Genomic DNA, 143,097 nt, shown 5'->3' on the forward strand with positions numbered 1-143,097 from the left:
TTCTGTTTTTTTTTTTTTTTTTTTTTTCTGTTTCTTCGCTTTTCTTTTTTTTTTTGTCTTCAACGTATACACCACAAGTTATAATAGGTTTATAAAAACAAAAAAAATACTCTAGGTGGTTGAAAGCCGCTCGCTGGTCTACGATATTTGTGATATATCTCTAATAAAGTGAAGAATTTTAGAAAATATCCCCAATAAAGTGAAGAAATATTTGTAAAAAATAATTTTACACTTTATCTGTAAATAAATATCTGTATATCCTCAATAAAGTGAAGAAATATCTATGTAAAATCATTTTTGGTCTACGATATTTGTGATATATCTCCAATAAATTGAAGAATTTTATGATATATCCCCAATAAGGTGAAGAAATATCTGTAAAAAATGATTTTACACTTTATCTGTAAATATCTATATATCCCTAATAAAGTGAAAAAATATTTTTGTAAAATCATTTTTTACCGATATTTATTTACAGATAAAGTGTAAAATTATTTTTTTACAGATATTTCTTCACTTTATTGGGGATATATCCTAAATTCTTCACTTTATCGGAGATATGTCACAAATATCGTAGACCAGCGAGCGGCTTTCAACTACCTAGAGTATTTTTTTATTTTTATAAATCTATTATAACGTGTGGTGTATAGGTTGAAGACAAAATAATATAAAAAAAAATAAAAAATAAATAAATAAACGAAGAAACAGAAAAAAAAAAATATAAAAAAATAAAAAAAAAAACAGAATTTTTTTTATTTTTATTTATTTATTTATTTTAAAAAAAATTTTATGTTGAAATTACCATTTTAGCCCTCAAAAGTCAAACTTAACTTCCAATTTGGACGGAATAGTAGAAATTGGACGCGGCTGATTGAAATTGGAAAGTTTAGGAGGTAAAAATTCAAAATTGAAAGTACATGGGATGAAATGATGACACCCCTAAACCTCAGGGGGGTAAACTGAAATTAATTCTTTTTTTTTTGTTAATGCATGTCCCGTACTTTACTAACTATGCTGGGACCAAAAGATAAAGTTTTTTAGGTCATATTAGGAAGATAAATGAACTTGAGATCTAGTCTAACATCATGGGAAAAAAATACCACTCCCAGGAGCTAATCTATCTCTATTTTTTTTAATCCTTAACCCACCAATTCTTTACGTTAGTAAGATTTAAACGCATGACCTCCACAATGTTAGTTTGGCTAATAACTAATTAATTCGACTCTTAGCTAAATATTATTTCATTTTTACGCGTGTTATAATAAAAGTAAATGAAATGTGTATATTCTGTGACATGTAGCACCACTGTCGTGTGCTTATCATGATCTAGAGGAAGTGGGGGTGATTTGATATATTTTTGATTTTGGATTGATATAATAGTTGGGTTTGGTGGCGACTTCTTTTGAAGTCAATTATTTGAAGATCTGGTGTCGTTATATGACGTTAGTGTTGGAGTTTGGTGGTGGTCGAGATGGATTTCAAGTGGGTCTGACCATCAAAGACAGTTTTATGTTAAATGAATAATTGATGACGCTTGAAATTTGTCACGCTAGTATTCTTTGTTAAACTCCTAGCACTTATTGAGATTCGCTCTAAACTTGGATTCGTTGGGCCTTGTATGTAGAATGTCGTTATTCAAACTAAATTCATGAGGTGTCTCGTCTAAGTTATTAATTACGTAACTTTTAAATCATTTGATCATGACGTATCATGAAGATCTATTTACTCAGTTATTGAAGAGAAAAAAAAAAACCAACCTTAGATCGAATTCTACAAATTCAAAACTAGACCACTGGCCCAGCGCTGCGTCCAAGAGGCACAAAGAAAAATGGTCCACGCTCCAGAAGTTGCTGATAATTTCTCCAAACAGAAAGTCAGGCACAAAAATGGAAAACGCAAAGTCAATAAAGAGAAAACACATGGGCAGTTTCGTCACTTGAGCAATCCAATCCAACCGAGACTCCTCCAATCCTCTCATCTCCACCGTCCGCACCCCCACCAATCAACGGCTCTGGCTTTCGATCCGCGCACTCAAACCTATTGGCTCACAGTAAACCTCAACCCATATAAATATCCAGAAACCGTCCCAGTCTTTCCCCTATAGCACCGAGCCAAACCCATTGCTTCTCTCGATTTGCTTCTCCTTCCTTCTCTCTCTCTCTAATCTCTCTGTGGCGGTCCATTAATGGCGGGTCGAGGCAAAGCTTTGGGATCTGGGGCGGCCAAGAAGGCCACGTCGCGGTCCAGCAAGGCCGGTCTTCAATTTCCCGTGGGGCGTATTGCTCGGTTCTTGAAGGCAGGAAAGTACGCCGAGCGAGTCGGTGCCGGAGCTCCGGTCTACCTCGCCGCCGTGCTTGAATACCTAGCCGCTGAGGTATATACCGCTCTCTTGCTCTTTATCTGTTTGTCCATTTATGTTGACGTGTTTTATGTGAATCTGTGTCTTTTGTAAATCTAGGGTTAGGGTTTCGAATTGGGGATAAATTCTGTTGCGTGAGTCTGGGTTATATGTGCTGGGAAATTGATAATTGAGTGTTGTCAAAATTGTGGAGAGGTGGTGAATTGTTGTCTTTACAGGTTGTGGCGATGAAATCTGGTTAAGATTTGGATCCTGGATCTAGCTTTTGTTTTTATATCATTATTTTTCTAAATAATTATTTCAAGGAAGAAATTTTTTATTTTTTAAATTATTCTATCGTAAATTATTTGAGATCTTATTGCATTTCTATTTGTGCTCATTTTCGAGATATTGTTCTGCATCAAAAAAATTTGAATAATTTGGGAATTTTTTTTTCTTAGGTAACATTTGTCAGAATGTATGAACTTTTCTATCTGTATGAATTATAATGAGGGCTATTGTTTACACTTTCAGCATCAATGCTAATGCAATCTTGACTTGTGTGTTTCCAATTTGGGATCTTTAGTTTGCTCTTTTTGGTTGAGCTTTGTGTGGTTTGTATTTTTATTTGATTCTATTGGTGAAATAAGGAAATGATATTAATGTGGTTTGTTTTGGTTTTACAGGTTCTGGAATTGGCTGGTAATGCGGCAAGAGACAACAAGAAGACTAGAATTGTGCCACGCCACATTCAACTGGCTGTGCGAAATGATGAGGAGCTCAGCAAGCTTCTTGGAGATGTCACAATTGCAAATGGTGGTGTCATGCCCAACATCCACAACCTTCTGCTCCCAAAGAAGGCCGGTGGTTCCTCCAAGGCCGCAGCTGGTGATGATGACTGATTCTTCAATTTGAAGATAAAAATGCCCATCTTAAGGATGTCAAACGTGTTTTGTTTCAGATTTAGTTTTCTACTCTAGGTCCAAGTAGAATATTGAGTCTCTGGTTCTTTGAGTTGTAGCTTGGGGGTAGAGTTAGGGTTGTAGGTAGTGTTCTGTGAATATAATCATCTTCTACTAGTTTCTTAATAGAAGGGATTGTGGGAACTTCTTTACATTTTGCTTATTTGTCTGTATGTGTTCCGTAATAGTCAATGACATTGCTACAAATGCTTCATCATCTGGTTTACTCATTTTGATCTTTCACTCTTCCGTTGGAAGCCTATAAAGGAGTTCATAATTTTCAAGCTACATTTTTTGGTTATGATATCAGCTCTGCTTCAATAACGAACTTAATAGCAATGGAATGGTTGAGCATGTTGTGCATTTTACTTGACAGTTATGCTTACCTACTTGTGTAGGTAACCGTCTATTTTAGTAATAAGAAAAATGGAAAGAATTTGTGGATGAAACTTTACAATCTTAAATACACTTTTCCCGCCCGCAACAGAATGGTGGTTGCATATAACTAGAAGCCATAAACTGAGAGCGAAATATAGCTGCTAGTTTTTACTTTTTAGTTGGCCTCTGTTCAATAATATGCATAAAAATCAAAGCACTTCACCAAACTCGGCTATGATCAAAAGCCAATGTTCCGCCAAAAAAGAAAAAAAATGATCTAACACCAGTGAGTCCGTTAACAAGGATCAGATCAACACAGATTTATATTAAAACATAATTCTATGGCTTAAAATATCAGCCAACAAAAGTTTAAAATAACATCTGAAAATGCCCCATGGAAAGTACTTGATATAAACCCCATGTCGGGACTAGCCGAGTAAAAATATTGGAATTATTTCTAATATTCCTTGCTGTAATACTTTAGTATCTCTACATGTAGCTCTTACAACTTGGACAGTTACATTTCATCAGCTCCATACTTTTTTCTGAGGGCCACAAATCAGTTCCTGCAAATTACAGACATGATGTTTAACTGAGATGGATGCCAAAATATCAAGACACATACAAAGCTAAAATAGTCGATTAGCACACCTTTTCAACGCTTTCGCTCTGCCCGCCACTTGAATACAGGTTTGGATGTTGGATTTACCATCTCATCTTCACGGAGTTTGCGTTTTTTCCCCTTTTTCTGTTAATTTTAAATGATTTTTTTTTAACACACTCAATGCACAATAAAAGACACAAGCCAAGGGGTTATATGTCTTACCTGTAATTCCTTCTGCATTGCCATATCCATATATATTTTCTCCAGATCTTGGACTCTCGTTCTCCTTGCTTCAAGCTCCCTATATGAAGCCGCTGTTTTCCTACTCATTGAACACAAAAAATATGAGACTCTGAAAGGAATTAGTGATGATGTATCACTGGGCTAACAGGAACCCAGGACATATATATACTGGATGGAAGAAGTAAGCATCATTTCACCAGTTGAAAGTAGTATGGAAGAAGAATAATAAGAATACTACAAATTTCTCAACTTAGAAAATCCAGTCAGAACATGAGATACAATGATAATCAATGTAATGAAGCTTAAACAGAGAGCGCCACACATGGCCAATTTTCTCAACTAGAATGTCAACTAACACCTGATAGTAGGCTTCGGATCAAGTTCTAGTTTATTTATTGGACTTCAGATTGAGTCAATTCAAAATTCGATGATCCAAAATCCAGTCTATTCCAAGCAGTGCAGTCCCACAAAATACTGGGATTTGGTGCCCATAACAGAAAAATGTTGTGTCCCATTGATGATTTGGTTCACAAAACAGAACTACAGTGCGTCCTATCAACAAACAATACGCTAAAAGTGTCCAACTAATGAAATAAACTTGCAATAAGAGTTCATTACCCCTCTTAGGCAGTTGACGTACTTAAAAATCACAATGATATATCATTACAAAAGCCATATTCCAACCCCTAAACTGAAAATTAAAAGACTAGTCTTCCTTTCATCCTTCCGTCTGTTATAAAACATTTTACATCTCACACATCAATCCCTGATGGGTTTGTCTGGCCAAGTATTCTTATGCTTTCAAGTGCAAACCACACAGTTGATGCAGGACCCATCAACAGTGCATAGTTATCCCTAGATAGAGAAAGTTACAAAATTCTACCATAATAGTTTGCAATTGTTTCCAAAATACTGTAGTGTATAAAATCCATAAGATATATCCTTCATTACATTGAAAAAAATCCAAAAGCCAACTTTGATAAGAAACAGAACTCATCAATCTATGTCCATTAAAAAGGTACAAAAGTTTTGTTTATACCTTTTAATACGATCTGGAATATTCTCAGAACCGAGCAATATTTCCCCTCTTGAACTACGTGACCGAAGCTCTTTAGCCTCTTCCCTACAAGAAACAAATAAAAGAAAAAAGTAAGAGACATAACCAATATTTTGAAGAAAAAAAAGTAATAAGTTACATTTCTGTCCAAGTTCACCAGAGAGAATAAATCAAATGGAAAGAACACAAGCAGGGAACAGAAATTATGAGAAACAAGGAAAGCCTCTCACATGGAGTGAGTCTCACTTGTATCCCACAATAATATGGATCTTACACTACAAGAAAGAGTAAGAAAAAGAGTTCTGGAGAATAGCATTTCCCAATAAGCAATTACCAATGTAAAATTTAGCCTAGTCAATTGCCACAAGGATCCTCTAGTACAATCCTGTTGTTAACTTAGAATCTACTTGTAACTAATATGACAACTTCTACAATTATATGGGCTAGAAAGAGCAGTAGGCAGCTTTGTAAGATGAAACTTATATTCTTATTATTTTATACTGTTACCCTTTTTCAGGCTAAGAAAAAATTCTTAAAACAGTCATTAAGTTGTCCATAGTTTACACGACTCCATGTAGGGTACTCGTATCTATCAACTTACTATTGTTGTCCTTGCTGTGTTTGTCGATGAGTTTTCGGGTTAATGATATTAAAGATATATACTTATTTATATGTTTGTGTGTGGTTGCATGTTTTCTTTGAAAACAAAGTTAAACAAATCAAGCTAGAATAACTCAGAAATAGTTATAATTCTCTCAGAAAAAAGCTGAGCAGAAAGCTCAAACCTGTCTTCAGCAAAGTATACGTGTCTGCTTGAAGGCCGATTATCAAGTGAATGCAGAGTTGCAGTCATCTTTTCAATTTTCTGCAATGAAACATGAGAATTATTACCAACTGGTTCAACTCATAAAACAACTTGATGAATAGCTTCTTGATAAAAGTATTGACAACCTTTTTCTCACTCTGTACTTTCTGCAGTACATATCCAATATCCTGGGTCTTCATAAGCAAGAGCTCTTCTGGAGTGTACTTGTTAGCCTGACCCCTGTAGCAACAAGCTTATGTCTTTTGAATAGCAGTTGAGAAAACAAAAGATGATAAAGACATCTTATATGAGAATGGTATATTACTCTATTTTATGGACTCCATCAACAGTTCGGGTGTTAATCATCTTGAAGTAAAACTCATCTGGGTTTCGAAATCTTGCTTTTTGCTTCAGTATCTGTTTCATGAAAATACAGATGAAACAGTGAGGAACGCCATACACAGAATGTGGAAGTTAAGTCACCTGATTACAAATTAGAAATTCAAAACACAAGCAGCACATTCATCATAAGTTTACCTGTAAAGTCTCCTCCTTTTTGTGGTACACCTTAGCACGCTGAACATAGTCCTTGTGCTTTTCAAGAAACCCAAATTTTTTCCTCGATTCCCTGACAAAAGTTTAAACCAAACAAACCATAACCCCATCATCTCATGCAGAACAACATTATCTCAAAGTTATTAACAGCAAAAGAAATGCGGTCACTCACGGTTGAGATCGCTCCTTGTGAGCACGTCTGCTAACAGCATTCCTTAGAGACGACATGTTTGACAATATGAAAAACGATCACCACAACTTTTAACTGCCAAAATGTAGCAAAAGAGGTTCCAAATTAGTGCGCAAGCTTGCAAATTTTCACAACTTGTTAAGTCGTAAAATTACAGAGACAGCAAATATGCAGTCATCTTCACAATAATTCGATACATTTACTAGTTTCCCACATGTAGAGAATCTACCATACCCCATCCAACTTCAAAAACCCATTCCATTTCATTCAATTTCATACTCACCACCCCTGTCTATCACTCAAAATTTGCAAAAAAAAAACTCAGCTGAGCCTCATTATTGAGCCACATAATTGATGCAAGTGATATCCTATGTGATAATATAAATTCTTTGGCAAGTTCAAAGCATCAATGTTTATAATCAACAACGATGAAATTGAACAAAAACCCTAACTTGGGAACAGTTAAAGTCGAAAATTTTCGATAATCAGCAATCCGAAATTGAAAGTGAGGCAGAAATTCAACAATACCCAGGTCTCCTTCCTTAGCAGGCCAATGGAATTGGATGGTGAATTTAGAGCGCGAGGAAAACCCAAGACGGAATGGCGCGGAAGAAGAAGAAGAAGAAGAAGAAAGTGAGGAGAGTAAAACCCTGTAGAATATTAAACAGGTTTTGGAATTTGATACCCTTAAACCCTAATCCCACTAACACCAGAGAGGAAAGCGTAGAAGGCTTCGACGGTACGCAGGTTGTCTAAAGACCTACTACTTATATAAAATTACAGAAATACGCTTTGAGGTGAAATATTTGGTGATTTCTGGAATGCGCCCTACGTAGGGTGCGCCCCAAACGGAAGGTAACGGAGGGGCAAAATGGCCACTAAAGATTTCACAAACGACAAGGTAGTTAGAGTGAGTAAAAAATTCTTTACTGCGGCGCCATCCCTCTCATCGGAGGGGTGAAATGGTCATTTAAAGACAATTACGCAGAAACTATGTGGAAAAACGGTCTGATTCTTTGCCTCAATCACCTCCCCCTCTTCCAAGGTCTCATGACTCATCTAATTCCTCCAAACCTTTGTAATTGGCTTCGTGGGTCTTCTCCCTTTGCTCTCCTTTTCCAAACATAACGAATTCTTTGTTTATGAATTCAACCAAATATCAATACGCAACTCACAGCACAAATCATCAACTCAGCTCAGCCAACGATCTGGGTTCGACCTATCATTCCTTCCAAGTTCAGGGACCAGGATACCTACCGGAGAGGAGTCAGGAGTCCGGAATTTCTGCCGGGAACCGAAATCACAGTAAAAATCCGAAGCACCCAAAATACAATTTCTCCAAAATTTAATCGAATCGAAGAACTACTTACATAAACGTGTAGAGGACAAGGAGTAGACCAACTTTCTTATAACATGCAAGCTGAACCGCTGCCAGAGTCGCCGGAAATTGCTAGAAAATAGCCGGAGTTGCAGCGGCTTCTCGACGTCGTACCATCGCCTATTGGATGATCTGAGGTCATGGCTAGCACCACACCGCCGAGAGGGTTCAGTCGCCACTGGTCCATCGACCTGAGGTGGTCGGAATCGAGAGATGAGGTCGGGTCAAGTTTCAGCGTCGCCAGGTCGTGAGATCAAGTCGAACTTGTCGAAGGTTCTTGGTTGTACTGGGTCGTACGATCCCATCTAGTCTTTAATACCCCCTTCCTAAAATGAATTTCAACGGTTAAGATCAAGGGATGAGTAATTTTATGGCTCAGATTGCACCACAATATTTTCTAGTTTTCTGAAATGATTTTTCACTTCAAAAAATCACTATAAATAGCTTGGGTATCCGAAAAATTTCTCAAAAATTTTCACGAACTCATCGTGTCGTGTATTTTATTATCAAACTTTTAAATCGAGGATTTCATCTTGTCAAAATTTATGAAAATATTCTTGAGTACCTTTTATAATTACTGTGATTGTAAACTCAATCTAGAGTAATTGCATTACCACTTCTTAAATATTTTTCGGGGCTCACAGTATACTATCTGATAAAACTAATAAATAAGTTATACTACATAAGCAGACATATAAGGATTTTGTGAGATCCATTAATCAATTTTTTGTAGAGTGCCTATTAACGGATACTCTCCAAAAAATTTCTAACGTATAACGTATAACCAAATAATCAAAATTGAAAATTAATAAATTTGACATTAATGTATAACCTATTCATAAGGATTTTATCGTAACATTACCGTATAACGTATTAATAGGTATCCTATAAAAAATTAACTCATTCCGTCATCATTCAACATCGAATAAAACGGTCAACCTTTTATACACTTATACTTATCTAAGAGGAGCGAAACCACGAGAAGATAAAATTTTCAAATTTTTTACATTGGTTGATATAGCTTAGATCCACAAGAGTGTGAGATCTGACAGCTCGAAAAGAAGAAGAAAAAGTGCATAAGTAGTTACGAGCATTTTAGTTTTAGGTGTATTTAAGGTTTGTGGTTGACCACGTAAATCAGGATCCAAACTACGACGAAAAAAATTGAAATTTTGATCATAACCATTTCATTTTGTCATGATAATATCTAACGGTCGAATTTTATAAATTCTATTTCGTCCACCATATTTGTCATGGAAAGTATACTTCTACATATAACTAATAAGTTAAAACTACATTAGTAGGCATGTAAGCATTTTGTGCGATCTAAATAATCAAAATTGAAAATCGATCAGTTTGACATTATCCATCTATTTATAGTGTATTATTAGGTACTGTGTAGAAAAACTAACTCGATCTCTCGTCATTTTGACATGAAATAAAGCGGTCAACCCTTTATATGCTTCTACTTCCCTAAGAGGAGCTTAATCACGAAGAGATAAATTTTTCAAAATTTTAACATTAGGTTATATAGCTCATACCCACGAGAGTGTAAGAGTTGACAGATCGAAAAAATAAGTTGCGAGTGAGCATTTTAGTTTTATGTGTATTTAGGGTTTAAGGTTGACCACGTAGATTGAGACCCAAATTACAACGAAAAAAATTGAAATTTTGACCGTAACCATTTCTTCATGTCTTGATCATATCTAACGGTCGAATTTGCTAAATTATGTTTCATCCACCTTGTTTGTCATGGAAGGTATACTTCTACATGTAAGTAATAGTTGACTACATTAGTGGGCATGTAAGCATTTTGTGCGATATAAATAATCGAAATTGAAAATCGATCAGTTTGCCATTATCCATCTATTTATAATATTTTATTAGGTACTGTATAAAAAAATTAACCCGATCCGTCGTCATTTCGACATTAAATAAAACGGTGAACCCCTTATATGCTTCTACTTCCCTAAGGGGAGCTTAATCATGAAGAAATAAATTTTCTAAAATTTTAACATTAGGTTATATAGCTCATACCCACGAGAGTGTGAGAGCTGACAGATCGAAAAAATAAGTTGCGAGTGAGCGGTAATGAGCATTTTAGTTTTTTGTGTATTTAAGCTTTAAGGTTGACCACGTAGATCGAGACCCAAAGTACGACGAAAAAAATTAAAATTTTGACCATAACCATTTCTTTATACCATGATCATATCTAACGGTCGAATTTGATAAATTATATTTCATCCACCTTGTTTGTCATGGAAAGTATACTTCTACATAAGTAACTACATTAGTTTAGTGGGCAAGTAAGCATTTTGTGTTATATAAATAATCAAAATTGGAAATCGATCAGTTTGACCTTATCCATCTATTTATAATATATTATTAGGTACTGTGTAAAAAATTTAACCCGATATGTCGTCATTTTGACATTAAATAAAGCGGTCAACCCTTTATATACTTCTACTTCCCTAAGGGGAGCTTAATCATGAAGAGATAAATTTTCTAAAGTTTTTACATTAGGTTATATAGCTCATACCCACGAGAGTGTAAGAGCTGATAGATCGAAAAAATAAGTTGCGAGTGAGCGGTAATGAGCATTTTATTTTTTTTGTGTATTTAGGGTTTAAGGTTGACCACGTAGATCGAGACCCAAACTACAACGAAAAAAATTGAAATTTTGACCAAAACTATTTCTTTATGCCATGATCATATCTAACGGTCGAAATTATATTTCATCCACCTTGTTGTCATGGAAGGTATACTTCTAACTAATAAATAAATCTACGTTAGTGGGCATGTAACCATTTTGTGCGATCTAAATAATTGAAATTGAAAATCGATCAATTTGACATTACTCATCTATGTATCGTGTATTATTATGTACTGTGTAAAAAAATTAACCCGATCTGTGGTCATTTTGACATTAAATAAAGCGGTCAACTGTTTATATGCTTCTACTTCCCCAAGGGGAGCTTAATCACGAAGAGATAAATTTTCTAAAATGCTTACATTAGGTTATATAGCTCATAGTCCCTCATACCCACGAGAGTGTAAGAGCTGACAGATCGAAAAAATAAGTTGCGAGTGAGAGGTAATGAGCATTTTAGTTTTTTGTGTATTTAGGGTTTAAGGTTGACCACGTAGATCGAGACCCAAACTACGACGAAAAAAATTGAAATTTTGACCACAACTATTTCTTTGTGCTGTGATCATATCTAACGGTCGAATTTGATAAATTATATTTCATCCATTTTGTTTGTCATGGAAGGTATACTTTACACGTAACTAATAAATAAATTTACATTAGTGGGTATGTAAGCATTTTGTGCGATCTAAATAATTGAAAATGAAAATCGATCAGTTTGACATTATTCATCTATTTATAGTGTATTATTAGGTACTGTGTAAAAAAATTAACCCGATCTGTAGTTATTTAGACATTAAATAAAGCGGTCAACCCTTTATATGCTTCTACTTTCCTAAGGGGAGCTTAATCACGAAGAGATAAATTTTCTAAAATTTTTACATTAAGTTATATAGCTCATGCCCACGAGAGTGTAAGAGCTGACAGATCGAAAAAATAAGTTGCGAGTGAGCGGTAATGAGCATTTTAGTTTTTTGTGTATTTAGGCTTTAAGGTTGACCACGTAGATCGAGACCCAAAGTACGACGAAAAAAATTAAAATTTTGACCATAACCATTTCTTTATACCATGATCATATCTAACGGTCGAATTTGATAAATTATATTTCATCCACCTTGTTTGTCATGGAAAGTATACTTCTACATAAGTCAACTACATTAGTTTAGTGGGCAAGTAAGCATTTTGTGCGATATAAATAATCAAAATTGGAAATCGATCAGTTTGACCTTATCCATCAATTTATAATATATTATTAGGTACTGTGTAAAAAATTTAACCCGATATGTCGTCATTTTGACATTAAATAAAGCGGTCAACCCTTTATATACTTCTACTTCCCTAAGGGGAGCTTAATCACGAAGAGATAAATTTTCTAAAGTTTTTACATTAGGTTATATAGCTCATACCCACGAGAGTGTAAGAGCTGACAGATCGAAAAAATAAGTTGCGAGTGAGCGGTAATAAGCATTTTAGTTTTTTGTGTATTTAGGGTTTAAGGTGGTCACGTAGATCGAGACCTAAACTACGACGAAAAAAATTGAAATTTTGACCAAAACTATTTCTTTATGCCATGATCATATCTAATGGTCGAATTTGATAAATTATATTTCATCCACTTTGTTGTCATGGAAGGTATACTTCTAACTAATAAATAAATCTACGTTAGTGGGCATGTAAGCATTTTGTGCGATCTAAATAATTGAAATTGAAAATCGATCAATTTGACATTACTCATCTATGTATCGTGTATTATTAGGTACTGTGTAAAAAAATTAACCCGATCTGTTGTCATTTTGACATTAAATAAAGCGGTCAACCCTTTATATGCTTCTACTTCTCCAAGGGGAGCTTAATCACGGAGAGATAAATTTTCTAAAATTTTTACATTAGGTTATATAGCTCATACCCACGAGAGTGTAAGAGCTGACAGATCGAAAAAATAAGTTGCGAGTGAGCGGTAATGAGCATTTTAGTTTTTTTGTGTATTTAGGGTTTAAGGTTGACCACGTAGATCGAGACCCAAACTACGACGAAAAAAATTGAAATTTTGACGACAACTATTTCTTTATGCTGTGATCATATCTAACGGTCGAATTTGATAAATTATATTTCATGCACCTTGTTTGTCATGGAAGGTATACTTCACATGTAACTAATGAATAAATTTACATTAGTGGGCATGTAAGCATTTTGTGCGATCTAAATAATTGAAATTGAAAATCGATCAGTTTGACATCATTCATCTATTTATAGTGTATTATTAGATACTGTGTAAAAAAAATAACCCGATCTGTCGTCATTTTGACATTAAATAAAGCGGTCAACCCTTTATATGCTTCTACTTCCCTAAGGGGAGCTTAATCCCGAAGAGATAAATTTTCTAAAATTTTTACTTTAGGTTATATAGCTCATACCCATGAGAGTGTAAGAGCTGACAGATCGAAAAAATAAGTTGCGAGTGAGCGGTAATGAGCATTTTAGTTTTTTGTGTATTTAGGGTTTAAGGTTGACCACGTAGATCGAGACCCAAATTACGACGAAAAAAATTGAAATTTTGACCACAACTATTTCTTTATGCTATGATCATATCTAACGGTCGAATTTGATAATTTATATTTCATCCACCTTGTTTGTCATGGAAGGTATACTTCTACATGTAACTAATAAATAAATCTACATTAGTGGGCATGTAAGCATTTTGTGCGATCTAAATAATTGAAATTGAAAATCGATCAATTTGACATTATTCATCTATTTATAGTGTATTATTAGGTACTGTGTAAAAAAATTAACCCGATCTGTCGTCATTTTGACATTAAATAAAGCAGTCAACCCTTTATATGCTTCTACTTCCCTAAGAGGAGCTTAATCATGAAGAGATAAATTTTCTAAAATTTTTACATTAGGTTATATAGCTCATACCCACGAGAGTGTAAGAGCTGACAGATCGAAAAAATAAGTTGCGAGTGAGCAGTAATGAGCATTTTAGTTTTTTTGTGTATTTAAGGTTTAAGGTTGACCACGTATATCGAGATCCAAACTACGACGAAAAAAATTGAAATTCTGACCATAACCATATCTTTATGTCATGATCATATCTAACGGACGAATTTGATAAATTATATTTGATCTACCTTGTTTGTCATGGAAGGTATACTTCTACATGTAACTAATAAATAAGTTAAACTACATTAGTAGGCATGTAAGCATTCTGTGTGATCTAAATAATTGAAATTTGAAATTGATCAGTTTGACATTATTCATCTATTTATAGTGTATTATTTGGTACTGTGTAAAAAAATTAACCCGACTGTCGTCATTTTGACATTAAATAAAGTGGTTTCTACTTCTTTAAGGGGAGTTGAATCACGAATAGATAAATTTCCCAAAACTTCTACATTTGGATATATTGCTCATACCCACGAAAGAATAAGAGCTGACTGATCGAAAAGATAAGTTTTTTTTATATTATTTTTTATTTTATTTCTACTTTGAAAAAAAGAGGATCAAAGGACTTCACTCATACCCCCATGGTGACTCGAACCCATGACTTCGTACATAGATAGTGGGTGCTCTAATCACTGAGTTAACACCACTTCTTAATTAAGTTGCGAGTGAGAGGTTACGAACATTTCAGTTTTATGTGTAATTAGAGTTTATGGTCGTCCGCTATTGAAATTAAATATATTTTTTATGGTTATAATTTTTTTTACACATTTTAATTTTTTTTATTGAATTAGAAGTTTTAATGCTTATTATAAAAGAAATTTTAAACACAAACCTCTAGCATTTGTTTTTTCTGGAAGTCCAACAACTAAAAAGATGAAACAGTTTTCTGCAACAAAAAATAAAAAAAAAATTGTTTTCGGCTCGAACCTGCTGACCACCGTCTACAATAACTATTAGTAGTTATTTACTTATCTATACTATTATTAAGAGAAGAGGCTTTGTTAGCCAAAACTGAAAATTTTGACAGATTTAACCCTAAAAGATTAAAAAACTTTGACAACAAATTAAATCACAAGAGTAAATAGGACAATTATAAAATAGATTTTATTAAGAAAATTGAAAAGAAATTATCCCACAATCTCCCATTTTCTCACCCACTATTTTCTCTATGCAATAACTACCCACTAAATCTATTTTCTTTTGCAGATAACTTTTTTTTTTTTACAATTAAAATTTTTCTTCCCATTTTCTCTCCCACTATTTTCTCTCTGCAATAACTACCCACTAAATCTATTTTCTTTTACAGATAACTTTTTTTTTTTTTTACAATTAAAATTTTTCTTACACATGCAGACTAGTTTGTATAATTGTATGTGACTGTGGCTTCACCACCATGTGTTTTTTTTTTTTTTGGTCAGAAGAATAGAAGCCCAAAAGGGCAAAGGAGGGGCAACAAAGGACAGCCCAACCCACAAATAGAAAAGAAAGCCGGAGATTTCACTCTGATGACATCAACGAGAAGCCACAGAACAAGAACCCCAGCAAAGATCAAAAGCTAGCTTGATGATGGTGGACAAGGGAGACCATCAGAATTAAGAACATGCAAGATAGAAGGTGGTGGCCTGTTAGCCCATCTTTGAAGACCCACCCTCAGATTGGCAAGGGAAGCCACCCCATGAGCGCAATTCCCTCAACGGGAGATCCAACTCCAACGAACACCGGCGAAACTGTTGCTCCGGCGACGAATAACATCAATTAATGGGTAAATTGACCAATTTCTACTTTTGGAGTTTTGTATTTCATTCAACAGAACTTGAGAATCACTTTCAACACAAATGAAGGGCTGTGTCAACCTACATAGGCTGTTACTATTTCTCTTCTTAGTCTATTTCACTCTTTCAAGAACCGAAAGTTCTTCGTCCTCTGCAAGTGGCTCTTCTTGCTGCAAAGTACAAAAAAGCCTAATGTTTTCTCCGTCCTGAATATGGAAAAGAACAGAACTACTCTCTACTCCAATTTTTCCTTCAATTTTGGGTGGAAGGTAAATATGAATTTGGGTGTTGCAGAATTTGAATAGGATTCATGTGCCTCAGCCCATTCTCATCAGCCTCAAAAGAATATTTATTAGCAAACAATTGAACTCCGACGCCATGAGACCTGGGCTCTCCCTTGGCGTCTACTCCGGTCGATTCCACACCCATGGAAAACTTCTTCTTCGTAACTCCATATCATCTTCTTCTAACATAACCAATCTCATCCGACTGAAAACCTCAAAGAGATCCGAAACAATTGAGGCGAGGGAGCTCGATTAGGAGCAATCGGACCTGGAATCGTGGCTTTTTCCGTCATCATCAACAATCATGGAGGCTTGGTACTTGCTAATTTGTTCGATCTATGCCATCTAGAATATACGAGAATCGAATTGATCGATTTGAATTTGAAACTGACGAGAATCGAGTTTTCGAGAAGGTGTGAAGATCCGGGATTATGGTCTATAAAGGATACTCTGTGGAGCTTCTCTTTCACCAGAACTTTAACCAGCTTGTTACCTCTTGCGCATATTACGTTTCTACCCTCTGGTTGTCACAGTAACGGCAGTCTTTTTACTGATAACGTTGGTTATCTCCACAATTACATTATTGACCTTACAGTTCAAAACCTGTGGACAAGAATCAGCCACACACACCTGGCCCACAGGGTCGCACCCTACGTAGGGCGCATTCCAGCCGCTCCCGAAATATTTGCCCACTGTCTATAATTTTCCCGTTATATATACTTCACCACTGATTTAGAGTACAAAGCATATATGCAGATTATTTGTAAGTACCGTATCTGGCTCTAGGATTAAATGAAAGGGATTTTGTCCATTTACCTCATTTCTAGGGATTTTTTTTCCCATTTACCCTATTAAATTTTTTTTTTCTCCTTATCCAAAACACTCTAAGAAAGTCTTCCATAATACCTCATTAAGTGTTTTTTTTGTTTTTTTTGAGACTATGTTACCCTCACCCCTTTGTTACTTAGAGAGAGAGAGAGAGAGAGAGAGAGAGAGAGAGATTGAAAGTAGGGATGGGCTTGCAAAACCGAAAACAGAAAAAAACCACACCGATAACTGAACCAAAGCCGGAAAAAACCGCACCGCATCACACCGAATCTGGTCGATTCGGTTTTCGGTTTCCGCCTAGCCAAAACCGAACCGAACCAAAAAACCAAACCTCCCTAGAAACGACGTCGTTTTGTATATGTGGAATCGGAAATCCTAAAAAGTAAAAAGCTCATTCCGCCTCTCTCTCTCTCTCTCTCTCTCTCTCTCTCTCTCTCTCTCTCTCTCTCTCTCTCTCTCTCTCTCTCTCTCAGATCTGTCCCGATCGAGATTCGACCTCAGGGTCGGCTCTCTCTCAGATCTGTCCCGATCGAGATTCGACCTCAGCCCCGACCCTGAGTCTCAACCTCTCCCTCTCTCTGACCTCTGTCACAATTGCATAACGTCAGTGGTCGTCGTCTCCCTCGCTACTTCGCCAGAAGTCGAAGCTCTCTCCAGTAAGCATATTGCTAATTCCCTTCTTTGTTGTGCGTTAATTTCAGTTCAGTCTCTGATTGCTTTTCATCTTTAGCAAAACCCCATCGATCTGGGCTTTTTGACGTCTCTGTGGATAGGAGCCCAGTGATAACCTCATCACGTTTTGCTGGTCGTCATCTCCCTCGCACCTTGGTCGAAACCGAAGCTTGGAATTGAGTATTTTAGTTTCAAGTACACCTCTTTGATAACCGAAGCTTGCTCTCTGTCTCTTATGGATTCTTGTTTCTTGATTCTTTTTTGTTGAAGTTTTTTCTTGAAGTTGTGGTGGTTTGTTTCCACATGTAAGTCATTATGCTTATACCTTTGACAAATTTGGGATATGGGTTTCAGGTACTCTGCATTTGTTTTGGCCGAGTAGTTCTAGACTTGAGATTGCTGAAAATGAAGAGGCAAATGGAGAAATCTAAGTCATGTGGTTCAAGTTCTGCCTCAGCCCTGAAGAATAAATCATCTTCATCATCTCAGGTAGCATTTTTTTGTTTAAAATCTGGAATCTGTTTGTTGATGTGGTGTGCTTTGAAGTTGTACCTTAAATTATTTGAGATATAGAATATCATGATTTCGTCCTTGCTTACATGTCCAACTTGGAACTAATTGTATTATTCTGTATGCTTCGGTTGTATGACTAATTCAACTTTCTTCCAAGTTTTTTTTCTGTTACTTTAAATCGAAATGCTCTTGGATCTTCTACTTTTACTTTTCAATAATTAGTGTACTATTGATTAATTGTACCCTAGTTATGGATAAAGCTAGAACTAGCTGGGGTCTTGATTTGAATAATCAGCTGTACTATAGAATTCACTTGTTTTTTGTGTAGGTAAAAAGCCTATCTTTTAAATTACGCTAGCACAAGAGACTAATTGGACCACTGTTACCGACAAGAATAGTTCTTGATTTGTTTCTATATTTGTACATTAATTTCCAAATTCTGTGGGTGGCATGTTCCAAATATCTCTAGTACTTAATTGATCCTGTGGAAAATAGGAGCTGGGGTACAATTAATCAATTGTTTCTGTTTTGCACTTAAAAACTGCAGTGGGGAGTAGTCGGAGAGGAATATTACCTCCAAAGTTGAAGCCTTCATCTTTCCGAACTTGAGATCATGCCATTGCTCTCCTTCATATGTAGATGTTGGTTCATTCTTTTTGTGATGTTTAATCTTTTAGTGAACTTACACATTTTTAATTTGTGAGGTTAGTGACTTAGTGTTGATGCAATGGTGGACTATTATAAACTTTGGACTCTATATTTTTTGACAATTTCATATGTTGATGACTTGATGCTAGAACTTGATGGACTATTAGATTATATGAATTGAATTATATGGACTATAGAGTATGGAATTATAGATTATTGTCTATTGAAGTACAAAGCATGCATTAGTAAACTTATAAACACATTGTGATAAATTATTATTACAGGTTTGAAGAAACAAAAACTTGTCGAGTTACAATACCAAAGAAGTATGAAGTATATTTGGTAAAAATCTATTTACCAAAAAAAAAAAATTAAAAAAACTGAACTGGGCCGAACAGTCCCGAACCTTTCGGTTTGGTTCGGTTTTCGGTGTCAACTTCTAAAAATACAAAAACCGCACTGAACTGCACCGATTCTAATTTTGGTTCGGTTTTCGGTTTAGGCTGAGAACCGAACCCACCCCTAAATGGAAGAGAGAGAAATTACATCGCTGGAGCCCCGTTACAGGCCGCCGGATTCTGATCACTGACCGCAGCCCACCAGACTTCTCTGAAAATCTCTTCGGAGGTCCCCAAAGAGGTCGTCGGAGATCTCATAGGTCGCCGAAAAGGTTTATTGCCCTCAAATAGATGTCTATTGCCCCCAATAGAGGGGTAATAAACCTCTATTGCCCCCCAATAGACGTCTATTGGGGGGCAATAGAGGTTTATGAAACCTCGTCGAAAGTCTCCAAAGAGGTTATTGACTTGTTGTAGATCTCATATGGAGCCGGAGAGATTTATTGCCCCTGAATAAACCTATATTGCCCCCCAATAGAAGTTTATTAGCTCCCAATAGAACTTTAGGTAGCCGGAATGGGAACTAATCTCTGTAAAATTAGACAAATAAAACTTTGATTAAGGAAAAAAACGAGGATATACATCAATTCAAAACATCTATTGCCCCCCAATAGAATCTTTTTTTCTTTCTTTCTTTCTGGGCCTTTTTGCCCCCATTTTCTTTGTCTCTCTGTGTAGTCCAAAATGTCCAAAACAATATTCGACCAAAAGCTAAGCCTACTAAGGTTTGTCATAAAAAAAAAAAATTTTAAAAAAAAAACAAAAGCTGAGGTTTGCTTTTTATCTTTGTTTGTATGTAAGACTAATAATAATCAAATCAAAATTGCAGGTTTGATTATTTTAGTTTTGATACCCATATAATCCCATCCCTAAACACTTTGAATTTTGAACCTGGAATCGAAACTATGCCAAACCCTGCCACCCTGCCAAATTGGACTCAAATATAGGAACCAACCATGGAGATCCGAATTCCAACAAGGGGAAGCCTTGACCGGGTCTAGTCGGCACAGTCATCTCCAGCATAAGAGTCGCTGGTGATGATTTTGAGGTGGTGGTCCTTCTTGCGGTCATCGGCTATGTGGCTGGCATCGGGATTGTCAGAGCGGGAGTCGGTGCAGTTGATGGTGTCGCAGGAGGTGAAGCAATGGTGGAGGCGCTCGGAGACGATGTCCAAAACCAGCTTTGATGAAATCTCCTAGCCTCCACTGATTCTATGTCTTCTGCATGACAACCCAAACCATTTCGGCGACGTGGCAAACTTGGTGAGACTAGCGGCAAAATCTGAATCTGACGGCGGCGATGAGAGAGAGAGAGAGAGAGAGTGCAGATCCGCCAAATCGGAGAGGGAGGAGAGAGAAATTGATGGCATGGATGTAATTCATTAATTAGATGGAGGGTAAAGTTGTCATTTTACTTTGAATGTGGTAAGAGGGAATAAAAATCTCTTGCTGGGGTGAGTAGGATAATTTTGTAGGAGGCAAGGTTTGAACCCCGGTTTAAACCTCAGACCTTATACACAGAGGCTTTGCTCCCAACCATCGGAGCAAGAGCTGCTCTCATTATAATATGTACAAACGTTATATTTATTATGTCATACGCGATAGAATTAAAATAAAAGAGAGGCAAGGTTCAAACCTCAAACCTCATGTACAAGAGCTTCGCTCTCAACCACTAGGGCCCAAGCTGCTCTCGTTGTTATTGATACAATTTTTATATTTATTCTGTCTTACGGGATGGAATTAAAACAAAACCAAAATTTTATCCCTTTCATCGTGTTGTATATCACCCATTGCATCATCTTCCACCTCCTTCCAACAAACCCAGATGCATCATCTTCCACCTTCCAATAAACCCCCATTCTTCCACCTCCTTCCTACAAACCCAGACCCATATGGCCATGTTCACAATCTCACACTTTCACAAATCCATATCACCAATTGCATCATCTTCCACCTCCTTCCAATAAACCCCCATTCTTCCACCTCCTTCCTACAAACCCAGACCCATATGGCCATGTTCACAATCTCACACTTTCACAAATCCACGAATATAGGCAAAGCATTCCCAGCCACAAACCTATCAGATTTTCTTCTAGGAATGAACAATCTCAGTACCTAATTCCATGATTTCCACTGCGTTTTTTAGGTTGCAGATCTCTGATTTCTTCTCTTTCTTTGTTGTATCATCTTCTTTCTTCTCCTCCAGATTTAACTTAGAACTATCGGCTAAAAACTCAAAACCGATCAATGCCGACCGAGATCTCAGTTACCGATAGCCAGTATACTGATCATGTCGGATCGGTATCGGTTTGAGAATTGGATTACCGACACAGTCGATTCGGCTGACGATTGAGGAAAAAAGGCCTCGGTTTTGTACTGAATCCAGCCCTACTTCATTGGATATCCGCCCCTAATGGGGGGAGGATTTGGGGACAAATGGGGAATGGGGATGGGGATCCCCAATCCCTGCTATCTAAGATTGGGGATGGAGCGAGGATGGTATTGTGATCCCCATCCCCAATCCCGCCTCAATAATATATAATTTTTTTTTTCTTCTTTTTAAAAAGAGGATCAAAGGATTTCACTCCTACCCCCATGGTGACTCGAACCTATGACTTCGTCATTAGGTAGTGGGTGCTCTAACCACTGAGCTAACACCACTTTGTCCACCTCAATAATATATAATTATATATATATGTATATATATATATATATTAATCTATATTAGTTTATTTTTTATAATATAAATCACAAAGATATACATTTACTATTTTACTTTAATGGTTACACTTTTACAATATAAAAGGCACCATTCCTATCGTTCTCATTGACCCTAACTGAATTATGATTTATGAATTTAATCATGTTTTAATTTTATTTGTTGTAGATTTTGATTTTAAAAAAGGCAATATGAGAAAAAAATTATTATATTTATTAAATTCTTATTAGAGATTTGGAGCGGGTTTAGAGGCCTAGTCCCCAGTCGGGATGGGGACGGGAATCCCCAATATATTTTTATTGGAGATTGGGGCGGGGATAGGGGTGGAGAATGACCTCGGGGAATATGTGATCCTCATCCCCAACCCGCCTCATTACCATCCCTATTTAGAACTTTAAATCAAGAGGGCAGTACTCGAACAAGGAATAAGTACGCCATCTTGATTTAAACAATTGAGTAATAAGAGTACTAGAGTGCTCGCCAATTTGTATTTAGTCATTGGCGAACAAAGCTAGAAAAAGCTAACGAGTTATACTTTTAAGTTCATGGAAAAACCACTAGCAAGGGAAAGGTTGCATTCAAGAGTAGTTGCAGTCTCTCCCCTCTGAACATTTACGAAAAACTCATAGGGCCAGTGAAAATTAATCAACAGATCAAAAAATTTCATTCCTGATAGTAAGATGAACAATTCTACTTATCAATAACAACTACCTTGCTACACCTTTTTACTCCAAAACGATCAAACCTATGAACAAAGAATTAAGTAAAAAAAAAAGGTCCGCTAACTAAATAACTGATGTGAGCATTCCCAAGGCAACCATCAAACTGTTTTGTTGCAATTCCATTATCAACAGGACACCAAATAACAATGAAGGTCAATGTAGTGATGTCGGGTCCAACTTGGTTGTATATGGCCAAACACCATCTTAAAGAGAGAGGATTATGCCACCGGCTAAGCTCCAGCTTCTGGAACCGAATCCAGATTTACATCTCAAAAAGAACCGAGCAGGCATTTTGTCATTGTGATTCTACCACCTGAGTAAATACAAAGTTAAAATTTATTATTTGATACAAATTTAAAAGATCCTCACACACCCACAGGGATTGAACCTCTAAGAATTTGTATGGATATAAATTTATTCACGAGTGACAGATAGTCAACATTATTTACTTGGCTGTCAAAAATATTTCAGATTGATTTCCGAAGCATATTATATACAATTTATGAAAAGTATTTTTTTTTTCTTTTCTTTTAACTAGGTTTAGAAGATTCAATACCTTCTCGAGATGGAAATCTATGGACCTTCATCATCTGAGCTAGAATTGTCCATGCGCCGATCCTTGATTGCCGGGAAAAGCCGCTGATGGAGATCTGGAAAAGGAGGCTGGCGTAGACCAGGAGAAGGAGGCTGGTGGGGATCAGAGGCAGATGGCGTTGTAGGAGGCTGGTGGGGATCAGAGGAAGGTGCCTCCTTTTTCTGAACCTTTGTGAACTTTTTTGGATTCAATCTCACTTCTTTGCATACCTTATCTAAAATTATTAAAAAATCCCGCACAACAACAAACAAATGTAAACCCTCATCCTTCCCTGCATTCCCATGGAAATAGTCTCCAGTGCTCTTTACCAGAGCCATGATTCTCTTTTCTTCCTCATGGAGACCCCTGATATCAACATCAGCATTCTGCACAAAACTCTTCAGTGTTTCATGAAAACCACTTTCTTCCCCTGACTTCTTCATGTCTGAGTTCAGAAAATCTCGGGCTTTTACCAGAGCACTTCCAAGTTTGGCAACAGTTCCTGTTAAGCTATCAGCATCCAAAATTGACGCTTTTTTTACATTCTCGAGTTCATTGCTTAAACCTGATACTTTCTCCAGACCAAGATTACAATAGTGCTCTTCTGTGTCATGGGAAGTTTCCTCAAGGAGATCATCTGTTTTGACGCTAGAGAAACTCCGGTTCTCTTTTGCTGCACGAGCAGCTCTCACACCCTCAGAGCGGATTATTTCCTGAACAACAAAGTGCAAAAGAGTTGTCTTGCCATCTGTTCCCTTTACATCTGACAATTTCAAGAGTGTGTCCAGCTTAAATGCCTGTGCACCACCACGAAATGTTCCATCATTCATGCGATTGCCAGTTTTAAGAACAGCTTCTAAAAGCTTGAGGAAAAGCCGGCTGTTTCTGAGTTCCTTGCAAGCAACCTGCAATAGAAATAGAGGCTGTGGTTTAGATAGTATTCAGTAAAACTTCAAAGGACTGGAAATTACTGACAGACAAGGTCATGCACAGAAACAAACAACTCATTAGAACAACAAGAATGTGCAGATTTGAATGGCCACTGAGAGATTGTTTAAATACCACGTCCCTGCACTCATATAGTTTAACTGCTGTTACATGTCAGTCAATTTGAAAGATGACTGAATAACAGATAGGTTTCTGTTGAAAAGCTCCTCACCAACAGAATATGCAGATTGATGCCAAATTTGATGCCTCATGCATGACAGCAGGACTTAGGTCATTTAAGCCTTCATCTTTCAGATATGACTAACCTAGAGAATCTAGCAACTAGGTATTGCAAAATTGATGTAAACTTTGAAAATAGGAAGCAAATTTACAATAGTTTGCTATTTCGGGTATTCCAGCTAGAAGTAGAGTAGTAATCATGGGATTGTTGTCATTAATGGTTGTAGATGGATGGAAATCCAAGGCTTGGATACAAAGGCCATTGCTAATAAAAGAAACGACATGGTCAGCCATTTTGGGAAGTTCTTCAATCCCAAGTTTGTACTTTGCTATGATAGCAATCATTTTTCTCCTTGTTCCATCAAACTTCTTATTCATGTTATTAAATTGCACATTTTTAATTTGTGCATTAGCTTTTTATCTGTTCACATTTGCAAAAATCAGTAATGTGTTTTTCACCATGAAATAAAGATTCCCACAGCTCTAGAGCACTATGTCTTTATGCAGGATATCAACATTGTAGTAGAATTCGCTGCACTTTGTTCTATGATTATTATGGTTGTATATCAGGTGTATTGGTTATATTTTAGACTGCCTGAACTAACACAGTTAATGTGAAAAACCCAAAACCAAGCAGAAAAGCTATGAGATTTAAAGTCATATAAGTAGTGCATTTTAAAAACTCAGTCCCCTACCTCTAAGGTTGCGAAGGATTCTTTAAGGTTGGTGACCTCCTCCTGAAGAGTGCACATAAAAAGTAAGGCTTCCAACCGTTTAAAGGCAAAAGGGATGTCGATTAAGCCTTTTAAGAACCGTTCAGCAGGCCCAAGTTGAGAAAGTGCACCATCGAACACCCTGAGCTTTAGTTCTTCTTCTTGTGTTGGTGCCATCTTCAACAAAGTTTGAACGAATTCAATGGGAAGCTCATTTCCTGATTCAATTAAAATATGTTACAATATGCTTCTCATGAACGAGCAAATTCAAACACAAATGTACTCAACCATCTTATTATATTACCTATCTTTATATGTTCTTCTACTACTAAGAGGAGATGTTATGTCAATAAATAATCGCAAAATGTTTTAAAGTAACCTTTCATGAAAATGCCGAAGCTTTTATAAGAAAAATGATGAAAATAAAAGCTATTCACATAGGAAAAACATGCAGAACATCAGGCCTCCAGCAGCCAAAAAACAACATAGATACTGTTGTATTCCAATATGCATAAATAAGGAAGAAAGGTATATCCCCAAAACAATTTCCACAATCATCTCTCTCATCAAATGCCATTCCAAAACACTGCAGCTCCAGAAGCACTGGGGTCATAACCATCTTTCATTTTGAGTTTTCTGTATAAGTTATTCTATTCTCAAACAAAAAAGAAGATGTTCCCTTGAGAACTTTGCCAAAAAAAAAAAAAAGCTTTAGAAGTAAGCAATGGGTTCTAAACAATTGCATTAAATCCTCGTACTTCAGAGATTAATTGCAAGCTCCTTCAAGAAAAATGAACCAAAAAGTAGAACGTGTATCCCTTGCAATTCCTCTGTAACACACTCAAAAGGAAGAAATTAAAATAAATGCATCTTATTTCATGTCACTAAAAGAAGGGAGTTACCTTCACAAATTGCATCGCAGACTTCTTCTATTGTCACATTCAAAGCTCGGAGAAGAATTGATAGATTCTGTGCCTTTTTGGGATTAATAAGTTGAATGAACTGGGGTGTAGGATCTTGGGATGAAGACTCCTTCTTACGATCGTTTTTGTTTTTATCACCAGCATTATACCCAAACAGAGATTCAATCATGTTCTCATCAAACCTGTATGATAATCACATATTGTCTTCACAAGCTTATAATATTAAATAATTTATAGGTTACAAATAAGAAAAGGAAGAGAAGTGGTACTAACTGGAAAGATCCTGATTTAATCTGATGCCACACCATTGAATGATCAGGGTTTGCTAGAACCTTATCCCAAAAAAAGGGCTTCAGCTTGGTTTTAGGAGCATCACCATCAGCCTCTGAGCCATCACTCGAAGCAGCATTTGATGGACGCTTTGGTGCAAATGGTGGAGGTCGAGCTAGCTTAGAACCTATAGGCATTGATGGAGGTGGCCTAGGAGGAGGTACACCAATCTTTGGAAGTGGTGGGGGAGGAGGACCAGGAGCTGAAGGTGGTGGGGGGCGAGGACCAGGAGCTGGAGATGGTGGGGGCCGAGGACCAGGAGCTGGAGGTGGTGGGGGAGGGGCTGCACCACCAGATGGTTTCAAAGTGGGAGGTGGTACAGGAGGCGGAGGGGTTGGAGGAGGACCCGCCCTGCCAGGAGGAGGCTTAAAAGAAGAAGGTGGCTCAGGAGGGAGAGGATTTGCCCTGCCAGGAGGGGGCTTCAGAGGAGGCGGTCCATTAGGAGGCCTTCCAGGAGGAGGTGGTATCCATCCGTTCCCATTGCTGGATGCCTCAAACACTTCATACCGGGATTTGGATGCACGTCCAATGGATCCTAATTCTGCAGTGAAGTATAGAGAACATCAGACTCAATGAGAAAATTACTATTCAAAGATTAATCCTTTAAGGCCTGAGTTATTACCCAATGATTGATGCTCAATCTTCTCTCCTTTTATTGAATTTTCCAAAGGATAAGACTTGTAAGAAGAACCTGAAAACATCAAAATGTCAAAGAAATGTAGAACTGAAATAGTTTAAGATAACAGTACGAAATATTAGAGAACTGTACCTCCAGAGTCGGATTTACTCAGGCAAAGAAGGGGGCTCTCATCATTTTTTCTATCTTTACGCCGTGTCCTACAGATTTTAGTACAGCATAAAAAGAAGACTGCTGCAACAACAAATGTCACTGTTGCAGTTACAACAACTGCAATGATAATTGGTTTATGGTCAGTCTTTTTCTTAGTTATCTGTATAATGGTGCTGGGAGCTGGTTCACTAACTGAAGGTTGTGAACTCGAATTTCGGGGCATGGAAGGAAAAAATGATCCTTGTGCAGGACCAGGGGATGATGCTGGACTGAATTTAGAAGATCCTGGTGCAGGGGCAGGAGAAGGTACCTCAGCAGAGGTCTGGAGCAATTCACTGCCCATATTCCTTCTTGGAACAGGTCTGGGAAATAGGGACTCAATATACTTGGCATACCAAATCTTGGAGGCATTCTCTTTTCCAGAGACACGGAAAAAGAGATTATTCTTTCTGAAACAATCTGAAAGAGTTTGTTTCACCTGAGGATGCAGGACACTAATAAGTTTCTGCACATTTACTTCTTCCAGTGACTGTCTTTTTGAACTAATTTCATCTGCACTAATATATGTTTCCTCTGGTAACCATAAGTGAAGATCTTGAATAGTTTCCACCAAATGGGTCAAATCTACCTTGCAACGTACCCATAACAGCTGTGCCTGCAGCCGATAGAATTTAACAAATTTTAATTTCTATTACTACTTTGCAGAAATCTGTACACTTATTGAAGAAGACCAAACTTCATTTGTGAAGACTGCTGAAAGTGGAAGCTGAATACATTTTGTTTTCTCTTGTAACTTGTTTCCTGTTTTTACCATTCCATTTTCATCAGGTCTAAAATTAATCAAAACTACCCAGATATTGCTGATCTCAATTACTAGTTCTAGCTTCAAAATAATTACCCCTAAACATCTAACATCAAGTTGACCAAAATCACAAATCTATTCCAGTAAAGTATTTATGTATCTTAACTACTTCTTAACCCCAAATCTACTTCTACAAGCTAGAACAACAACCCATCATGAAAATATGCACTAAATGTATGCAAATTCAGACAAATTCAAATAAAAGTTTACACAGTGTCTTACCATATCTCCATCAATCTTTCCAGTTGCTGGATCAACTAGTCTACTGAGAAACACTTCTTCTGTGATCACTCTCTCCTCTGAGCTGATCAAAGCTGAAACACAAAGCAGAGTAACCAAAACTACGAAACGACTTGTCCTCATAAGACCCATTTGTTGTAGTATTATGATTCCGAACGTTCAATATCCTTCTCATTTCATCAATCCCTAAACCTCTCATAACCAAAACCCTAGAACACCTTCATCACCCAAAACTTCACCAAAAGCTTGAAACTTTCACAATTTGCCACCAACCCAATATTCAAACTTTCCTCCACAGAACACCTCCAATCCCAATTTTCCTTGCACAAGAAAATCCTCACAGACCCACCAAGGATTTTCCCATCAAGATTTGAACTTTAAACACAATAGGAGATAATCAATCACACCCAGAATTGTTCTCCCCCAAAGCAGCCAAAATATTGAATCAAATCCTATTCCAACACAAAACCCACAAAGAAACCAGGCACAGAAAGCTGAATAGGGAGCTCAAAACAGAAGCATCCAAACAAGTTTCAATGAAAGCAGGCCCTGAATCCAAAATTGAACGGGTCTCCGTGTGAACCTTTTAAAAGGGTGTTGGATTCTGACCAGATCCACCACACGGAGCTTACACAATGTCAGCTGTAATATGTTTATACAAAGCAATGGCGGTATTGACCAGGACCTGCAGGGAAAGATCAAATTTTTTCCCTTCAGAACGTTAATACGTTTCGTCTCAAAAGCTGTCAAACGAATGACTCTGTTTCCTGTCTCTTTCTTTCTCTTTGTTTTTTTTTTTTTTTTGTGGGGGTATATCATACTACTTTTCTATTTTATTTTTTATTTGGTCTTATTTGTTATTTTCTGTTTGAAAGAAACCTTGAAAGAAAAAAACAAAACTATTCAATACAATTGTGCAATGTGATGTGCCTGCCTGAATCATTGTGTTATGACTTTTATCAACCAATTAGGTAATTACACTACATTAACATCTTTCCTTTTCTTCCCTTTCACCAATTAATCAAGTGTGACATCACTTCAATATGTCCCTTCAGACTTTCAGAGACATCCGAATAAAATTGGAACTATAACTTTTAATATTATTTGTGTGTTGACGTCGGTGCGTCTCAAGATTGCTGCATACCTTCTCGTGATGAAGAAAAATGCACTAATACAAGTTTTCAAACATTTAAAAAAAAAATTGAAGTAATCTTTTAAATGATTTTGTACATTTTTATGCAAGGTTTGGTGTTTACCATTTCTAGTGGGAGTAATTTAGTCATAATCATGTAAAGCTATTGAACGTCTGTAATATATGGTACAAAATGATAGGAAGACCTCATTCTTTTTATAAGTTGGAGATTATGAATTCGACAAATAAGTAATCATTGTATATTCTCAACAATTAAAAAAGGAAAAAGAAAGTAATAATTCTTCTAGAGAAACCCTACTTCCCCTTGAGGATGCGTCTTTTGCCCTATCTTTGCAATTGAACATAGGGCAAATTACATATAAGGTCATTTTTTAATGTTTTTTTAGCTTTAGGGTCATCAATTATTTTTTTCTCTCATAAGGCCACTTGAATAAAAATTATATTAAATTTTGGATATAAAAACTAAAATATTTACCTGAATGCCACATTGTCACTAGAGTAAAAAGTCAACAATCATTCTCTCTCTCCTTTTCGGTGAGGTCTCCAGCAAACTCCGGCGATCACAAAAGCTACTGTCACCAGCAACAAAAACTACTCTGATGAGATTTTCGGCGACAAAAACTACAGTCACCAGCAACAAAAGTTACTCTAATAAGATTTTTGGCTGTGAGATCACAAAAGCTACTGTGACAAGCAACAAAAACTACTGTCACAGCACTAAAAGCTACTCCCACAAACAACAAAAATTATTGTCACGAGCAACAAAAACTACTTTGATAAGATTTTTAGCGAGGTCACAAAAACTACTGTCACGAGCAACAAAAATTACTCTCATCAACACTAAAAGCTACTCTCATCAACAACGAAAACTACTGTCACCAACATCAGAAAGCTACTGTCACCAGAAACAAAAGTACTGTCACTAGCAACAAAAACTACTGTCACCAGAAACAAAAGCTATTACCACCAGCAACAAAAACTATTCTCACCAACATAAAAAAAAGTTACTCTCACCAACATCAAAAACTACTTTAACCATCACAAAAAGCTACTCTCACTAACACCAAAATCTACTACCATGCAAAACAAAATCTATTCGTAGAGATTGAAAAAAACTATTACCATAGACTAACAAAGCTACTATCACCAACTGAGAAAGCTATTACCAACCAACACAAAAACCACTATAAAACATTAAAACAACTATAAATTACAATGTCGAAGGCTTGCAATGCTCAAACTTGAATGTATTGCACATATCATAATCCATCAACATAACTTGTATCCATGAGCATCATTCACTAGAGTAACCATATAATCCATAGGAATTACCAAAAACAAACCGAAGCTATCAAATTGAATGACAAATATCAACAAATGAGTTTATACCTGATCCAAAAACTGTAATAGTACATAATTCCGGGTTTTGAACGAGTGTAAAATTTCCAAATCCAAGCAATTGGAAGTTGTGATTGCATTGAGGACTCGGATTTCACCAATCTCATCACCGGAAAAAAGCCGAATGAAATCGTGCTTTTGCTCAACCCGAACTAGACCATTGAAGACAACTTTCTAGGGGCTAAGGTCGGTGGCAAAGCCAAGCTAGTAAAAGTAGCGGTAATTGCAGGAATTTGGCGTTGAAGGTTCAGAAAACCGAAAAGCGGCGTGATTCTACCGCCGTATTTGCAACACATCCACGTTGTCGCCGACGAGCTGGAGCAACGGAAGAGAGATTTGAGGTTGTACATGAACGTGGACGATTCTGCAGCCACCAATGACAACTTTTGCAACGCGCTGTGGAGGCATGTGTTATCTTAACCACCAGATCAAGGTTTTCATCTTGTGACGAAGCCGAGTGGCTTTGAAAGCACCAAATGCAATTTGAGCTCCTGGCTGCCTGGCTCTATTGTCAAAAGCTCAAGGCTCTTCATCTTCTTGTGCTGTCGCCATTCGATCGGAGCGATGATTAGAGCTTTGAGGTTGTTTTAGCTGTGGTTAGCGTCGTCGAAGGTTTTCGGACCAGAACAACGGCATCGAACTGAGGAGGTCGATTCCATGTCTTGATTTTGGAATTGAACTGAGAGAGAGAGAGAGAGAGAGAGAGAGAGAGAGAGAGAGAGAGAGAGAGAGAGAGAGAGAGAGAGAGAGTGTGTGTGTGTGTGTGTGTGTGTGATTGATTCTTAGGTAGAAGGGTAAAATCGTCAAGGAGGGAAAAATTTGAGGATGCAATGGCCTTATGTGTATAAGAAAAACTAGATGGCCTTGTGGCTAATTAAAATTTTAAAATGACACTTATATGCATGTAATTTTCTATTGAATATAGGAATATAGCACTTTTCCATTCTCAAACCTCAATTATGTAAAACAAATGATGCATAAGTAGCCAGCTTCAAAGTAATAATAAGTCACTAGAATGTGGTTAAAAAAAACTAATTAATCAATTCAGTGGATTGGATTGGATTCCTGAATTTAAAGCCATTATGGTCAAAATGATTGACAGATTTTCTTCCCATTAAAATAATTTTTATAGTTCATTAGCTATCTTACAAGTTTAAATGATTATATTGAATATTTTACCTTCTAGAAATCTGCATTACATTAACTATATAGTAATATTTAAAATTATCCAATATTAATCATATGATCAGCATGATTTATAAACACTGATAGTTTTTTAATCAAGATAACAAATTCTCATTCAACTCAAATCAGAGCGGCACAATACATACCTTCTATTGCCATAAATACAGACAAGTAAGAAAAGTGGCATGCAAGATAACACCACTCATTAAAACATTCAATTCTCACTTATTAAAAGCGAGCTTATGAACTATGAAAACAAATAACAAACCAGCAAAGTTTAAAAAGGAAAATAACTTAAATTTTCTTCTTGCCCTTCAAGATAAGGGCTAGGAGGCTTCACCGACCTTTTTTGAGTTTAGAGGGTTTTTGTTCTTGGAACTAAGTGGTCTTCCCCTTTTCTTCTTTAGTTCATCTTTATCTGCATGTACAACTTCTTTAGGCACAAAAATGATTCCCGGAGCCTCAACCATTCCAAGAGACTTGGCGAAGAACTTGGTTGGAAATTTCGACATCTTCAACTTCTTTATGGGTGCATCTGTGCTCACCGATTTGCTAAACAAGTCTGGCAACAATATTTTCAGCTTCTTTGGAGAGGAGAATGGTTTCGTTGGTCTGCCTCTTTTAGTTAGCACAGATTCCTCAACAGGCAAAGCTCCTCAACAGGGACTAGAGCAAGCGTTCATTTGCACTGACATTAGAGCGTGTATCTTGCTCACACAACATAATAGGCTTGCGTCCACCAGCATGTTCTTTTAAACCAAATGATGTCTTTCTTGCAGAAGGCAAGATTGAGGTCTGTATACCCCGAAATTAGAAGGCACGATTCACAAATTTGTTTGTGGTAAACCCTAAAGAAGGGCTGGTGATGTCCAGCCTCTTTTTCACAGTGCTATCCGCAAAACTTGGCACAACTCTACCATTGGCCATAGGACAATGATCCCCTTCATGAAAAATTAAGTGACAGAGATTGCACTTTCCTACAAGATCCTCAAAGAAAAATGAAACATTTGCTTCTACATTAGGAGCGAGCTTTAGGGCTTTCTTGAGAAACAAGAGCTTAGAGATTTCATGTGAAACCCTAACCCTAACTCATATTTTTAAAGATTTTCTCATTCAATTCAATATATTCCCAGCAACAATAAACAATATCTGCAATTTTGTTGTGTACCTTGAATAACGGTAGGATGTTGGTGATACGAACCCAGAAGAAAAGTGAATTCAATTCAATTGTATGCAGCTGTTAAATACTATCATACTTCTGCAGCACCAATGAAGCCTAATTGAATCGCCATGGCCCACCCCGTACAACTTTGTTTTGATCCCTAAGCAGATCGAAAGCAAGCACTAAACGATTCTGTGCTCTTTCTTGGATCTTGAAGACTCTGTTCAGCACTCAAACCCACTTGAAAAGGTGCTATAGATCATTTAGAGCAGTAGGTTGTAGTGCCAAAGGTCGAGCAAGCAAATAGGACTATGATGCTCAACGCTGAGATCCGCCAATTCTTCTTGAGATATCAATGACTTTCATTCTCTGCCAGAGCCAGGGAAACAACAAATGATGCAGTTACATCATCGATGGATGACATCCTGTGGAGCTTTGCAGTGAAAGGGACAAAAGATCGTCTTAAGGTTTGGTGCGGGCTAGCAGAGCGGCGCACTTACGGTTTTAATTATCACGATTGTTTGACGTCCCTTTAAAAGTTGATAGCTAAGAATAGCTAATATATATGAACATAATGAAGATTAAACTAACTATAAAAAAATAATTAAACTACATTATATTACCAAACAATTAAGGCAATAAATTCTTTCATGTCTAAATTGGTCATTCTACAAATTCACAACACTTTTAGTTTTAAGTTTACCAAACACTTTGCAACTGTTTTCAGCACTCACAACACTTATAAAAATTTATCAAACACTCAACTGCTTTACTTTTCAGCCACTTATATATACTTAAAAATAAGCAAAACCCAGTTTTTTTTTAAAAGCATAGCATACCAAATTGGCCCAATAACAACTTGCTTTTATGGGTTGACGATTGTCATAGGAATGTACTATATTAACATGTGGGGAGAACAACATGCTCTATTCTAACCGTAGTCATCTACATCGGGTGAGGATATTTCATCAATGGCGAGTGTTGTCTTGTCGCCGACTCCATCATTGAGTTTGTTCTTGCCCATAGAGTAAATGTATAGACTTAGGCCACTAGTTTTAAAAGTCTTTCTAAAGCAAGTATACTCGTTGGGTCTTTAAGACAAAACACTATTAACTGCTTTTTTTTGTTTGTTTCCATCTGTTGTGTCAGGTCTCTGAAGCAGGACACATGTCACATAATTTTTCTATTCATTATTTATTATAATTGTGGAAGATATAATTACTATGATAAAGATTTTGAGAAAACCTACCAAGTGATATTAATTTATTAAAATATTTTGGTAGGAAATAATTATTTTAAAATAATTATTTTGACTCATAAAATCAAACTATAGATTGCACACAAAAAATTTTCGTCAGTCTTTTTGCTCCACAAAATTCGGAGTGAAAAGTAGGTTTTTTTTAGTTGGTTTCCCCTCGTCCAGCGGCGCTACAACGCTGACAAAGGCTCTTTGCCTTGTTGGAGTATAGCAATTGCAGCTGGACGGGATCTTGGAGGATTCTGGTGGTGTAGTATGGTCGCATGCAGGACTTTTGCTTTCTCTGTTTCTGCTGCTGGGATAGCAACGGTGGTGGATCTATCTTGGTCGTGGTTGCGGGCTCATGCTTGATTGGGTCTTCCTAGCCCAAATTCTTTGGGTTTTGACCCGGGTTGGAGAGCTTTTCGAAGGTGGGGTGGCTGGCAGCATCAATCTCTTGCGCCTTAGCAGGTTAGCCTTGGTGGTTTAGATTTGAACTGTGGACCTAGAATGTTGTACGCAGTGGTCTCCATGGGAGTGTGGTGGTGGAAAACTGGTGCTGTTAGTAGTGGAGGGATGGTATAACGTTGTGTTGGTGGCGGTCTTTAGGCTGGCAGTGGTGGAGGTTTTGTGGAAGGCTGGGAGGGGGGAGACTGATCCTGAACAGTTGGTACGAGGAGGTCTTTTGCTGTTCATATCTGACGTGCGAGAGGTTGTTGACGTTCACACTACTCCGATGATGAAATCCAATGGTAGGTCAGTGTTGGTTTCTTGGCAAAAGGATATGGGTTGTGATTGTCTTATTTTATTTGTTATTAGGTTTTGGGTTTTAGGTAGTTTGGTGTCAATAAGTCCCTACTCTGAGTTAGGGTTGTTCCCTTATTCTCTTGAGCTAGGGTTGGGTCTAGTTGTTATGCCATGTAAATGCTATCATTCCTGGGGACAATTTGTTTTAAGCTTGGTTTATTTTGGTTGTCAATTTGCTGATGAGTGATCCTTGCACGTGGTCTGGTACTTTTTGGACACGGTGTGGAAGAAGGCGCAGTCTTCTGTGCCGTTAACTACAAGGTATTACCAAGAATCTTGGGATTACGTGAAATTTATAGCCTGGGAAAGGGGCGTCATGTGGTTAGAGTTTGAGCCATTTGGCTTGATGGTACCTGTAACCGCGGTTGTACTTGGGGTTTTGGTCTATGTTCCCCCCCCCCCCCCCCCCCCCCCCCCCCAATTTATGTTTTCCGATTAATTAATTGAAGGTTCTTTCTTTTTCTCAAAAAAAAAAAATGTAGATTGCACACCATGATGTGGGTATTCTCCTCATACTCACAAGTGTTGAGATGTTACATTTTTTTCCTTCACAAAATGGTGGGACCCTATTATTATTATTATTATTATTATTTCTAGGGCCAAACCCAAGTGGCATAATGTGCCCTAAAAGAAACCGTAGCCTTGTGGACTTGCTCTTAGCTCAAGTCATTTGTTAGGTCGGGTCTGAATGATCATATAGGCTTGGGTAATTTTTTTTTTTTTTAGAGTTAGAAACTTTTATTAAAATTAAACCAAATTGCATAGTACGGGAATGACCGGTGGTGGACAAACTCCCCACTCTCCTCCCAAAATCTAACCAAGTTACAAGTCCGTCATAAATGACCTCCATGAGTTGAAATGGCCCAACCCCTAACCACTTATGCCACCCAACCTGGGCTACCAAGACTCCAGAGAAATTCGATATCACCTTATAGACAACCTCAAGAAAGACCAACGCCCTCTTCCACACGGTGTCCCAAAGATGCCAGACCACATGTAAGGATCGCTCGTTAGCACATTGATCATAAGATAAAACTGAAAACAAACCAATTCGTCCCCAGGAAAGACACCATATCCATGGCACCTCAATTTGACCCAACCCTAGCACAACAGAGTAGGGACATGCTAATGACCAGAAATACCTAACCAAAATCCTAACAAAAAACCTAACCAAAAAAATTACTCTAAATAAAAACATGAAACAGCCCCACCAACCGTCTTCCTTCTCCTCAGGTTGCCCGCCGACAATCCACCACCATAACACTGCCCCGTCGAACTCGCAACCATGGAAAGACGCAGTCCACACAGCAAGCCACGCCGACCTTAACTGTTGTCGGCCGAAACCAGAATTAAACCCAGATCCCGACGAATCCACACTGAGATCCAGTACGAAACTCGCCTTGCCTTGCCACCTGGCCTTGTCCGTCAACTTGATCCGCCTATCGACCCATCTCATAGAGATAGCCAGCGTCATACAATCCATGGCATATCGTCGCCATGATCTAGCCTCAGGCCACCCGCTCCAATCCTACGTCGAATACCAGTCAGCCATCCTGCACGCCTGCACTGCCTCCCGAGAAGAAAGAAATGTCGTACACGACCTGGAAGGACGAAGCAGAATCCAGATACGGAGCCCCAAGCCCCGAGCCCCCACGATCCCTTCCGGCAACACCCGCCACTCGTCGATGAGGCCGGAACCCACAGTCGACGCGGGGGCGCAGCCGGACAGGCAGCAAGCTTTTCTTTTCAATTTCCAAACCCTAAAGGTCTTCCCTGTAATCTCGGATCTACTCTCAATTTCAGCCAATTCCCAGTTATTTAATACTAGGCTTGGGTAATTACAGTTTTGTCAAGAACGAAGAGTTTGTTATTTGTTATCATCCTTGTGCGTTATTTAATTTTTTGTTTGTAGGCTCTATCTTTTCTTTTTCTGCATTAATGAATTATGTTTACCTTTCTGTAATTTTGAAATAAAGTTCTTCGTTAAAATGTTGATGGACGTACAAGGGAGTCTAAGTCATGTAATCAGCACTTATTATGAATGAAAATATTATCATTTCTTACAACAAAAATAAGTAAATAAACAAAGGCAAAATTTCAACGAAAAAGAAGTAAATGAATATTTTGATTTTTAGTTTATAACCATGAAAAAGGTACATGCAGGGAGGTAATTGACACATTCTCACCAGCTGTTCTCATCTATTTCCTCTACTGTGTCTCTGCTACTGAAATTACCATTCTAGAAATAAATTACTCTCTAAGTGAGTTAAGAATAATAGCCTTCTCTTCTCCTAGCCGCTCTTATCTATTTCCTCTATGGTGCTAATCAAATTACCAAATCTAGCTAGAAATAATTACTTTGTCAAGTTGAGAATAATTGCCTTATCCTAGCTGCCCTATCTGTATCAAGATAACTGCATCTGTTTTCAATGGGAAAAGGAAAAGGAAACCCTTTCTGGCTGCGACCCACTATCCAAAGTCACTCCACAAATTCCATGGTTGGAAATTCAGCGAATCATGCAGATACTAATCCTGCTTTAGGAAAAGGTTAGCTCTGCAGATGCTAATACTCCATCTAGCCTGCACAAGAAGCATAAAAAATTGCACACAAAGTGAGGGGGAGGTGCAGTGCATGACAAGAGATATTCACATTATGGACATTTATTTTATTCTAGTCTGCAACACCCACACATGTAAGTATGTGACAAATATTCCTTTCCCACAGCCTTTTATAATTATCATATTGGTTAAGATATTGTCTCTGTGAGGTAAAAGACTCATTTACTGAAACTGTAATAAACCTAACAGCTGAGAAAGAGGTAATTTGCATTGCATATGAATATGGTGTTACAGAATCATTCACACTCCGTTAGTCCATTCCGTCACTCACTCGAGGGTCTAGAATCCCCAAGTTTTTCATATGGTACATAAAATTGCCAATCATAGATATAATGCATAGAAGCTGGAATCTATATAGGAAACCAATAATCAGAGTTTCCAAATCTGTTAGAAGATTCTACATGTAACCAATAAAACAGTCTCTTTAGCCATTACTGATAGTTACAAAAGCGATTAGATATATTAAAAGAATGTTTGTAGTCCCATAACCATTGCTACTTGAGAGATGAACTCACACATCCTAATGCCGAGATTTTTTTATAAATCTTTCAATCGCGGATCAGGTAACACCCAAGATACGTAATGCCAAGAAATCTAAAGCGGAATAACAATAAATTAGAGTTAATCAAAACACCAAACTTTTATGTTGTTAGGGCAAGTGAAAAAAAGAGGAAGATCTACCGTGGAAATGCATCTGCCTTGTAAGAAAAATAGTCTCTTGCTTCAAAATTCAAATGGACTGAAATGAAATACGATTGACTGGCTAGTTCTAAAGATTCTTGTATTGATGGTTCAGATTCATTGATTTTTTTTTTTTTTCCAAACATGTATTGTGTTGACCAATTTTCTTTTGTGAACAGTAAGCGTGGTGATGTGTTTTCAATAGGTTCTGCACAAGCAACAGTTATCAATTAATCAATCTCAAAGTTTGAATGAGGATCTTGTAATTCAAAAAATTTTCTATGCAATCGCAGTGCAAGTGACACAATACTTATTAGGTGATCTCAGCCTTAATATTTATAGTCAGCTTTTTTTTAATGATTAAAAAATTAATTTTTGTTGGTACGTACAAGTGCACGTCCGTACTCTGAATCCATATAATTACCTCTTCCATTTTGCCACATTTTCCGTAATACAAAATCAGCCTTTGGTTGCCTGCCACGTGTAATTTCTTCTTACCTATAAGCAAGATGTATCTAGAAAAGAAAATATTCCTATCCTAATAGACTTTACAGCCCTCCAGATATGTCCATGGAATTTGTCCTCTACTTTTTTAAAAGGTCTTCTCTTCTCTTCCACTATAAGGAGCCACAACCTCTCAAAACCCTCTCCACCATAGACTCAGAATTTCAGCTTCTTCTCCAAATCTTTCATGACTACCACTACTCACAAACAGCTTGAAGTTCTTACAGATGATCAAACACCACAGAAATGGTGTGTTCTATTGAGAGAAGAAGTGTTCAAAAAGTTCATGTCTCAAGGTAGTCCAATAGTGCACAAGGTGTTTGGTGTTGGATCATTTTTCAGTCCTCTTTTGTTTGGGAAATTCTTTGATCCATCTGATGCTTTTCCACTGTGGGACTTTGAGTCAGATATCTTATTGTCTAGTCTAAGAAGCTCTGGCCAAAGCACTATTGATTGGTTTCAGACAGAGCAATATTATGTGCTCAAAGCAGAACTACCTGGTAAGATTAATTTCCAAGCTAGTAGTACTTTATTCTCTAATATATATTTTATTTGTTCAAGAATCATGATTTCTATTTTTAATGTCCATATCAACCGAGGAGACTGCATACAGTTTATTGTTATGTATCATGTAATATGGTGGCAGGCTGCAGGTTACAAACCTAAGGAGTATAAGCATAATTCCTTAATTCACAAGTAAGATCGACAAGGGGAGGGGTTTTTTTATTTATTTATTTAATTTTCAAGCTTTTATATTGAGTAAAGTGTTTGGCCAAGATAATCAAGTCTTATGCATTGTTAATCAAAAGTATCATTTTATATATATAAAAAAAAAATTTATAAGAAGTTCAACCAAAGTTTGATGCTCATGGATAGAAACACCTGTTACTCAAAACCCCTTGGAGAACATACTTGATTACTCATTTCATTGTACTCGAAGGGTTGAAGTTAAGGGTGTTGCTGTTTGTTTACATCAAATCTTGGCAAACCTTATTAACTTTTACTAAGGTGGTTGATTTTGGCTATATGGTCAGAGGCCTAGGGTTCAAACTGATTAAACATGTACCAATGAACTGTTACATGGGTTAAACACTAATTGCAGATTTGGAGGGTAAGGCCAGTTAAGATTCCAAAATGGTTCAAACTAGAGAAAATGTTCATGACATTACCCGAGAGAGAGAGAGAGAGAGAGAATGTTCATGAAGCTAGTTGATTGATTATTTGATTAACACCACTGTTGGTTTTGGTGAAACAGGAGAAGGGAAAAACAGTGTTCAAGTGTATGCTGAAAATGCGAAGGTTTTGGAGATTAGTGGGCAGTGGAAGCAGCAGCAACAACAAAAAGATCAGTCCAAGACAAACAGTACAAGAGATTGGAGAAGTGGGAATTGGTGGGAATCTGGGTATGTTAGGAGGCTTGAGCTCCCACAAGATGCAGATTGGAGAAAGATAGAGGCATATGTGACCAATGACCTGATTCTGGAAATCAAAATTCACAAGATCAACAACTCCTTGGATGCTGATAATAATCAGAACACTACTGCATAATATATGTGATGAAGGAATGAATCAGTGTAAGTAGGCCTAAAACAAATTACTGGGGGGACTTGTAATTACTGTGTAGATTCTGTGATGATCTACTACTTTAATCTATTAGGAGCAGAATCATATAGTTAAGTAAAAATATTTCATTGGGGCAAATGAACCAACAATGGGGATGTAGCTCAGATGGTAGAGCGCTCGCTTAGCATGCGAGAGGTACGGGGATCGATACCCCGCATCTCCAATCTGCTGGTTTACGTTTTCTTTTTTCTTCTTTGTCGTTTAGCTTACACGGCCTGTCGTTCGATCAACATCATCATATTCAATATCTGTGCTCAAACCAAAAAGAAGGAAATATCCATCGAACTAATTTTTTTTTTTTGGGTAGATTTTTGGTTTGAAAATATCAATTTGCACTCTGTTCATCAGTTGCTCTTGAACACGATGACCTGGATATGCAACCCGCCCCTAGTATTTGGGTAGATCATGGTGAGCCAAATTTTTCTAAATGAATTTTTAGCATTCTCCTTGGTTACTTTTCGCATCTCAATCTTCAACATACGCCCACATTTTCTTCCAATGACAATGTTCTAGTTCATTGGGTAACTGATCATGAGTTGAGAATGTAAATCTTATATTGGAACATTGTAAATGTATTTATAAGAATTTAGGTCTCTTCAACCATTATATTTTATCTCGGTTGTGAAGCTCACGTTAGTTTATTAAGTGGACCATATATTGAAGTGATCATCTAGGTTAATGAGTTAAAATACCATTAAGTTTTTAGTTATTTATTTATTTATTTTTATATTCAGGACAACAATGTAACTCCCCGCCCCACTCCTGATGTCAGTGAGATTTGAACTTATGACCTCCACTGACAAATGACGGCTCACCAACCATTAAACTAATTAGGTCTTCGTTTGAAGGTTTATTTTATTTTATTTTTTATTGAAAAATAATGATTCATTCATAATCAAATACTACATCAATAAGTATATAGTGGCCTCATAAACCTCCACAAGTCGGTTGTGAAAAATACCACACTTCATTCAAAATACTTAATTACATGACTCATTAACTAGTATTGGAACAAGCCAATCCAGCGCCATCCTCCATCAATAAATAGGAAAATATAGAGAAAGCGTGACTCTTGTCACGCAATGGGCAACGGCCTTTAGGTGGCCATTGGCGACGAGTCGTCTGGTCTTCGTTGTCAAGGCAATGGTGATTGGGCTGACGGGACCGAACTTGTACAAGCTGCAACAAAATCTGGGCAAGAACTCGACGCCGCGCCGGAGGTGGAGATCGGGGAGTGGATCGACGCCGGCCAGAGAGAGAGAGAGATGACATATGGGGTAGTTTATTAATTTGGCTAAGGGTAAAATTGTCTTTTTACTTTAAATTGGGTAGTTTAGAATAAAAAAAACTGTTGCTGGAGTAAGTGAGATAATTTTGACTCATTTTGGTGCTTTGGGTCAAGGACCCTCAATTCTTTGAAGATTAAGCCTTGTAGGGACTGTAAAACAAACACGGCTTAGGTTAATTATACTTCAATCGCTTTATTTGCCTAAGCTTAGTTGAGTAAATATCTAATTTGACTGTGAAAAGATAAAAATAATACCAGCTCCCAACCAAGGCCGTCCCAATATAAAATGAGGCCTAAGGCGAAATTTAAATAATCCCTCCTATTTTTAAATGGAAGTCTCAATTTTAATTTTTACTCATTTTGTCACCCCCTTTAGCGAAAATGCCCAACCAATAAAGAGAAGAAAAAAAAAACTTTGTAACTCAAGTCTAAATTACTTTAGCTGGTGCAAAATGCTATAGAGTAAAGATGCCCAATCAAAAAGTTAAAAATTTAGGCCTCTGTTTATTTTCTTTGTGATATACGAACAACCTATTAAATAAAAAATTTGTAGCTAGGATCACTAGTATGTAAGGATAAAGCTAAAGACCTATATGTGGTTAAAGTTTCTATTAATAAGCTTGTTGACTGATTTGGGTCTAATACATTTTCCTCATGTTATTTTACTTTTCATATTTGAATTAATGGACTTTTAAAAAAACTGAGGCCTAGTCCAGGTGAGGCCCAAGACAATTGCCTTGGTTGCCTTACCCACGGGCCGACCCTGCTCCCAACGGGTTAGTTTGCAAGTTATTTTACCTAGCGGGATTACAAGAACAACAGCGAAGCGGGTCAAAAATAGAGATTTCAATACCATCACTATCCCTAAATTCATTGCCCACCCATCCTGCCTACGGTCATCATGGGTCGGACTAGGGCCGACCCTACCCTAAATTTTAGGGCTTAGGGTCGGGTTGGGCCAGGGCTTAAATATGCTAACCCTTACCCGCCCAAAAAGCCCGATCCGCTAGGGCCGACCTTCCGAATATGGCCAAATAGGGCCGAAATGGGCCAAAAAGGGCCTTATTTTGTTTAACAAGAAAAAAAAAATTTCCTCAAAATGTGGCTCAATGATTATATAGGTAATACAAGACTTATTGTTTTTTGTTGATCATATTTAATACAAGACACACACACACACACACATATATATAGAAATTAACTTATAACATTTATTACTTTAGTTAAGGTAATTATATTCAATTAACTATTTCTGTAAATCTCCCAATATTAATTGGGGTGGTTCTAGTTAAACCTCCAAATTTGCTATTTGGACCTCTCATACTTAGTACACCTCTAATTTACTTTTTAGAATACTTGAAAAGCTAAGTAGACCTCCTTATTTTTACCAAAACACCATTGAATATGAGACACAACAATTTATTACTCTACTTTTTATCTCTATCTTCAACCATGAGAAAAAAAAAATCAAAATCACATGATATTGCTCTCTTATGAATAGGTCGCTCATCCACCAAAATTAATCAAAGGTTCTGGATCTTGACATATTGCTGAAATCCTTTTGAATTTGCTAAAAGAAGGATTTTAAGGGTTTTGGGTTGGAAGAGCGAGTAATAACTATATCATAATATTCAATTAATTTAGGGTGATGCTATTCACACACCATTTTTATCTATTCACACACCCTCTCTATTTTTCTATTATTTTAATTTAATTTTCTTTTAAAAATTACCCTAATTACCCTTCCTTATAATTATGTTTCTTTTTCTTTTTCCTATTTGACAAGTCAATCATTCTCAAATCCTTAACCCTTATTTTCCCGCTATGTTTACGATGTATTCAATGTCAAATGAGTGACCTAGTTCTATGTACCACTGTGGGTACTAACATATCTTCTTGTCTGTTTAGATGGCAGCGGAATGATATATAAGGACCATTCTGGCTTTTGATCATCAATATATTGGTTACTGCCTTCTTCTTTCACAAAAAAAAAAAAAAAGAAAGAAAGTAAAATATCAGAAAATAAATAAAATAATATGAGAACCCCCTCGGCACCAACTTGTCTATTTATTTTTATTTCTTCAATAAACAATAACGGTTCTCATAAGTGCGAGTGCTATTTTCCACAAACGTAATATGCAAGGTGTATGCAAAAAAAAAGGTGTATGCAAAAAAGCTAGTATGTATAGAGCGGTAATTGTTGACTGGAAAATTAAACCACACATAGTTCAGATCATTAAAATTCTCTTTGGACGGTGATTGAACTTTAATTTACATGTTGCAATCTTTGTAAGTTGCTTCCATTAAGGGCCTAAGGGCTACCTCGTTTTAGGGGACCTCACCATTATATCAATAATGAGGGGATGTTTTGCCTTCGTTTGGGTTCAATGTTAATATATATACCATCAGAATCTGAAAAGTTCATAATATATATTAAAACTGGTTTGGTGTGCACTTACATCTCATCTGATGATGGAGCCTCACCTCACTAGCTAGATATTTACAGAACTGCCTCACCTCACTAGCTAGATATTTACAGAACTATATATATATATACACACACACACACACACACTATACAAGAAAAGGGAGCTGTATGTTGGGTGCGTGTACATATATTGATGTTCCTATATAGACAGGAAGAATTGAAGTCTTTATTCCCATTTGGTAAAGAAAGGTCCTGATCAATTTATTTATCAGAAGGAGCACATGAGTAGAAAAAGTGATGATAGCGCGTATATCACCTAATTCTTTTCATGGAGAAAATATTAGCAAATCACGTTCAGCATATTTCTTTTTACAAACAGAGGGAATAATCGAGGGAGGGAGAGAGGTCTAGTTCATTAATAATTAGCAATGGCTGTAGATGAAGCTTCTTAAAAGGTCTGGAAGACTAATTAGATAGACCAGAAAGTGACAACCCAGAATGCAGCTGAGCACCAAGAGATGAAAAGAAACGCCACCAACTAGCTTGAATAATTAAGATAGGAACTTGCATCCTTTTTAATTGTTTGTTAACTTTACCAAAGAAATGGACAGAATAAAGTTTGAGGGGAAATGAAAGTTAAAAATGCTTGGCCTCCATTTGACGCAAGTGAAAATGGTTATATATATATATATATATATATATATATATCTGATGGATGATCGATCTGGTGGATAAAGTTTGGGGACTTGGAGCTGGCCGTTGGTTGCTTCAGCTAGGGTTAACAGGAATAGTAATTAGTTTATATAGATTTTTATATAGATTAATGTTATTAGTTTAGAATGTATTAAGTTTTTAATTCGTGCGTGTGCATTAATAAGTTGCACGGTTGCACCAAAGGTTTCTAATTGTAGAATGCGATCCAACAACATCATTTATCCTTTAATTCCAATTTTCAAAAGAAAAATTTGTGTTGGAACAGATTATGTTGGGAATTGGAATTAAGGGAATGTTGGCAATGAGAGTGTAAAAATCAGTCATCATCGAATTATTATACACTCGGGGCAAAGGGCATTGCGCTTATAATTTCATTTGATATTGAATAATCACAAATAAATGATAGGTTTGGTGAAGAAATGACAAAATATCACGAAAAACAATAATTTTGGAAAAAGTAGAAGAATGAGTGCGTGCCGAACACCAAGTGGCAAAGAACTAGGGGACAAGATAATTTTTCTTAGTTTCACGAGCCTCTCCATCTATGACTAGTAGATTTAGGCAGATACTCAAAGTTGTTACAAGGTATTAAGAGATTCTCAGTTTAACGCTTCTTTTTCATTAATAAGAGGGGACTCAAAACCCTTGACTTACCATAGACGTCACAACCAAATTTCCAAGCCCTCCTCAACATCTACATGTAATTGTAAGCAATATACTTCACATCGAGTGTACACCAAAGTTTTTTGATGAGTGATTTTTGCACTCCCAAGTTTTTATTTATTTATTTCTAACCTAAAACCATTGAAGCGCATGTTCTTGATGTAAGCCGATGGACTATGGAGAATGTTTTTCCCAAATATTTTTTTTAGGGTTGAGGACCTTTATATGTTCCTAAATGTTTAAGTGATTAGTTTTAGTTTTAGTTTTTTTGAACGTAAGAGGTGTTAGTCCATTAATAGTAAAGTAGGAAACATTACAGATAAGACTCACCCGGACTCCGGATAACGACAGAAGAGAGCCATGAATGAGTAAAGTAACCTAGACTACACAAACATAATGTAACCATGAGATGAAACTCAAATGTTGTAGAACAAAATCCGACATTACTAGGATGACCCCCGACGACAACCAAGAGGCCATCCCAATTTATTCAAGTTCTCAAACAACACCCTACTCTAGGGCACTCTTGAGAGTGCTTTCCTCCAACTTAGGAGCTTTGTTGGAGGACGAGTTCTCCACCACAACTAAAGTTGGTGCTGCTACTTCGGGAACCTCTTCCTTGCGACCTTCCCCAAAGGAAGGAGAAATTAAGTTCCACTACCTTAAAATTCCTCTTTCGGCGAGGTTTGAATTCCTCAGTTTTCAGCTTCCTGGGCTTCAAACTAGTTGGTCTGGGGTTGTTCTTACAATCCGGAGGCGGCCAACCTTCACCTTCTTGGCAGGAGGGGATACCAGAATAATCCCATTGTTATTCTTCAGGGCTAGTTCCAGATCGAAGTCCAAAACAACTGAATCAGTGGGAGGGAGCACAACATCTGCTCTCTTACGCTTTGAGTATTATGCCAAAGCCACCTCAACAGATCTATTCTTCCCAATAATGGGAATATCAACATTTCCATCAACTTGCATTGGCTTCATAATAGGTACAGTTGCCAGAATTGGAATCTTGGCCAAATGTGCAGCTAAGGCCGGCCTAGAAATGCCAGGAAAGTTGAGGGATCTGGGGGTAGCAGAAAAAATATTCGATGCTAGAGACTGAGCCAACACCTTCGCTAGACTCAAAGCTGGATGACTCGCTGATGATGAAACCCTAGCCGAGTTAGGGTTAGGGTTATGGCCGATAGAGACCACCACCGCCTCTGGGGCGCCAGTACACCCCGATCGTTGGTGTGCTATCATCCCACAAACATGAAAAAAACCAACGAGGCTTTCGTACCTGAATCTCACAGTAGCAGATGCTCTAGAAGTAAAATCAAAGGTGGAAGGAGGGAATACTTGTCTCACAGGCGTGGACATGACATGTCTGATCCAAACCTGCGCCTCCCCCCTTTCAAATTTCGGGTCTATCAAGGTGCACAATGTCCCCCAGCGTGGCTCCAATGAGCGCCACCGCTTCCTCAGTGACAAGAGATGGAGGTAGTCCCATGATCTCGACCCAAACCTGCACTGAGGGAAGCGGGACAACAGTAACATCCTGCAGACCATCGAATTCCACCATAGCAAGTGCCCACTTGCCAAAGAACCACAGACCACCGTCAACGATCCTTAACCATTCCTTCATTTAGGAGAATTGAAAAACAAAACGATCCTGGTGTGCCCGGACAGACAAACAATTACCAAGCCCCTAAAGAGAGGTCATGGTGCCCATGAATGCCTTGGGATCGGCGCTGCATTTAGCTGTAACAGAAAGCAATTTGCCCACCTCAAAGTGATGGGAGGACACAGCAGCAGAGCCAGCCAAGACAAATGATGTCCGACCATCCTCCGAGATAGCCAAGGCTGCAGCAAGACGAGCAGTGACGTGATCAACCATGGTGTAGAGGTAGAGAGAGTGTTGAGAGGAAGAAAATTTGAGAAAACCCTAGCCGGAAACCCTAGCAGAGAACCCAAACCCGAAAACCTCTGCTATGTGAACGCATGATCATGATTTAAGAGATTAGTTTTGAAAAGAGAACAAAAAGAAACTTAAAAATACTACGAAAAATTGAAAGTGTATGAAAATTATTTTTCATGAGTAAGGCATGCACTGTCTTCAATTGGACTCGTGAGTACATGATGTTTAAAACCAATAAATTAGCTCAATCTCTTAAAAACACATCACTAAGATACCTCCATCCATATTTCATTAACTCTATGTTAATTATAAGTTGAGAAATTTTGAAGAATGTCCCATTTAAGTATTCTAAGATGGTTTTTAACCTTGTTTTCTAAAACAATTGAAAAGTAACCAAACGATATGTTGAAAAGTGATATGTGCCCCTAATAAGTTTTTTATTTGTCTTAAATTTTTCCATTCATTCATTCGGCGGGTAATTTTTTTGTTTTTGTTTTCATTCATTCAATTACAAATTTTTGTTCGTTTGTTCGTTCAAATAAATAAGAATTCATTCACTGGTAATTTTCTTTTTTCCTTCATTCATTCACTCGAAAAGTTCACTCGCTTGGATGATGAGGGAGGGGAAGATGAGGAGGAGGGATTTACCCATATAGAATAGGGAGTAAATGAGAATGAAAAATAACAATAGAAGTAGAAAAATAAGAGAAAAGAAAAAAAAGATGAAATGCTGAAGATAAAGTGAGTATGAATTCATTAAAGATAGTGCTAAATACTGTTTAGTACCCTGTGGTATGGGTCCAACATCAATTCAGTCCCTCAACTTTCAATTTCATCAAAAACACCCTTACACTAGTATTTCTTGTCCAATAGATCCCTCCGTCAGGATTCCGTCAATTTCCGACGTTAAGCATTCCATTCCAACTCATCAAGGTGGGGCCCACATGGAAGCCAATTTCCCAAACTGACCCTGGCTTCCAACACCTTTCCTCCCCCTCCTAAGACCTTCTCGACCCAAACCTACACTCTCTCTCTCCCACCACCACCACTCTCTCTCTCTCTCTCTCTCTCTAACTCCAACCCTCTTCCACTCCTTCTTTCGCTCTCTACCTATTTGCCTCTAACTAATCCAAATTCCTTCTTATTTCACACAAACTCAATTCACCTCCCTCAAAACATGATTTCATAGTAAGCATACAAACATGACAACCAATTTCCAGACATTGACTACACAATCTGATTCTCAAAGTTTTCACAGAGAACCCAACTCACCTTGTGATCAAGTTATATCAAAACAGAGCCCCAAATTGCAGGTCTGCGCCTCCAATGAAGAACACAGCAAGCAATACCAGCCTAACCAATTTCTCAATTCTGAGCTCTTCAACTCAGCCTAATCGATGATCGAAGCTTGACCCATCCACAGTTCATTATCTATGATGGAAACACCATCGAGAATGGACCCAGAAACATCAACATCGACGCCGTGAACCCGATGATACACCCAAAACATCAAGCCGTTCAAATCTTGATCAAAATCAGAAACTAGATATACAAAGACGTAGAACTCAACGAGATGATCATGTTTTGTACTTCATGCACCTCAAACGATGGCCCGGAAAAAGCTGGAGAACCTCCAAAAGTCCAAGTGAACATATATGGCGCCTCTCCTCGCTTCTCTTCTGGCTACTCAAGAATCTAAAGGGTTGGGCTTTTTTAAACCTTCTTGGTTTCTTTCCCTTCAATTTCATTTGGGCTCACCTCAAATCTGGATTATACCTTTTTTTTTTTTTTTTTTTTTGAAAAATGATCGCTTGGTTTTGGTTCTTGATCTCGTCTTCTTAATTGCCTCTGTAAAAATTGATTGCCCAGAAAGCCCTCAAATTGAGGGCATTTTCGTTATCTGTAATTGAGATTTGAGACTATTTCTTGTAAAGTAATGGATATGAAAATAAAGTATTATATGGAAAGTTGGAAAGGGGCGTATAGAGATTGAAGTGTTTTTAAGCTAGATTGAACTAACTGTTTGTTTCTTGTGTGTTTGATTTGACTAGCTTTGGTTGATAAATTTCGGCAAGAAGCTCCCTTCAGTGTCGTATCATAATAGTCTTTCTTACCATAGTTCTGCTATGAATAGGTAGAGAGAGAGAGAGAGAAGGTGGGTTTGGGGTTTGGGTCGAGGAGTCTTAGGAGGGGGAGGAGAGGTGTTGGAAGCCAGGGTCAGTTTGGGAAATTGGCTTCTATGGGGGCCCGACTTTGCTGAGTTGGAAATGCCATGTTAGCAGCTTAACGTCTGAAATTGACGGAATCCCGACAGAGCGACCTATTGGACTAGAAATATTAGTGTGTGGGGGTATTTTTGATGAAGTTGAAAGTCGAGAGACTGAATTGATATTGGACTCATACCACAGGGTATTAAACAGTATTTAGCCCTTAAAGATAATTAAGACATTTTCATTTACAATATGGTTATTTGTTAATTATTTAGAAAATAATAATAAAACTAACTTAAAGATCTGAACTGGGATCGTTTTTTTTTTTTTTTTTTAAAATTCTCTCATTAATATGCAACAATGAAAAACTGAGGAAAATGAAACGAAATTTAGGTCATGGGAATTTATGCTATGATAGTATTTCTCATCAAGCACATATTACTCTTTTTTGCCTTCTTCCTCGTAAATATATGGACCCCTCACCTCAACTCTGATTTGACCCCAAGGAATATTTGTTATCGAAAGCTCAATGATCGCTTCAGATGTCCAGATAGAATAGTATACCTCAGTGTTGTCCAAAGGATATTGATGCAGCAGTAGGACTTGCCTTACAGCCTCCTCAAGCTGCTTCCTGTTGGCCATGGTGTCCACCCCCTCTATCCTTGCAAGAAAATGAGCGATCTCAATATTATCCACCCAGTACACATCCATCCTCTTCCATCATGTAATATCCCATGTATCTTTTCCACCGCTTGTTCTATCTTCTGCAATGCTGGACTAGTTGCATGCAAGGTATCAATATTAACCAGAAATTTTGAAAAATGACCCAATTTGGGTCTTTAAGTTGGTTTTTAACTTTATTTTTTAAATAATTAAAAATTAACCATACGGTGGCTGAAAATGTTTTAATTATCCTTTCATGAATTCATAATCACTCTATCTTCAACATCTCAATTTTTTTTTTCATTCCTCTCATCTTTCTACTTCTTATTGTTATTTTTCATTTTCATTTACTCCCTATACAATATAGATAAAATCATCCTCCTTAGCTTCTCCACCCTCATCATCAAAGCGAATGAACTTTCGAGCAAACGAATGAAGGGAAAAAAAAACTACAAGTCAATGAATTTTTTATTTATTTGAACAAGCGAACGGAAGAACGAAGAAAAATTTGCAATTAAATGAATGAAAAAAAATTACCCACAGAATGAATGAAAAAACTCGGGACATATTGAAAATTTATGGCTTTTCAAAATATCATTTGGTTACTTTTCAATTGTTTTAGAAACCATCTTAGAACTAGAATGGGTTATTGTTCAAAGTTTCTCTTATAAGCACATGCCATATATTTGAGCTGAGTTTTTGATCTAACATACATTGTCTTTTCACATGCTCGAAACAAAAATAATTACTTCTTTATTAAGTCATATTTTAAATCTCAATAATGTGAGAAGAGTCGAATTCATGATTTCAATGACAGATTTGTATGATTAGACTCAATTTTAGGCTTATCCGCAACAAACTAAACATAGTCAGCATTTCCTAAATTTTGTTCTCTTTTCAAGCCTATTTACATGGTTGTATTTTTACTCGGCAATTCTTTTCACAGTCCATTATACATAGAAGTTTCTCTCCGTTTAGTAACACTTTCCTACGTCGCATCATCAATACTATTTACGTTATTATTCCCAAGAACTAAAATTCGATCTGAAAAGTAAAAACAAACTACAAGGCTAGTTTAGACATTAGCAGGTGAATGCTTTGGCCATACCTGTTCAAACCCGCTTGATCCCCATTTCAAAATTATTCAAATCCCTAACGGCAGTGAAAAAAAAAATACCAAATCTAATCTATCCAACCACCACCACCTCTGAGCTAAGTAAATCTTGAATTTAAATTTTTTACTCTCCAAGAAAAATAAGAAACAAAGCTTTTCTCTCTTTTCTAAAATTTCTGGGTTCCTTGTTTGGGGATCCTCCTCTTCCTGCTTGTTGAAGCAACGGCTGGGATTACCCTGCTCGCTTTGAATACAATTCATGGCCCCACACCACACTTTCTGAAGAAAACCCTTTTCCTTCTTCAAATGTTTTTCCCACAACTCAAAAACTTGGTCTTTTATTTCTCTTTATAGCCATTCCCAGCTTCCAGTTTTGGGTTGATTTTGTTTTCACATTTGGGTTCATAGAGTTTGGTTTCTTGGTGAAACCCTTTTATGGGTTTCGGAGAAACAGAGCTGGTAGACAAGTTTTTCACGTGGGTTTTGTCAGTGTTGGATTGGGTTTCTTGAAAAAAGTTGATATTTTTTTTTGACAAATCTAGTGTTGTTGATGAAGTGGGTGTGAGAAAGTTTCAATCTTTGGGTGTGGGGAAACAATGGTGAGCACGGCGAACAATTGGAGGTTCCGGCCAGCCTATGCTATGGTGAATGGGGGACCCGACTTGGCTCCGAATAGCGCTCCGGCGAGCAATGCCGGGTCGGAGTGCGGCGACGTTGAGTTTACCAGAGAATATGTTGAAGCATTGTTGAATGAAAGACCCAAAAGGAAGGACAGGTTCAGTCTCAAGGTCAGTGCTTTTTTATTTTTTCTATTTTTATTTTTTATTTTTTTTGGTTTAGTTGGATTGGCATTTGGGTGTTTATTGTTCTGTTTTATGAAATTTGGTTGATTTTTCCAGGAAAAATGTGACTCTTTGACTGAATATATTAGAAGGCTGAAACCTGTTATAAGATGGTTTCAAGAGCTGGAGGGAAACTATTTATTGGAGCATGAGAAGTTACAGAACAGTTTGGAAGTGTCTGAGCTAAAACGCTCTGAAATGGGTATGAGTCATATCTTTGTGTTTGTGATATGAAATTTTCGAAATGAAGTTGTTTTGTTAAGTGATTGTACTTGTTTGATTATAGATCTCTTACTGAAAAACAAGGAAGAGGAATTGAATTCGATTATTGCCGAGCTGAGGAAAAACTATGCTTCTTTACAAGAGAAATTTACTAAAGAAGAATTGGATAAGATGGTAAGTAGGGTGGGTTGGATATCCAATGTGGCTGGTTGAGTTTTGTTGATTGATAAGTTTATTTAAATTTTTCGATATATCAATTAGGCTGCAATGGATTCTCTCACCCGAGAAAGAGATGCTAGACTCGAAATTGAGCGATCCAAATATTCCCTCTCTGATGAGCTTGAAAGAGTTCAAAGAGACCTCACAAGTGCTAAGCAGCAGGTAAAATAGAATTTGCATTCCTTTCTCACTCTTTCCTTATATTATGTGTAATTCTAGAATTTCCTCTTTAGTGCTTAATCTGATTCTTGGGGCAATTCTGCAGAATGCTTCACTCAGTGACATGTACAAACGACAGCAAGAATACATTGCAAATTTGCAACACTACAATAGTAAACTACAGACCGACCTCTCTGCAGTGGAGGAGGACCGTAAGCGTGTGGAGACTGAAAAGGCTAGTATGGTGGAGAATCTAGGCATGTATAGGGGTCAGCTTCAAGTGTCCAGAGTGAGTTTCTTTTTATAGACTGTTTCAGTAAGAAAATGTACGATTAATTATTCTAGGAAAGATATTGGCTGATCTATAAAATATCATTGAGTGACGTTTTTAGTCACTGCTGGAAGCTTGAAAACTAATCATAGACTTGTAGATTATGATGGAAGTAAAATCAACCATTCTGATGGCTGAGAGAACTTCTAATGATTACAATGTTGGCAAAGGTGCCAGTCAGTTGTTAAACTCAATAGTAAGGACCTGATTTTAAGTTCCCATTGGATTACCCATCACTCATTTGGAGGAGATGGCCATCGTCCTTTATGTAGCACATATGCTCTAATTGGAATTTTCCCTGATAGGAAAGGAAGTAAGTTTGTGGTAATTAAGATCTTAATGTGTTATGACTGGCAATATTCTCCAGAAATTTTTTCATTTAAACTTTTAGTTGTTTTTTTTTTTTTTTCTCCTTCCTTCGGTGGGAATTAACATATAGGAATTATCTTCCATATGCTTTGTTGTTGGAATATTAGGCCCAGTTCTCAGTGTCTGTGGTCATGAGTTTAGGTATTTCATTGGAGTTTCTAGATGTGTATGAAGGATAGGACAATAAGATGATATACAAGTGGTTTTGCTTCCTGTGTTTTCTTCTTTTAGTAACTATTCGGGAAAAGGAACCATTTGAAACTAATACCTGATTAATCACATACAGCAATGTCAAGATGATGCAGTAAAGCAGAGGGATGCTTTGGCCAATGAAGTTGCTAGCCTTAAACTGGAGCTGCAACAAGCAAGAGATGATTGTGATCAACATCAATTGCAAGTACAGAGTTTAAGTGCTGAATTTACAGAGTATAAAGAGTCTACTGAAAAATCTTGTTATGAGTGGGGTAACCTCACTTCAAAAAATGCTGAACTGGAGGTTGTTTTATAATACTTATCTTTTTCTTATTTCGTTTTGTATCTAACAAAATTTGTTAACATAATACAATGTTGGGTTTTTTTCAGGCCAGATGTCTGTTACAAAGTGACCAGATAAAGGAATTGCAGGACCAACTACTGACTGCAGAGAAGAAATTACAGGTTGATAAGATCATTTTTCTTCTTCTTGGGTGTGTGTGGAATGCAATGTTTGAACCACTTGCCCATTATGTAGGTTAAATGTGTTAAGTATTGTTGTTTTCTCTTTCTAGTTGTCCGATTTATCTACGATGGAAAGAAGAGCAGAATATGAAGGGCAAAAGAATGTTATAAGTGAGTTAAGAACTCGCCTGGCAGATGCAGAATTTAAACTTATTGAAGGAGAGATGCTGCGTAAAAAGTTGCACAATGAAAACTTGGTAATTCATCTGCCATAGCTTTTATCAGCTAGAGTTTGTTTACACCTTACTAAATGTTCTCATGCTATAGGAACTAAAAGGGAACATCCGCGTATTCTGTAGAGTCCGACCTTTTTTGGCTGAAGATGATTCTAATACAGAAGGAAAGGTTATTTCTTATCCAACATCAATGGATGCTCTTGGACGGGGGATTGAACTAGCGCAAAATGGTACATTACTTGGAAAACAATGGTAGACTACAGTTTTTCTCTCGCATGCTGTACTCATGTGGTTCTTGTATATGTTGTCAGGGCAAAAGCATTCTTTTAAATTTGACAGAGTTTTTATTCCTGATGTATCACAAGAAGATGTGTTCGAAGACATTTCACAACTCGTACAAAGTGCTCTTGATGGTTATAAGGTGATTAAAAACTGTTGGGACTCCGTCTTTCAAGTTTCAATGACATTTCATGCCACCCAGGGCCTAAAATGCTTTTTTAAATTACTTGTGGTTTCAAAGTTCTCTTATTAGTTTTGGTGGAAAGCTTGTTATAGTATTCTCTAACTTATATTTGTAAATGGTCGTATGTGTTTTGTATTTCATTATAGATATATTTGAGGATGCTCACAACACCCACATTTCTTCTACTCTGTTATACTGATTTTCATTTTTGTTTGTTAAATGAGTATCAAACGTGTAATGTTCAATGTCTTAATTGCAACATATGTATGCAACTATGCATGTCTGTATCCACATATGTCTGTATGCATGTGTGTACAGTATTTTGTTCTATTTGGTAACATATTTTGTAGCGTGGATGTTCTTTTGTAAGTGTTTTACCTTGCTAGTTATGTATACATGGATAAGCCATGATGGTGGCTTCTTGTTTCAGGTTTGCATCTTTGCTTATGGTCAAACAGGATCAGGCAAAACCTATACGATGATGGGTAAACCGGGGGATCCAGAGCAAAAAGGGTTGATCCCTCGTACGTTGGAACAAATTTTTAAAACCAGACAATTTGCCGAACCACAAGGGTGGAAATATGAAATGCAGGTGAGTGGAATCTCTCTCTCTCTCTCACACACCCGCGCACACACACACACACACACCACACACACACTATTAATCTAGTTGCGTGAAAATCACTTTTAAATCTCATTTTCTTTTTCCCTTGATGTATATATATAGGTGTCAATGTTGGAAATCTACAATGAAACAATTCGTGATCTGTTAGCAACAAATAGATCATCTTTGGAAAGAACAGAAAATGGTACTGCTGGAAAGCAATATACAATCAAACATGATGCAAATGGAAACACCCATGTCTCTGATCTTACTGTTGTGGATGTGCGTAGTGCTAAAGAGGTTTCATATCTCTTAGAACGGGCTGCTCATAGCAGGTTGCTAATTCTAAATGCTGATTTTTGATTTCTCCCCTATTCCTCCTCCGGTTGATATTTTATTTCTTGGTTTTTACAGTGAAATTGTATATAAGACTATCACAAATAACTATTCTTCCCATGCTTGTTATGTTTTACATTTTCTACTCCTTTTGGGATGTTGGAATCTTTCTTTTAACTTTAACACAGTGAAAATTGAAAATGCTAGTTGTTTTTAAATGAACAATTAGTAGCAAAAATAAGTGTTCAATTGATCTATATAGATGTGATGTTTTTATCTTAGTGTTGAGGTTTATTTTTGATTCATTTCCCTCATTGTCTATTTAATCTGGTACCCAATCTTCAAGAAAGCTAAAAAGATTTACTTATTTCTACTTGATTCCTTTCAGGTCTGTAGGCAAGACTCAAATGAATGAGCAATCATCAAGAAGCCATTTTGTTTTCACGCTACGCATATATGGTGTTAATGAGGTATAGACATTTCTTTTCTCTATAAAGACTGCTACTGTGATATTGATCTTTTGAGCTACTCTCATATTTTGCTAATCTATCTTAATGACTTAATCTCATCTTAGAGTACTGAACAACAAGTACAAGGCATCCTGAATCTTATTGATCTTGCGGGGAGTGAACGCCTTTCTAAGAGTGGATCAACTGGGGATCGATTGAAAGAAACTCAAGTATTTTATTCATCTCCTATATTGCTTATATGTTAGTATGTTACTCGTTTCTCAACTTTACTAATCTTATGTTTTGCTTTTGAATTTTATTAGGCCATCAACAAGAGTCTGTCATCTTTGAGTGACGTTATATTTGCCTTGGCAAAGAAGGAGGATCACGTTCCATTTAGGAACTCAAAGCTTACATATCTTCTTCAGGTTAGTGTTTACTTGTTTAAGGGATATATGGAAATGATTATTAGGTTATTGTTTATCATTGTATTCCATCCATCCCATATTTCCTTCTTGAAAGGTCTGGAATGTCCCTACAAGAAGTTCTGATAGTTAATTGCACTTGAATGGTGAAAAAGCTTTGAAGCTTTTTGCTTATTGTGGTTTCGTGTTACCATCTTCTGTGCTTGCTGGGATTATTTAAGAGATTCTAATTTTTGAAATCAAATTTTGACCAGCCATGTCTAGGAGGGGATTCGAAGACATTGATGTTTGTAAACATTGCTCCTGATCTCTCCTCAGCGGGTGAATCACTCTGTTCACTTCGTTTTGCTGCACGTGTAAATGCTTGTGAAATTGGGGTTCCACGACGTCAGACGTACACAAGAACTTCAGATTCACGTTTGAGCTATGGTTGATCATTTTTGTTCATTTTAATGATCAATCATTTGTAATGTAGGAAGCGTCATAACGTGAAATTTGAGAATGGTTCTAGCATAGGCTTATTTGTATAGTAACAAGATGTGTATTTCTTATCAGCTAAACATGGGAGAATTCTTTATTCTTCGCATTTCTCTGAGCTTGACTGCATTCTCCTCAAGTACCAATTTTTATTGCTTACTCTGTTACGATGTTTAAGTAAATGCAACTAGAAGTACAAAATAGAGTGAGTCATTGTTGTAACCAGAGTGTGAACTTAGAAATTGATGGAAATAAATGTGCATTAGTGACTAAATTTGCTTTTATCAACTGAACAGATTGAGTGATTCATGCCATTCGATCCATGACCTCTTGGAGAATAACTGTTGTGTCTTGATAATATGTTTCAGTCTCGGACAGGTTCCTTTGCTTCACAGCACCATCAAGCTGTTGACACAGAAAAAGAGAATGTTGTCATTACTTAAATTGCTGCACAAACCTAAGACAAAAAATTATGTGTTCATTTATTTTGGTACCTTTTCGACGGTGTTGAACAATCTGTTAGCGAGGTCAGTGAGAGGTTGCTTCTCAGTGACTGGAGCTGCAGTGATAACTTTATCAAAATCAAAGTACATGAATGTGGATTTAAGTCGCAGATACTTTTGGACATAGTTGAGTGTATCTTGTGCAATCAAATCTGCCATAGCCAGGAGATCAAAAGCATACTTCTTAAGCCTATACTTTCTCCCTTTGGTTCCAATGTCTGCCATATAGAGATGATTCTTTAGAAATGACCGCGTCCCCGTCTTCTCATTTGCAATTTCTGCAACAAAATCATGCTCAGTAAACTGTCATGAACTCAGAACCTATGACAACTGAAGCTTTCATACCATGTTAAGTAACGTTCAGACCCCAAAAGCCCAAACTGTTAGACAACATGCATGTTCAAGCTACAAGTAGCACATTGCTAAAACTGTTGGGCAACATGCATGTTCAAGCTACTAGCAGCACATTGCTAGAAAACTTACTATTATCAGCAGAAGGAACTGGCAGAGGGCCATCTAACCAGAACCCGTTGTTGCCTTCGGCAAGAGCGGCTCCACTTGAGGAGTCCCCAACAAGTGCAATAGAGGCAAGGCCTAATGCCAGCCTTCTTGTAGTTTGTAGTGGCTGTTCCAGAAGATCATGATCTTTTTTCTTGCCTAGACATCCAATAATGCCAACACGCTTTTGGGTTTTTTGAATGCTTGGAAGCCTTGGTAGAACTGGCAGTGTTTCAGAGACTCCATTTAAGTTTGCTAACTGAGCCATGGAGAATGGAAATGGCAGGTGTTTGAGGAAAAGAGAAAGAGTGGGTGGCAAGAATTTCAGTTATATCCGTTTGGAAGTTGCAGGCTACTACTGACCACCAGTAGGATATCCTCACTGGGGATTATTTGGTAATTGTGTGAACTCGCTAACAATGTATGAAAGCCCAAGTGACTGCAAGAAGGTCCACTGGCCCAAATGGCCAATATGATTTTATAAGAAAAAGAAATCCCTCCAGAGTCGAGACCAACAAAAATAAGATAAAAATTCTGAATTGGCATATGAAACTTTAGGGTTCGGATCTCTTGCAAGTTGCAAGGAATGTTAATGGACTAGAATGGAGATGACATCCTCGTGCTGAAGAAGTTCGAGCCTATGAGGATATTATAATTTTGGTCTTATTTACGATCATAACAATAGACAAAAAAAAAAAAAAAAAAAAATTATGATCATAGAACAAGGCGAGCACGCCCTAGCAACTGTAAGCAGAACTAGTAGACTCTTGTACAATTGATAGGACGGGTCGGCCATACCATGAAGATGGAAAGAAAAGTCATATCATTTTTTTGTTAGGAGAACTTGCGATATGGGATGAACCGAAAGTCGGGTTAAGTTTCCAACTATATGTGCTAACATTGAACCACAAAGAGTATTGGTTACATCAGCAGGATGGTGGTCATGAAAGTCGCTCCAGAAAAAATAAGGGGAACATTGTCCTTGCTCAAAATTTCTACAAGGATCGAAATCCTAAAGAGTGACTAAACCTGAATACAAGTTAAAAGTCCCAAAAGCAAGGCTTCTATGTTCTCTTTTATGAGAGCATTTCGTTTTTTGTTAGAGTTATGAAATTTAAATCTCATTTGGATGAGGAACTTGAACTCAATTTTATGTTGAATTTGAGATTTGAAAATGGACAATTCCAATTAGTTTGGCATTCGATCTCCTTGCTGAAGTTTTTGCAGTAGTAAAATACATGTTATTATTTGGAGGTCCTAAGTGCACCTAAAAATATCAAAGATGAATGTAATGTCAATACCAAACAAAAACCAATATATTAGAAGATAGGTTAACAACTATACAATCAAAAAAGCAGAAGAAAAAAATATTAAGAAAAGCCATGCCAACTTTCCTGAGGACGAAGGAAGCTCTTAAGCAATGTTGTATTTCTCCAATGTCGGGATGCACTCCACATCCTCAGCATATATCATGTTTGCAAATTTACTTGTAACCCCCACTGCTGGAGTCGAAATCGACCATGAGGGACTCAAAATCAGAACTCGGCCTCCTAAATTATTAACTCTTGTCCAATTCTTTTGTGACAAATAATCAAACCGGTAAACCTCAGGGCACAAAAGTTCACCACTACCTTGCTGTTGATGATAGACGGCCAATAAGAGCTCCCCATCTGATTTAACCAGGTAAAGATGTACCGGACGATATGGTAGTTTCAGTGTGGAGCTGGGATTGTCCATTAGATCCCACTTTTGAAGTGCGGCATCGAAGGTGCCCAACATAATTTCCGACGAGTTGATAACAACAAGAAAATAGAAAATTCCATCCGCACAAGCCACGTCCCTGATTGCACTACCTATGTAGAACCCCATTCTTATTTCGCCTCGGTAAGGTGGAATGTTATAGATACTCCATGTTCTATCTCGTTGGTTATATGTTGTAATAGTGTAACTATTAATCACAGTGTCCTTATTAAAAACAAAATTGGTTTTCCATAGGATAAAAATAATACAATCGGGAGAAGTTGGAGTGGTCGTCAAGGTTGCTACCTGAACCTTTGAGCAACTAAATGTAGGCAGTTCCAATTCCATAGTCACTTTGCGAAGAGGATTATGGACAAAGAACTTCTTATCTTTACTCCTTGTATAGGCTGGTGACTCTGATCTAAACAAAAGCAACCAACCGGAATTCGGACAGCAATAAACTGTATTCAGAATCGAAGAACATCCTCTTCGTTGTTTTTGTACCACGACCACGTTTGTGATGCAGAAACTCGAAATCTCTTGCGACATCAAATCAACGTACCTGGCTTCACAGTAGGTTTCAATGGCACCTCGGAGGCGCTTACGCCTGTAACAGCGGCCCTGCAACAGTATTACACGTCGGTCGTCGGGAATAGCTAGCTGCCATTTTTTGCATACGACGCTAAAGCGAAGAACATCACGGTATGATAGACGTTCAGTCATTTCTGTTAACAGATCGACCGGAAGATCAGACCAACAGTGTTGGTGTGATTGTGTCATGGTAGGGATTGGCGGCTAGCGCGCTAGGGTGAAATCGAATTTGTGTGGAAGACAGATTTTATTATACAATACTATAGCTCCTAACCCTAAACCTAGATTGCATTGCTAATTTGCTACTCGATCTCTCTGTATCGATACTATTTATATTTAAGAGAAGGAGAAATTTTGTGGGATAGAGAGAGGCAACGAGGGTAGTTTGGATATTTTTGTATTGAGAGCGCACACATGTTGATTTCTTATTCATCTGTCAAGCCATGCCAGCTCGGAAGTACAGAAAATTTATTTCTATTTTCTTGATACACATCTTTTTTTTTTTTTTTGGTAAATCTTAGAGCAACTTGTTATCTTGATTTTTCTCCATTTTAGAGAAAAATTTGGCTGTTTTGCTCTAACAAGTTCCCTATCAAAACAGGGAACGATGTAGGGCCTCATTAATCTTTCAAAACGGGGAACTCTAAAGATACTCCATCTTTTATCTTGTTGGTTATATGTTGTTATAGTGAAATATCTCTGCTCCTCATTGTAAGCGGTGAACCATACGATAAAAATAACACAATCGGGAGAAGTTGGAGTGGTCGTCATGGTGGCTAATTCAACCTTTGTTAAGTCCATCTTTAATAATTGGGCAGACAATGCGAATTCTATAGTCTCTTTTTGAAGAGGATTACGAACAAAGAATGTCGTATCTTCTCTCCTTGTAAGGTCTTTGTCAAAAACATTAGAGACAAAAAATCTCGTATTTATGCTCCTTGTATGGCTTGATCTAAATAAAAGCAACCAATCGGAATTCGGACAGCAATAAACTGTATTCAGAATCGAAGAACATCCTTTTCGTTGTTTTTGTACCATGACCACGTTTGTGATGCAAAAACTCGAAATCTCTTGCGACGTCAAATCAACGTACCTGGCTTCACAGTAGGTTTCAATAGCACCTCGGTGGAGCTTACGCATGTAACAGCGGCCCTGCAACAGTATTACACGTCGGTCGTCGGAAATAGCTAGCTGCCATTTTTTGCATACGACGCCAAAGCGAAGAACATCGCCGTATGAGAGATGTTCAGTCACTTCTCTTAACAGATCAACCGGAAGATCAGACCAACAATGGTGGTGTGATTCTATCATGGTAGGGATTGGTAGCTAGCTAGGGTGAAATCGAATTTGCGTGTAGGACTTTCTATTTTATTTATAAAATCCTAACCCTAAACCCTCCATTGCTTCTTTGTATCTTGGGCCTCAGATGCCTCAGATTTTTTAGGCTATTCGGCTCGTTTGCTTTAAGCCTTTAAGGACAAGTTTCACTATTCTTTAAAAAAAAAAAAAAAAAACAAATTAACAAGCAAGTTTGGCCTCAACAGTCATATTTTTGATTCAATATCCAAAGTATGTCCATGTGAGTTAGTTCAGTGACAAATGACAACCATATTATATTCTCCATAAATATTGATAATCTAACAATTCCAACTTCCCAACATTGGAACTTTGTAATATTATTATAACAAAAAAAAACAGTGAAAGAGGATGACTATAATCACACTACCCTCTAATCAAGTTCACCGCAAGTGAAGAATCATATTTAACAATGTCAATACTTTATTCTTTTGACACAATCCTCACTTTGCCTTCCCATTAGTTTGTTACACATTTACATTTTCACTTCAGCCGATTTACCGCCCCTCCTGTACTCTAAAACACAAATCAACAACACAATTTTCATTCACACGTGTTGCGCAAGCGTACGTTAATGTTTCGACAGAGTAAAATCATTTTCTACCAGAAGCCCAGGCCCAAGTTCCTTCAAAACTGTTAGCGTGAAGAAAGACAGAAACGCAATCCAATCCAAATCCCACATCATCATCATCATCAAATCAGGTCTCTCGCAGATTCTTCCCCCCTTTCCCCTTGGCACACAATATTACCAACCCACTCAACTCCATATTTACCACCCTGTCTGCTTTCCCTAAACTCCTAATCCACCCCCACCCCACCCTCGCCGGAAAACCCCTCCGGCGCCATGGTCTCCCCGGAAAACACCAACTGGCTCTACGATTACGGTCTCATGGACGACGCCAACTTCCCCGTCTCCTCCTCCGCCTTCAACTGGCCCGTTCAGCCCAACATCCCCGGCTCCTCTAGCGTCAGGTACTTCGTTATTTTCGTTCTTTGACTAGTTGCATGCGCTCTGTGTTTGTAATCGGAACCGAATTAGGGTTTTTTTTTTTTTTTTTTTGTTGGGTATTGGAAGAATTGGGTGCTTTGTGGTTTTCGTGGTTCGTGTGTTCAAATTGAGGTTGATTCGTGCCTTTTTATATTGATCGAGGATTTGGGAGTTTAGGGTGATTGGGTGTGTTTAGTTAGGCCTTGGAAATGTGTGCTAGGGGACTTGAGTTCTAGATGGTAATTGATCAAATATGTTTGTCTGTTTTTGTTGGTAGCTAGGTTGAAATTTTGTATCTCAAGTACTCAAAATTATGTTGGACATTTTTCTTGGTAGGGCATTGTAGGACCTTTTCACTGTAGCTATGTTTCTGATAGTGGAAACAATCCTGTGTGGGAAATAATCCGCAGTCTATTGTTTAGCTGAGTAATTTAATTGGTTTTGCTCTGTGTGTATAATTGGGACTGAATTAGGGTTTTCTGCCTTTTTCAGTTTGGCTTTTGTTTTTGGGTATTAGAAGAATCGGGTGCTTTGTAATTTTTGTGGTTCATGTGGTGGAATTGAGTGGTTGAATTTGAGCCTTTTTTTGGGTCTTATTTCCTGTTGATTGGGGCTTTGAGGGTGGTTATGAGGATTTAGTTAATTGGGTCTGTTTAGGGGTTGGAAATGTGTGCTAATGCACTTTAGTTGTAGCTGGTTATTGATCAATGGCTTAAGTTTGGCTGGCTTTGTTGGTGGGTTGAAATGCTTTATCTGAAGTACTTAATTTTGTTGGACATTTTCTTGGTAGATCACTGTAGCACCTTTTTACTGTAGTGTTTTTTCTGATAGTGGAAATAATCCAATTTGGAAAAATTGCCCCTTCTAGTTATATCTATCACTTTGTCTGCTCCGGGGTTCAGATTGAGATTTGAGACTTTGTTTTGTCTGTTACACTGGGTGGTGCACATCTGTTAGTTGTAGTGCTGCACATCATAGAAGATATTAGGAAGAGTTTTCTTTGAGACCAAGAAATCCCCCAATCCCACTTCAACTGTAGCAATAAGCCTGGTAGGTATCATGAGTGGGTTAGAATCGCAGAGTCACATAGGCCTATTGAAAGAAGAAAGTGATTTGATGGTGGGGATTGTTAGTTTGAAGGGGTGGAAAAACAGTCGGTTCTTATAGCTATGATACACATACGCATATATTCATATATGCATTCTAACATATGTCCATCCATCCTTTTATCTTGCACTTGCTTAAGAAGGTAAATGGTATAGTTTCATTTTATTAATAACTTTCCTTGTTATTAGAGTTGAAATAGATTTGGAAGTGTTTTAACATGGAATTCAGGACCAATTTTGAGTGACTGTGTTCGAAACATTTAGTGTTGATGGGCTATGTTTTGGATTCAAGGTAAGCATCTATTAGAGTAAAGAGAAAAGTTGTGGTTTAATTTATGTTGGAGAAGAGATATATTAGAGCAAGATTTTGGGTGTTCGTATTACCATTTTTTGCTGTGCATCAAGTTTACTTTGTCAAACTTGTCACAAGTGTTTGTACACTTGATTCATTCGTAAAAAAAAAAAAAAAAAAAAAAAAAAAGTTGGGTCATGTTGTGGCTGCTACTCATTTTATCATTTTGTGGTGTGATGGTCTTGTTTCATAGTGCTGAGCTTGATGGCTCATTGGGGGATGTAGAGGGACTCAAGGAATCTGGCTCCAAAAAGAGGTATGTACTTATTTGGCTATGTTCTGAATGCCTATGCTGCTTATAAACTAGGTGATTAGTTTGTTTCACACCAACCATAGGTTTCTAAATTTTATCATGAGATCTTTAATTACTAACAAGCATGCTTATTTGCCATCACCATCTATCATTATTGAACTCCCAAAGCAATATCAAATGTTTGCTTATCAAGTCCCATGTGGATTATTGAAATTGGCAATATTTGTTTTCGAGGACATGACACAAATGCAACAAGAAGCAAAAGACATGCATGTAACATCAGATCATGTTAGTATGGTTGGTACAAAGTGACAAAACCAACCCAATAACACAAAACAAGTGATACATGTGCTTTAGTTTGAGAGGGTTACGTTTTAATTATTCAGATATTTTGTGTCAATTTTCATATCAATTTTGGGCCAGTTTTCATGTCAATTCTATGTTGGTTAAATTGTTTCATTTGACGTTAAAGAAATCCCGACATACAATATTTCGTGTTGTTTCATGTTGTTTTGAAATTATTTCCATGGTAGTGTCACAAAAGTGAGCTGATTAGAACTAGTAAGTTTTTTCTAATCAATCTTAATGTAGCTGTCTTCCTCTATCTGTTGCATTTGTTCTCTTGCAGGGTTAGATCTGAATCATCCAGTGCATCTAGCTCCAAGGCATGTAGGGAGAAGTTGCGGAGGGATAGGCTGAACGACAAGTACTTTTTTTTGTTTTCTCCCTCTTTCTGTATCTCTCTTTGCCTGTTCCTCTCCCTCTTCCATACTCTCTATAAAGCATTCTTGTTTTATGCTTGATATGAATTGATTATAGGTTTGTGGAATTGGGCTCTATATTGGAGCCTGGAAGGCCACCCAAGACGGACAAGGCTGCTATTTTGATTGATGCTGTCCGAATGGTGAATCAGTTACGTGGTGAAGCCCAGAAGTTGAAGGACTCAAATTCAAGCCTCCAGGAGAAGATCAAGGAATTGAAGGTAAACCTTTGTTTATTTTGATTGCACGTTTTAGGACAGTTGCTTGTCAGAAGTTGCACTCTAAATTTTGCAAAACTATTTGTCCACATGTGTAGACAGAGAAGACTGAACTTCGTGATGAGAAGCAGAGGCTGAAATCAGAGAAAGAGAAGTTGGAGCAGCAACTGAAGGCAATGACTGCACAGCCGAGCTTCATGCCAGCCCCTCCTGCAATTCCTGCTGCATTTGCTGCTCAAGGCCAAGCCCATGGCAACAAGATGGTGCCTTTCATTGGTTACCCTGGGGTTGCCATGTGGCAGTTCATGCCACCTGCTGCAGTGGATACATCCCAGGATCATGTACTCCGCCCACCAGTTGCTTAAGTTGCCGACTGGTTATTGATACAGGCAATTTGGGATATCATTTTATCCCGAACAAGTGTATTGTCTTGTCATTGTCCTTGTGTCGTGTCTTGTTTTTAAGTTTTTACTGTCTAACTGAATTTGGTGGGTGACTTGACTGTGTATCTCCAACTTGGGAACTTCTATGAATTAATGCTGGTATTCACTTGTAAATGGTAATAAGTTAATCTGGCAACTTGTTACTACCATTTTCTTTTTGGATGGACGGAGATGGGTTGCGCCGTCACCGTCCCAACCTAGTCATAGCTATGTGGACTTGGGTATGGTTCTAGACAAAGGAATTGAGCACTTCGAATGTGTTTTGTAAAAATAGGTGGGCTGCCTTTGTCAGCTGTGTGCTGTGCTTTGCGGATTTGTAAAGATAGGTTCACTTGGAACTTTCCAACACCAACAGCAGTATAATACTTTTGGATTTATGCTGTTGTGCAAGCCTCAAATCCTAAATTAAATTACAATGCGTGCCTAATGTGATTCACGACGGACCAATGCCCAACTCTACTTTTTTTTAAAATTTTTAATCTACTCTAGAATTCTACGTGGTAAACCTCACTCATCATACATAAGCAAGATTCGGATGGGGACTTTCACAGTTTTGGTTTTACAAATTGTAAAATTTGGGCTGGTAATTTCATGGTGTTGGTTTTACAAATAACCGAGGCTTTTTAGAGCTCATCCGTCGTATGCCCGAACTCGTACCGGTGTAACACGAAACTTACTACGACTAGAACAGTTAAAACAAGTGAAGTGGTGTTTTTGAGGCTTACAACCTGCCAAGAAACCTTATCTTTTAGTGTATCTGCCAATTACTTGGTTCTCTTTCAACTCCTTTCTACTCTGTTGAATCTCTCAAATGGCTTCCAATCTTCTCAGAATTCATACAAAAACCATCAGAACACCAAACCCAGCAACCCCATTTTCACTCACCAAAACCCTCTCCTCCCCCTCTCTTCAATTTCCCACACACCACCACTCCCAACTCTCATTCCCTTCAACTCTCCTCAACAAATCCAAAACTCCCTCTCTATCCCCACTACTCTGCTCCCTCTCCTCCCCCACCCCACCAAACTCAAAAGAAGCAGCCATCCAACAAGCCAAAACATGTCTCTCAACCACCTTAGAGAAGCCCCTCAACAACCTCAGACTCACCAGCAAGCTCAAGAAGCTCAAACAGCCCCGATTCCGTATCGAAATCCCGGTCGCCGACGACTCCCCCGAGTCCCTATCCCAACTCGCCCTCCAATTCTTCCGAGACCTCCCCATCAAAAGAAAAGGCTCCCCAGTCAACACCGTAATCCTATGGCCCGATATCACCTCCACAGAGTCGGCACTTAAGGCCTTCAACTCCTCCCCCTCAAGCACAGTTGAGCATTTAGACATGCCCTCAGTCGCCAACGGTAATACCAGAATTTCAAACAACGCTGACGTGGCGGTGTTTTTGGCGCCAGAACCATCCCAAGTGGCGGTTATGAAAACCGTTGTGGATTTGTTGTACCCGAGGCCGGTGGTTATTTTCAACCCCAAGTGGGGGTTTGAGGAAGAGGCCGAGTTTGGTGAGCTGAGTGGATTTGTGGGTTCGTTTGAGGTCATTTTTTCGTTTATGGGTTTGGAAGTGAAAGGGCTTTTGAGTAAAAGAAATGGGGTGGTTTTCAAGTGTGTGAGAAATGGGGTTGTGAGCGGTGAGAAGTGGGCGGTTCTTGTTGAAGAAGAACAAGGGGAATTGAAGGTGGTTTCGACGTTTAAGTCGAGGCCTTCGATTGCTGAAGTTGAGTATGTGTTGTATAATTTGATGGCCATGAATTCGCCTGTAACGAAATCCGTGAAGTTCTTTAAGGATTTGGTGTCAAATGTAACCGGAAAGAAGTAAGTGTGAGTTTAATGGCAGTCTTTTTCTTTGAATGCACACCAAGTTTATCATGAAATGTGAGAATGAATGCAGTTGCACTCTTTACTGACTTGTTTACTTACTGTCAAATTTGGTATCTTATCTGTCCTGTAGTTTGAGTTTTGGTTGTTTGGAAACCTAATGAGCTTGCAATTCTAAGTGACTCGGTGAATCTTGAACTCTAGCTTCGTGTTACGTCTTGGATTTGAATGCATGTAATAGGTACATAATTACATCTTGTTATTTAACAAAATTTATGGTTGAAATTTCTAACCAGTGTAAAGGAAAAAAAAGGATAAAGAATACAGAAGGATATATTAAGGAATGAAGCTGGTGCTGAATCCTCCTGCATTGTAAACGCTGAAAGCCTTGAATTTGGGAAGAACTCTATCATTTTCCTTTTCCTCGTATACACACTCTTTATGATCAATGTCACCCTCGAAATCCAATCTAAGATGCCCTAATATGACAGCCCTTGATGAATTTATCGGAGAAGTCTATGTACTTTGCCCAAAGTGGCCGGAGATTGGGAAATGCAATCTCTAACCACGGCTTTGCCCTCCCATTAAAATGGATGACACCTGCACTCTTGGCATCGGCAGAACTTATGTTTTCCTGATATCCAAATCCCAACATGTGCCAAAAAGGATCAATAACATGGACATGGCCATGGAATGCTATTAGGCCAGGGGGTAATGTTCCTAGCTGCCACAAACTCAGGTCTGATTTCAAGTTCTGCATAAAGACACTTCTTAGTATAATTTAGAATGTAAAAGTATGAGTATTTTGCTTCAAGTCAATGATATAAGTATGATATGTAGCAGAGCTCACCTGTTCAATCCAATAGTGATATGTACGGCTTATGTTAGTTTTCCTCCAAGCCTCTAGATCGAATATGTTCATGCCATAAGCCCATGCACATGTATTGGGGTCGAAGTTGTTCGATACCAAAGGATGGGAGAAGTTGAGGTAGCTCTTAAACTTCTTCGACATAACAAATTTATCTTTTCCCCTGCATGTTTCAACCGCTCCGTTGACCTTTCCATTCATATCAATATCCCACAGTGGGGAAAGATCAGTCTGAACTACTACGTCATCATCCAGGAACACAACCTTGTTGAGACTAGGAAACATCTGCATAGAACACACAAATAAGAAAAATGGAGGGTAAGAAAGTACTTTTTGTACTTTATTTGAGCAATAGTCTAGGTGAAATAGGATTATGGAAGCATTTGGAGTACTCAAATGTTTATTAATCATGGTTTAGAATTATACCTCTGGTAGATGTATTCTGATATGATTCATGATTGAATTATACTTGGGACTAAGTGCCTGCAACTTTGCTGCAATGACATTAGGCTTATCAGTATTGTTTGCCACAATGGCTGATGACCCTCCTCTGAACTGTGATCTCACTTTCTGGTCTTTCTCCATTGCTTCCAACACTGGCACCTTTCCCTTTGAAAACCAATCAAAATGGTGTAATGCCTTGACCTCAATAATCGCAGGGGATAAGGGATGCAATGAAAACCATGCTTGCATTGGACAGTATGTCTTCCTGTCTGTGATTATGTGGAGGACAACTTTGTGAGGGCGCAATGAGTTTTGGACCAGGGAAGTGGCAACAACAGAAGCGGCAAGGACATTGTCTGAGGCGAGGACAAAGTGGAAGAAGGAGTTATCGACAAGAGCAGGGACAAATTCAGCAGACGGGAGCTGGAGACGAGCGGCTGCATTGGTTGAGTGTTCGTTGGCCAACCTCAAGGCTAGGCAGTGAAGCTGTTTAGGTATGCTGCTTGATGCTACATGCCTGTACAAGTACTCTTGGATTTTCGCATTTCTGGTTCTTTCCTCAAGTAGTGTGACCTGAAATAATACTCTCACTTTTACCAGACATATAAATACTCTTTAGCCAGATCATAGTTTTCTTCTATGGATCTTTAACTGATGTTATGGTTATTCATTGGTTCATGTGCCATGCATCATATTTAATTCCAGCAATTACAAGACAGTGGCATCATTTGGTGACTGAAATTTAAGACAGTTTTTTGTGATGGCTAGTATTATTATTTTTGTTTTTCTGATTTGAGAAATGTCTTTGTTTCAATAAACATGAATTATACATCTGAAATTTCTTAAAGGTGGCAATGTCAGTAACATGTAATTAGATTTCAATGAAAACATATTGAAAAGCAATACCATCTCTCTGAGCTTGACAGCAAAAGTCCTTGCGTCTATGTTGCTGTCCTTTATCTCAGTCATAAACTCATCTAGGGACTGGGGAATATCAGATCTTCCTTGTAATTCATCTTTGCCAATGGGTTCTTCTAATACTTGGTAAACAACTTCTGGGACCTTTCAGAATTTAAAAACAAATTTCAATTAGGGAACAAACTGGCATTGGTTTAGTACAACAACAATATAAACAAAATCAAGTGATAAAATAGCATCTTTAAGCAGAGGTAAGGATGAGGAGATTACACTTGATTCAAGCCTTCTTCCCAAAATCCTTGGTCCTAGTTTTTTCCCCAAGCAACCTACCATTTTAATAGTAGAACTATGTCAATAACTATATATAGTGATAAAAGTACATGACACATAAAATAGCATGAAGACACTTCAGAGTAAATGCTTTATTATTTTCATTAAAACCACATAATCTTTTTTTATTATAAAGGAGGTCGAGAGGTGGATCCAAATTTTAACTTTGAGTGTGACCGTAATACTTGCTACAAGTTAACAACTCTTAACACTACTTACTTGACCGCCAAGATCCACATTCAAATGTATTTCAATTGGTCAGAAATGTTGCTAATCAACAATTTGACCGCACGATGTCATCAAAAACAAACAATTTGACAACACAATACTCAACCAGAGAATAGTATACAGTTGTTTTTTTGTAAAAAGGGATTAGAATAAGTACCAAACTTAGCCATATAATAAAAAAAAACAGGGCAGGTTGTTGTCCTATGGTATCCACATGGTTCACATTTTATGGCTTACAAATCAAATTTCCCTGTGGGATACTTTCTGATGTTGCAATCAAGTACATGTATCATATTCTCAAAGGAGCTATGAGCTCCAACCCACAAAACAAAAAAAAAAACAAAAAAAAAGAGCTTTATCAATCCCATTAAATAATTAGGGGTGAATTAACCTAACATCTATTTTACATATATCACAAATTTTAGTTAATTAGCAACACCCAGTAGATTGGATAGCACATGAGTTGGATTCCATATATAAGAAAACAAGGTGATTAGTTCCTCTACTAGTTGTGAGAACCTTTGTTTTTCATAATAGTTAATTTACCTAGTACATGACAATTTTTGCTGCCAAAATGATCCGGCCAATGGGGTTTAATCGTCAAGTTTTATTATACAAGTCTTTGCCTGCAATTGATATCTTCAAGATAGAAGAGACAATGCTTTTTATATAAATCCTAGATACTAACCAAGTGCTTTGAACAATGTTTCAAACTTTATTGTTGAACAATATAGATAAGTTCCAAATATCTTAATACCTACAATTCTTGCTCCTTGCAACTTTCTTATATACAAGACTAACTAATTTGTTTTACCACACAAAGCTAAAAATTAATTACATTAAAACCTTCTCAAATACTTCGAGCTATGTTATGTATGTTGCTAGATCTTCAATCAATACGAACCATATAGCATTTTAAAAAAGAATTCACCCACTGATAATCTATACCCCCTTTTTTCGTATATGGAACTCAACAAGTTTATTGGAGTTCGAAGTTTATTTGACTTGCTATCACAATTCCTGCAGAAACACATGCATTATTCTTCAAGCCCTGAAACCAATGCTATCTAGTTCTTGGATTTCCAACTAATTTAGTTGTGTGGGTGTTTGCGTGTGGCGAATGAAACTAATAGCTAGCACTAATGGGCTTAACTAGATAAATGTATATGCACATACCTATTGTAGAGCACCTGGTTTCTCCATCAATGGTGTCCACTGCTGTCATGACAAACACAAACCTGAGAATGAATGTGAAGAAGAGAATGGAATAGAAGAGCATCCGATAAGAAAGCCGTCTCGACCCGACTTTCACCTTGATGAATTCTCTAACTTCCTTCCCTGGGAAAACTGTCACATGCCTCAGGCTGGGTGATATATGAAGCTGCATTTTGTACCAATCAAATCGAAACCCAGCCAGCACAGCCAGAGCTTTCCTTGCTCTTTTTCTGTGTGGTGTGGTAATTTCAATCACCCAAAGAAGAAGAAAGTGGAAGTGCAAGAATCCATGGAAGGGGGTTTGCTGTAAAAGGAATGGTTTTGAATGGTGCTTATTAAGGTAGCTGTCTGTTACCTAACCTTGCTTAGTTTTTGGGCTATAGAGATTGCAAGGGTTTTATGGGATTATATTATATGTAATTCTTAGAGAAATTTGAAGAGGATGGGGGGTTGTTAAGAAGAAAGAGACATGAGACTGATGTTTGCTTTTCTGGCCTGGGGGTTTGGCTTGGTTTTGAAGAAGGGAAGTTGAGGGAGCTAGAGGAGAAGAAAATTAATAAAACTACATAAAATAAAAAATATAGTATGATATCAAATGTGAAGGGGATGTTTTGTGTTTGGTGTTTGCTTGGCTTTGCCTCCACATGAGGTTGTTCTTAGTAGAACAAGAACTAACAAATGAGACTTTGGAGTTTGAAGTATGAGTCTTTGACAGAACGGGGCTTCTAAATGGAAAATGACCGTCAACCTTGGGCTTTGGTTGTTGGAGTGAAATTGCAGGAACCTTATGATTCTATTTTAATTAATGGCAGATTAATGAGAGGGGGGAGACTTTTAAGTAGAGGCCTAATTTTGCCTTGTAAAATTGCAAATTGGTTTGTAGGGGTTTGAATAGGGTAATGGTAACGTTAAAGGGAAAGAACAAGCATGTTCTACATGGCAGTAATTATTTTCTTGCACAAACACAATTTTGAATTGGCTTTGAACTGTAATTCTTTTTCAATAATTGACCTGAATTTCATTAAAACTATGGAAGGAGTTACAACGAGGTCATATTGGAATTGAGGGTCAAAACCAAGATAGCCTCATTTTCCCAAAAGATAATTGGGAATGTGAATTGCTCTAATAATCTTTTGACCTTTTCAATATTAGGTTGAAATTTATCATTGTTTTTCTTTTCTAATTAGGTTGAAATTTTCAATATTAGGCTCATAATATATTAATAATAGAATCGTAGTTACACATAATCACTCACCTAAGACTGCATAAATAACAAATAAGAACATCTTTAGCAGACTCTATTTTGGCTTCTTAGCTATTTTGGAGAGCATGTTTAGCTTTTTAGATATTTTAGAGCATCTTTACAAATGCTAGCCATTTTTGAGTCATTTTAGCGAAAGTAGTTAAAAAGTCATTTTGGCTAGCCACTTTAGAAATACGTCTACATCAGTAGTCTCTAATTTAGCTAGTTTTGAATTTATATTATTATTTGAATGAAGACTAAATAGTTTAAATGTATTTATAAATTACATAAAATAACTAAAAAAGAATATTTTAAGGCCCCATTTGCTTGCCGGAAAGGAAATTGGTTCCTTTGTATTTCCCACTAATTTTCCTACCACTGTTTGGCAACACTGGGAAAGTAATCGGAAAATGTATTTTACTTTCCTTTCCAATTTTTGGTTTATGCATGAGTAAGAAAGTAGGTAACATCAATTTTCCAATAATATCCTTATTATCAAAACATAAACAATTCAAGATTTAAAAAGTTTCTTGGATAATTTGGTAATAATAACCATTAAATTAATTTTTAGAGTAAGCAATTAATGTGCAATTAATGCAGGGAAAGAATAGGGAAAATGAATCCATAGGGTGTGGGAGGATTCATTTTGCTCCCTATTTTTCCTTCATGTAGGAAAATTGTTTCTTTCCTTGGGTTTGCCAAACACTGGAAAGGAAAAAGTTTCCCTTCCCAACCTTTCCATTCCATGAACTAAACAAGGCCTAAATTATAGAGACCCTCATCTTGCTCTCTATATTTAAGGACGAGATAACTAAAAGTTATAATGGAAAGCCACTCAAGAGTCTAGTGCAACTGGTAAAATAGATAAAAAGATAAACATGCTCTGTAAAATAACTAAGAAGTCAAAATAGAGAGTCTGCTAATTAAAGATACTCTTAGCAGCTACACCAGACGAGAGTGAGATGAGACTCTCTATAATTTAAAACATTCATTTTGAGTTACTTAATGTAATTTATAAATACATTTAAATTATGGGTGAGGCTATTGCCACCCTATAATTTTCTTTGTTCACCCTACTTGCTCAGTACACCCTACATTTTAATTTCAATTATTATATTTACTTATCAAACCCATTTCTCTTTTCAGGAATATCCTCCATCATATGACATATCAAATTTAAAAAAAAAATTGTTTAACGAAAATTTCTCATTTAATTTATATCAATTAAAAAGATGTCCTAAATTATATTAAAGTTTCCTAATAAAATCATAATTTGATTTACTTCCATTTTTTTTTCCCATTCAGTTTCAATGTTCGTTTATTTCAATCCATATTTAAAAAAAAAAGTAAGTGCTACTATGAGCAATGAAAAAAAGATTGATTTTTTTTTTTTGTGTTTTAAATTTTTTACTTTCGGTGTTTATAAAGGTATTATAAAGATTTTGATGAAGTTAACACTAATGGTTTTGTGAATTGAATAATGAATTAATGATGGGGACGCAACAAAAAGATAAAAAAGAAAATTGTAATAAATTGAAATTTGGATGGAGAAGATAAAAATTAATGTTATCAGAAGAGAAATTAAGTAGTTTTGTATTTAATTAGTTATGCATTTAGTTTTTCTTAAAGATTTAAATTTTAGAAAATTAGTATACTTATTAGTCATTTTGCATTTGGGTAATATAATATTTCAATAATTCAAATATTTGTAGGGTGAACAAAGAAAATAGTAGGGTGGCAATAGCCGCACCCTTAAATTATTTAATCTTCATTTAAAAATAATATAAATTCAAAACTAATTAAAATAAAGAGAACTGATGTAGATGTATTTCAAAAGTGACTAGCCAAAATGACTTTTTAGCTATTTTAGCTTTTAGTTAAAATTTAACTAAAAAATAACTAATATTACTAAAAATGCTAACGGTACCTAATTAAGGATAGGCTGTGAGGGTAGGATCTGCCCCGTTCATTATGTGAGTGTGGGGGATTTTCAAAGTCATTACCCAATATCTTCATGGATATCAGTTTGCTCATCTATGCAGGGGTAGTGTTGGTTGGTGGTATTTGTCATGTCTATCTTGGTGGTGGTGCTTCCAAGATGGTGACAAATAAATTCAAAGCACTCTAGATCTTTTACTACATTCAACTATTGTTTTTAACTAAAAGAAAAAATTTGAGTAGGAACAACAACTTTTTACTCGCCCACTCGCCCACCCACAATACACGTGAGATTGTAAATAAATCTAAAATGGAGAATATATAACATAGCTGATTTAATGAATGTTCCAATTAATAGTTTTTTAATGTAATCGAGAGCCAATATCAAATTATAGAAAAACTCAATAATAAATCAAATTCATAAAATACATATAACAATAGAAAACCTACGTTCAATACTCATTTGATCTAATGACATAAGTTTCCCCCTTTATAAATGAGAGGTTGTGAGTTCATATCACAATAAACTACTTATTATATATGAGTTATTGATGTGATAAACAATAGAAAACCTACGAAGAACTTCAAGCTTCAATATTAACTAATAAAGAAGAGAAGAGAATTGAAGAAGCTGGACTTGAAACTAGGGCCCCTAATCATTCTTTCCTGCTTAGGAATCTCTGCTTTTTAGAGATGAGTGAAATGGGAGAAATCTAAATCGTGAAAACGGGGTGTGGGAGACAAGAGTCATGTAGTCATGTTGCTAAGTGAAGCAGAGGAGTGCTATATCCTAGACGGGGAGATTCTGTTTTTTTTTTCCCTGCTATTAACAATGAATTATTTCTCGACAAGGTGCATCCTTTTTTTTTCTTCCTTTTTATGAGAGAATTTTATTGACGAATACTACCTGGCGAAAATCTGTCCATTTTTTTTTAATTTTTTTATGAGTACGTGCAACAACGATAAAGATATGTCAGTTCATGTATATCTACATATATTTGCTATAGTTTGGTCCTTATAGTCTAGTGTTAGGATTGCGATTGACTATCTCATATCCTTCTTATGGTCCTAGTTTTCGGACACTTGGGACCTATTCTTTTCTTATGGATTGAGTTGTTTGTAATTTTGAACCAGAATTAGGCAGTACAAATGTACAAATGTTACCAGAATTAGGCAGTTCTTTTCTTGGGCAGTACAAATGTACAAGTAATAGAATTTGGATTTTTGGACCATGGTCCGAGAAAGATGGCTATTCTAACTCATCTTCTGTGGACTTAAGCAACGGTCTCGGAGTTTACTTATAAAATTAACGCTTTCACTTAAAAAAAAAAATAGTAATACATGTTAACAAGATCCCCAGATTTACGACAAGTATAGGGATTTAAACCAGTTGCCAGTCGGAGAATCAGAATGATAAAGGTAGATGTTTTCTTGTGAAATAGATTAGGTATAGATTAGGTTTTTACGAACATCTTAAGATTGACAAATGAAACACTAATTACACAAGTATCTTACAATTGACAAACTCAACGTCAGCAACATAAATCTCTCTCTCTCTCTCTCTCTCTCTCATATGAAACATTTATGTTGCTGGCATTGAGTTTGTCAATTTTAAGATACTTGTTTAATTAGTGTTTCATTTGTCAATCTTAAGATGTTCGTAAAAACCTAATCTATTTCATGAGAAAACATCTACCTTTATCATTCTGACTCTCCGACTGGTTTAAATCCCTATACTTGTCGTAAATCTGGGAATCTTGTTAACATTGTAGAAGTAAAATGGGGAAATTCGTTTACTTATTTCATTAGATAGTCCCTTTATATAGGGTGAGGATTACAATGGTAATAGCAATTACAATAATGACAATAATAGATGATTGAGCTGTAACCGCTAATTCCCTCTTCGTCAGTTACTTTGAACTGACGAAGGCACATAATGTGTTTTTCCTTTAAAACTCTCCCCCTTGTGTCAAGTCAAAGACGAAATGGTGCATGAATTGTTGCCTCACTAAAAAAACCATGCCAAGTAACAATAAAAACCCTGTGGGAAGAGTACACCTTGGTCGAAGGAAAAGAGCACAACGCACCTATTACATTTGATGATGACGTGTGTGTTAGACCCCCCTTGAAGTCTACACCTCCCCTTGATCCTTAGATCAGTCAAGGGAGCTTGGAAAGTCTTCGCATTCCTATGTTTTTCACATGTTTCTCAAATATGGCCTTAGGCAATGATTTGGTAAACAAATCTGCCACATTCTTCTCAGACCTTACTTGATTCACTTGAATCTTGAGGAAGCCTGTTGTTGTTGATTGTAGAAAAACTTTGGCAATATCTATTTTTTATTATCACCCTTGATATAACCTAGCTTCATTTGTTCGATGTAAGCTCTATTACCTTCATAAGTGCAAGTAGGCTCTTCAATGGTAGAGCTCAAACCACTAGTCCCTCGAATATGTGTAATGATAGCTCTTAACCATATACATTCACGAACTGCCTCATGTAGAACAATGATCTCATAGTGGTTCAAGAAGGTAGCCACAAGGGTTTGCTTGGTTGATCTCCAAGATATTGTCATGTTGCCAATGGTAAATACATAACTAGTTTGGGAACGACCTTTATATGGGTTAGAGAGGTACCCAACATCTGCAAAACCAACAAAAACATTATTTGGGGTTTCAGTGTAGTGGGTGGCACTTTCGCTATCAACATGTCCTTTAGGAATTACAGTTCCATCTGCGGTCCCTCTTGTCTTTTTGTAGGGAAAGAATAGTCCCAAGTCAATGGTTTCTTTTAGGTATCGGAAAATGTTTTTGATACCATTCCAGTGACACTGCGTTGGCGCTGAGCTAAATCTAGCTAACAAGTTCACTGAGAATGCAATGTCTCGTCGAGTGCACTGAGCTAAGTACAATAATGCGCCTATTGCACTTAGATAGGGAATTTCAGCTCCCAACACCTCTTCGTCATCTTCCTTTGGACGAAATGGGTCTTTCCTTGCATCCAAACTTTGACTGATCATGGAAGTGCTAACAGGATGCGCTTTGTCCATGTTAAATCACCTGAGCAACTTTTGGATATACACAGATTGGTGGATTAGTATTCCACAAACTCAGTGTTCTAGTTCAAGGCCTAGACAGAATCAAGTTTTCCTAAGATCCTTCATCTCATATTTGGATTTCAAATAGCTCATGGTTTCTCTTTTTTCATCAAGAGTACCTATTATTTTCATATCATCGACATATATAGCTACAATTGCAAATCCGGAACTTGTTTTCTTTATGAATACGCAGGGGCATAATTCAATGTTCTTATATCTCTTCCCAATCAAGTAGTCACTTAGACGGGTATACCCCATCCGTCCAGATTGTTTCAATCCGTAAAGTGAGCGTTTCAACCAAATTGCAAAAACACTCCGTGGTTTAGAGTCACTTGACTTGGGTAATGTAAGGCCGTCAAACAGTTTCATATATACCTCTGAATCAAGATCCCCATAGAGATATGTAGTAACCACAATCATGAGTTGCATTTTCAGTACTTCAGAAACTACCAAGCTAACTAAGTAGTGGAATGTTATAACGTCCATCACGGGAGAGTATGTCTCATTGTAGTCAATTCCAGGGCATTGTGAGAAACCTTGCACCACAAGGCGAGCCTTGTATCTCAGGACTTCATTCTTCTCATTATGCTTTCTGACAAGGACCCATTTATGTCCTACAAGCTTTACACTTGGTGGGATTAGCACTACCGGACCAAATACATGTCTCTTTGCCAGAGAATCTAGTTCTACCTGAATTTCTTCTTTTCATTTAGGCCAATCTTCTCTTTGTTGACATTCTGCAACAAAGCGTGGTTTGATATCATCATGCTCTATGATTTCTTGAGCAACAGTGTATGCAAATACATCATCAATGTGTATGGAAGATCTTTCCATCAACTCATACACACTCTCATAATCCATTGAGATTTCTTTGTTCTCTAGAATCATTTCACACATCGGAGTGTCCTCCAATATTGATTCATAGACCATAACTATAATCAGAGACAATCTCATAAGAGGGATTCTCTACATTGATGATTAATGGCTCGGTTTGTGCCTTACTTGCCCTTTTCTTTTTTGGATGAGTGTCAGTTGAACCAAGTGGCCTCCCCCTCTTCCTTTGGGGAGCCATGGCCTCAACCACACCTCCACTAAGTGTGGTTGCAGCTCCTCTATCTGCTGTGCCGTGCCCCTTATTGGGGACCTCTAACCTTGTAGGCACATTTGCAAATGGTATATGTGATCTCGTCACTTTTGCGATATCAGTAAACACATCAGGTATCGAATCTGCTACATTCTGAAGATCAATTATTCTTTTCACTTTACTTTCACATTGTGAAGTGCGGGGATCAAAATGAGACAGAGTGGGGACAAACCACGACAATTCCTGTCGTTCCCTTGGAAAATCATTTTTCCTATCTCCCCTTAACAACGGGAAGACTGTCTCATTAAAGTGATAATCTGTAAATCTAGCGGTAAAGAGATTGCCTGTCAAGGGTTCCAAATAGCGGATAATGATCGGAGATTCATATCCAACATAAATACCTAAACGTCTTTGAGAACCCATTTTGGTGCGCTGTGGGGGCGCAATAGACACATATATTACGCAACCAAATATGCGTAAGTCTGAAATGTCAGGCTCATATCCAGTTACCAATTGGTAGGTAGAAAATGGTTGGCTAGCAGTGAGTCTGAAACGAATAAGTAAAACTGCGTGCAATATTGCATAACTCCATATAGGTATAGGCAGGTTGGTGCGCATAACCAAGTGCCCTAGCCACTATCTGTAGCCTTTTGAAGGTGGCTTCTGTGAGACCATTTTGTGTAAGTACATGGGGTACAAGATGCTCTACATCGATCCCAATAGACATGTAATAACCATCAAATATTTTTGATGCAAACTCTCCAGCGTTATCAAGCCTTATAGACTTGATAGAGTGATCAGGGTGGTGAGCCCTTAAATCTATAATATGTCTACGAGTTTTGCAAATGCAGCATTTCTTGTGGAGAATAATGCGACATGTGACCAGCGTGTCAAAGCATCCACCAGAACCATAAAGTACTTGAATGGTCCGCATTCTGGATGGATAGGTCCACAGATATCTCATTGTATCCTTTGTAAGAATGGAATGTTTTGTTTTGTATCTTTAGCATAGGAAGGTCTCGATCCTGTTTTTGCTAAAGAGTAGGCTTTGCAAAATGAGTGATGTGCCTTTAAAATAGTCAATGAAGCATAATGGGAGGGAGGTAGTGCTTCTGGTACTGCAGAAGGCAATGGCTGCATTTGAGCAGTACTAGGACCGACATCTTGCAATGTAGCGAATTTTTGTCCCATTTTATTTTTCACTCGAAAGTAGGGATGTCCATGTGAGTTCTTTAAAATACAGATCATCATGTCACGACCAGGGTGCCCTAGGCGGTCATGTCAAAGCTTGTATGAGTCAGTGTCCCACATTTCATTGTTGGTGACAACATAGGATTCAATTATCCGAACAGTAGTGAGGTACAATCCACTAGATTGACTCATTAATTTCTCTAAAATGTGTTTACTTCCACATTTATTAGAGGTAATATAAAAGTATTCGGTTCCATTCTCACAGTGAGTTTCTATATGATAACTGTTGGCACGAATATCTTTAAAACTTAACAAGGTTCGATTAGCTTTTGGTGTATACAGAGCGTCTGTGACTTTAAACATTGTACCGTTAGGCAACAAAAATTTGGCAGTTCCTTGCCCTTTTATTATTTGTGATGATCCAATCATCATTTTATTACTTGTGATGATCCAATCATCATAGTCACAGAGGAATTATAGGCTGTTAATTCAATGAATAATTGTCTATTTCTTAATATGGTGTTGGTAGTCCCACTATCAACTAAGCACTCAAGTTCTCCTCGGTTCATTCCTACAAGTAAATGGGAGGTATTATTAAATAATTTGAAAAAATATATCTCATATTATTTAGAGTACGGTATTTTGATTTAGGTAGAATGATAATCTTTTCATTCTAATAATTTTTCTAGATGTATTGCTTTACATCTTTATAGTGCTACTTCGAACCATGTATATATGTGTAGTAAATAAAATCAAATAAATTCAATGCTTCAGAAAATCCGATATTTATTAATAAGCCAACGATAATCAAATCAAGGTTTTGTTCAGAAATCTAATTCATCAAACCATTATTTAAATAAACTTTAAGACCAAGCAATAGACTAATTTAAAAAAAAAAAAGAGGCATTATGCCTTCACAACTTTCTTTGAAAAATAAAATAAATAAATAAATAAATAAAATAAGCAGATCAGTCATAATCTGGAGCATCCATTGACTGAGCAAGTTCCTTGTTGCCAATAATGTCTGTAATTGTGAGGTTGACGTCTGGGTCATGGCCTCCTCCTTCCATATAGTGAGCCTTGTTCTTTAGACTTCCTATACCTCTTGTAAGTGGCTACTACTCTATTGCTTGCTTGGCAGTTCTTGTACCAATGCCCAATAATTCCACACCTATAGCATAGTTCATTGCCAACTCTTTCCTTTTTGACTGAAGGGTTCTTAAGTGCCTTTTGCACCTTGTTTCCATGACCACTAGGGCTAACACCACCATCTCTGCGCCATACATTGGGAGGGCCTCTACGGCTCATGCCACGACCCCCATGTCCCTTTCCACGTGCGTAGGGATCAGCACGTTCAACTCCCTTTGCATTGGGGTTCTTTTCACATTTCACCTTGCCATAATTAGCCTCGAAAATTTTCTTTGTCCCAATGGCCCGGACATTGTTGTTCAAAAGAACCTCATTATACCTCACAGCCACTTGCAGTAAGTTGATCAGCTTATTGAAGGTTGTGATTCTTTTGTTGTCATACTCTAACCTAAACTGGTTCGCTAGTATAAGTGCTGAAGTAGGAAAAGTGGAAAGAGTCTTCTGGATCATATCATCTTCTGTGAGTTCCTTTCCACATAAATTGAGACGTGTCTTTAGGCGCAACATGTCCTTGTTGAAGTCATTAACCCTTTTATAGTCAAGCAAGCGGATTTCATTCCACTGAACGGTCAGTTCTAGGAGCAAAGTGTCATGAATGTTTCCAAAACGTCCCTTAAGGGCATCCCATAGTTCTTTGATTGGGTGTCTTCAAATGAAGGTACTCCCAGCGTAGGCTAGGATCAATATGTCGCCTTAGAAACATTAAGGCACTTACTTTCACCTTGTTAGACGGTCCATCGTCTTTGTGGGAGTTTCGATGGTGGATGTGTAGTCTTTTCCCACAAAGGCGGCTTCCACATCGGAAACCCAACGATGGTACTCAAGTCCTTTTGAGTCCAAAATGTCAAATTCAGCTCGAGTTGGATCAGCCATCTACATAAACAAGAGAGAAGATATATAAATTACGCAGTCATAAAGACATCTAAGTGAATTATTTTCCAAGGATATGAATTAGATTTCAAGACCAAGATTCGTAATGGTCACATTTTTTCGATGCTATGTGAAAATACTTTATCACGGTAATTATGTATTTATAATGCTCATGAATTTTCATTATCAGGGCAAAACTCAATTTATATATAACATGCTAAATAAAACAATTATAGAAGGTAGTAACATAAAATACAGGACATGCTCAAATTTCACAAAAAATATAAAAAAAAATATATGCTACACATAATAACAGCAACAATATAGAATGCTCAAATTTCTACGAATAATAAATAACAAGGCATGCTAAAAGGATCAATATTATCTAACCATACAGGCTCAAAAGTTCTAATTGTAAATAATTAAATTTACCAGAGTATGAAATTAAATAAATAAAAGAGAACATACTTGGTTTCGAGAAAACAAAACGATTCTAGTGCACCCACGTGTTGATGCAGGCGTGCGTAGCGATGTTTTTGGGCTTCTGCTGGGCTTGCTGATTTGGTGGGCTGAGAAAGCTGCGCACGTGGACCTGCGTGACAAAGGTGGGCAGGAGGACGAACGTGGGCCAAGGCTGTCGTTGGCTGGCTGACTGATGCGCGAGTTGCTTGGTGCGTGCAGGACAAACGCACAAGGTGATGTGCGGGGGATGCAGGGAGAGTGTCGGACGCGCGCTGGGGCTAAGAAGCTGTGTCGCTAGGATGCTGGTGTGGCTCGCAAGGAACTGCGGCTCGGCTTATGCTAATGAGCTGCGAAGCCGATGCAAATCTGGTGGGTTCTGTGCTCTAAGCTAGACCGTGCGGCTTGGCTAGACAGATCTGAGTTTTTTTTTTTTTTTTTTTTTTGCTATTGGCTCTGAGCGTGCTGATAACGTGTAAAAGTAAAATGGGGAAATTCGTCTACTCATTTCATTAGATAATCCCTTTATATAGGGTGAGGATTACAATGGTAATAGCAATTACAATAATGACAATAATGGATGATTGAGTTGTAATCACTAATTCCCTAATTTCCTCTTCATCAGTTACTTTGACGAAAACACATAGGTGGTGTTTGTTACATGGGATTGGACATGCTTATTAGCTTGGGTTACACTAATCCTATGTTTGGCACAAACCAGGACTGTTTTAAATGAGACTCTAGAGTCCCAAATTCTCTCACACCTTCTACCATAGAGACCCCAAAAACCATAGGACTATGGAAGCTCTCATGCTCACCTTCTACTGAAAATTCTCGTTCTGCTCTCCTTCTCAACAACTTTCACCAATTCTGAGATTAAACACAAGCACACCTCATTTTCTAGCCCCAATTGAACCCAGAACGTCCGCCACAGAAGGTTGTAGCCATGGTGGCTGAATACCCAGAAATCAAATCTTCCAAAATGTTATCGAATTCAAAAACCATGTAAACTAGCATGTTGAACACAAAGAACAGATCAACTTTCATACCTCTTGTACCTCAAAACATGCCAGAGCCGCCAGAATTTGTACAGAGTCAGAAACTACAGAAGAACCCAAGATTTTCGAGGCCCGATTCTCTCTCCACACCCAGCAACCAGACCAGTCCAGGCTAGAGGAACGTCGGCGACAACGAGATGGATCAAACCCAATCGGTGCTCCTGCCGGAGGTGGCTTGATGGCAGAGTTCTGATCGGCGGCCGTTTGGTGCTTCCCTGGTCTTCAGGTCGATGGTGTTGGCTTTAGTTTTAATCCTGACTGACCAAACATGGGTTAGAGAATATAGCATAATCCAAGCTTGAGGAATCCAAGACTCTCATAGAAATTAAGGTGAGGTATGACAGTCTGGTGAAACAAACACCCCCATAACGTGTTTTTCCTTTAACAAACATGTATTACTATTTTTTTTTTTAAATGAAAGCGTTTATTTTATAAGTAAACTCCGAGACCGTTGCTTCTTATACGCTTCAGTCTTCCACAGAAGATGAGGTAGAATAGCCATCTTTCTCGGACCATCGTCCAAATTCTATAGCTTGTACATTTGTACTGCCCAAGAAGACCATGCTGCTTCAAAATTACAAACAACTCAATCCATAAGAAAAGAATAGGTCCCAAGTTTCCAACAACTTGGACCAATTAGCTATAAGTCTATAACCAACTTCTCTAGTTGCAGTCTCAATACTGACACTCAAAAGACCTTTACTACATTTAATTAAAATTTGCCTGGAGATGAAGTAAATAAACAAAATTGAATGACCAAAATTAACATCACAGGCACAAGGAGATTAAAGCTATGAAGTAAATAACTTCAAAAATAAGAAGCTTCTATTCAAACCTCAAAATTATAAAATGTCACTAGTACACAAGAAGATTAAAGCTATGAGGTAATGGAATGCGTTACAAATAACAACAAAAGAATAAGACAGCAATATTGCTACAAATAGGAGATTAAACCCATGTACTGTATCTGGAACTTGCACTCAGACATCCTCACCACTTTGTACGTATCTTCACATCTTCAAGCCTACAAGACAGTCATATATAGAGAAAATCAGACAGAAAACATATCTTTTCCACAGCAACCTCTGCAAATTTTTATTGGATTGAAGGGTTGGATTCATTGTTCGCAGAAGAAAAATTGAAATCTTTCATGTACTCAAAAAAATGAAGAGCACAAAAAGATAGTATGAATTTATGAATACATTTTTCTTACCTCTGTATCCTCTTTTAACAGCAGTGTGGAGTCTGCACACGCTTGGAATCGTTGCTCAAGACTGATCTTATCTCCATCATTTTCCCATCTAAGACCATTCCACCAACTCAAGTCCCCTCTAATTTCTTTAAGATTTGCTGCATTCTGAGCTCTGAGTGGAAGCTTCTCTAGCTTGGGGCAATCGCTCACTTCAATCCTTTCCAGAGCAGACCACTTTGCGGCCTTTGAACAAATAGCTGTTAAGCTGTCCATATTCCTTAGTTCTATGTATTTCAGCTTTGGAAGAGTTTCGCACAAATTGATGTTTACAATAATTTTCTTCATCCTTCTGCAATCACTCACCTTGATTTCTTCAACATTTTGAACCCGTCGAAGTAAAGTGAAGGATATGAGAGTCTTTAGTCTTCGGCATCCCATCACTTCAATCATCTTTAATTTGCCAAGGCATCCTCTAGGGACTATCCTGTCCGCCATAGTTTCCAAGTTGTTTAGGCAATTGAGGGTCAAATGCTCCAGATTTGACAATGTGCTCCCAAGAGTTTCTTCGCCAATTAACAAACTAGTAATGCAGTCACAATTTGAGATGGTGAGAAACTTCAAGTTTGGCAGGCCACCCAGTTTCCTGCTGGAAATTAGATCAGATAAACTACTTATACCTCCACATGTGACCAGATCCAGGGAACTTGCACTGTACAATAACCCCTCAAGGCCACTTTGCAAGAGGTCAACCCCTCTAAGTATGACCCTTTTCTCATCATGCTGAGTTGGTAAATAGCTTGAATCGCAGCTCCTTGGACCAATCCAAATAGAAAACTCTTTCAATCTTCCAAACCAAGAGCCATCCGAGTCTAAAGCAACACAATTAACTGTGTCTAGCCTTATGTGAAGAACTGAAAGTCCCTGTAAGGATAGAATTTCATCAAATGGTGCTCCTTCTACGTTACGTTCCAAATCCCACTTATAAGCACTGGAAGACATGTCCAAGGCCTCAAGACTGTATAATCCTGAGATGCTTCCAGCTATGATACTTTCTAAGTGGTTTGTGCGCGACAAGTTTAGATCTCTCAAATGAGTTAATGTTCCCATGTCTTTTGGAAGTTCTCTTATGTGTGTGCCAGAGAGATCAAGCACCTGGAGTTTATAAAGGGCTCCAATTTGAGGCAGATTTTCTAGGGAAGAACAGTCTCTTAAGAGAAGAGTGTGTAGCTCTGCTAGTTGAAGAAGAGAAGAAGGCAAGGAGGATATTTGAGTGCTGCTTAGATTCAAGAATCTTAGGGCTCCAAGTTCTCGAAAGAAACCATCAGGAATTTTATACAGAGGATTACATTGGAGGAACAATACAGTAAGGTTGGAGCACCCTGAGAACCGACTTGGCAAACTGGTTATAGAGTTCTTCATAAATGAAACTCCTCTGATAGAACTCTCCAACTTTTCTTGCATTCCCAGCAATGAACTGCTGAAAAAACCGGTTTCTTTTCTATTTGAGGATATCCACAAGGCTACTTCCCTCAATACACTGTGCATCTTTACTGTTCCAATGCATTCACCCTGTTCTAGCATGCAAGAGTCTTTCAAATATTCAATTTTTGCAATCCCATCATTGAATGACTCCTCTAACGTTGGATGCTCAATAATTAATCCATCCGCTATCCAGCCACATATTAGTTCTCTTGCAGTAATTAAGAAATTTTCTGGGTACAATGAACAAAACAAGAAACACCTCTTAAGAATCTTACTTGGTAAAGAGTTATAACTCAATTCCAGTCGCAGATGCACCTTGTCAAAGCTCCCATAATGTGATGCTGAATGCTTCAACTGGCATAGTGCATTCTTCCATAGCTGTATCATTGTTTTGTCCCTCATTGACTTCCCCATAGTCTCAATTGCCAGTGGTAAACCACCGCATTCGCTAGCAATTGCTCTTGCTAGAGGATTTATGTGTTCTGACTCCACTACAATTCCTGCATTCCGTGCAAATAAATTCCAAGCCTCTTCCTCATTCAGAAGTTCCATCTTTAGTTCCTTATCAGTCATCATTTCCCTACACACGGCAAGAGATCGAGTTGTCATTATGATCTTGCAGTTTGCTTGGTCATCACCTTGTGGTATCCCCACAGTGTCCAAGTCAATTTTCTCCCAAACATCATCAAGAATAAGGAGGAACCTGTTGCACATAAGGAGCTTCCACAAATTAGGAAACCATATGTTGTAACTAGTTTTAACAGTGAAATAACATTTAAATAAACAATAAAAAGAAAGACTACACATGAAATTATTAACATATACCTTTTTCCTGACTTTAATGCTTGATGTAATCTACAAGCCCTACACTCTATGCTCTGTTCTGCATTCATTGCTAAGTTCAATCTCTCAGCAACTCGAGATTGAACCTTACTCACATCCAAGTCATTTGAGACTGGGATCCAGATGACCATATCACATAACTTTGAAGCAGAAGACTGGAGCTGATTGTTCAAGGTTTTTACAAGCGTAGTCTTCCCAGAACCTCCCATTCCATAGACAGCAATCCTTCTGATCTTATTATCAGCCAGAAATTCCATCAGCTGCTTTAGCTTCTCTTGTGCTTTCTGACCAACAAGAGATGGTGCCGGAATATGCTGAATGGGTGTATCACGAAGCCTCAAAGCATCCCACATGGTAGGAAAATTGTATGATTCAGTAATTAATTGTTTTACCTCATCACACTTCTTTGCTGCAGTTTTGCTAAGATGGTACCTCTGGTGCATGTTAGAGTCAAAAAGACATCCCTGGCCATTAACAGAAGCATTAATATGAACTTCTTGCAAAACTGGCTGCACTTTACGGTCAATCTCCTCCTCAACAGCACATTCGATGGCTTCAACCTTCTTAAGCCAGTCCACAACTTGCCTTGCTGGGAACTTCCCTTCTAGTTTTGCTATATCAATATCATCTGTTATTTCATCCCTTCGGCAATTGAGGCTTTGCAACTCCTTCTTCAAAGTTTGGATGTTTTTTGGGAATTTTTTCAGGGTGGCAAACTTCGACCACATGAATTTGGTTACAGACTTGCAAACTTCAACAAAGAAAGCACCCAAAGTTTCCATGGTACAAAACAGTCAGCAGAAGTAGTTGGTTTTTTAGTTTTGGCTTCAAAGCGAACTAAGGCCAATGGGACGAGTGGGAGTAACTAGTGGGTACTCTACAATTGGAACTCTGAGCCCTATAGTTGTTTTGGGATTAGACACTAATAGTTATGCATTGTCAGATTTTATAGACTTCAATGTTTGTCCAGAAGGTTTGTCTTAAAATCCTAGAATAAGCAAGGCAAAGCAAATGAAATTCATCGAAGAGCCAAGAAAAGAGATGGAACAAGAACAAGAACAGAAAAATAATAATTTATCACCGACTCACATCTGACATAAAGTTCCAAATACAGGGAAATTGTCATTAACTTTCCTACTCAATGACAATTCCTAGTCCACTTCATTAACCCTCAGTTCCACACTCCAAATTTTACAAGCATGCCTTTGATATACTCGGCTCTCCTGGCATCTGGGAATAATACCAAATCCTAGGAATTTTGCCAAATACAAAGTGACAAAATCCACATGTAATCGACTCCTTCTGAATTGCAGTCTTATGAAATCCATGAAAACAATCCTAATTCAAGACCAAACTAAAAGCAGTGTGATATGTGACCGGACTTTGCGATGCTAACAGAATCATCTACTGAAGTGTTTATAAAATGAAAGCCGGGCATATGCATCACACGAAATCTCCAAGGTTTCTGGGATGTTACAGAACAACATATATCTGGTTTTTAGAAACTGCAGCTAAGTGACACTAGTCTAAGAGCATACCTCCATTTTCTTGGATATGTGTCATACAAAATAGCAGAAACTAAGGGAGGGAACACCATAAGAAAACAAGGATTAGATATCATTTACAGAGTCAATTATAGAGCATTAATATACACCTCCAAAGTCCAAACCAAAATGTGAATTTTTCCCAAACAACATTAATATACTCTTATTGCTAATGTGACAAAATAAAGACCATGATCTTTCTGCAACCTTTTTATGAACCACATAGAAATCTAGAACTACTGCACAAAGCAAAAGAAGATACCATCTGGGTATACTGACAAACAGAAACAAGAAACCATACCTTTGGTGGGTTTTTGTTTTAGGATTCAGCTTTACCTTTGCAATTCAACAAAAATGGGGTTTGTGGTCTGTACGTACCCAGAAACTGCATTCTGCCATTTTCGATTTCGCCGGCTTCCTCGTAATGCACGTTTGTCAAGGAATCCACTAGTCCCCCCTCAAAAGAGTGAAAAAAGCCCAATTGGGCCCACTACAGTAATTTGTTCTCAATGGAGTGGTTAATAGAAAAAGTGACGTTTCCTGGTGATTTTGATTTTAGCTAGAGCTGTCACTCGGTCGGTTTGAATCGGTTATAGATATTACTAACTTTAAAGTCAAAGTTTTCAGTTTCAAAATTGAGCTACCAATACCAACCAAATTTTTTTATTTTTAATCATATCTATCAAATTCGGTATTTTAGTTTTCGGTATTACCAACTTCAAAGCCAAAGTTTTCAGTTTCAAAATTGAGCTACTAATTACCAACCAAAATTTTCAGTTTTTAATCATATCTACCAAATTCGGTATTTTAGTTTTTAGTATTACCAATTTTTTTTTTTATTTAAAAAAAAAACCCTTAGCCCACCTCATCCTTACATATGTCAATGAAAATCGAACCCATGACCTTTACAATGTTTGAATTATAATTTACCAACAGGTCACAGCTCACCGACAGTATTACCAACTTTAGAACAACTAATTCTTTATAATATAAATTAGAATGAACAAAACTAGGTTTTTCAATTTTATAGTCGTAAACTTTGTATTCATCTATTAATTATGGCTTTCTTTTGTATACTTATTTTAGCAATTTTCAATAAAACTAGGTTATTTAACCATCTTTGACTAGGTTACTTAAACTATATGTACTATTAATGTAGTATATGTAATAATGTTCATACTATTATGAAATTTTTTATGTTTATTTCTTAATATACATGTATGTGTATTGAAAACCATAGTATATAAAACTAATATTTAGATAATCGATAGATTCGGTATTTACCAAAACTAAACAAACTTTTTCAGTAATTTTCGATTTCTGTTTTATCGGTATCAGTTACCAAAAAGTCAGTTTACAAAACACAAAACATCGGTTGGTATTCGGTCAGTTTGGTAATTACCAAACCAAGTGACAACCCTAATTTTGGCCATACTTAAATGAGTATTTTGTACCCTACTATGCGCAGTTGGATTGCAAGTGACCAACTCTTGTCACACCTTGTCCCTATAGTAATGAGGGTAGAATACCGTTATCACCATCTTGTTCATTTGCTAGTATATCCTCATTCACTCCGATGCCTGAATTATAATAGGTTTAGTTGTTGGTGTGTTTGTGAGGATTTAGCTTCTCTCTTTTTAGGGTCATGTTTTTCTAGTCATGGGGAGCTAAGTGACTTTGGTATTGTGTATTGTGGACACATATGTTGTACCCTAAAAAGGCTAATTCATCTGAACCGGTTCATTTTCAGATTTTGAATATTAAAACAACAATCCAACCAAATTACATCGCTTCAATTTCTTTTTCTTTGTCTTTTTCTTTTTCATAGAACACAAAAACTCGAGGAACAAAATCCGAACCAATTAATTAGTCAATAATGCCACTGCCAGCCCCTACATTATCCTCCTGCCCCAAGAACCCCCAGCCATGACTTGGCCATCGGGGCCACGGAATTGAAGACAACATGGGTGACGGAATTTCAATTCGAGGATGTACCTGACCTAGTAGTCAAGTAACCAAGTAAGAACTTGAAATGCATGATATCCTTGACCATTTGGAACAAGAAGAATTAAGGGTCATGTTGAACTTGAACAGAACATCCCAGAGAAATATATATATATATATATATATATATATATCTCTTGGTTTATCTGACATGTGGCATACGTACTTACGTAGCCTGTGTTTCATGGACCCAGAAAGAAAAAACTCCCAGAAAAATGACAAAACGATTGCATGGATTACTACAGGATTAGTCAACTTAGTCTGGAGATATATATTCATCATTCTAATTATGATCTTCATAAGTTTGGTGACATAGTTTTCTCTGAGATTTTGTGAGTCCTTCGTTCAATTTCTCTGTCATGGAAGTTGTGATCTCAATTTGTGCTGCTGTAGTGGGAGAAACTATCCCATATTGTTGCTGTTGCATTTTTTCAGGTACCAAGAACACTGTCAAGTTCCAGAAGAATCTCGATGAATTAGAGAAGGAGATGAAGACTCTTGTGGATCTAAGGAATGATTTGCAGCGACGCTCGACGGTGTCATCAGCCGAGGAAGATAGAAAAGCACCTACCGTAGAAGAATGGCTTAGAGAAGCTCAAGAGCTCGAGAGGAGGCAAGAAGGTATTGCTGACAAGAAGAAGCAGCAGCAGCTTTGCACAAAGCGGTGGAGAGATTCCAGAAAAGTGTCAATATTGCTCAGGGAGGTACAAACTCTACTTATAAAAGGTCGCAGTTTACCAGAAGCTCAAGCTATCAAACACAAAGGCTGATCAAGACTTTGATTGTTATCGATTATAGAGCAAAACCAAAATAAACTGTCATTGAGATTTTCTTGTTTCTTCAAATTTTTGCCTGATGTAATAGAAATAAGACTGCAGAAAATTTCGTCCTAGTCTTAGTACACACTACCAGTTTTCTATTCTTCATGAGCTGCATGCATCTGATCACTTGAACAATCACAATCAAAGATGTTTTCTCTCCTAAGGTCACTAGGAAGGAACTCTTCCCCTGCGGCACGCGGAAGAAGTTCCTCAACAGTACAATAACTTTCTGCATTGCAGTAACTGCAAATATAATAGCTTTTGAAGTATTGGTTTTTGAAAGCATATGAGATTACTCCCACTCAAGATGTGCAACAGATGTATCTGAGAACGGTAGCGAGGTAACTTGGTGAAAGAGGGATTGAAAGAGGCATAAAAACGTAAATTCTATTGTTATGTACACATATTACAACTGATTAGGAAACGTTAAATGGCCAATTTATTTACAGAGTCAACAGAAGATGAAACCCAACCACATAGTATCCACAATTTCCGCATCAGTAAAGCCAGCCACCCCTATAATGCTCATGCTTCTCTCAAAACCACCCATTGTATTAACACTGTCACCCTCCCAGGAGAACCAAAGAATATCTGCACACCTGAGACAATAATACAAACAGATAGTGACATCAAAATCATACCGATGGAAAACTATGGTCCAAATTTTGACAACATAGAAGAAAGTAATGCCATAAATGAAAATCATTATTTCTGCAGATGAATAACTAATCTATAAACATTAGAAATCTAGTTGCAACATCTTACAACCCCAATGAAAATCCCCCTACTATTCTACATTAGTAAGATAACATACCTCTAATCACACTCATCACCTCCCTGTTCAAAAAGATTCCCCATTCCCATGTCTTCTTCTATGTCATTATTTACAAACTTGAGTTGAGCCTCCATTTTAAAGCCGTGCTCTCTACTATTTACAGTCTCAAGTCGAGTCTTTGTCTCTGGGCTGTCATTTTTATTTACAGAGCCCGTGCTTCCTATTGTTATCTGAGGAACACCCCACCCAGTTTCTTCACTACCACTGCGATGTTCTGCGAGTCCAGCACCGCTGTCAGTCATGGTATCAAGAGAGTTTGAACTGCTTCTGCATGAAAGCCTGCCCTTTTCAGATATCCCAGACCTCTGTTGAAGAAGTTGCCCACTGATATTGCTATTCACAGCAGCAACCCTGGGTAAGAGAAGATACTAATTCATGTACAGCAGCATTTTCTTTCCCTTTGTGCATGGCAGAGGCAACAAACAAGACAAAGAAAACAGAGATATGCCATGCAAGTAAATAAATGAATGCATAGAAAGTCAGGTCACCTTGTTTGTTGGAACACTGGAGTCTGAAGATAGTCAAAAACTGGGACTAAATCCTTTGACCTTGCTTCAATCATGCGAGTCGGAATCCTTTCAATCTCAATTTCTCCTCCTGTAGCAGTTTCACCATCCATCTTCACACCTTCCACAATCATTGACTGAAAGTATAGCTGGCAAACAATAACCAAAAGCATCATAAACATCGTATCAAGGAATTCATATGAATATCATGCATAATGACAATTAAGAAATCAACCTATAAAATAGATACCTCAGGTCTTGCCCATAGTGGACTTCGAGTTCCATGCATCTGCAGTTCGGCTTCTGAAATATACAAATGATGTTTTTCCTCAGGGGTGATCTTTTCTTTTGTGACAGAACTCCAAGCTTCAGGATATACTGTGTTTCCCTTCTTCATCCCTTCAGGATATATCTTATTGTTGTCTAAATTTCCATTCTCACCATATATGTCAGTATTATCCTCCCGTTCTCTTCGGTTCTGCTTCTGACATACGTTCCACTTCTGGATAGCTTCAACTACTAATCTTGCATCACACTCGTGATCTGACTCATAAGCAGTGTTTAATCCAGTCACAGTTGTTAAATCTAGACCATTTGGTATTCGCAATGCATATTGTATCATGCAACCAGATGGAGAAAATACCAAAAGGTGGTACTTAGCCTTCAAAGAGCTGGAATCCACATGGTAATCATTGCCTTTGCAATTATGGAAAGAGGAAGCAATTGCCCCAGAGAGGGAATTCATCTTGCCAGTGGCGGCGGCCGCAGCACCAGTTACAGTGCCTCTCCAGCTATTGTTTCCATTTCTTATTCTACTAACAACAGAAAGTGTAACTGGGGGACCAGATGAACAGAGGCTCTGCTGATTAGGCATTTGCGAACCTGAATTAGGTGGCCAACGAACTGCTGACCTAGTTGTGACACCTGATACAGTATTTTTTGGATTAAAGCTAGCATCAGAATTTGGAATATCAACAGTTCCTCCCCAAGGATTTATAGCAAACAGATGGCTGGTCCCCCTAGAGGAACTAACCATAATCCAGTTGCTGTCGTCACTGAAACTAATGTCCTGAATAATCTGCAAAGGTACAGACAAATAGAGAATAAGATTAATGTCAAACAAGTGACTGTTGTTACACGCAACACCTGACCAAAAAAGAACACGATTCTTACTGCATGCGTCATTCCGCGCTGTAGCCTGTAAAGATGTACATGAGATGCATCAGCATCAGTTGAAGAGGAGACTCCAGGAGGTCCAGGCATTATCTTAAAAACATTGATGTTATGCCCCTGAACCGAAGCAGACACTAAAAGCGTGCCACTAGGATCAAAGCATAATGCAGAAATAGGACTCTGGTGAGCCCTGAACTGTGCAATAACAGCTTTACTGACAATGTCTCTGACAATGACCTGACAAACCAAAGGAAATAATAAACACAAGGAACCCAAATTGAATATGAAAGGACCAGCAAAGGTGTCAGTTACCCCTATAACTTTATTTAGTCAAAATCACAACGATTAAATCATGAAAATGATGAGTAAATACCATGCCTAATAGCACGAATATCCTTCCATCATATACATAGTAAATTGATGAAATTCGTGGAGTATAAGAACATTTTCAAAATCAGGTTGCACAACACAAGTGAAAGCTTGTACTCATGATGTATAAAAAGGGTTTTTCTGAAGATACACTAAAATTCTATCAAATTCTAAAATACAAGCTACATTAGCATGAAAACAGAATTTTGAGGACATATACCATTCCAACACTATCTGTGTCTGTTGACAGGCCATTGACAGTTCCATTGGCTTTCCGGCCAGGATTCCCTGCTTGAGGATAAGTAATACCATCAGGTACAAGCTCCGAGTAGTACTGGGACAGCTTCTTATACCCCATGTCTCCCAAGGTCGCAATCCCAGCAGCTAGTTGCTTGCTTGACTCTTTTGCATAGTGAACAACCAGGCTCCCATTTGAAGGAAAACTAGCGGAAGGTGCCAGATGTTGTGGATTAACGCGCCCAGAATTGGTTACTGCAACAGGACTTCCACTATAAGCTAGCCATCTCTTGCCTACTGCAACAGGTCCACAGCTTATACCTCCAGAACCAGGGAATCCCGTAACTATAGGATTGGTGAGAATAGTATATTCCCGCTCCAACGTTGTTGCATCAAAACAGTGTATCTGCAATACACAAAATTAGATACTCATGCATTGGAGAAAGAGAAGTAATTGTGGCAAAAACTTTGCATATACAGGTGTACCTGAGTTGCTTGAGAAATAGCAACAACTCGAGAACTGCACTTTACAGAATAAATAGCTGATCTGAACTTCAGCACATGAACATAGGATTGGGATCTCAAGGAATAGAACCGAACAGCAGTAGGCACAAAACTACCGTTCACTTTGTCATGGCTGTTTGTAGTAACACCATTGCGAGGGGCAGTGCCATCCTCTATGTTATTATCAACAGAAATTGACCCATCAGCACAAACTACCAGCAATGGACGGCTTTCAGCAAACTTGTCATCCGATCTCTTTGATGCTATTGGTTTAGGTAGCATTTGCATAAATGAAATAGGACCATCATGTGTGAAAACCAGGTCACGGACATTATCTGCTTCTTCAACATCCCAAACCTGGAAACCAGAGCGGTAACCCAGCAGAAGAACTTTCCGGTAGACATTTCCCTCCCCCTCTAACTTGTCAAATCCAGCCCAGTTTACCTGTATTTTCCAAAGAGATTAAGACAAAAGTTAAATTTCACCAAAAACAAAAGTAACAACAATAACAATATAAAGAGCAGACTAATCACAAAACAATTGTTTGGCAGTATATAAAGAGAAGGACAAATCTTGCAGAGAAACGTGAAAGCAATAAAGGAAGATATGTATTTTGTATACCCATGCTGAAAGATAAACAATCTCAAACATATATCAATCTACTATCTTAGCAAAATCCAAAGAACATACCCAGATAAGTCCTCCCATCACTTAACAAGTTAACAGAATTACATTCATATGGTCCTAAACTGATTAGTAGATACAAATAAAGCTCCACTCTCAAAACTGATAGATGACTTCTCAACAGTTGAACACCCTTTCAGTTTCTCACTTACTTTTTGCCAGAGGCTGCGCACAAGAATGTATATCCCAGATATGCAACAATGACCTATTTGGATTACCAAAAATACAATAAGGCACAGAAATCTGCACAAGCTTTTGCTGTGAATTGAACTCATGTTTTCAAAATTCAAAGTAATAATACACAACAATAACAAGTTAAAATATTATTACTTTCTGGACGCAATACAAGATGATGTAAGTCTACAGTTCAGAATCTCATTCACAGGGGCAACATAATCAAACCAAGCAAGAATTACATAAATCATCTCATATCTTTCCAAGCACTCCAAAAACAATTTTCCTTTTGAGGCATCTAACTTCTAGTCAACCAGCAATTCACAATGTGCCTCCAAAACTGTCAGTTTTTTAAAGATAAATTTTTCTTTTTGGTTTTGTGTGACAAAGTTAGATAAAGACGCTGTTTAGCTGTAAAAGTGGTCCCCAGGTAACTCTATCAGTAGATAAAGGAATGATCAGTTCAGTTACTTTCTAGTTTCTACCAAAATTAATTTGCACATGAAGCAGTAAATACATCATTAAATTGTGACTAATCGAGTCCATAGACTCTAAATTCTATAATAAAACATTATCCACTACAAGTCTACAGCAACTCATATTATGGAAAACTAGTGCATGCTGAAATCAACTTTAGCTATAAACTTATCCAAAGTTCCACCCCACAATTAATAAAACCAAAAGCCAGGGATCTCTAAATCTACATGACAACCAATAATGTCGCACAAGCCATGATCTCATTAGAGATTCATTTTGTAAAAAAAAACCTCTTACAAAGTCGAAACAAAATTCTCGCGCAGGCACATGATACATGTGTAGTGTCAAGTCAAAGTAGAATATTGCAAGGTATTTCGGTTACTCAAATTCAATCCGATCCCTCTTATTTCCAACCATGCCTTCGGTAACTTCTAGTTAAAAGGACAAAGGAGCAACTCTTTCATTAGAGATTCGCTTTGTAAACAAAAACCTCTTACAAAGTCAAAACAAAATTCTCGCGCAGGCACATGATACATGTGCAGTGTCAAGTAAATGTAGAATATTGGACGGTATTTCGGTTACTCAAACAGACCAACATTCAATCCAATCCCTCTTGTTTCCACCCATGCCTTCAGTAACTTCTAATTATAAGGACAAAGGAGCAACTCTTTCATACTATAAATTAAGGTCAAACTCAACTTGTTGACCAGCATGAGTAATCCACTATATCATCTAAATCATACTTGAGAAGAAAATGTCCTTATCCTTCAACATATGCCTTACTATCATATTTGAAAATCAGGATGCACATTTAAATAGACTGAGATTAGTATGCCTTTACTCTAAAACAGTGTTTAATATTATTTCATATGATAATACAGCATCTCGAATAGACTGGCCGGCAAAACTTATTTAGACCATCTGGAACCCATCTGAATCATTTCTATGGTCACCTGAGGCAGGTGCGGCAGAATGTGGAAAGTAAAACATTTCTAGTGAATTAAGAGAAAATGTCTGGTTTTTGAAGGGTGGATGGATCAAAATCAGAACTTTTCAGACCACGAAACATAAAAATATTTTGCCAAATCTTTCCAAATTAGTGTACTTAATCGCAATAGAAATAGCTTAAAATGCAATATTAATGTTATTTGGATCAAAACACGTGGAATATGTATCATGCAGCCGACAAAATACTAAGCAAAACTCACTCAATAATGCTTACATATCCAAATATTGATTCAAATAACACGTGTAGGCTCGTGATTACTAAACTAAACAATCTTGAAAACTTCTGCGCTATCCGACATTATAGACAAGCGACAAGTCACAATAGGTTGTTGCGGATTACGAATCAGAACCTACGATTCCAAACTGCCACTTTCTCTACATACACGTGGATATTTTTCTTACGACAAATCTACCAGATTATCCACTATTCCCAGCACGAAAACGCCAACATTCGTTAATAGATAGTAGGTCAACAAGGAATCAAATCTTGTGAACCATGCATGCATAAAACCCTAAATTCTGTGAAGCACACACGCGATGACAACGATCACAGTTCCGAGCAACTGATGTTTTTCACAACTAGCACAGACACTCGCAATAATAGACAATCAAACTTACTCGAAACATATTTCAGTAACCATGTGGTGCACTTGTGTTCTCTTTTCATGTTGAAAGATTCACATACAATAAATCTGAGTAACATCCAAACCACAAATCTTACAACTGACATTCTTTACACACATATCAGTAACCACACAGTGCATTTGTGCTCTCTTTCCATGATTAAAGATTAACATGCAAGAAAGCTAACTAATATCTAAACCACAAATCTCAGAACTGAAACGCTTTACCTATAATCCTACATTCAATCAGCATTTACAGTTTTTCCTTTCCAGCCTTTTTTTCCTATCTTTCCCAACCACAAAGTCTAGTCTTTTCCAGCCACAAAGATTAAACTACAATGTATATCAACACAATAAATGAACTGAACTATACATTAAACACAAACTCATACAGGTTTGCTCAACAAATCAATTTTCTCCAAAACTTACAAGAAACAATAAAAACTCCCTACTAAAACAAAAACCAAACAACTTGTCTTACCTGATCATGGTTGGCATCATTATCCCTCTCCGCAATAGAAGAGGCCGCCGACACCGCCGACCTGGCAACAGTTGAAGCCCCAGAAGAAACAATTCTCAGATAACTCGAAAGGGCCCGAAACGAGCTTGGAATGAAGCCGTTGGTCTTGGCATGGCGGGAAACACCACCACCTTTGCGGCCAGCATCATTCATCATCCCAAGAACCACCAAAACCAGCAATACCCAGATCAAGAAAACACCTCCTGATGATTTTAACTTCTTCTTCTTCAAGAGGAACTGTCTTAATCATAACCCTTCAGAGCTGTTTCTCCTTTGAACTTAAAAAAAAGGCCAACCCAAATAAGAAACAGCTCCAAATTCACAAGCTTTAGGTACCAAGTGTCTCCATCTCCTGGTTCCACAACCTAAAGCATCCAAAATTTCCCGCAAGCACCCAAAACGCAAAACCAAAAACCCAAATCGTCACAACCAAAAAGAAAAAAGAAACAAAAAAAATTAAAAACCCAACAAAGGCCTTCGCCTCTGGTTTTTCACGTCGTTTAGTTAATAAAAACAAACAAGACGATCAGAAGTGCGCAACTGCCTTCAAGAAAAAACAAAGTCCCCCTTCTTAAAAGGTCTTATCTTCAATGACCCAGAAGCTGAAATCTAGAAACCGAGCCAAGGAAAAACGAAAGATGCAATCTTTGCTGTGAAAAGAAGCTTCTTGAATCAGAAAAAATAAAAGAATTTAGGGAACGAAAAGAATGGGGTTTTGTAAAAAAAAAAATTGAAAAGGGTTTGAAATTGAAATGTGGAGAGGATTAGGGGTAGGGTTTCCTCAAGGAAAAACCGCCGAGAAATCGCCAGAAAACCTGGGGGGAGATCGGAGGGGAGAGATACAGACAGAGAGAGAGAAGAGAGGTTGGATAATGGCAATGATTTTTTTTTTTTTTCTGTTTTAAATTTTTGGGATGATAATAATAAAAAAGAAAAGAAAAAATTTAGATGAAAAAGACTATTCGTTTACGACTCTATCTATCAGCTTGCTTCTGCTATGTGCCTATCTTGAAACGATTGTCAAAGTTTGGAGATTGCTTTGGTTTGATTTGGTTTAGTTTTGGGTTATTGTATATAGTTGAACCAGAACAACTTCTTCAACCTCCTCTACACGTTTCTTTGCCTTCCATTTCAAATTTTTTTTTTTATCTAAAGATTAATCTGATTTTGGTAAAATATGGTAAGGTTTTCATCTTTGTGGTATATAATGTCAATTTTGTGACTCCACATTTGAGGATATTTATTTTTTTTGGATTGGAGAGGAGAGATCACATGCATGTGTAATGTATTGTGTTTGTAGTTTAAAGTAATGAACGACAATGTCTACCTCTTATTAATAAGAAGAAAAAAAAAATTTGAATAATGGTATAAATATGAGGCTCATAAAATTCTAGCCAAGTTCTATAGTTTTAGTGGGTTTGTCTTTCTTAAAGAGACCACAGTTAGGATGGGTGCAATTTCAATCAACAATTTCATTTTTTTTTTCTTCTCTTCTTTTATGAATACAAACTTAGAAGCATTGTCTGCAAGGAAGAGAAGGTTTCTTTACACTCAAAAGGGTATTTGACCTCTTATATTGAAATGAAATAGAATAGGGGCACCTTGTTGTTTGCATGGGAAAGGAAAATTATAAATGATAACCATATTGTACCTTGCTTGTGGTGGTCTTTTTACCTCCACAATAAGCAATTGCAAATCATTGCTTTCAAATTTACCCATCATGTGTAGTATTGACAACATAGAACTTCTTTTAACAGCAATGAGCATTTATGTGATGAATTGTGAGGACCATAAATGTGGGCAGGTATTTGTTAGTAGGATGAGTTTTGATTTCTTCCTCTTAAAAAACAGAGAAGAATTTCAAAAAAAAAAACAGAGAAGAATTTGTATGATATATGTTCAACTACATTAAAGTCGGTATTGATTTTGGAGTTCTAATGTGCCAAGTATAGTTGAGCCTTCACAAACCTAGGCTAGAAAAACGTCAGTGCTGCGGACAAATTAAAAGTTACAAAGAGAGAAAAATCGTTGCTAAAGTTGGAGCTAAATATAGTTGAGCCAGATATTCCCTAAAGGGCTTGGGGCGTCTAGCGGTGCTGCCGCTTCACAACTCAGTCATCTCATATGAGTGTCATTCCCTAAACTACTCAAAAGATTGTATTGTCTCCAGATTCTGAGTTACTTATGATTTGGCATTTATGTCTCGATACAATACAGAATATTGGGTGGCTCTCACTTGGTCCGGTATGGTGGTCACTATCTTATATTGCTAGTTAAGGAATGAGATTGCTTCCGATACTTGCAAATTTCTCACTTGTTTCAGACTTTCAGCGGTTTTTGGATGTTGCCTTGGGGTTCCATATACCCCTAGTTAGGTGATGATTGATGTTCGTACTACGATTGTAACGAATTAATCATCTTGTGATATTTAACCTGGGATAGTCAAAAAGAAAAAGGACATCCTAACCAAAAAAAAAAATCAAGTAGACACGAATCAATAATGGAAATTAAGCCTGTTGGAGCATGGAACATGATGTTTGTTAAGTATTGCAGATTATTGGGTATTTTTTTCGTTTTGACTTTTTGTTTGAAATTAGTTGGATAAAGAGCAAAGACTTTCTAGGAGGGGGTTCTGTATGACTTGCTTCCCAAGTATTTTTTTTCTTGGAGGTCAAGCATGACGTATTTTTTTTTTTTTATAAAGAATTTCTTCCATTCTCCACCATTTTTCTATTTTCCTAAAAATTGCAATAGATCCCTCCTCCAATACCCGCTTTCACCCCACCACTCACCTGGTCGCCCCTTACGTCGCCCACCACGCTCTTTACAACAAGGCGATTACTCAATGACAGTTTGTTGAACTAGTGTACAATTTTTAGTTATATAAACATCGATGTTGAGTTGTTAAATAGATAATACAGGGAGGGGGAGAGAGAGAGAGAGAGAGAGAGAGAGAGAGAGAGAGAGAGAGAGAGAGAGAGAGAGAGAGAGAGAGAGAGAGAGACTTGAAACAAAACTTAATCCTTATAACCACTATACATCAACACTATCGATCATATAATTCACATTACAGTGCAACAATGTATCTGTCACGCCCTTGATTTTTAACACAAATAAAAATCGATATATAATCTCATAATTATACATGCATGAATGTTCAGTCATCAATATCAAATACCTGGAAACTTTTTCCCTTTAAACTACATACGAATTGATGCCTTGAACCCACTATATCAATATTGACCCGCCCACAGAGTCATATATTACATAAGCTTACGAATTAAATTGTCAACAACAAGATAAAACGTAAATGCTCCTCAGAGTTTACTACAACGGAAATCCTTATCTACGGTAAAGTTACAAAAATGGCTTTCTACCGTTAAGCTGCAAGTGCGCTATCTCAGCTTCAGTCCCGATTATCCTACCCTGCAGGATTAACCCCTACACAGTTGGAATGGTGCACCGGGTTGCCACACAACAAACCCGGTAAGCTTTTGCAAGCCCGTATGAGTAACTCAAAACAACTCACACAAAATCATAGGATAAAGCCTACACGTTTCAATCGAGAAAACCAAATCATGCTTTGATACCTTCAAACACGAAATAAAGGAGAATAACTCACACTTTAATTTCCTGTCAAATCGAAATAAAAGAAAGCAACTTACACCTTGGTTCCTTTTAAAACTTTTAGAAAGCAACTCACTCCTTGATTTCTATCAATATAACATAGAAAACAACTCACACCTTGAATTCTATCAATTGTACCATAATCGTACCATAGAAAGCAACTCACACCTTGATTTCTATCAAATCGTTAATAAAGAAAACAACTTGCACCTTGTCCCCTTAAAAACCGTTAATAGGGAAGCAACTCACACCTTGTTCCCTAAAAACACGTAATATCATGAGTTATTAATAACCAATTCTCGTTACCCCATGAATTACCTATATGGCAGATAGATTAGAGCTCTAACTGAAAACGTAACCACTCGTCCGGCTAAAGACGTGATTACCTGATATTCTGCCCAAGGTCATAGACCTTCGTTCCTTGGGCCGCACAGTCCCTTGGAGCAAAACATTAAAGGAGTCGCACTGGACCCAAAATGTTACACAAATCGCAACGCTTTTGAAAACATTCGAAATCAACATTTCCATAATCATTGTTTTCCGAAAAACCATAACACAAAACAATAAAAAGCATCATTCCATGCATATTGTTTTCATACACAAATCTCAACGCTTTTCCCAAATTCAACGCTTTTCAAAACAAATCGAAATCAACATTTCCACAATCATTGTTTTCCGAAAAGCCATAACACAAAACAATAAAAAGCATCATTCCATGCATATTGTTTTCATCAATCCACAAACCACCAAAACATATATATTTCACGTAAATATATATATATATATATATGTAGTCATCCGCTCAGGAATGCCTACTAATACCAACTATAGTTTGCAGTTAAATCAATAACTCTCCAAACGATAAAGGTAATTCCGTTCATTAATGAACCTTGTGAGATTACTCACCTCGAAACTCCCGCTGCGTCTTCAATACAGAACAAAGAAGCCAAACCAACCAAAATAGTTGTCCAAAGAATACCTCGTCACGTACCTAAGGAATTACAGCTCTGATTCAGTTAACGAATCACAATTTAATAAAGTTCGAATCCCCAAATCGAACCAAAATCTCAAGGTACTGCCAATTTTAGGCTAAACCACTTCCGAGACCTCCCAAAATCTCCGGAACACTTCCACGATCGATGTGTCCAAGTCACAAGTCGATCCGATGCTTAAATCCTCAAGGATTTGAATAAATTCACCGATAAGAAACGGTAAAAATCATAACAAATCCATACGAACTCCAAAATTTGCATACTATATATCGAAACGCTTGTATCAACGAATAGAACATATATAATACCAGAAACAGTTCCCTAGATGGCCAGAACACCGCCGGAACGCCACCATAGGCGGTGGCGCACCGCCGCCGGCCAAAACTCATTATTTCCCAAAACTCCCAACATCAAAAAGTTTCATCTAAGCATGCTTGTGAATTTTCATAACTAGCTCGAAGTCAGAAAACAAGCATAAAGGATCGAAAACTACCTCACAAGCTTTGAATTTTTGCTCAATCCGAGTTGAACCGATTTCCACGTAAATCGATCCAAACAATCACCAAGGATCGATCAAGGAGGCTCCCACGAACCCAAAGATGGAAGCTTGAAGTCGTGACGTCGCCGGAGCTAGGATTTCTGGTCGGGTCCGAAATCACCTAACTTTGTCTACTTTCAGCGCCGCCGTGGAGGAGGATCGCTGCTAGAGAACACCACAGAGACAACCAGACAGAGGAGACGAAGGGATCTGGAAAGTTTCATTGCCGGAGACTACCGGAGCTCGCAGGAAAAGACGGGTCGGTCGGCCGGGTTCGGGTCGGGTTAGGCGAAAAACTTCGGTTCTGAAGGTGTCGACCGAGAGAGAAGAGAGAGAATGGGAAAACTTCCGGAAAAGGAAATGGAATTATGAAAATAATTTCTGAAATTCCATATTTATACCAAAATGGAAACTTCTTCCAATGGCCATAACTTCTTCATACGAACTCCGATTTTCGCGTTCCACATGTCCACGAACTCGTATCGACGCGCTCTACAACTTTCATGAATGAAGTTTTCAGAGAATCTCAACGTATCAAAAGTCATACTTTCCGAATAAAATTTCATCCGAAACACTTCCGCTCCATCCACGAGCCACGAAACTGTCCAATAACCATAAATTTAATTCCGGAAAATCCTCAGAAAATAATTACGAATTTCCGGGGTATCACAGTATCTAACCCGCAACACAATATGTACAATTTAGCAACTTGTATGTGAGAATGATGAAATCTGGATTGAGAGAGAAAAATTGGCTCGCCTATTGAAACTAGGGGTAAAGTCATGTTATTTTCTTAGTTTTCTTTTACCTAGCCACATCATTGTGTCTTGAAAAGTTCCAAGAAAGGGCAATAGGAGTAGGGAGAATATCACAAATGATCACTCAACTTTTACCTATTCGACACTTTGGTCACTTACCTTTTAAATATATCATTTTGGTTACTCAACTTTAACTCTGTTATTCACTTTAGTCATTTCGTTAATTTTTTTCATTAAAAAAAAATATATTGGCCATAATATTAATGATATTTTCGTCCAACCAATTGTGAAAATTTGAGAAATATGTACTAGAATGATTGGGAGAAGTGATCAAAGTGAGATAAAATACCCTTGGGTGACTAAAATGATTGACAGTGTAATAGTTGAGTGACCAAAGTGATATATTTGAAACTTAAGTGACCAAAATGTCGAATGTGTCATAGTTGAGTGACCATTTGTGAAATTCTCCCATAGGAGTATTAAGAAAATGACAGTTATGTTTTAGTATCTCTCATTTCCCCAAGTAGAAACAAGAAAGAAAAAAATGTTAGAGCTTAATCAAAATAAATTTTTACGAAAAAGATGATGAAGCTCCCATAGAACACCAACATCAACAGTATGAAACTTAAACCCACAGCAGCCTCAACACCCCAAAACTCCGATACTCCAAATTCAACCAGATTCAATTTCAAGTATGAAGGTCAAAACTACACATACACATTCCTGAGCAACAACTAGAGTCAAGAACAAAGCGGGGAAAACCAGCGCCGTCGTCATACACGCTGCCGCCGAAATCACCCAAAATACTAAATCTCTTAAATCTGAACTAAAATCAAAAATATGTACACAGAAATGTAAAGCGCGAAGAGTAGATCCTGTTTCAGGCCTCACTTACCGTCGAAGGTGACCAGAGTTGCCGAAAAATGCGCCGGAACCGCGGAAAGTATCGAGAGCTTCTCGGCTTCGATTCTCCTTTTTCGGAGCTCTTCTGTGAAAATCAAAGCAACAGGAATTTAGGCGACGTCAAGATGCAGCCGTGGCCACTGGTGCGACGCCGGGAGACGGCCGGACGACAGAGAAAAGGCTGGGTCTCCCGTTGATGCAAAACTGGTCGGGAAGGGTCCGGTGTGGGTCTCCTTCTGATGCTTCTCAAGTTGGTATATTCTCAAACTCAATGGTCCAGATCAAACGGTGATTAAAATGAACGGTCCAGGTCATGCCACCTCATAATTTCTATTTTCAAATAATTCTTGGATTATACCAACTTCCAAAATCATAAAAATAGCTCAAGTGTCATAAAAATACTCCAAAAATTCCTACGAGCCAATAACGACATCTAGTTTAAGCCTACGGCTCGAAAGATAAAATTTGACAAACAAAAAAGTTAAATAGTTTTTAAAAACTATAAAGAGTTTAAAAAGAATTGAAATTTAAATAAAAATAGCCCAATATTATCTTTCTTTCAAAAACAGGAAACCAAAATTTTGATGTCTCACAGGTAATGGCTTTTTACAACTATGGAAGCAACTTTTTACGTAGTTAAATGATTGTTGAACCCTGTATACTTTTTGCATCATTGAATATTTTTGCTTTTCCTGATAGCAGTAGCATTTTGATTTTGATTGTATTCTTTACATCTCCATAGCTTTGTTAGTCTCTGAGAATAACTTTCTCAGTCTCTGGCAGTAGCTTTTGTTATGCTTAGTAGTGACTTGTAGTGTTGGTGAAAGTAGCTTTTGCTGTTAGTAGGGGTCATCATGGGCCGGGCTAGGGCCAGCCCTACCCTAAATTTTAGGGCTTAGGGTCGGGCCGGGCCGGGCCTTATCAAAGTCAACAAAATTTAGGGTCGGGCCGGAGCTTAAATATGCTAATCCTTACCAGCCCAAAAAGCCCGATTCGCTAGGGCCGGCCTTCCGAATAGGGCCAAATAGGGCTGAAAAGGGCCTTATTTTGTATAACAAAAAAAAATACAATATTTTTTTTTCCTCAAAATGTGGCTCAATGATTATATAGGTAATACAAGACTCATTGTTTTTTGTTGATCATATTTAATACACACACACACACACACACACATATATATAGAAATTAACTTATAACATTTATTAATTTAGTTAAGGTGGTTATATTCAATTAACTATCTCTCTAAATCTATCAATATTAATTGTTGTGTAATAAGGAAAATAATAGTTAAAGAAAACAAAGCCTATGTAATGGAAAATAATAAAAAAATATATAAATTTTAAGGTTGGGCCTGGCCTGGCCTGGCCCTTACGGGCTCAATTGGGCCTGGCCGTAGGGTAGGGCAAGGCTTCATTTGCATGACCCTTACCCTACCCTATTTGAGAAAGGATAGGGCCGGCCAGACGGGTTTAGGGCAGGCTTAGGGTCGAAGGGCTAAATGATGAGGCCTAGCTGTTAGTAGCTTTTGGTGTTTATCATAACAGCTTTTGTTGGTGGTGACAGTAGTTATTGTTAGTTGTAAGAGTATGTTTTGTTGGTGGTGATAGTAGCTTTTAGTGTTGGTGAGAGTATCTTTTGTTAGTGACAAGCTTTTGTTGCCAGTGAGAGTAGCTTTTGGTGTTTGTGATAGTAGCTTTTGTGACATCGCCGGAGGCCAACGGAAATCTCATCAGAATAGTTTTTGTTGTTGGTGACAATAGCTTTTTGTGACCTCGCCGAAGGCCAACGAAAATCTCACCGGAGTAGTTTTTATTGTTGGTAAGAGTAGCTTTTGATGTTGGTGCAGTAGCTTTTCTGACATCGCCGAAGACCTCGCTAGAAATCTTATTGAAGTAGTTTTTGTTGTTTGTGAGAGTAGCTTTTGGTATTGATGACAGTAGTTTTTATGACCTCGCTGGAAATCTCTCCAGAATTCATTGAAAGTCGCTGGAGATTTTGCTGGAAGTCCCTGGAGACACTCACAGGAGGTTGCTGGATATTAGGAAATTTAGGTCACCTTCCGAAATCCCTAACCTAAGACCAAAATAAAATTAAGACATTAATCATAAACTATGCAAGCAAACACAAGACATTTTGATGAGGTTCAGTCAAACAGTTGACCGACGTCTTCGGACTTCGGGTGACAATGATAGCCGATCCACTAGATAAGAAGAATATTACAATTTGAAAAACATTTAGGTTCTTCCCACTCTAGAATATTTTTTCTCCTCACAACTTAAATTCTCAACAGAGAATTTCCAAATACGTACACCCAATCTCTCAAAGCTTGCAGCTTTCTAAAATCTATAATTGATCCACCCATGGATCTTTCTAAATGATGTCTCAACGGCACCCTCCAGAATGAGTCTCTTTCAACCCACAACGCGAGAATCTTCAAACTCTCACATCTTCTCAATCTCCGAAAGCACAAGCAATATCCTTGAATGCCTATTTGTAGACTCACAATTAGTCCGACTCCCAATAGGATCTTTAATCTTAAACCTCTACTTCTAAGAAAAATATCTAAGAGTCCTAGACACACTAGAACAAGTTTTCCAAAGCCTTACAAAATAAAGAATCTAAACCCAACAAGGACTTGGTTTTGAGCCGCAACCCTAGTGATTGGTGAACTTTTACTGAAAAAATGTCCCTTTACCCAAATTTAAGCTACACTAACTCTACTTACCAAACATTTTATGTGATTGCCCACTTACCCAATAAATTACATATTCTTTGCCCTAATACCCAATTAAGTATTTTTTTTATTGTTTTTTATTTATTTTTGGGACAATTTTGCCCTCTCTCTCTCTCTCTCTTTGTCACTTAGAGAGAGAGAGAGAAGTCATTCGAAACTTCGTCGGACTCCGATGATCGGCAACTGGAATCCAGTGACCGAAGATCGGAGTCCGGCGTCCGATTTTATTGCCCCCCCAATAAAAGTTTATTGTGTTTTATTTGGGGGGGAGGGGGAATAATAAAAGTCAGGTCGTACTTTAGGGTCTTCCGGCAACCTCCGGATCAGTGACCGAAGTCCGACGTCCAGTTTTATTGCCTCCAATAATACTCAATAAACTTTTATTGCCCCCAATAAAAATTTATTTTATTGGGTTTTATTGGAGGAAATAAAAGTCTCCGACAACCTCTTTGGGGACCTCTAGCGACTGGTGATAGGTGATAGGAGTCTGATTTTATTGCCCACCAATAATACTCGATAAACTTTTACTGTCCCCCAATAAAAGTAATAAAACTTTTATTGGGGGAGGGGCAATAAAAGTCTCCGGTAACCTATAAGATCTCTGACGTCCTCTTTGAGGACCTTCAGTGACCAGTGATCGGAGTTTGGCATCTGGTTTTATTGCCCCCAATAATAGCTAATAAACTTTTATTGCGCCCTAATAAAAATTATTGGGTTTTATTGGGGGGTGATAAAAGTCTCTAGCAACTTCTCCGGTGACCTATAAGATCTTCGACGACTTTTTTGGGGACCTCCGACATCCTCTGGCCGGTGACCGGTGAACAGATTCTGGCGAATAGTGATCGGCGTCCCACTAAGTCTTTAATGACTTTTTAATTATTTGGAGGGCAAACTTGTCTTTTTATATTTAAATGGGGTAAGTGGGCACACAACTCTTTTAGTAAAGTAAATGGACATTTGTTGAGTCCAAATTGGGTAAATAGTCAAGAGCCCAATTTTTATTCTAGCGGTATTTTCATTTTTTTTTTTTAATAATGGGGTTTGGAACCCAGTCAGGCTGGGAGGCTCATCCCCACACCTATGTTGTATTTTAATAAATTTTGATACCCCAGGGGGGATGAAATACCTATACCCTGGGCCATCTTAATAGCCTTACAATTATCCTCATAGAGGACATCTTGCAAGAACACAGGTGCCTCATCTAATGACAGATCAATAGAATGATCTAAACTAGCAAAGTGAATCTATCAGCTACACTATTTGCTTAACGAAATGTATGTCGAATTCTAAAAAAATTAAACTCTTGCATAAAGGCTTTACAATCTTCTAGAATACGACTAACCTCAAAGTTGCTCTCCCCCTGTTGGTTCAACGCAGCCACCAAAATTGAAGAGTTGCTCTCCATCTCAATCAACCTCCAACATTGTTGAATAGCTAATAGCAGCCCTGCCCAACAAGCCTTTGCTTCACCATGCAAGGCCGAACCCATGTGGGGAATAAATCTAGACCATCTTGCTTTGAAAACACCCCTGTCATCCCTAGCCACCACCCTAATTCCACCGTTACCACTTTCACTTTGATATGCCCCGTCAATATTCAGTTTCAGACGACCCCTCGGTGGAAATTCCTATTTTTTCACTGCCAAACGACGCCCTTGCTTAGGCTCCTTCTAGTGGTATTTTCATAAATATGTTGATTTTTGATTTCTAAAATTTAATAATCTTACGAGAAAAAAGAAAGTTAGTGAAACATTCAAAAATGAACCTCTTATGTTATTGACCCTAAAACCTAAACGGCTAAACCCTATAATTTTCTTTAACAACTTTTTCTTGGTTCTAAGTTCTAACAATTTTTCTCAACCGCCCCGGTACCCCACACAATTTTTTCCTTGGTTCTTCTTTTCTTTATTAGCTACAACCAAGTCTGAGAAGGTCTTAGGTAGGGCTGCCACGTGGTGGGGCAGTGAGGTCCTCTAATCACTGCCTAACATGGGGGGTATTTTAGGTATTTTATTTTGCAAATTGAGGACAGTTTTGGAACAAGAATTTTTTTTTTTGAGTTTTGATTGGTGGGCCGCACTACCCTACCACGTGGCAGCCCCTACCCAAGACTTTTTCACCAAGTCTCCCTCGAGTCTTCTTCTTCTTCTTCTTCATTTCTCCCATAAACCCTCTTCTTCTTTTCTAGGCTTCTCCCTCAACCAACGCGTTTAGGTCTGGACTGGGGCCACATGACTTTCCAAACTCAGTATAAGACCACAATGGAAGGAGGAAGATTTAGTTGGCTTTCAAAGTTAAGTTTTTTTTTTTTTATTTCAAGATTTAACTTCAAATTTGATTTAGTTTTTCACCACACAGGTCTTCCATATATAGTCACCAATTATACGTTTACTGGAATACAGTCCTGCATATGAGTTGTAAGTAGCTTCTGATTTATACATTTGCAATTACCTCCTTGGAATAGCTCAAATTGTTATTTAAAAAAAAAAAAAAACTACTTGTTAATCTAAATAAAAACTGAATTAGAAGTTCCAAAATACAAAATCTCAGATTCTCAACTAACTGAAGACGAAATAGGACAGGCACATATTCACGCTCTGTTATAGTACTTAATCTACAGCAACTGCAAGTACAAAATAAAAACACCACCAAGTGGATTTATTTACACGAAACTAAAATGACACAGAAAAATTACAACACACATACACCATGCCAGCAGCTCTTCCTGAAAGGATGTCGATATTTAAGAGTCTGTTGTAGAAGATGTAGTGAACTGTGAGGAATATGTGCTATAACCATTGGTAGAAGGCTCGCTTTGACCTCTACTTGAACCGCTATTATTGTCGGAAAACTTGGAGAACGATACTGCAGAAGCAAAATAGGTCGCCACAGGGAATTTCGATGGAAGAATTGGCACCGGAACTTCGAAGTTAAGTACTTGAATCGCTTGTTGTATCGAAGGCCTCATCACGTAGTCTGGGTGAGCACACCACAACCCAACAATGATTAAACACTCTACTTGTTTCTCATCAAAATCACCGCAGAGTTTTGGATCGGCTGTTTCAACGACTCTCCCTTCTCCATATAGCTTCCAAACCCATTCTACAATATTGATTTGATCTCTTCCCATATTGACATCAATCGGTTTTCTCCCACATGCTATCTCCAAAGCAACGATTCCAAAACTATAGACATCTGTTTCCTTACTAGCTTTTCCAGTAGTAGCACATTCAGGAGCCATGTAGCCCATTGTTCCAGCCAAAACCGTTGTTTGTGATTGTTTGCCATGATCCACAAGCCGAGCTAACCCAAAATCCCCAAGTTTTGCGTTGAAATTGGAATCTAACATGATATTGCTAGATTTGATGTCTCTGTGCAAAACGCATTGTTCCCATCCTTCGTGTAGATAAAGCAACCCCGATGCCAAGCCGTTAGCTATTTTGTACCTGGCCTCCCAAGTTAACAAACTTTTTTGTTTGAACAAATGTGAATCTAAACTGCCGTTGGGCATGAACTCGTAAACAAGCAGGAGTTCTTTTTTCTTGTGGCACCAACCAATGAGTTGCACCAGATTCCGATGCCTAAGTCGACTTATGATCCTTACTTCTGTTGCGTACTCCTTCACTCCTTGTTTAGATCCTTTGGATATCCTCTTCACAGCTACATATGAGTTCAAGTCCTTTATGAATCCCTTATAAACCCCACCAAATCCTCCCTGGCCAAGCTTTTCTTCCTCTTGAAAGTTACCAGTTGCCCGGACTAAATCGCCGTACAAAAACTTTCTGGGACCGGTCCCTTGTTCAAATTCATCGTCAGTGGCATCACCAACGATAGGATCTTCATCACTGTCCGTCGTTTCTTTCTTCTTCCAAAAGATAAAGCAGACCAAAGCCAACCCACCAACTAGAATAATACTTGCACCAACCCCCAACCCAACAACTAGTCCTTTATTGCCGGAGTTGGGATCAGAACTAGCCATAGGGCTAGGCGCAGGAGCAGAAGGTACACTTACCGGAGTGTTGTCCCTGGCATTCTCATCAACCAGAGGAGTTGAAGTAAAATTCCACGAGACGATCCTAAATATAGCAGAAGCGTTACCTGTTGAAGCCGAGAACCCAACAATGACCCGATCCGGTAAGACATGCTTCATCAGATCGACTGTGTGATTAATATAGCTCATCTCCTTGGCACCATTCTTCACAAAAGTTGTGAAGGCAACGCTAAGATTTTTTGTGCTAGAATTGTAACTGATCCGGACATCATTGTTTTGTCCATCGATAATACTACCATTCCAAGGCCTGGTAGTCAACGACTTGACAGTGTTGACGTCGATACCCACATGATCGTCGGATTCGAATGGGTCGTCGAAGGTTTCATTTGTGTTGGGGATGGATTCGTTGACGTTCTTGTAGATATCAAATTCCACCGCCACAAATGGGTACCGATGATACAAGGGGAGGCCGAGAGCAAAGCCGTCGTCGTTTGAGCTGTTGAGTTCGGACCCGTCTGGCGCTAAGAAGAAGGCCAGTCCATCACCGGCACCCCATGTTAAATTGGCATCATCTGGCGCATAAATGGAGAATGTAAAAGTTGTGGTGAAATCGGCGAGTTTTCTGGTTGCATTTTGTCGGAGCAGGAAGGGTTGCTTGTAGGTAGCTCGACCAGTTCCACCCTTTGGTTGGTCTTCTGCGCTTCTGGTGAGGTAGAGAAATCCGTTGTTAATATCAGCGACTGATTCTAGAGTTATATTGGCAATATCATCATCTTGATTAAAGCTCGGGAAATTAAAGCTTAATGGAGTTGCAGAAGGACAGAAGAGAAAGATCAAGAGATACAGTCTTGGTGCAAGAAGGAATCGAAGTTTTCCTGACCAGATTGATCCCATGTCACCGGAGTGATTGACAACCATTTTGAGGAGAGTTAGATAGCCAAGCCGTTTTGGATCGCAGACCAAATATTGGTGCTAGGAGTAGAGTCATTGCTTTCCAATTATTCCCAACACTTTTATCCTTTGAGGACTTGGACAATCCATGTGCAAGTCTTTTGAAGACTTGACTTGGGCCGGTACAATTCCTGTGCAGGAAAGAATGAAAATTATTCTATGCACCGACGGTGTAAGTGACCCAACCCTTATAAAATAATCTCAACCCTTGATATTTATTATCAACTTTATTTTTAATAAACAAAAAGTGTATTTAATGCAATCTAACCATTCATTTATGTTGGTGCAAGTGCACGGCGGTGCACTGAATAATCTCTCAGGAAAGAAAGTCTATATCCTTAATTAAACCCCACCCCCTACTGGATGGTATATACTTTAATTATGACAAGACCGCACATGCATGTCATCGAAAAAAGACCGCACATGAATGCTCGCAACTTGACTTGGTTCGCGGAGTGGAATTTAGAAGAGCAAATGAACATTTGCTATTTTCATGAAACGAGAAATCAAAATTTCTACCAACGGTTGCACGAAAAGTCAATTATATTCATTCTTGTAATTATGCAGAAAATGTAGCATGGTCCCAAATTTCAATTTTAAACCTTAAATTTTGAAATAAACGAGTCTTTCCTACAAAATACAAATCGGTACATCTTTATCTAAATATATTTTTTAATTTTCTACAATATAGTCTTTAGTTTCGATGAATCTAAAAGGAAGATGTCACACAAATTAGAGAACGCTTTATAATTTCATTAGCAATATAATAATCATAATAATCTTTTATGGAGAAAACAATATCACAATATTTTTCTTTTTAACCATTTTTTGTTTTGGTCGAAGTTCGAATATGATATTTACTTTTCTTTATGACATACCGAGAGAAGTTTGTTGTTCTTTTTAAATCTTTGTACTTGAACAACACCAAAGAATCCTCAACTGTCTTCGATGCTTCTGCTGACTGTCTCCTGCTGACTATGTACCAGGACAATGCTTATGATAGGGAAGACCCTGCAGGTACTCCCAACAACAATCTGATGAGTCTTTTTCTCTACATTGTTGGGCATAGACTCTATCATTTGGTCCTTCTAAGATATTTACTTTTCCTTAATTTAGGCTCAATTTTATTGGAAAATGATGATCAACCAATCCATTCCGAAATGCACACAGACCAAGCTGTGCGAAATTGTCCAGGAGAGCATGGTGGTAAATATCAAAGCTGTTTAAAAGAATTAAAAACAGAAAAAAAAAAAAAAAAAAAAAAGCTAAGGGTGAACTTTCTTCGTAGTGGACATAGCATTAAGTGACGATTCTTGAGATAGGCCCCTCAGATTGATCAGAGAGAAACTAGCTATAATTGAGACTGAAAAGTACTTTTGCACGAGCGCTTGACGAAATGATTAGGAAACTTAGGATTTAGGTTGCACTGATCCGATCTGGCATTAAGTTACTAATGGTTACATTTCGTGGTCGGTCTTGAGTTTTGAGTAAAAATTATAAAAGAGTATTGGTTTTTCAATTATTGCCCATACTTTCTCCTTTGAGGACTTGGACAATATCTTTTCAACTCTTTTGAAGACTTGGTCGTGGCGTTCATGTCTTTAAACACCACCCCGCCCCCGCCCCCGCCCCCGCCCCAATCAGCTGGTTGGTGAATAATTTAATTATGACAAGACCGCACATGCATACAATTCGCAACTTAATGATACCCAAACTCATTTGCAATTTTCATCAGACGACGAGGAGTGGACTCCCTATTTCCCTTGTACTAAAAATCAATTTTCATTCCTGTAATTATCAAAAGTGGAAAATGTTGCATGGTCCCAAATTCAAATTTTGTGGAAAATGTAGCATGGTCTCAAATTCCAATTTTGTGGAAAATGTTGCATGGTCCAAATTCCAATTTTCTGGAAAATGTAGCATGGTCTCAAATTCCAATTTTGTGGAAAATGTAGCATGGTCCCAAATTTCAATTTTGACCCTTAAATCTTGAAACAAACGAGTCTTTTAAGTGCATCTTTATTTAAATATATTTTTAAATTTTCTACAATATAGTATTTGGTTGTCGATGAATCTAAAATGAATATGCGATACAAATTAGAGCAAACTATTGTCAGTTCACTACTCATGTTAAGAGCTCGTGTTAAAAGTTGGAACAGATTTTTTTAAAAAGATAGATGACTTGAAAAAGTAATGAGATACAACAACAACTAATGATCTTTCCTTTTTCTGATTATTTGCAGCAACAAAATAAGCTAGTCAAGGATGCTCTCATGCAATGTTACCAACATGAAGAAACCTATTGCGCACAAAAAACCAAAGCTAACTGGCAAAATTGGTGAGATAGGAATACAAAGTTCTTCCAAACTTAGGCTAGCTTAAAAAAAAAAAAAAAATCAGTTTACTACCCTATAGTTTGCACTCAACATCATGTCAGTCTTTCCCCTTTCAATTTTATCAGCAACACCCTCGTGCTTTCAATTTCGACCAACCGTGTTCGAAATTTACTGAGACATCCAAATGATCCGTTAAGTGATGACATGGCAGTGACAAACTAATCGCGTGGGCCCACTTGAAGGGCTAAAATGGACATTTCACTGTAATTTTGTTTGCCTCATTTTTCCTTTTTCTTTTCGACACCCGAATCTACAGAATACCAACACTCAGACTGGCAAATGCCTTGACATAATAGGAATCACTTCCCTTATTCAAATTGGATCCCACCGCCGGCGGTTCTAGGTTTTCTTCCACTAATTTATCAAATATATCCTTACTTGTATCCTTCACTTGAAATGGAGGAGGATTTGAAGCCATCTATCCTAATCCTAGCAACAAAATCAAAAGTTCTACCCCTTAAATCCCTATAAAATTTACAAAAAGCTTCAAAATTAGAGCTAGAAAAAAAAAAAAAAAAACTCAGATCCATAACCTGACGCCTCAAATCCATATGAAGTTGGATTCGGATCTGGACATCCTCAGCGCCATCGTCGTGTTGCTCTTTGACGTCGGCTGTCGGTGCTTTGATCTATCATACATTAGGAAGCTTTTGATGTAGAGCGACCTAGACAAGCTCACTGCCAAGTTCGATCCTGAAGTGGTAGACTTGGTCAACCTCCAACAAAATCGGCTCAACGACGTTGGGTCGGATCAACTCAAACTTTGGGTTTCTAAAATGGTGGCCCAGGTTCTCTTTCTGATCGGATTCTGGAATCGGGTCACGAAGGAGCAGGGAAGAAAGCAAGGATGCTAGCTTTGGGTTTGAAAAAGGGAAGGCGGTGAAGAAGAAGGTGGCGATGGCGATGGCGATGTCGATGAGGAAGAAGAGGATGCACTGCTTGCAAAGCATGTAACAGATTAGGTTGGTCTATGAGTTTCAAGTTTTGTTTTGCGGGGGTAATTACAGTTCGTCTTCATTGTGGGTGTGGTGGCTGGGTTCTTCATTGTGGGTGTGATGATCGGGGTCTATAGCTTCAAAAACTACTCGGTGTAGATTGGAGTTCAAGCTGGCCCCTTAAATGGAGTGAAATGTCTATTTTAGTCATTCAAGTGGGCCCACACGATCAGTTTGTCACTGCCACATCATCACTTAACGGATCATTTGGATGTCTCAGTAAATTTTGGACACGGTTGATCGAAATTCAAAGCATGAGGGTGTTGCTGATGAAATTGAAAGGGGAAGGACTAACATGATGTTGAGTGCAAAACGCAGGGTAGTAAACTGAAATTTTTCCAAAAAAGAAGTAGCTTTATTTCAAAAATCAAAGATAGCCTAAAGATAACCACCACAAGTGATCGAGTTGGTAAGAGCTTCCAAGTGTGGAATCCCCACAGTCGGATTCGTATCCGACTACGCTGATTGGAGTTTGAATCCCAACATATTCTTGGTGGTCGAGGGGGAAGCGTTTAGACATGACCTGCACATGGACTAATCTCTGGGCCTAGAAAGCCTTTAAAGATAACATGTGAGATTGATTGGAAAAAAAAAATAATATCACTAATGTCTTTGTGTAGGATTTCAAGAGAAGATCTCAGGCATATATAAATTATTAAATCCAAGCTTTAATTTTTTTTTTTCTAAGAAAGGCCAGTGCGGCTGCCCTCAAACCTTGATTAATGAAACTGCAGAATACATGGGGGAAGGGGGGGGACATGGTGCCTAAACCCCATATTACAATAAGCATCATGAGAACTGCATGAGATAATAACAAGAGTCTCAACTAAAACAATGTATAAGAACTAACAAAGAGTCCTCTACTGGCTACTATAACAGATATTGATAATACATCTTTACTGAAACAGGTAACTACTAACGAAATCTTAGATACGTGAAATCTATTGGACCACTTAAAGCTCTTGGTCCTAATGAATTACATGTTATTTATTTATTTAATTTATTTATTTATTTTTATCAAAGCTGTTAGTCTGAGGGAAGGGATACTATTATTCCTATCAGACCAAAGCCAACCCACACCAACCCCCAACCCAACAACTAGTCCTTTATTGAGAATGCTATTGTGCTTTGTTGGAAAATCTGGCAAGCCAGAAATAATCTCATCTTCAGGAACATATCTGCTAACCCAAACATGGTGGTGCATGCTACAGTTGCAGTTGGGAATTCTTATAGAGCTCACAATCCTTCCCACATGAAGAGCTTTGTTACCAACTATGGACTGATCATGTGGCTTCCCCCCTTGCAGAACAAATTCAAACTCAATTTTGATGGCTATGTGAAGCATGACAGGATGGCTGCAGCTGGTTTTGTCATTAGAAACCATGCTGGCTCCCCTGTGGTGGCTGGAACTAGGAAGATTGGCTCCACTACTGTTCTTGTGGCGGAGTGTAGTGCGCTCAAAGATGGTCTCCTCCATGCGCTGCATCTCAACTGCTCTAAGATTCTAGTGGAGGGTGATTCAAAGCTGATGATCGACTGTGTTAACAAGATTAGTGACCCTCCTTGGAAAATTCGTTCTCTTGTTCGTGGCATCCAAGGCATCTCTAGTATGTTTGAGGAAATCTCTTTATCTCATATTCCTCGTGAAGCAAATTTTGTGGCGGACGCAATTGCCTTCCTTGGACATCAATCTTCAGATGCGATTATATGGCGAGACAAACTTCCTCTTTCAGCTTGCTCGGCTTTTAATTTAGACCAATTTAGTTTTGGTATTGTTAGAGGCTTTGTGTTGTAATTTTCTTCTCCTTTTAAAAAAAAAAAAACAACTAGTCGTTTATTGCCGGAGTGGGACTAGAACTAGCCATAAGGCTAGGCGCAGGAGTAGAAAGTACACTTACCGGAGTGTTGTCCCTGGCATTCTCATCAACAAGAGGAGTTGAAGTAAAACTCCACGAGACGATCTTAAATATAGCATAAGCAGCTTCACCTATTGAAGTCGAGAACCCAACAATTACCCGATCCGGTAAGACATTCTTCAGATCAACTGTGTAAGAAAATAGCTCATCTTTTTGGTACCATTAGTCAAAAAAGTTGTGAAGGCAACACTAAGATTTTTTTGTGCTAGAATTGTAACTGATCCGGACATCATTATTTTGTCCATTGACAATACTACCATTCCAAGGAACGGCAATCCGTGACTTGATAGAGTTGACATCGATACCCATATGATCTTCGGATGGGTCGTCGACGGTTTCATTTGTGTTGGGGATGGCTTCGTAGTTCTTGAAGATATCAAATTCCACCGCCACAAATGGGTACTAACTATAGAAGGGGGAGACCGAGAGCATGGCCTACTGAGCTGTTGAGTTGGGACCCATTTGGCGCCAAGAAGAAGGCTAGTCCATCACCGACACCCCATCTTAAATCGGCATCATTTGGCACATAAATGGAGAACGTAAAATTTATGGTGAAATCGGCGAGTTTTCCGGTGGTATTTGCTAGGAACAGGAAGGGCTGGTTGTACTTGGCTAGACCAATTCCACCCGGTCGCTAGTCTTGTAGCTATTCATGAGGCGGAGAAATTTGTTGGCGTGAATCACTCTCCATAATTGTAGGAATTGTAGTATAATTAGGATTGTATAGTTAAGGAGAATATCACTGTGTAATTAGTTTAGTTTCCTATTAGGAATGTGTATACTTTGTATATGTACTCCATCTATGGAGAAGATCAATATATCAGAAATTCCCAAACTTCCTCTTTGTCTTTGTTCTGTTTGACTTGGTATCAGAGCAGAGATCCGCCTGGACTCTGTTCGTTTGTTTCCGTTGCAAATGTGTCTTTGTACTCTTTAAGAGTTTTTCCTTTGTCTTCATCCTCTGTTCCTTTTTCCCTAAAACCCTAAAGTTTGCAATACCTTGTCGTCAACCTCTCCTTCCTTAGCCGTGTCAAATTTTGTGGTTTGTGTTGCTGCTTGAAGAAGAAGAATGGCAGATTTGTCCCTTAGTTCGTTGTTCAACAGTCAGGTGACTTGCAACTATTCTAAAATTGTTGGCCACTACAAGAGTCAATGCCCCAAGTTGCTAAGACTCAACTCCAATAACTCTGGTTGGAAAAGAAGTAACAATGGTCAGAAAAGCAAGGTGGCAATCCAACTACTGCAAGAGCAAGAACCTGATTTCTATGATGTGGAGGGTCAAGATCAATATAAGGGTAATGTTTCCCTAATTCAAGAGAATCGAGGTAAAATTGGTGTCGCTTTAAATGTTTCTGGCTTTACTGGTAGTAATACATGGATAATTGATTCTAGTGTGTCTGATCATATGACCTATGATAAGTCTTTCTTCATTACGTTGTCCTCCCCATCTATAACACACGTCTCTAATGCCAATGGTGAGTCTTTTTCCGTTCTTAAGAATTGGGTCAATCCAGGTTACACCGTCCATTACTCTTTATAATGTCCTCTATGTACTCTCTTTATCTCATCATCTTTTGTCTGTGTCTCAATTAAATACATAAAACAAATGCTTTGTCACCTTTTGTCCTATGTATGTTATCTTTCAGGATCTGTGTACTCGGGTGATAATTGGCAAGGGATCGGAGATCTGAGGGAGAGACTGTTTCACTTGAATTGCATGTACGGAGGACCGACAGAAGCACCATCAAGTCCACAAGGTCATGTTGCCCTGACATTGAGTTCTGATCGGATGAATGAATTGTGGTTGTGGCATCGCCGTTTGGGCTACCCATCCTTTGGTGTCATGAAGAAGTCCATGCCTTCCCTTTTTTTGGGAATAAGTGATTCTAGTCTACATTGTGAAACCTGTTATTTAGCCAAGAGTCATAGGTGTAGTTATCCTTCTAGCTTTCAGTCTAGCACAATGCCTTTTGAATTAATTCATTCCGATTTATGGGGACCTTCCAAAAGTTCAACTCTATCAGGAATGCATTATTTTGTTTTATTCATTGATGACTTCACCAGATTAACTTGGGTTGTTTTGCTTAAGTCAAAAGATGCAATTTTCTCTGCCTTTACAGCATTCCATAATCTTGTTCGTACCCAATATGATGCTTGTATTAAGGTCTTTCAGTCTGATAATAGGGGGAGTTTGTTAACCATTCATTTCATGATTACTTCCAATCTCATGGAATTGTTCACCAAACCACTTGCCCATAAACACCAAAACAGAATGGGGTCTTTGAGCGGAAGAATCGTCATTTATTAGACATGGGTCGCACCCTTCTCCTTAGTGCCAATATGTCTAAATACCTCTGGGGAGAGGCAATGTTGTGTGCCTCCTATCGTATTAATTGTCTCCCATCTTCCTCTCTTTAAGGTTGTATTCCATTCGAGGTATTGTCTAGTTATGTCTTTATCCCATCTCTTAATACCTTTCCTGCTCGTGTCTTTGGTTGTGTAGCCTATGTCCATCTCTATAAGAACGTTCTAAATTAGATGCAAGGGCTCTCAAGTGTGTCTTTGTCGGGTATGGGACTCAGCAGAAAGGATACAAGTGTTATCATCCTCCCTCTCAACAATTTTATGTCACCATGGATGTGACATTCAGTAAGAATACATGTTATTTTCCACCTTCTACGACTCATAGTCAGGGGGAGCAGGGTGTTTTTTATGAAGGACAGTGCCAAACAGGGCCAACGATCGATTGCTTTATCTCAAACAATCGATCATTTAGTGAAGAGGAAGTGTCCAGTGCCCCAGAAACCAACGACACTCCTACAGAAATAGAAAAGGCAATTGCCGAACAGAGCGTTGCGAGTTCCGAAACAGAAAAGGAAATTGTTGAATCGTCTACTCTTCACCATGCAACTACCGAACAGAGCATTATGAATTCCGAAACAGAAAAGACAATTGCTGAATCGTCCACCCTTCAAGAAGAAGCTCCTAATCATTCAATCTCTCCCTCTCCATTAGTGTTCTCCCCTGTTCAATCTTCATCTGAGGTACGTAGTAGTTTGTCTTTGTCTGATAACTCACCTTTGTCTAATAATGTTACTCCTTTAATTGATTCTACACATGTTCAAACACGAGTCTTACTAGAACGGTCCAATCGTGGCCAGCCTGCCAAGAAATATGAACCAAGTTTGTGTGCTAAGACCAAATATCCTGTAGCTGATTATGTGTCTACTCATAGGTTTTCTAAACCATATGTAACATTTGTGAATCAATTATCTTCTGTGTCACTTCCTAGTAAAGTGCAGGATGCAATGAAGGATGAGAAGTGGGCAAAAGCAATGGCTGTGGATGTAGTACCCCATAAATTCGTTATTATTTTTTGAAGATTTTCCGAAATCTGAATTGTGGTTATAGGATGGTTTCGTGGCTCGTTGACGGAGCGGAAGTGTTTCGGACGAATTAATTATTTGAAAAGTATGGTTTTAGGGGGGTGCAAAGGTTGATTTTTTATACGTTGGGATTCCCCAAAAACTTCCTTCACAAAAGTCATAGAACGCGTCGATACGAGTTCGTGGACATGGGAAAAGCGAGAATCGGAGTTCGTATGAAGAAGTTATGGGCTTCGGAAAAACTTTCCATTTTTGTATAAAATGACGAATTTTTGAGAAAATTGTGAAAGAGCCCAGATTTTCCAAAAAGGAAACCCGAGCTCAGTCTCTCTATCCCAAGCTGGCGCGCAGCCCAGCCATTTCGCTGGCATCGTTCTTCCTCCTTCTGCCACCATAGGACATGAAATCAAGTGGGCTTTCTTCTCCTCAATCTCCTCTACACGTCTGTGGTAACCATCTGGTGTGGGACGAGCTGTGGTAAGCATTGCAAGGCCAAGAAGAGGCCGCTTCAGGGACGAAATCGCCTTGATCGGAGTTAGCCATTCCAACCACCATAGCCGGTGGTTCTTGAGGGCTTTTGGAGCCCTGAGGAAGTAGATGCTTCTCCCAAAGTGGCTTGGAGCGATTTCATTTGTGGAGGACAAATTGAAGCTTTGAAGTTCTAGGGCTTCAATCGATCCGATTTGTTCTAAGGTGTCACGGCCTTGATTTTTAACACAATAAAAATCGATATATAACCCTATAATTATACATGCGTGATCGTTCAGTCATCAACACAAAATACCTGGAAAACTTTTTCCTTTTAAACCAAGTACATACTGATGCCCTGAACCCACTATGTCAATATACACTCGCTCCAAAGAGATATATTACACAAGCTTACGAATTAAATTGTCACAACAAGATAATAAATAAATGCTCCTCAGAGCTTACTACAAGCGGAAGTCTTAATAACGGTACAGTCACAAAATTAGCTTCCTACCGTAAAGCTGCTAGTACGCTACTTCAGTTTTCAGCCGCGATTTCCCTGACCTGCAAGATTAACCCCTATACCATTTGAATGGTGCACCGGGTCGCCACACAACAAACTTGGTACGCTTTTGCAAGCCCATATGAGAAACTCAAAAACACACACACCATGTTTTCCCCAAAACAACACATTCTTTTCCCAAAGGAAAACAACACAAATCACCCCGTGACAAAAACCATATTAATTGAAACTCTGACAATTCAATATGCATTTCCCAAAAATCACAATAAAAGTCACACCGTGATGAAATCATAATAACTGAAACTCTGACAATTAATATGATACACAAGTCCTCCCTGGACATTTAAAAGAAAGAATCCCTGACACACCCTTTTAAAAACACGTACTCATGAGCATCGAATAGCTCCCCGCTACCCCTCATGATGTAAAATGGCAACAGACTAGAGCTCTAACTAATCGTATCCACAAACTCGGCCAAAGGCGTGAAGTCCCGATTTATTTCCTTGAGGTCACTACCACCAACCCCGAATCCTCAGACCTCCCGGTTGTCGGATCAAAACATTTCAAAGTGGTCGCTCTGGACCCAAAATGTTAAATCAAATCAAAAGGAGAAATCACCACTTGTAACTCTCAGATCTTCCGACTCCCGATCGTTAGATCAAAACATTAAGCAACTCACACCAAATCTTGACACTTTTCAAACAATAGAAATTCCCAATTCGTAAAACAATGTTTCCCGAAAAGTCAAGCCCCAAACAATAGAATGAAACCCATCAATCCCTATTGCTTAAATCACCCATCAACCGATAAGAATATACATATTTCAAGTAAATAAATATATATATATATATATATATATATATACGTGGTCATTCACTCAGGAATGCCACTAATACCAACTATAGTTTGCAGTTAACTAAATAACTCTCAAAACAATGAAGGTAACTTCGTTCGTAAATGAACATTGTGAAATTACTCACCTCAGAATCCCGCTGCATCTTCTAAACAGATCCGAACTAACACTCACACCAACAACTCGTCCAAATCACCTTTAGAAGCACCTAAGCACCAATGATCTCAAATCAGTGAATTACCAAGTGATTAAAGTTTGAATCCCCAAATCGAACAACAACCTTGAGAGTAACGCCAATTGAGGCAAAACCTCGTTCGAAACCACCCAAAGTCTCTGGAATGCTACTACGATCGATAAGTCAAAACCATAAGTCGATCGGATAGTCGGATCCTCAAGGAATCGAAACATCGAACAGTCCGAAACCATAAAAATCACAATATAATCATACGATCTCCAAAAATTACATATTATATATCGAAATGCTCGTATCGATGAGTAGATGATATATATACCAGAAACTGTCCTTACATGGCCGGAAAGCTGCCACCGGCTCCGCCACAGGCGGTAGTATCGCTGCCGGGTCAAACTCGACCACCGGAAAAATCAATACCAACAAACATGATCATCATGAAGAGTAGAGCAACTTTCATACTTGGAGCTAAGTCTGGATCGGTCTAGATCGTCCAAGATCAAGCTTGCAAGATCAGCCAATCACTGCCGTCTGATCAAGCTCCAGATTCACTGTGCACCACTGATCTTCAACCCTTGATCTTCCACTCCACACATGAATTCGTCCTACAAGGCGGGTATGAGCATGATCAGAAGGAGGAGGACATTCCAAAACTAAGAAGGATCGGCCGAGAAGTCACCGGAAAAGTGGATTTCTGGTCGGGTTAGTCCGCCGTCACTGTTCACGTCTTTGATCTCCGTCCGGGTTGCTCCACTGGTGAAACTGACACCAAGGGTCGACGGAGAAGGGCTGGGCGAATCAATCTGGGCCGGGTCTGCCGTCGTGCTTTGCCGAAAAACAGCGATGGGTCCGGGTCGGGTCGGCAGGACTTCGTCGGGTCTGAGGAGAGAGAACGGAGAGAATCAGGGGGAGAAAAGAGAAAAAAGGGAAATTTTGTCATTTAATGAAAAATCCCGAAATTTCTCCTATTTATATAAATTTTCCAAATTTTCAATCGCTCATAACTTTCTCATACGAACTCCGATTTTCGTGTTCCACATGTCCACGAACTCGTATCGACATGCTCTACAACTTTTATGAAGGAAGTTTTCGGAGATATCCAACAAATAAAAAGTCAACCCTTGCGCCCCCCCTAAAATGACGCTTCCTAAATAATTATTCGTCCGAAACACTTCCACTCCGTCCATAGGCCATGAAACCTTCCAATAACCACAATTTAGATTTCAGAAAATCCTCAGAAAATAAATACGAATTTCCGGGGCATCACATAAGGTGCTTGTTGGACTTGTTGAACGGATTGCGGCAATTGTGCTTGTTTTGGTTCGCGTGTGAAGACGCAGTGGGATTCAAAGGTGAGTAAATCTCATGATATTTGTTATGAGCATGATCGATATTTGTTATGAGCAAGATTACCCTATTGTCTTGGAGTTATTAGGTTAACTATGACTATAGATGGTATTAGTGGCATTCCTAGGTGAATGACTATGTGTGTGTGTGTGTGTATTTACGTGAAATATGTATGTATTGGTGCAATTGTTGTGATATGGGTAGCATAGGACGTATTGAGTTCAGTATCGTGGAAATAATGAAATTAAGTATTGAATCTTGGTGATGATTTCCATGCAAAGCTTGTGTAGGAATATTTGTGTAATGAATTGTTGAAATCAGTATGATGAATCTTGGTGATGATTGTCATGCAAAGCTTGTATAGGAATATTTGTGTAATGAATCGTTGAAATGAAGTATTGAATCTTTGTGATGATTGTCATGCAAAGCTTGTGTAGGAATATTTGTGTAATGAATCGTTGAAATCAGTGTGACGAATCTTTGTAATGATTGTTTTCTGTGTGATCACCGGCGAAATCTGTGTGACGACTCGCTGGACAATGGCTATTTGTGTGATGACCGGTGAAATCTATGTGATGACTCGCTGGACAATGGCTATCCGTGTGATGACCGACTAAATCTGTGTGATGATCAGCTGGAAAATTGATATCTGTGTGATGACCCTCGAAATCTGTGTGATGATCAGTAGGATGATGGCTATCTGCGTGATGACCGGTGGAATCTGTGCGATGATCAGTGTGATGACTACTCGGTAGAGGAGCTGAATTGTTATTAAGTTAACAATGATCGAGAAGACTGCTGTGATGGTCGGGGTTACCTACGGACATCAGAGTGTGAGGTTACAGTGACTACTATGATTTGAATTGCTTGACTTAATGTGACTTCTGAACTAAGCTATATGCAGGGGTTACTATGAATTATTTTGCTTGCTTGAATTGTGATTTCCTTGTTTTCTTCTTGATTTTATTGATTGACGGTTTGATTTATCTTAAGGGCCATAGTGGTGACGAATGGTACTCTATGGTGAGGATAGGAAGGTGATTCATTGCTTTTCACCTTTAATGTCATGCTGATGACAAAGGCTTCCAATAGGGAGGGAATGAGTGTGATTTTGGAATTTGCCGTAGTGCGTTAGAAGGGTATCAAACATTGCTTGAGGAAATCTTGTTTGACTGAAATTTGTGTAATTGGATGCTAGGATTAAGAATCTGATCATGAGGCTTTAGTCACCAGTTGACTTATGTAAGCACGATATGGAAGGATATGGAATTGATGGCTGTAGATGTGAGATGTGTGCTTATCGTTGTTTAGGTTGAACCGTTGAGGTGACTTAAGAAATGTGTTTTGCTTTGTGGTTTTGAGTTTACTCATACGAGCTTTCATAAGCTTACCGGGGTTGTTGTGTGGCAACCCGGTGCACTATTCAATGGTGTAGGGGTTAATCCTGCAGGTCAGGGTAATCGTGGCTGAAGCTGAGGTGGGGTGGCTGAAGCTGAGGTGGCGTGCTGGTAGCATTATGGTAGGAAGCAAATTTTGTGGCTTTACTGTTGGAAGGACTTCCTTGTAGTAGCTCTGAGGAGCATTTACGTTTTATTTTGTTGTGACAATTTAATTCGTATGCATATGTAATAGGTGACTCTGCTGAGCGAGTCTGTATTGATTAGTGGGTTCAGGGCATCAGTATGTACTTGGTCTAAAAAGAAAAAGTTTTCCAACTATTTTGTATTGATGGCTGAACCATCACGCATGTATAATTATGAGATTATATATCGATTTTTATTTGTGTTAAAAATCAGGGGCGTGACAGTGGAGATGGATGCGCTTAAAAAAAATCAAACGTGGGAGTTAGTATCACTACCTCCTGGAAAGAAAACAGTTGGGTGCCGATGGGTGTATACAGTGAAGCACAATTCAGATGGTTTGGTGGACTATAAGGCAAGGCTAGTAGCAAGGGTTATACCCAAAATTATGGTGTGGACTATGATGAAACTTTTGCACCAATAGCAAAGATCAATACAATCCGGGTACTTTTGTCTCTAGCAGCTAATCTTGATTGGCCTCTGCGACAATTTGATGTTAAAAATGCCTTTTTGCATGGTGATTTAAATGAAGAAGTATACATGGACTTGCCTCCAGGATATGGTACTTCCACTGGAGTCAAGGTGATGTGTCGTTTAAGGAAGTCCCTATATGGCCTCAAACAATCTCCAAGAGCTTGGTTTGGTCGATTCACGACATGCATGAGGAGGATTGGGTATAGGCAGAGCAATTCAGTTCATACCCTATTCCTTAAGCATCAGAAGAGTAAAGTTACAGCTTTAATTATTTATGTGGATGACATGGTGGTGACAGGTAATGATCTTAAGGAGATTAAAAAGTTGCAGAGTGCATTGTCAGCAGAATTTGAAATGAAAGACTTGGGGAGTTTGAAATATTTCTTGGGAATTGAAGTTGCTAGAGGAAAAGATTGTATTATGTTGAGCCAGAGCAAGTATGTCCTTGACTTATTAGTAGAGACGGGTATGCTCGATTGCTAACCAGCTGACACACCCATTGAGCAGAACCATCGGTTAGTTGAACATCCAGATCAAGTACCCACAAATAAGGCAAGATATCAGAGGTTAGTTGGAAGATTAATTTATTTGTCACACACTAGACCAGACTTAGCTTATGCAGTTAGTGTTGTGAGTCAGTTCATGCATAATCCTAATAAGGCTCATATGGAAGTTGTAGTTCGGATCTTGAGGTACTTGAAGTCTGCTGCTGGAAGAGGGTTGGTATTTTCTAAGCATAGGCATTTGGATGTTTTGGGGTATACAGATGCAGACTGGGCAGGTTGTATAACTGATTGACGGTCCACTTCCGGATACTTTACGTTTTTAGGTGGGAATTTAGTTACTTGAAAGATTAAGAAGCAGAAGGTGGTGGCCCGTTCTAGTGCAGAAGGTGGTGGCGCGTTCTAGTGCTGAAGCAGAATATAGAGGAATGGCTCATGGAGTTTGTGAGATGTTGTGGTTAAGGCACTTGTTGAGGGATTTGGGGTTCAAGCAGAAGAAAGCCATGCCCTTATTCTGTGATAACAAAGCTGCAGTTGACATTGCTCATAATCCTGTCCAACATGATCGCACAAAACATGTGGAGGTTGATGGACACTTCATCAAAGAGAAGCTGGATCAACAAACCATTTCTTTTCCCTTCGTACCTACTGAGGAGCAGTTGGCGGACATTCTTACAAAGGGAGTTTCTAGCAAGGCGTTTTGTGACTCACTTGACAAGTTGGGCGTCTGTGATCTGTATGCTCCAACTTGAGGGGGAGTATTGGCATGAGTCACTTTCCATAATTGTAGGAATTGTAGTATAATTAAGATTGTATAGTTAAGGAGAATATCACTGTGTAATTAGTTTAGTTTCCTATTAGGAATGTGTATATTTTGTATATGTACTCCATCTTTGGAGAAGATCTATATATCAGAAATTCCCAAACTTCCTCTTTGCCTTTGATCTGTTTGACTGATACCATGTTAAACAATGATAAGCGTGGCTCATGGCCCACCATTGTACCGATACTGTCCCAAATTAACCACCCATTAGTTGTTGGGTTTTAATCACAAAAGGCATCGGTATAATTGGGTGAGATCCACTCACTTATAGGTTATATAATATATTAGAAATTCCCAAACTTCCTCTTTGCCTTTGTTCTGTTTGACTGATACCATGTTAAACAGCGACAAGCGTGGCTCGTGGTCCACTATTGTACCTATACTGTCCCAACTTAACCACCCATTAGTTGTTGGGTTTTGATCACAAATGGCCTTGGTACAATTGGGAGAGATCCACCTACTTATAAGTTATATTTTATTTGTCACTTTTCCAATGTGGGATCTTTCCTCTCCAACACGCCCCCTCACGTGCAACCTAACTCTAGGTCTGCACGTGAAATTAATTAACAATCCAATTCCCACATTGGAAATTAGGACATAAGTCTCATATTGGAGACTTGGCCAATATAACAATCCAAGGCCCAGATCAGACACTTGATAACAATCCAATCAGAATTTTCCGATGGCAATATAAGGAACCCAAATTTGGGCCCATGACAATTGGAGACCCAATTGGAGAGAGACCCTTCTGATACCATGTTAAACAGTGACAAGCGTGGCTCATGGCCCACCATTGTACTGATACTGTCCCAATTTAAGCACCCATTAGGTGTTGAGTTTTAATCACAAAATGCCTCGGTACAATTGGGTGAGATCCACCCACTTATAAGTTATATTTTATTTGTCACTTTTCCAATGTGGGATCTTTCCTCTCCAACCAAATTCGTTATCAATATAAGCGCTTCATTCTCAAATTATATTGACAATATCTTCTTGCTTAAAGCTCGGGAAATTAAAGCTTAATGGAGTTGCAGAAGGACAGAAGAGAAAGATCAAGAGATACAGTCTTGGTGCAAGAAGGAATCGAAGTTTTCCTGACCGGATTGATGTCATGTCACCAGAGTGATTGACAACCATTTTGAGGAGAGTTAGATAGCCAAGCCGTTTTGGATCGCAGTCCAAATATCGGTGCTTAAGCAAGTAGGAGTAAAGCCATTGCTTTCCAATTATTGCCCATGCTTATCCTCCTTTGAGGATTTGGACAATTTCTTTTCAAGTCTTCTGAAGACTTGGACGTGGCCGACCATGGACTACGTACAATTCATGTGTAAGAAAGAGTGTTCATATCTTTAAACGCCCCTCGATCAACGCGTTGGTGAATACTTTAATTATGACAAGACCGCACATGCATACAGTTTGCAACTTGACTTGGTTCGCGGAGTTTTTTTTAAATAAACTTCATTTGCTATTTTCATGAGACGACGAGGAGTGGACTCCCTATTTTCAGTGCACTAAAAATCAATTTTCATTCCTATAATTATCAAAAGTGGAAAATGTAGCATGGTCCCAAATTCCAATTTTGAGCCTTAAATCTTGAAACAAACAAGTCTTTTCGGTGCATCTTTATTTAAATATATTTTTTAATTTTCTACAATATAATCTTTGGTCGTCGATGAATATGTGACACAAATTAGAGGACACTATGCAATTTTATTAGCAATATAATAATCTTTTATGAAAACAACATTGCAATGTTTTTCTTTTTTACCCTTTTTTCTTTTGGTTGAAGTTTGAATGTGATATTTACTTTTCTTTATTACATACCAAGAGAAAATTAATATGTAATAAAGAAAGTAAAAAGAAAGAGAAAATTAATGGCATGAGATCAATTAGTTCTGGACAAGATGATACTTACTTAATTTGGTCGTCAAATGTTCAAAAGCAGAGAGAAGCATAAAATTTGATTAGTGCAAGAGATGTATATGTGTCAAAAAAATTGAAGAGAGAAAAAGAAAGTAATGTGTGTGAACTGTGGACTACTCGGAGAAGGAGAAAGGTAATGAGAGCGAAAATCACTTTCCTTGATTTAGGCTGAACTTTATTGGAAAAAGATGATCAACCAATCCATTCCGAAATACACACAGACCAAGCTGTGCCATAGCCCTATTGAAAGGGATTTTGGAGACTAATTCTTAGGTGCGGCTACCCGCACCACGTGTACGGTGCTGCTGCCCAATCAAGTCTTAGAGTTTTTTGTCTTTGTTCCGAAATTGTCCTTGGTTTTTAAGTGTGAAATACCCAAAATACCCCCCTACTTGGGCACTGATTGGTTAGCCGCACCACGTGGCTGTACGACTGTCCCACGTAAGAACCTCTCGATTTTGGATGAATACTGCCTTGCAGGTGACTGACTCATTAGACCATCTCCAACAGATGGGTCTTTTGCCAGATGGACTAAATACTTTGACTAACCAAACTATTCTCCAACCCATTTGCCTTTTACACGTGTATTTGACATAAGACTCTCCTCTGTCAAATTTGACAGGTTCTTCACTCTCTCTCGATCTCTTTCCCTTTCACGTCTTTCTTCCTCTCCTCTCACCCATAACTTCAAGCTTCCTCTCCTCTCACCCAAAACTTCAAGCTTCCTCTCTTCAAGCTTCTTTTTTCTTCTTGAATATTAGGAACATGGATCAAAAATTTTCAGATTAATCTTCAGATGCTGCAAATGAGGAATTTCTACAAATTACTGCTCTTCAAGAGAAGGGAAGAAGAAGACGACGGGGTTTGTGAGCAGCTGTTTGGTTGTTAACAGTCCAATTAGGTGAGAAACTGAGTTGCTTTTATTTCCAATAGCTTGTTGTGAGAAATTGAGTTGTTTAGAATGTGAACTGAGTTTTGATAAATGCATATGCGTTAATAAATGCAAATGAGTTAAAGCATGTTTGTATTGCTTTCTCTGTTAGCAAAATGGAAAGGAAAGTTGATGTGAGTCAAAGCATGTTTATATTGCTTTCTCTGTTAGCAAAATGGAAAAGAAAGTTCGATGTGCAGTAACTAGATGAAATTTGCTTTCTCTGTTAGCAAAATGGGAAAGAAAGTTGATGAGTTAAAGTTTAGTAACTGAATGCATGGTAAATAGGATTGTTGTTTTGTTTTTGTTAATAGTGATGTATGACTACTGTTTATGTTCTGTTAAACTTTGCAGACTATATACTAATCGTCACCTACATCTGCTGGTGCCGAATGCATTGATCTTAATTGTACTTGGGTGGAGTTGGTGAAGTTTGACCCTTGCTTCCTTTATACATATTTAGTCACTGATTAAAGGCATATTTCTTGTTGATCTTCATGTTTAAGGCTTTTGGAAAATTCATCTGTGATATGATTCTTTGGATATATTGATGTAGCATGATGGCTAAATATGCGTTTCCTTGTTGACAGCAATTATGCTTAGCATTATATACATTGAGGTTTGCTGAAGACTTAGTCTGACGATAGTGTGATCTCGAGTTGGGGAAGAATTTTTCATCTGGCCGCAAACAGGATATCCAGAGGTTTGTTATTATTGTCACTTTCTACTTTCTCATGGGTTCTTTCAAATGATTTAGTTTGGTAGTCAGTAGCTTATGATGCATAGTTTTTGTTTACTGATGCATCAAAAATTCATAATATCTACTTTCTGTTATTCATTATCATGTATCCTTACCTGAAGTCATGTACGTTTGGTTGAACTTAGAAATTGATAGCCTATCATTGTTCTTGTTTTTTGCTAGGAGCTGTTCAAGGTAACTTCAGGACATAGTCTGTTTGCAATTGTCAATGGAAGGTGTGTCGAAGACCCTAGATCAAAGGCATCAGATTTAACAAGCAATTCACTGTCAGGGCTTGAGATAGCTACAAACCGAGACATTATTGGGATTGCTTTAGCCAATCTTGTTGTAAGTTCTAAAATCACATCATGACAAAACAGTTTATGTATTTTCATGAGCTATAATTGTCTTCACTTGCCATTAACTTTTAATTAACAAATAAATATCAAATATTGCAGAGGCTTCACTGGAAACTTGCTTCAAGATCAACTCATGGACTGATGCTGACGTCTCCACTCAGGCATGTTCACAATGCTCATGATAAACTTTACAAAATCACTGATTCAAAGGCTCCTCTGTTACGACCCCAAGAACTTAGGTAATGTTTCTTTTTCCTCCTATGGAAACTGTAAATTTTTTTAATGTCACAAGTGTAAAGGCACCAATTTTCATAGTCCTAATTAGTGCAAGGAATGAATATTCTTGTGTGTTATGGTTTGGCAGCTTGACATACATGACTAGCAAGTTCCCGTTGGTTTCTATATTAGAAATGCCATAATGTGATTTTACTTTGCAAATTAAATAAAAGTTGGTTTTTTTGTGACATATAACAATGGAAGTGAGGTGATGATAATCTCTTATCATTGTCAATGATAGGGTTTATGGTTCAATGATAGAAATGTAGCTCCTCAGAGTTTGCTTATTGAATTTATTCTGAGGCTCCACTTTCGTGTTTACATTGTCTGTTCCATTACCATTGTTCTTAGTTGGAAATGTTTACATAATTGGGCTTCGAGGAGAGATCATGGCATGATGTTATACTACAATAGATATGTCTATTTTATAGGTTTACCCAAATTGATTTCGAAATTTCTTAATTCAATTGACTGGTCCGAAGTTAACATAATGGTGATTTTTGATAGCTTCTGTAAATTATAAAAACAGTAGTTCTCCAAAAGCTGATTTTTTGAATTTCTTCAAATTTTCAGTTTAGGATGCAGTCACCAAATTTGTTTTCTTGTTTTGAGTTGCTGGTTTTGTAAATAGAAGTGTAGGACCATACAACATTGATTTTTGTGTTCTTGAGTTAAATGCCTCACTAAGCTGCATTGATTTTTATGTTCTTTTTCTGCAGATGAGTTAAATGCCTCACTAGATGCGCAGGAGTTAAAGCCAGACGAGTTGACCACCTACTAGATTTGCAGTAAAAGGTTATTTGTTCTTTTTCTGTAATATCTTGTTCCTCACTGAGGATGAAGGAATATCATTTAAATTAGTTACTTTTTGCTGTCATGTTTCATTTTGTGAGACATTCAGCTTTGGTGAGCTTGGTTGGCAGAATAGACTATCAACTACATGGTCTTTAATTGTTTCTATTACCTAACATGTGACTAATAAAGTTGATGAGTTAATGTGCAGACTGATGTCTTAAATTGATGAGGACTTGTGCAGATTGATTTTTGAAGACTAGTTGCTCTTGTGGGGGACAAGAAAGCCTTCAATCCATTTTAGTTTGTATCAGTATGTTGCTATGTATCAGTTTGTTGCTATCAAATTCAAGCTGTTTCTGTTTCCTGCTAGTTGACTGCTTGATTTTTTGCTGTTTCTGTTTCTGTTTCCTGCTATGTATTCCCATCTTGATATATTCTCATAATCTCAATTGCATCTCTTAAATGGAACCATTCATTGTATGATCTTTGATTACAACAAAAAAAAAAAAAAAGGAAAAACAACATAAATAGAATTTTATATATTAAAGTAATATTCAAATTTGACATCTCCATTGAAGCTAAAAATAGTCAAAATGTTGCTATATCAAATTTGCCATGTCATATGTCAAATTCAAATTTGACCAAAGCCAAATAACAAAGCCATTGCATGTGACTCATTAGCAGCCAGTCACGGGCAGTAGAGAAATTGTCCAGGAGAGCACGGCTGTAAATATCAAAGCTGTTTAAATGAATTACATGTTTTTTATTTATTTATTTTATCAAAGCTGTTAGTCTGAGCCTCACAGCTAGTAAATTACTAAGGAACTTTAGCGGAATAGCTCACAGACTTAAGAGGAACCTGCAACTCCCTTCTTCCTTGGTGCAGCTTCAGTACCTATTCAAACAAACAAACCAATTAATCGCAAAACTAAAACCAGAGTAAACATCAAGGAGTACAAAACTAAAAGGATCAATACCTTCTTGAGCTGTCAAATCCTTAGGCAACGAGTAATCTGCAGAGGAAGAGGAAGAAAGTGAGTCGATGTGATGGAATTTATGAACAAACAAAGCCTAGATTCATAATCACCTTAGATACATACTCTCATATATGTGTTTGCAAGGCTGCAAGAATGCCCTACTATCAAGAGGAAGACGAAGAAAGTGAGTTGAAGGGAGAGGATCAAAAGATCGATGTGAGACTGTGAGTCGTGAATGAGGAGTGATGTGAGAAAAGTTTCGAGTGATGGAGAGAATGGAGGCACAGCGGCGGAGAATGAGAGAAGTATAGGTCTTTACTCTTTAATGGGTTAGTCTGAATCTCAATCGTCCAACCTAGGTCATCTAGAAGGCTGGTCTCCACTCTCCAGATCCAACGGTAGCAAACAGTTACATTTCTAAAAACATATATATATATATATATATAATATTATAATTTATATAATATATATTATTTTACGGGATTTTAAGCGCCTATATTTATATATCGTACACTCCAAAGAGCAACCTCTATAAATTCAAAGAAAATGGAAAAACCGACCGTTGGATGAGATTATTACAATAAAATATGAGTGTGGTAAAAAATTTAGTCAATTTCACCATATTTTCTAATCCGATCGAATTGGTCAACCGTCGTCACTTGTATGTCTTCTTGGTTAACTGATGGCTTGACGACCGCGAAACGTGCTTATTTTTTCACATCACGTCTTTAAATATGCCATCGATAGATGTGCGTGTACATAAAAAAAGACGTTGGCCTATACCAATTTGCCTCCCAAAGTTGTATGACTTGTACATTGCATTTAAATTATTAAGGTTCATTCTAAAGCAACCATGAAGTGGAAAATGAATTTAGAGAAACCAACCGCTCGATGGAGAGATTGTAATGTTCTATGGTGGTTGTAAAAATTTCAGTCAATTTGGTTCTCGTTTCGAATTTGATCAACTAGGTCAAACTTAGTTACTCTTATAAACCTATATTTATATATCATACACTCCAAAGAGCAACCCCTATCAATTCAAAGAAAATGAAAAAACGGACCGTTGGATGAGATTATTACAATAAATTATGAGTGTGGTAAAAAATTTAGCCAATTTCACCATATTTTTGAATCCGATCAAATTGGTCAACCGTTGTCAGTTGTATGTCTTCTTGGTTGACCGATGGCTTGACGACCGCGAAACGTGCTTATTTTTTCACATTACGTATGTAAATATCTCATCGATGGATGTGCGTGTACATAAGATAAAAATTTCAATTTTAATTACAAAGACGTTGGCCTATACCAATTTGCCTCCTAAAGTTGTATGATTTGTACATTGCATTTAAATTGTTGAGGTTCATTCTAAAGCAACCATGAAGTGAAAAATGAATTTAGAGAAACCAACCGCTCGATGGAGAGATTGTAATGTTTTATTGTGGTTGTAAAAATTATAGCCAATTTGGTTCTCGTTTCGAATTCGATCAATGAGGTCAAACTTAGTTACTCTTATAAACCTATATATATATATATATATATATATATATATATATATTATACACTCCAAAGAGCAACCCCTATCAATTCAAAGAAAATGAAAAAAACCGACTATTGTATGAGATTATTACAATAAATTATGAGTGTGGTAACAAATTTAGCCAATTTTACCATATTTTCGAATCCGATCAAATTAGTCAACCGTCGTAATGATATTTAGAATATATATGCACATATTGTCATATTCTACATAGAAGTATGAGAACTTCCACACACACACACATATATATATGTGTGTGTGTGTGTGTGTGTTTATATATATATATATATATACACACACACACACACACACATATAGTCATATACATATATGTATGTATACACGTACACACACACATATATACATATATATATATGTATATGTGTGTGTGTGTGTGTTTAGTCATATACATATATATATATATATATGTATGTATGTGTGTGTGTGTGTGTGTTTAGTATATAACACACACATATATAATAGTTTACGGGCCGGGACTAGTGGGCTTTTACTGGTCGGACCGGCGGGCATCCATCGGCCCACTTGATCCGCAGGTTTTTGATGAGGCCTAGTTTGAGGGAAGGGATACCATTATTCCTATCAGACCAAAGCCAACCCACCAACTAGAATAATACTTGCACCAACCCCCAACCCAACAACTAGTCCTTTATTGCTGGAGCCTGGAGGTGGGACTAGAACTAGCCATAGGGCTAGGCGCAGGAGAAGAAAGTACACTTACTGGAGTGTTGTCCCTGGCATTCTCATCAACCAAAGGAGTTGAAGTAAAACTCCACGAGACGATCTTAAATATAGCATAAGCAGCTTCACCAGTCTTAGTGCAAGAATGAATTGAAGTTTTCCTGACCGGATTGATGTCATGTCACCGGAGTGATTGACAATCATTTTGAGGAGAGTTAGATAGCCAAGCCATTTTGGATCACAGACCAAATATTGGTGCTTAAGCAAGTAGGAGTAGAGCCATTGCTTTCCAATTAGGGCAATGATATAAGGCCTCAATGAGGTTTAAGATTTGTGGCCTCAAGTCTTAGGTGTCATGTCATGTAAGCAAATACAAATTTTATTTCAATTCCACATAATATATCTTGCAACATCATACTATTGCAATACCAACTTTACCTTTTAATATTTCCTTTTAGACGTTAGGGGGTGAATCAATTACATTAATGAATTTAATTAAGTGACGCAAAGAAAGATCAACTATTAATTATGTACTAATTTAGGAGATATATCTACAATTTTTTTACCAATATTTTCTTCATTTAATTAAATTTTTTCCTATAATTTTTCTTTCCAATGGCATTAATATATTGAATTAGTGTCAAGAAGTAGGCATTAACTTTTCTTTCCAAATATTGATTAATTTCGTCCAAAACAATAGCATTAATAAATTGAATTCGGAAAATATGTATGTCTAAATTAAGAGATAAGAAAAAATTTCATGTGAGTAGCAGCCATTAATTATTATCTACACTCTAAATATAAGGGAAAAAGCAAACAAAAAATAATAACCACAAATATAACGTTTAAACTGTCACGCCCCGAATTTTGAATAAATAAATTCAAATCAGAAACGCGATAACTTAACAATCACAAGAAAAACACATACAAAATTTTTTCATTTAAATTAAGCAACAAAACAAACTGAGCTCACAATGTCAATACTGACTCGTTCTTTAGAGTCACATATTACATCACCAAGTGTTTACAAATTAAACCGAAGAACAATTCAATAAGTAAACACACCCTCCACACTCACAACACAGCGGAAAACTAGAACCAAAATACCATACTACGTCCAAGCTATGACAGCAACAAAACCTCATCTTTGATGATGATTACACTGACCTGCACAATAACCCCTATACCATGGAATAGTGCACCTAGATTGCAAACAACAAACCCGGTAAACTTTTTAAGATCGTATGAGTAAACTCAATTAAAATGACTCACGTCACTCATGTTTATAATTTCTCAACTCGTGAGATAAATTAAAGCAACAACATTTAACTCCACAAACACAACCAAACATCCAATCACACTAGATAAAAATTAGTAATCCCTGCATAGAAATTAGTTCAAGAGATCACCTAAAATCACACAATTCAAATCATAGCAACTCCTGCATATAGTTTAGTTCAGGAGATTACATTAAAACAAACAATTCAAAAGGTAGTAATCCCTGCATATAACTTAGTTCAGGAGATTACATTTAAAATCACTTCCACAATTCATTCAAAATCAAAGTCCCACATGGACGACAAAAGAAAGCACAACCAAAACTCTCTTTTATAAATATATACTCATGAGCATGATAACACAAATTATCCTCCAAGCAGTACATTGCACTCAAGAGCACGATAACACAAATTATCCCCCAAACAGGACAGTGTACTCAAGAGCATGATAACTCACAGTTATCCCCCAAGCAATACATTGCACTCAAGAGCACGATAACACGAAATTATCCCCCAAGCAGTGCATTGGCAGACAGACTAGAGCTCTAACTGTATTGTAACTTGTCACCTCGGCCAAGGTTCAAGTATACAATGTAATTGCCTCGATCACCAATAAGACAAAAGGTCCTTAGACCTAAACATTCAAAAAGTCCACTTGACTCGAAATGTCACAATCAACTCAAAATACTTTTTTAATACAATTTCATCAATCACTCACATGATGAATCGTACACCGTTACACTCAACTCAAAATACCCTTCAACACAATAAACTCTTCAACACAATAAAATCAATCAACACTTACATGATATATTGTATTCCCGTAAAGAGTAAATGCTCGAAGTAATAATCCAATCAAGTCTCAATCATTACTTCACCAATGTCACACCATCCAATATATATATACGTAGTCATTCACGCAGGAATGACCACTAATACCAATTATAGTTCATATATATTAAAACCAAGAAATTCATTTTATACTTAAATTCATTTTTTTACCTGTGAGCCGTAGCCCTATGAACCGTAATCGATCGAGTTCATATTATTTTAAACAAATCTTTATTTTCAAAAATGATTTACAATTATCAATCAATTCCGACATTAAATAACTCGGTTCGTAAATGAACCACGTGAGATTTACTCACCTCCAAATCCTACTGTGTCTTCACACAAACCAAGACAAGCACAAATCGCCCAAACTCCGCTCACACAATTTTGTCAATCACCTAATCACATCAAGGTCACACTCAATACAACACAAATCACACAATTACAAGACTATCCAACAGTCAGATCCTCATCCGAGACCATCCAACGTCTTCGGAACACTTCTATGATCAACAAATCAAAACTACAAGTCGATCAGATGGCCAAATCCTCACGGAGCAAACATCGATCAAACCGAAAACCCTAAACTTGAAAATTCATAACTTGCTCATACGATTTCCAAAAATTACAAACTATATATCGAAATGCTCGTATTGATGAGTAGATCGAAATCAGGAATAGAAACTATCCCTGGGGTGGCCGGAAGCTGCCGGAAAACACCACCACAGTCCACAGTGGCGGCGCTGCCGCCCATCCAAAGTCAAAATTTGACAAAACATCCAACACAAAAGATCTTCATCTCAACTCCAATTACAACTTTCATAACTAGCACAAAGTCATAATCGAAGCCATATGGCCGGAATTTACCTCGAAAGCTATGAAACTCGATGAACCCTAGAATCCCAATCTTCAAAATTCGACCTCCACACTTTGAATCGTTGCAAGCCACCTTGGGAGAAAGCATCTACATCCTTTGGGCTCCAAAAGCCCTAAAGAATCACCGGTTATGGTGGCTGGAACCGGAAGTTCCGATCTGGGCTTGACGCAGTGCCGCCGCCAAACTTCCCGGCCTTGCACCGTCCTCCACAGACCTTAAGAGGAGGATGAGGCGAAGAGATTATGAGAAGAATCGCGGCATATGGTGGCCAGACGGTGGATAAATCGGTCGGCGAAGGTGAGAGGCCAATCAGGCTGAGGGAGAGAGAAAGTTTTCCGAAAATGGAAAGTTGGTATTTTTTTGATATTTTCGGATTTTTTTCCTATTTAACCAAAATGGAAACTTTTTCCTAATGAGATAACTTCTTCATCAACGCGCTCTACGACTTTCGTGAAGAAAGTTTTCGGAGAAACCCAACGTATAAAAAGTCAACCTTTGTGCCCCCCCCATGTCATACCTTCTGAATAAAAGTTCATCCGAAACACTTCCGCTACACCCTCGAATCACGAACTCGTACAAACAAACACTTTATTAATTCCTGGAAACCATTAGAAATTAATAACGAATGTCTGGGGTATCACATAAACCCTAGCTACATAAAAAGAAAAAAAATTAACAAAAGAATATATATATATATATATATAGAATATATATATATATATATATAATCATATGAATATGTATTTTTCACATTATATTTTCAAAATTTACAGGAATCCAACAAGGGCAATGATATAGGGTCTCAATGAGGCCTAAGATTTGTGGCCTCAAGTCTTAGGTGTTATGCCATGTAAGCAAATACAAATTTTATTTCAATTCCACATAATATATCTTGCAACATCATACTATTGCAATATCTACTTTACCTTTTAATATTTCCTTTTAGACGTTAGGGGGTGAATCAATTACATTAATGAATTTAATTAAGTTATGAAAAGAAAGATAAACTATTAATTACGTACTAATTTAGGAGATATATCTACAATTTTTTGACCAATATTTTCTTCATTTAATTAAATTTTTTCCTATAATTTTTCTTTCCAATGGAATTAATATATTGAATTCGGTAGTGTCAAGAAGTAGGCATTAACTTTTCTTTTCAAATATTGATTAATTTTATCCAAAAAAATAGAATTAATAAATTGAATTTGAAAAATATGTATGTCTAAATTAAGAGGTAAGAAAAAATTCCATGTGAGTAGCAGCCATTAATTATTATCTACAATCTAAATATAAGGGAAAAAGCAAACAAAAAATAATAACCTCAAATATAAAGTTTAAACCCTAGCTATATAAAAAGAATAAAAATTAACAAAAGAATATATATAATCATATGAATATGTATTTTTCACATTATATTTTCAAAATTTTCAGGAATCCAACAAGGTCAATGATATAGGGCCTCAATGAGGCCTAAGATTTTTGGTCTCAAGTCTTAGGTGTCGTGCCATGTAAGCAAATACAAATTTTATTTCAATTCCACATAATGTCACGCCCCTGATTTTTAACACAAATAAAAATCGATATATATAACCCCATAATTATATATGCGTGAAACGTTCAGCCATCAATACAAAATAAAACTTAAATGCTCCACAGAGTTTTGCTACAAAGCGGAAGTCATAACAATGACAAGGCCAACAAAAAAATGCTTCCTACCTGAAATGCCGCCAGCATGCCACCTCAGCTTCAGCCACGATTACCCTGACCTGCAGGATTAACCCCTACACAATTCCATTGAATAGTGCACCGGGTTGCCACACAACAAACCCGGTAAGCTTATGAAGCTCGTATGAGTAAACTCAAAACCACAAGCAAAACACATTTCTTAAGTCACCCCAACCTAGCGTCTCATTACACAAATTTTCCCGTCAAACAAAACCTCCTTAGATAATGTTTGAAAATCCCTCGACGCACAACAGTGAGTCACAAGGATCACACTCATTTCCTTCCCACTGGAAACCTTGTCATCAACATGACATCAAGGTGAAAACAATGAATCACCTTCCTATCCTCACACAGAGCACAATCATCACCACTATGGTCCTCAAAATAAATCAAACAATCAATCAATCAAATCAAGAAGAAAACAAGGCAATCACAATTCAAAACAAGCAAAACAAGTCATGGTAACCCCTGCATATAATTTAGTTCAGGAGGTCACACTAAGTCAAGCAATTCAAATCAAAGTAGTCATCGTAATCCCTCACTCTGACGTCTGTGGGTAGCCCCGACTATCACAGCAGTCCTCTCGATCTTTGTTAACTTAATAACAATTCAGCTCCGTTAACGAGCAGTCATCACACTGATCATCACATAGATTCCACCGGTCTTCACCCAGATATTCATCATCCTACTGATCATCACATAGATTTCAAGGACCATCACATAGATGGAAATCATCCTACTAATCATCACACAGATATCGCCAGTCATCACAAAGATAGCGATCATCTAACTGATCATCACACAGATATCGCCGGTCATCACATAGATGGAAATCATCCTACTAATCATCACACAGATATCGCCAGTCATCACAAAGATAGCGATCATCTAACTGATCATCACACAGATATCGCCGGTCATCACATAGATAGCGATCATCACATAGATTCATTGCTAGTCATCACACAGATAGCAATCATCGCACATATTCATCACACAGATTTCGTCGGTCATCACATAGATAGCGATCATCACATAGATTCATTGCTAGTCATCACACAGATAGCAATCATCACACAGATATTCC

General features: G+C 37.8%; 13 protein-coding genes and 1 non-coding gene across 16 annotated transcripts; 7 read left to right on the plus strand and 7 right to left on the minus strand.

The window, feature by feature from the left end:
- Window positions 1-2,090: 2,090 nt before the first annotated feature.
- LOC112165201 (probable histone H2A.2) lies at window positions 2,091-3,543 on the plus strand. Its single transcript, XM_024301645.2, has 2 exons — window positions 2,091-2,374; window positions 3,025-3,543. The coding sequence occupies exons 1-2, from the start codon at window positions 2,186-2,188 to the stop codon at window positions 3,238-3,240; spliced, it is 405 nt and encodes a 134-aa protein (XP_024157413.1). The 5' UTR covers window positions 2,091-2,185; the 3' UTR covers window positions 3,241-3,543.
- Window positions 3,544-3,973: 430 nt separating this feature from the next.
- On the minus strand, window positions 3,974-7,874 carry LOC112165200 (probable U3 small nucleolar RNA-associated protein 11). Its single transcript, XM_024301642.2, has 10 exons — window positions 7,661-7,874; window positions 7,115-7,207; window positions 6,925-7,015; window positions 6,713-6,804; window positions 6,534-6,627; window positions 6,368-6,447; window positions 5,565-5,648; window positions 4,505-4,604; window positions 4,330-4,426; window positions 3,974-4,244 (listed from the first exon to the last, which is right to left on the minus strand). The coding sequence occupies exons 2-9, from the start codon at window positions 7,168-7,170 to the stop codon at window positions 4,334-4,336; spliced, it is 690 nt and encodes a 229-aa protein (XP_024157410.1). The 5' UTR covers window positions 7,171-7,207; window positions 7,661-7,874; the 3' UTR covers window positions 3,974-4,244; window positions 4,330-4,333.
- Window positions 7,875-22,574: 14,700 nt separating this feature from the next.
- Window positions 22,575-29,030, minus strand: LOC112202344 (formin-like protein 5). Its single transcript, XM_024343329.1, has 8 exons — window positions 28,243-29,030; window positions 27,138-27,813; window positions 26,991-27,059; window positions 26,312-26,909; window positions 26,018-26,220; window positions 25,098-25,333; window positions 23,218-24,140; window positions 22,575-22,974 (listed from the first exon to the last, which is right to left on the minus strand). Exons 1-7 carry the CDS (start codon window positions 28,390-28,392, stop codon window positions 23,235-23,237), a joined length of 2,838 nt encoding a protein of 945 aa, XP_024199097.1. The 5' UTR covers window positions 28,393-29,030; the 3' UTR covers window positions 22,575-22,974; window positions 23,218-23,234.
- Window positions 29,031-39,099: 10,069 nt separating this feature from the next.
- LOC112165509 (21.7 kDa class VI heat shock protein) lies at window positions 39,100-40,958 on the plus strand. Of its 2 annotated transcripts, XM_040519639.1 has the most exons (3): window positions 39,100-39,302; window positions 39,414-39,506; window positions 40,262-40,958. In XM_040519639.1, the coding sequence occupies exons 1-3, from the start codon at window positions 39,194-39,196 to the stop codon at window positions 40,552-40,554; spliced, it is 495 nt and encodes a 164-aa protein (XP_040375573.1). In that variant the 5' UTR covers window positions 39,100-39,193; the 3' UTR covers window positions 40,555-40,958. The 2 variants fall into 2 exon arrangements, with proteins under 2 accessions (XP_040375573.1, XP_024157823.1); XM_024302055.2 differs by having other exon boundaries at window positions 39,102-39,506.
- Window positions 40,720-40,792, plus strand: TRNAA-AGC. The gene has a single exon. It is a non-coding gene; the product is annotated as a tRNA-Ala (tRNA).
- Window positions 40,959-51,750: 10,792 nt separating the features above from the next.
- On the plus strand, window positions 51,751-57,510 carry LOC112167032 (kinesin-like protein KIN-14N). The gene is made up of 16 exons (XM_024303989.2): window positions 51,751-52,391; window positions 52,503-52,647; window positions 52,732-52,841; window positions 52,929-53,048; window positions 53,152-53,334; window positions 54,032-54,241; window positions 54,328-54,402; window positions 54,513-54,659; window positions 54,730-54,868; window positions 54,950-55,059; window positions 55,532-55,693; window positions 55,829-56,040; window positions 56,430-56,511; window positions 56,616-56,720; window positions 56,814-56,918; window positions 57,170-57,510. Exons 1-16 carry the CDS (start codon window positions 52,200-52,202, stop codon window positions 57,347-57,349), a joined length of 2,277 nt encoding a protein of 758 aa, XP_024159757.1. The 5' UTR covers window positions 51,751-52,199; the 3' UTR covers window positions 57,350-57,510.
- Window positions 57,511-57,611: 101 nt separating this feature from the next.
- Window positions 57,612-58,740, minus strand: LOC112167033 (photosynthetic NDH subunit of lumenal location 3, chloroplastic). The gene is made up of 3 exons (XM_024303990.2): window positions 58,379-58,740; window positions 57,887-58,173; window positions 57,612-57,797 (listed from the first exon to the last, which is right to left on the minus strand). Exons 1-3 carry the CDS (start codon window positions 58,659-58,661, stop codon window positions 57,699-57,701), a joined length of 669 nt encoding a protein of 222 aa, XP_024159758.1. The 5' UTR covers window positions 58,662-58,740; the 3' UTR covers window positions 57,612-57,698.
- Window positions 58,741-62,779: 4,039 nt separating this feature from the next.
- Window positions 62,780-66,461, plus strand: LOC112202280 (transcription factor ILR3). Its single transcript, XM_024343217.2, has 5 exons — window positions 62,780-63,052; window positions 64,720-64,782; window positions 65,408-65,485; window positions 65,599-65,761; window positions 65,857-66,461. Exons 1-5 carry the CDS (start codon window positions 62,925-62,927, stop codon window positions 66,121-66,123), a joined length of 699 nt encoding a protein of 232 aa, XP_024198985.1. The 5' UTR covers window positions 62,780-62,924; the 3' UTR covers window positions 66,124-66,461.
- A 467-nt stretch (window positions 66,462-66,928) lies between these two features.
- On the plus strand, window positions 66,929-68,081 carry LOC112202279. Its single transcript, XM_024343216.2, has one exon. The coding sequence runs from the start codon at window positions 67,013-67,015 to the stop codon at window positions 68,024-68,026; it is 1,014 nt and encodes a 337-aa protein (XP_024198984.1). The 5' UTR covers window positions 66,929-67,012; the 3' UTR covers window positions 68,027-68,081.
- A 137-nt stretch (window positions 68,082-68,218) lies between these two features.
- Window positions 68,219-72,392, minus strand: LOC112202278 (probable galacturonosyltransferase 12). Its single transcript, XM_024343215.2, has 6 exons — window positions 71,990-72,392; window positions 70,526-70,581; window positions 70,244-70,399; window positions 69,320-69,910; window positions 68,876-69,178; window positions 68,219-68,779 (listed from the first exon to the last, which is right to left on the minus strand). The coding sequence occupies exons 1-6, from the start codon at window positions 72,198-72,200 to the stop codon at window positions 68,495-68,497; spliced, it is 1,602 nt and encodes a 533-aa protein (XP_024198983.1). The 5' UTR covers window positions 72,201-72,392; the 3' UTR covers window positions 68,219-68,494.
- A 12,517-nt stretch (window positions 72,393-84,909) lies between these two features.
- LOC112202281 (disease resistance protein At4g27190) lies at window positions 84,910-89,595 on the minus strand. The gene is made up of 3 exons (XM_024343218.2): window positions 87,618-89,595; window positions 85,332-87,495; window positions 84,910-85,142 (listed from the first exon to the last, which is right to left on the minus strand). Exons 1-3 carry the CDS (start codon window positions 88,415-88,417, stop codon window positions 85,137-85,139), a joined length of 2,970 nt encoding a protein of 989 aa, XP_024198986.1. The 5' UTR covers window positions 88,418-89,595; the 3' UTR covers window positions 84,910-85,136.
- Window positions 89,596-92,327: 2,732 nt separating this feature from the next.
- Window positions 92,328-100,167, minus strand: LOC112202282 (autophagy-related protein 18f). Of its 2 annotated transcripts, none has more exons than XM_024343221.2 (8): window positions 99,076-100,167; window positions 95,611-96,072; window positions 95,108-95,530; window positions 94,519-94,755; window positions 93,596-94,423; window positions 93,328-93,494; window positions 92,819-93,172; window positions 92,328-92,603 (listed from the first exon to the last, which is right to left on the minus strand). In XM_024343221.2, exons 1-7 carry the CDS (start codon window positions 99,268-99,270, stop codon window positions 92,821-92,823), a joined length of 2,664 nt encoding a protein of 887 aa, XP_024198989.1. In that variant the 5' UTR covers window positions 99,271-100,167; the 3' UTR covers window positions 92,328-92,603; window positions 92,819-92,820. The 2 variants fall into 2 exon arrangements, with proteins under 2 accessions (XP_024198989.1, XP_024198988.1); XM_024343220.2 differs by having other exon boundaries at window positions 92,819-93,190; window positions 99,076-100,165.
- An 11,053-nt stretch (window positions 100,168-111,220) lies between these two features.
- On the minus strand, window positions 111,221-113,641 carry LOC112166650 (L-type lectin-domain containing receptor kinase IX.1). The gene has a single exon (XM_024303523.2). It carries the CDS (start codon window positions 113,572-113,574, stop codon window positions 111,409-111,411), a length of 2,166 nt encoding a protein of 721 aa, XP_024159291.1. The 5' UTR covers window positions 113,575-113,641; the 3' UTR covers window positions 111,221-111,408.
- A 15,025-nt stretch (window positions 113,642-128,666) lies between these two features.
- Window positions 128,667-133,432, plus strand: LOC112203633. The gene is given in 5 exon segments (XM_024344565.1): window positions 128,667-128,967; window positions 132,506-132,618; window positions 132,838-133,002; window positions 133,113-133,252; window positions 133,378-133,432. Coding segments are annotated over 5 exon segments (774 nt in total).
- The last annotated feature ends 9,665 nt before the right edge of the window (window positions 133,433-143,097 follow it).

Source organism: Rosa chinensis, chromosome 5, assembly GCF_002994745.2.
Source record: "Rosa chinensis cultivar Old Blush chromosome 5, RchiOBHm-V2, whole genome shotgun sequence".
In the NCBI taxonomy this organism is placed as follows: Eukaryota; Viridiplantae; Streptophyta; class Magnoliopsida; order Rosales; family Rosaceae; genus Rosa; species Rosa chinensis.

Excerpts from the sequence above, each read along its gene's own strand:
- LOC112165201 (XM_024301645.2), top strand. The coding sequence starts at position 2,186 with ATGGCGGGTCGAGGCAAAGCTTTGGGATCTGGGGCGGCCAAGAAGGCC. Across the intron at positions 2,375-3,024 it reads TTGAATACCTAGCCGCTGAG|GTTCTGGAATTGGCTGGTAA; the intron begins GTATATACCGCT and ends TTGGTTTTACAG.
- LOC112167032 (XM_024303989.2), top strand. The coding sequence starts at position 52,200 with ATGGTGAGCACGGCGAACAATTGGAGGTTCCGGCCAGCCTATGCTATG. Across the intron at positions 52,392-52,502 it reads AGGACAGGTTCAGTCTCAAG|GAAAAATGTGACTCTTTGAC; the intron begins GTCAGTGCTTTT and ends TGATTTTTCCAG. Across the intron at positions 55,060-55,531 it reads GTGCTCTTGATGGTTATAAG|GTTTGCATCTTTGCTTATGG; the intron begins GTGATTAAAAAC and ends TTCTTGTTTCAG.
- LOC112202279 (XM_024343216.2), top strand. The coding sequence starts at position 67,013 with ATGGCTTCCAATCTTCTCAGAATTCATACAAAAACCATCAGAACACCA.
- LOC112202282 (XM_024343220.2), bottom strand. The coding sequence starts at position 99,270 with ATGATGAATGATGCTGGCCGCAAAGGTGGTGGTGTTTCCCGCCATGCC. Across the intron at positions 95,531-95,610 it reads CTATTTCTCAAGCAACTCAG|ATACACTGTTTTGATGCAAC; the intron begins GTACACCTGTAT and ends TGTGTATTGCAG. Across the intron at positions 94,424-94,518 it reads AGCGCGGAATGACGCATGCA|ATTATTCAGGACATTAGTTT; the intron begins GTAAGAATCGTG and ends GTACCTTTGCAG.
- LOC112165200 (XM_024301642.2), bottom strand. The coding sequence starts at position 7,170 with ATGTCGTCTCTAAGGAATGCTGTTAGCAGACGTGCTCACAAGGAGCGA. Across the intron at positions 6,805-6,924 it reads AAAAGGAGGAGACTTTACAG|ATACTGAAGCAAAAAGCAAG; the intron begins GTAAACTTATGA and ends TTCATGAAACAG. Across the intron at positions 4,427-4,504 it reads CAATGCAGAAGGAATTACAG|AAAAAGGGGAAAAAACGCAA; the intron begins GTAAGACATATA and ends TAAAATTAACAG.
- LOC112202278 (XM_024343215.2), bottom strand. The coding sequence starts at position 72,200 with ATGCAGCTTCATATATCACCCAGCCTGAGGCATGTGACAGTTTTCCCA. Across the intron at positions 69,911-70,243 it reads CTGTCAAGCTCAGAGAGATG|GTCACACTACTTGAGGAAAG; the intron begins GTATTGCTTTTC and ends GTATTATTTCAG. Across the intron at positions 68,780-68,875 it reads ATCACTATTGGATTGAACAG|AACTTGAAATCAGACCTGAG; the intron begins GTGAGCTCTGCT and ends GTCTTTATGCAG.
- LOC112167033 (XM_024303990.2), bottom strand. The coding sequence starts at position 58,661 with ATGGCTCAGTTAGCAAACTTAAATGGAGTCTCTGAAACACTGCCAGTT. Across the intron at positions 58,174-58,378 it reads AGTTCCTTCTGCTGATAATA|AAATTGCAAATGAGAAGACG; the intron begins GTAAGTTTTCTA and ends ATTTTGTTGCAG. Across the intron at positions 57,798-57,886 it reads TGTTCAACACCGTCGAAAAG|CTTGATGGTGCTGTGAAGCA; the intron begins GTACCAAAATAA and ends CTGTGTCAACAG.
- LOC112202344 (XM_024343329.1), bottom strand. The coding sequence starts at position 28,392 with ATGGGTCTTATGAGGACAAGTCGTTTCGTAGTTTTGGTTACTCTGCTT. Across the intron at positions 25,334-26,017 it reads CTGCGATGCAATTTGTGAAG|GAAATGAGCTTCCCATTGAA; the intron begins GTAACTCCCTTC and ends TAATTGAATCAG. Across the intron at positions 24,141-25,097 it reads AATCCTTCGCAACCTTAGAG|GTTGCTTGCAAGGAACTCAG; the intron begins GTAGGGGACTGA and ends TTTCTATTGCAG.
- LOC112202280 (XM_024343217.2), top strand. The coding sequence starts at position 62,925 with ATGGTCTCCCCGGAAAACACCAACTGGCTCTACGATTACGGTCTCATG. Across the intron at positions 64,783-65,407 it reads GAATCTGGCTCCAAAAAGAG|GGTTAGATCTGAATCATCCA; the intron begins GTATGTACTTAT and ends GTTCTCTTGCAG. Across the intron at positions 65,486-65,598 it reads AGGGATAGGCTGAACGACAA|GTTTGTGGAATTGGGCTCTA; the intron begins GTACTTTTTTTT and ends AATTGATTATAG.
- LOC112202281 (XM_024343218.2), bottom strand. The coding sequence starts at position 88,417 with ATGGAAACTTTGGGTGCTTTCTTTGTTGAAGTTTGCAAGTCTGTAACC. Across the intron at positions 87,496-87,617 it reads GCATTAAAGTCAGGAAAAAG|GTTCCTCCTTATTCTTGATG; the intron begins GTATATGTTAAT and ends TATGTGCAACAG.
- LOC112165509 (XM_024302055.2), top strand. The coding sequence starts at position 39,194 with ATGACTACCACTACTCACAAACAGCTTGAAGTTCTTACAGATGATCAA. Across the intron at positions 39,507-40,261 it reads GCTCAAAGCAGAACTACCTG|GAGAAGGGAAAAACAGTGTT; the intron begins GTAAGATTAATT and ends TTGGTGAAACAG.
- LOC112166650 (XM_024303523.2), bottom strand. The coding sequence starts at position 113,574 with ATGGTTGTCAATCACTCCGGTGACATGGGATCAATCTGGTCAGGAAAA.